Here is a 144,179-nt window from a genome sequence, read left to right as displayed (position 1 = left end):
ACGGCTTGCGATGGCCTGGACTGATTTATATTCTGCATATGACTGCTGCTTTCCATGAACTCTGAATGCAGCCCTGTAAACCAGTAGCACCATTAATGTCATTTATGGGGCTGGGTTCAGTCAGACCACTCTGCATGGAGAGACAAAGTCGTGGTGCAGATAGTGGAGCTGAGCTAAAAGCCCAGGTGGCATTTAATGCATATGTAGAAAAAGTAAAAATCAAAAGACAAAATCAACTCCCTTTTTCATTTTATTCTCATGGCCGTTGCACAGATAAAATGCTCTTACTGGGACTCAACTCTGAGGTTCTGGGTTCTGCTCTGGGCTTTAGTTCATCTTCAAATATGAGATGTAAGACCACTAAATTACTTTGTTTTTTTGAATTGCTTCTTCTGTAAAACACTCACTGTGCTTTGTTTGTTTGTTTGTTTTTAAGAACATGATTTAAAAACTAATATAGATAAAAAAAATCTCATTACTGACAAAGCAGCTCATTTACTGGAATATCTGAGATTACTGTTATCTCAGACCTTTTCCACTGCTAATTTGAGGGTGAATACATGGAGCACTCACTTGTTTGTTTATTCATAATATGTCATTAAAAGTATACAGAAATAAAATGGTACTGGACTTCCCACATTAGACTGACCCTGTCTTGATACCAAACACATAACCCAAGACTTTCCACTAATCCAACAACGCCTTTTATTCTACGGTCAGATGCAGCTTGTTGCAATATCATTAAGAAAAGAGTTTGCTGAATGACACGATGCATTCGTTGCTAAGGGACAAGAGACATGAGACCTCAGACAGGATGCTCAGCTTTTTTTTTCCAGTTAGGAGCCCAATAGGTGAATTTACAACAGTTAGACAGAGAAATGGGTTTCAAATACAAACCACAATTAGCTGAATAATATTGAAAAAATACTACTAAAAGTATTTAGTAGTAAGTGTATTCATATGATCCAAATATCAGGGATTTATTTCAATAGCTGAATCTCCAGCAGTACATATAGACAAATCTATACTTACAGTTATACTTTTAACTATTTTTTTTTTAATTTACCTGGTGTCTGCCAAACAAGGTGCTGGAAGAACTATTTTTTGCATTATACTCATGTATGTCCTAAAAACACTCATCTGGCTTCTTGACCCATGAAGCTAGCATTTTCCAAACTTTTCAACGTAGAATCATCCTTAATCTATACATTTCTGCACTTTTATAACTATATTCTCATGCTTCTTTGTCTCCACTCCGCCTTAAATCAAAAAAAAAAAAAGAAAGAAAAAGAAAAGAAAATTTATCTCCAGCTGGAACAATTCAGTAGTTTTCCAGGTGCATAAATCTACATGATTTCACTGGACCTTTACATTAAAGCATGCAGCCCTTTCTCCAGAAATGTCAGAATACATACCGAACAAATGATATCAGCAAAAACTCCCTTATCAGTATGCTCAGGTTTACTAGTCTAGCTTCTAAACTGCTGCAAATGTAGCAATAGATTAAATGTCAGGACAAAGTTCATCCTGATTGTTTCTCCCTCGGATGAGAAAAACAAGCGTTATAGGCTTATAAATTTGTCATTAGCCATATTTAAAGGCAGTTTGTTTGAATTTCTCGCCCAGAACTGCTTGTCTGACCAGTAAATGAACAGAAGAGACTGTTTATGGTATATAACTTGCAAGCAAGTGGCTTTTCTATGGCTAAATTCTGTCAGACACACAAAGCATCTTACAAAGGCAAGCATCTCAGATGCCTCCTCTCTCTTTCCTGATCTGGGCATTCAGCAGAAGCTCTTCTAATGTATAATTTATTGTCCATCCTGCATGGGCATTGAGGAGCACTGCTCATGTCCCAGGAGTGCACCATGCTTGCATTCTCCCATCTCATGCTCCTCTGCCTTGGAGTTAGTTCCTGTCTCTCTACTCATGATGCATAGGGTTCCTAGCATCCTGCGTCTCCCAAAGGCACGATACCCCAGTGCTGAACCTCAGTGGCGGAGGAAAATCACTAGTTCTCAAGCCTGGCTGTATCTCCAACTTAAAAGGAGCAGGAATGTCCTTGTTCTCCACCATGTTCTCCTGGAAATGTCCACCACAGGACTTGAAATAGCATTCAAATTCAAAAGCTGAGGTAAGCTCTGTTGAAGAACAGAAGAGGCACTAGTGGGTCCAACAAACAGTCTACTGACCTTGGAATATGGACCTTGTATAGCAATAGGAGTTACTGTTTAAGCAGAGCAAATATGGCCACTTTCTCAGGTCCATTTCTCTCATACCCTGCCAACATCTGCAACTATACATCTATAACTGTATTACAGACATTATAGGTTGCAGCCTGTAATGAGGCCCTTCTGAGTACTTCACTTTATCCAACTGCCTTGCCCACTTTTTTCCACCTGAGAAGTGATCACTAAGCCCTATCCTCAGCTACCCATTCATTAAACAGCTTTCAGTCCATAACAGGACTTTCCTCCAGTCCTGTGACAACTTACTCCTTTGAACAACTTTTAATGTTCTTCCAAGCATACATCCAGTCTATCATGTCCACTGAGTCCTTTATATCGACATAGTTCCTGACTCTTTCACAGAACTCAAGCAGGCTGATGGGGCAAGGTTCACCTTTCTGCAAAGCAAGGCAACCGTTTCCCAGCAATCCAGCTCTCTCTGTGTGCTCACCAAGCTGACTCTTTGCTATGGAGTCATCATCTTATCAGGGCTGGAAGTCAGGCTCCCTGGTTTGTCATTCCTAGGAATCGAGCCACAATTTCTTGGGAGGTGAGAATTACCATGCCAATTCACCACTCCTCCGGCACAATGACTGTGAGATTACACAGCTTGGCCGGCAATGCTGCAATTTCATAAGACTTTCAGAAGTCTTGGCTGAATGCCCTCCTCTCCCAAAGACTTTTAAACACCTAACATCTAACTGATCTAATACTCTTCCTGTATTACTTCACACTGATCTCATGTCTCTGAACCATGTGCTCTCAGAATTCATCTGATGTGGGAATCTGCAACATCTGCAAGATCTCCAACATCTGCAACAATGAGCTCTTCATTGAGCTTCTGTGCTATGGCCTTGCCCATCCTTGAGGTGCTCTTTATATTTTTCCAGCAATTCCTTAACTGGCATCTTTCTTCTGATGTATCTAAAGAGCTTTTTTACTATCAGCTTGAGCATCCTTTGTGAGGTGTTTCCACCCTCTTGTTTTTCTGTTTATATTTATCTCACACATGTTGTGCACTTCACTCTTATCTTCTGTTCTGTTCTTCTTGGGCATTCATCTTTTCCTTTTGAGTGATACCCCAACTTTTTATGGAGCTGCAGTGTTTTACTGGACTACTTAGTTTTCTTTTTGATTTGTGGCACACATTTCACCTGCGTTTCTAGTTCCTCAGTCTGCTTCTTTTAGGTCATTCTCTGGACTCATTATCTCATTTGAGTGTAGTTTATTTTCTCTGAACTGAATATCCATAAGCTGGATTTATTTGGCCTGCTCTCCTCTGTTACAATGTTAAAACTATTTGTATTGTACTAAAAACTTACTGTATTTCTATTGGGATTGCTGTTATGATCATTTTTCCCACTAATGACTCCTGAGCTAGACAGTGCACCAGTGAAGGCCAAATCCAGACCAACAGCTTTGCTTGTGGATCTTAGGACTACTGTTCCAGGATGTTGTCATTTTACGCCCAAATATTTTGTCCCTGTTTTGTCTCATCAATCCAGTGCACACAGGAGTAGTTGAATTCTCTCACTTTTACTACCTGTCCTGAATTTGCATCTTATCTAATCTCAGTTAGCATTTGCTGATTGCTGCCATCATCCTGACCACAGTAGCACAAACCCAGTACTGCATATGGGATTTCTACCAACAAGGATCCTGTAGTGCTTCTCTTTTTCCATAGCAATAGTATGCTCTTAGGCTTTATGTAATCCTCTACCTGGACTGTCCCACCTGTACATCTCATTGCTATAAACCTGGTAGCCTGGTAAACCATAACCCCCGGCATATCCACCCCCATGCTCTGAGATGTCTGTTGTGTTAGTGTTGCCAAGCATCTTAGTTCCCTGGTCTTTGTTTGTTTGTTTTGTTTTTTAGGCTTCAGGTAGTGGTGTGGAAACACTTGTAAATTGTGTACTCATTCGGTCACTTAATATTGCACACACACAGGGGGTCTAATCTACTTTACTTATTTATTGCAATTGAGCTCTTTATTTCCCTCCTGGGCTCTTCATAGGTGCAGTTAGATCAGCACTGGTTATTTCCACCTTGGAGGTCTTGTCAGTTCAGGTTGCTCTGTGCCTGTCAGCTTCCTTACAGCTTCCAGAATAAATGCTTATCTTTTAATTTTCTGCACAGCTCCAGTACATTTCAGGTACAACACAACCTTCCTGTGCAACCTTGCTGCCATTCCTGGAGGTTCCTGTTCCCCTCTTTTCTGCATCACTGTCTCATTCACACAGGGAGATGCTGGATTTCTGCCTGTTTCTCAGGTTCCCCATGTCAGCAAATGTTGCATGGAGGTCCTGGACTTCAGGAATTTAGCTTCTCAAGCATAACTCCTATATTTCCACATGTGGTCAGTACCAATTTAGACTACAACCAGTCTCGATATCCCAAAGGTCCCTTTGTACTCAGGAAGGAGGTTACTGTGCAGTTCCCTGGATTTACAAGCCCTGTGGGCATCTATTGGGTTACTGATGTGCCTAGTTTCTCATTACCAAGACCTGTTTCTTTGTCTCCTGTAAGATGCTGCAGTAGTGAAAGAGGACACCACGATACCACCTGGAGGACGGTCAAAGCCAAGCGATGAGGTCCTTCCTTCTCTGCAAACACCCTCCTTCCTGAGACTGAGCAGCCGCAATTAATTCCCTTCTGAAAGGGCCAGTCTTCCCATATGCTTGAGAAATGATGTTCACAGCTGTTCCTCAGAGACTTTGATATCTCTGTCAGCTCTCTGGGGAGAACTGTGCAGACAGAAGGGAAAAAATCATCCTTCCCAACTTATGCAGCCTGATTTCACCAGCTAAACCGGATAGACAGTTCTCCTAAATCCCTTTTTGTGGTCACAAGCCCTTCCGAAGGGAGGCTGGGACAGTGGCTTGGTTAGGGACTCCCTTGCCAAAGAAACTGTTCCCTGATGCTGCCCGCTGAGCCCAAGCAGGTGCCTCACTTAAGTGCAGGGAACACACCACCCATCACCATTTCATTGCACAAGCAGTTTTAGCCACCCTGCCCATGTTCAGGCTGTAACCCCTAAGAGGTCTCCCCATATCCAGTAGCACAGTCAGCAAATCCTCCTTTCATGCTGGAAGTTTGTCCATGCATGATGTCAGCCGGACCACAGAGGAAACAAGTGTTGTCAGCAGTCCCTCCACAGACTGAGCTAGTGCTGTGGCAGAGGTTAAGAGCCGGTAGCAATCTTTTAAAATATAATAATAATAACTGACAGTCTTCCATGTTAACTGAGACAACAGAATTCATTAACAATAAAAGAAGAAAGAGAAAACACACCAGTTCTTTGGCTCTTCCTTGGTTTTTACAGTTGCACCCTGTGTCTTCTGTATCTGACTGTTAGATTACAAGAGTACATTGCAGAGTAACGTTAGCGTATCAAAAATAATAACAAATATTCCCCTTTGCATGTTCAAATCATCTCTGCAGTCACCATATGTTTACACCATTATTCCTTTGTCATTTCTGCTAAATACATTGTTTACACCCAGAATTGCCTTTTCCACAACTGGATCTCTGGAAAATATTCTGGCAATGTTTTCTGGTGAAAAATAACTAGTTGATTAAACGTAACTTTCTTCAAAATGGAAATCTAAGTCAGAAATTTCAAGATGGGGGGAAATGCTTTTCCCAACTAGCTTTAATATTTACTACGTCACAGGCAGAATTTGTCTCAGAGGTGTTGTAAAGAATGTCACCAGGCAATACTCCATTTTTTAGCTGTGAAAATTCGAAGCACGCAAATGGCAGAGACAACGGCCTTTCTAAATACTAGCATTTGCTTCCCCATAAAACATCGTTATTACCAGATAGTTACAAAATGGTGCCATCAGTCTATCAGGCAATAATATAATGCAGTCATATAATTATATGACTTCATAGTGATGGCAGACTAGTTTACAGGAAAAGGGTATGGAAAATATAGCAACATATCAATTAAAGACATATTCCATTAAAACACTGAGACTGCCGTGACAGTTCTCGAGCCTTTAAGATTATCCATGTTTCATAAATATCAAAGCACAAACATTTTCTGACAGATCCTGTCTCAGCTTGGTAATACCATCCATAAATCTGTGCCAGAATTCTAACTTGTATCAAGGTCCTGAAATATGAGAGCAAAGACTGGAAAAAAATACAAGCATTTAGACAGAAGAACTGTAAAATTCCAAGAAGATCTCCAAACACTGCATATCACGTACCTTCATAGCATCTTTTACCCTGAGGCATCCTACCAACATTTTAACAACATATTATTTGTTATCATGTAGGTGAAACTGGAAAACTACTTTTTAGTCAAAAATACATGAAATAAATAATAATGTTAGGAGAAAATACTGCCAAGAATATTATTAAACAAGTAAATAATGCATTTTTTTACTTTTAAGTAGTTCCAGCTTTTCCTATTTATTAAAGATGAAGTTACGGTATGCACTAATTGCCTTTTTTTTTTTCTTTTTTGCCTCCTGATATATCCCTAGTATGTAGAGAGAAATTAAAATTCTGGAAGTAAATGACATTTAAGCAAAAGGAAGGTTATGTCTATAGAGACTGTAATTAACTAATATGAGAAGTTCTGCAATACTTATTAGCAATAGAAAAGAAATGGAATCCTTCCTCTGTTAATTCAGAGAAAATATTTCACATAAAACTTTTTCTCAGAATTTCAGATTTTTCCCTACAAGGGGAAAAACAACTCAGAAAAGTTAAAATAACCATTTTCTTCTTAATGCTCCCATTTCTGTCCCCACCCACCTGAATTCAGCCCAGTGCTAGCTGGGGTAGTGGTGGAGGATGCAGAGAGCTAGAACAACACTCCATAGAAAAGGGATATTTCTCCCTCAACATCAAGGCAAAATTCTGTGGTTTTCTAAAATGCTGCCTTTTTTTTTTCTTTTTTTAACTGCCCCATGCCACATCCGCCTTTCCTCATTGAGAATTTCTCTCTGGCTTCATCTACAGGACGAGGCAGGTCCCAGCGGCTCCCAGACACAGGTGCAAGCTGGGGGACAGCAATGACCCAGCGTTCTAGTGAGGAGCTGAGCTAATTAATTAAATCCAAGCATTTCAGGGTTAGCATCGGCCATAAAATAAATGAAGAAATTTGATTGCATGCTTTAACACTCAGTTCATGGCTGCTTTATGCCACAGAAGCAAGAAGATTCTGCTGCTTTAAAGAGGAAGCAAAACCAACAAATTAACCAAGCTCCACATTTGTCTAGCCACCTCCTACATGGCACTTATTAATAAAGGACAAATTTGGCATCTTATGGGATTCTTCCCAGGAGTCCGACCTGCTGGTTGGTGTCAGCCCAAGCTACAGAAGAGTCTTTCAGCTGCCAGCCAGGTTGGTCCTTTCTCACCCTTTCTGGGCAATGGCACAAGCTTATCTGATTGAGACCATGGCTATGCCAACATAGGTATTAGCTTTAGCTGGGCTGCAACTCAGCTGGGCCCATGCAGGTGACAGGACAAGACCTTGGTGGGGCCTGAGCAGAGCTGTACTGGTCTGTCCCACGATCTGCTTCATGCCCTGCTGGGACCCACTAAGCCCTCTTCTGCAGTCCCCGGTCTTCTCCATAAGATGCCACCCAGAGCAGAGCAACAGTACATGGGGGTAGTTTGGTGGAAAGAGTCATTGAATCACAGAATCATAGAATCATAGAATGCTTAAGGTTGGAAGGGACCTCTAGAGGTCACCTAGTCCAACCCCCCTGCACACGCAGGGTCACCTAGAGCACATGGCACAGGACTGCGTCCAAGCGGGTTTTGAAGATCTCCAGAGAAGGAGACTCCACAACCTCTCTGGGCAGCCTGTTCCAGTGCTCTGTCACCCTCACTGTTAAAAAATTTTTCCTTAAATTCCTGTGGAACTTTTGGTGCTTCAGTTTGTGGCCATTACCTCGTTCTGTCAGTGGCCACCACTGAAAAGAGACCAGCACCATCCTCTTCACTCCCTTCCTTGAGGTACTTATAGACACTGATTAGATCCCCCTTTCAGGGGATCTAATCAGGGAGTCAGGCAACACTGTCATGTGCAATGCTGCTATGAGGTGTGGTGCTGTCCAAAGAGGAGAGCAATGAGGCTGGCACCTCCTGGTTGTCGAGCACTGAAAATTCTGCTGAGACGACGCTTCTCCAAACTAACCAATTCTGAAGCTTTCTAGGGCAAAAGAGACAGGAGTGGCTTCCTCAAGAGAATCAGTGTGCAGGAAACTGCCTTGCTGCTGTCGGGCCTTGAGAAAGTCCTTTCAACCTACTGAGGAGTCTCTGTCTGTAGTACAGACATGGCAGTTGTAACCTTCAGCTATAGCAAGTGATGAAAGGCTGGAAATGCGAAGCGATAAAATCCTGCAGTTTCTTGTTCTTATAGCATGATTTAGAAGTAAAACTGAAGATCTCTATGGAAACAGTAGAGTATATCATAGGAAACTCACTGGATATGCTAGTCCTTTCAAGGGGCTTGGTGTCAAAGACATACCAACTGTTTGCTTGTTCGCTTTGCTTTGGAGTAAGGGATAAGCTCCCTAGGAACAGGAGTCCCCTCGCTGTGCAATCAGCTGCTCCCTGCTGCCTGGTAGACACCAAAGAGTAGGCAAAGACAGGAGCCATCATCAGCTACTGCGTGCAAAGCCCTCCAACTGCTCTTGCTTTCACACCTGGCTCTGCACCATCGGCAAAAGCACCAGGTCCTGCTCCACGAGCAGGCATCTGTCTTGGTGAGCTGCTGGTTCAGAGGCTCAGACAAGAGCATGGGTGACCTCAGTGGGACAGGTAGCAGCACTGGCCTGGTCGGGAGCGTGAGTCACTACTGGGGTTCACCAAAGAACCCGACGAGGAGATTAACCCGAGCAAGGTGCAGCAGAGCCAGGACAGGCTGCTACATAGAGAGTGGTGAGGGGAAGACTTGTAGAGAAAGTTAGCCCTCAGCTCTGTTGTCTTTCAGCCCACCTCACACATGCAAATGTCCTTCACACTATTTGAAAATGTCCTTTTTCAAGTACTTAGCAAATAACAACTTAGTTTTGAAAAACTGTGTAGAGCTGGGTATGCCTTATCAATATTTGCGTATGCCTTTCACATATATGCAGTGCAAAATATCATCAAACAGATGTAGGTGTATAGATGCTATTTAGGATATGCACCAGCTGGCCCTTCTGCCCTTCAAATTCAAGGTATCTTGCAGTCTTCATAAAGGTTATGTACAAAACAGTTTGAAAGCAGAAATGTGATGTTTAAGGGTGAAAGTAGTCATGGAATAGTGGGATGGATTTTACAGCAGCATCTGGGTTGGGGGCTTTCTGAGACATGAAAAGGAAGATTATTCAGCATAAAATATAATTTTAGTTTTTTAAGAGAAGAAGCACTGGGGAACTTCTCATACTACAATGAGTTGGGACAATTTTTCAAAAGCAGGGCTGCCTGAATTTAATTTTCAGAACACACCTACCTGTGGATATAATTAAGCAAATTCATTTCCATGGGAGCACTGAGCTTGACAATATTAAATCTGCTTTCCTGAAAAGGCATTTTTATGTGTGCACTGACTTCCATGCTTTGTGGGGAAATATAGCAGGGGGGACTCTTCTTGAAACAGAGGGCACTAAACACATCTGTGTTTTCAGCACCTCAGGCCCATTGCTGAAGGTGAAAGGTGCACCTCCAAGGCTGACTGAGCTGACTGGGAACAGCAGTTGAGTGCTGAACAGAAATATCCTGCTCTTAATCTCCCTTTACTTGTGTTATTTCTGCTGCTCCGTCAGGGCACTATGAGGCATTTCTTAGATGTATGAGTCAGTCCCACTGAACTGCCGATGCAAGGCCCCTCTTGTGCAATCTGATAAACACAAGGGTTGGCTTGTGCCAGCACATCACACCCCGGATTTCAGGGGGGGCAGCAGGAAGGCACCAGTGTTCCTCCAGCAGTAACTCTGGTGAGACTGGGATTTAGGAAGTTGTGCCTTCATGGCCAGTCTATTTGGTGCATAATCCTTATACCTTTTGTAAGCAATGCAAATGACTGCAGAAAAAAACAGTGAACAGGTAACTGCTTCACTGCCTCCTTTGCCGGGCGATGGAACAACTGATGCTGAGAAATAAAAGATCCTGATATGACTACTGACCAACCTAGGTATATAATAAAGTAGACTGCATTAAAAGGAATTTAAGAAAAGATTTTTTTAAAAAAAAAAAAAAAAGAACAGATGGAAACTGTAAAGTCCATCTATAAAATGACTTTCATGCTCATATAGCTTTATGTCTCCCATATGCAAGCAAGAGCGACAAAGAAAATGTAGCGTGCAACTTGGAGCTTAACGCTGTACTGCACAGAGCAACTGTGAGGGGGAGATGTGAGCACGGCCCCCGGAGGTGCCCTAGGAGCAGGTCAGGTCTATGGAGCGAAGGATGCCAGTAAGAAGTTACCAGGAACTTCAAGCAATTTATTTCAGCTCAGTGACAGGTTTATTCATTTATAATGTGTTAGAAACACAGCTGTGCTTGACGTATAAGCAGAAAAATTCCTTCGTCTCTTAAGCTTTCCATATACATACATGCTATGTGCTGCTTTTAGAAAATACCCAAGACAGACGTTTTATCTTAGGAATAACACATTTTCTTACAAAAGGAGGTATGTCAGGCATGCATTTGTCATGTTATAAATATCTCAGAAAAACCATTTGAAAGCCACTGTTTTCAGATGAGAATCTCTGGTATCTGCCAGGTGACACTTTTAAAAAATCTTAAAAACTGGCAGGTCCCATCACTGGTGAATGTGAGGCCAGTATATTGGAGCTACTTTTAGTGTTCCTGCCTTTATTTGAAGTTTTTCACCTTTAGTAATCATTTCCTTGAAAAAAAATGCTATTTATCAGATGGAAACAGACCCTCACAAGTAAAATATTTCCATGATGGCACTGCTGTGCCATGTGGAAGGTATCAACTGGTACCTCCAGATGCGCTGCACTTATCTTCAAGAAAGGAAGAGAATGGGTTGACTTTCTGGAAGGTGATATCTACCCCATTCCTTTGACAGGGAGAGAAGTTTACTGCCCTGGATCTTTAGCTCTGAAAATATTCCATTTTGATTTGAATAGTCCAGGTTTCAATGTTCCACAAAAAATAAGCTTTTCTGTAACAACAGGTTTTTTTTTTCCCAAATTGACCATATCACAAAACAGTATCCAATAAAATAGAGATTCTACACTGCAGGGCTGCTCAAAATCAGGATAAAAATACATCAACACCAGCAGGGCTAGCAGCAATGACCAAAGTGCCTCATTATTTTAGTATTTATTCCTTCAGTGTCACCAGCCTGCTGGTAGTGGTAGGGCCCAGTGAAATCCAGCCTTCTGGCCCCATAAGCCTTCTTCTGTTTGCATGCATCTAAAATACTAAACTCCGATCAGCTCCTTCCCATGCTCCCATTTATCCCACAGGGTCTAGACACGCTTGGAGATCGGTGGCCACCAGCCAGGCGCCCATCCTCACCATGCCCACAAGGCTCAAGGGGCAGAGGCCCATGGGAAGCACCAGCAATTCTCTACCATGAGACAGAGTAGAGGCTGATGTAAATCGTGTTCATCAATGCTTTTCCAGTCTATGGAAAAGGCACCCAGAGCTTAGAAAAAGCACTTTTAACCTATGCATTATTAATATAAAGCTAGCACACAATAATAGACCATTCTGCTACAGCTGTTGTCTGCACACGAATGAAAGGCCATCATAGAAGCACAAGCTCAGGATGAGCAGTGTGAGTGATTACTTGATGCTCATGAATAAACCTGTTTTTCTGTCCTATTGAATGACACAAATTAATTTGAAAATTGAACTTGTACACACTCCTCTCCAAATACGAGCACTTTTAAAATGCATAAACTCACTGAGAACCTATGTTCAGTTGCTTTTCACATTTAAAAGCAAAGCAGAAATATTAACTTTTTCTCATATCAGCCTGCCTAAACCATCTGCTTTTACAGATCTGCAACAATGTCACAAGAACAGCCTCTCTCCTTACATCCTAGAAAGGCCCCAAAAAGGTAAGGGAATTTTTTTATTGTTATTTTTAGTTCAATGAAGCTTAATTCCATTCCGAATAATTCTTATTCTACGCCAGTGATTTCCCACACTCTAACATGATGGTTCAAATGAAACAGCAGTTTTACTGAAGCTGTATGCCTCACAGAGGAAAAGCAGTTCAAAAATAGGTACAAAAATAGCAGGTGAAGAGCTACACAAGTTAATCAACCATCGCAGCAGGCATCCTGCGCGCTGGGAAGCCAGGGCACAGACCAAGGCTGTGAGCAGGAAAGCCAGGAGCAGCTCCCACATCAGGCTGCTGTGCTGACGTACCAGCTGATGGGGCTTCTTTCAAGCCAGACTTCTCCTGCACCGCCCTACCTGGCACTGCACCTTTGTAGTTTTTGTTTGCTCTGCAACACCTCTTGTTTCAGCCTGTTAAGTACAGAACCAAGGAGACTGCTGTAACATGTCTCTGATTTGGAATGTAATTCACCAGAGACCAGTACTTTCCCTCTCCCTCCTGCACCAGGTAATCTGAGTTCTCCCACTTCTGCCCATGAGGGCAAGGTGCCGGAGGATGAATGCGGGATTTCAGCTGTGATTGACAGTTCTTGGGAGCATCCCCTGGAGAAGCCCTGGCTGAATCAGACCAGGTAAGAGACAGCGTCTCTTCACCAAGGTCAAACCTGCTCAAGGGAGTTAAGGGCTCAAGCCATTTCCTGGTGAAGTCTCCCCAAACTTGCAAGAGGACCAACTGTACCTAATAACTCTGTAAATGCCTTCCCATCCTAAACATGCAACACTGTTTTGGGACCAGACCTTTCTGAGAATGACATATTGATATCAAGTCTCTCACTACAAATCTATTGACTATTTTCAGTTTAATGATACAGCTCGTTTGCTGCAGAGCGGATGACAAGAGGTCGCAGCAACAAGACAAATCATCTATTGCCTCAGGTCTATCTTCCCACATTGCAAAGGGCAACACTGACAAGGTAGCTCAGGTTGCATGATTCTTCCATTTGGGGTAGGCAGAACACGGGGCTTCCAGAGGAGGAGCTATAAAAAGGTGAAAAATCATCTAAACCAATACCTGTGCATGTCTTTTGGTCAAAGTGAATAGACAGAAAACTATTTTGATTTAAATTTTCAGGTCAAGCTGTACCAGGACTTCATAAATTGCTCACAGGCGCTGAATTTTTTATAGCACTAATGGCCACGCAGTGTTTGCTCTGGCAAATGCAACTGTTACCATGGCATGCAAGGGAGGAGCAGCTCACTAGAAACTTCACTTTTTTAAAGTGCAAGGGAGATAAGGCCATTGTAATAACCATCCCTTACCTATTTGTCACATGACCCCTTCCCTCCTTCTCACATGTATTCAGAGCACCCCCAGTTGTATTACCATTTCCCGACACCTGGAAGGTCTGTGTGTTTCCTTGGGTTTTTTTTTTCTTTTTCCAGAGGATTTTTTTAAGGATCCATTCGAAGCTTCAGGCATGTACACAGTCTAATGCCTAACCTCTTTTCAAGGGCAAGTGGAGGAAAAATCCCAGTTGTTAGGTGCAATGATGCCAGGGAGGCTGTGCTTTGCTGCTCATGAGGGTGCTGGCACTTGCTCCTGAGCATCTCACAGGACACCATGGCTCCCTGGGGCTTTGCTGCTCTGCGGACACGCAAAGCACCTGGCAGCCCGCAGGCCTTTCCGAGGGAAGATCGGGCAAGCAGCCCTCCAGCCACCTCGGGTGCCGTGGCGAGGCGCATCGCGCAACGCCGTGCCGTGCTGCGCTTGCTTTTAAGTTGCATTTGAGCATTCAGTGACAACTGTTCAGGCACGGATCTGCTCTGCGAGTCGTCATGAAGTGAGCAGCAGTGGCAGATTTTCCTCAGCTGTGTTTGTCGAGCGCAGCCGACTGCAAAGCAGAGGGCCTTGGAAAGCAAAAGGCAAAACGGGAGGGCCGTTTCGAGCTGCGAGTGCTTCAGCAGCGCTGCCAATTCCCGCGCAAAGAGTAGCGCTCATGGGAGTGCCTGGCTTACTGTCACGTCTGTCTAAAATGGGTGCAAAGCCAATCCTCAAAGCAGTTTAATGCATTTCCAATGTGGTCCTTTCAAATCTAGTCTTAGCAGCCGGAGCAGGGGGAGCTCGTGGCACCAAGCCGGGTGTCCCATGGTGCCAGGCTGGTGCTCATCGCTCTGGGCAGGCAACGTCAGCAAGCGGCCCCAGGGCCCACTCCGTCCGTCCGCCCTGGCCCAGAGCCCGGGACACGGGCACCCGGCAGCACCGATTCCTGTAGCAATAATTATCCCTCTCTCAAAGGTGGGAAGAAACTGCAGAAACTGAGGAAGGTCACCCAAGACCTTCCCAATAAAAATACCTAAAAGTCCCCAGGCCAGCAGGCAGATAGGAAGCTTAATTGCCCACATGTTAATTTGGGCACTGAACTGTGGTACCGGCACACTCTCGTACAGCTCCAACGCTAACAGATTAGGGCTGTTGCAGAAAAAAAAAATGCAGTTACATGTTTTTCTGAGGACAGCAGATGTCACAAGCCATTACAGCCACAGCAATCACAGAGCTCCCGCATCCTCCCCATTGGATTGTGTTTCCTGCTTGCAAGGAGCGGGAAAAGAGGAATTTGGCATCAAAACAGTGATGAGCACAGACTCGTTTCCTCCAGTCTCTGTGGGGGACACCTGCTCTCTGAAGCTCGAGTTTCTGCGGTCGATGGTTGACCTGCATTATTGAGCAGCCTTACAAATGCGTGCCAGCCAATGCAGGACCCTGCTGCAGTATCAAGCTGTTTCCCCTGCACCGAGCGTATGCATATTTACATAATAAATGAGACATACCAAAGCATAATATATTTATGCTATATCTCAAGGCACCTGCACATTATCGTTCCAGTAACCTCTCCAGCAGGAAATGAATTCCACATCTCCACAGAATGGAACTATGGAAATTAATTGATGGGCTACGAATGGGTCGTTGGGAACCCAAATGTGTGGAAAATGGTCCAGGTAAAATTAACCATCATATCTCTGGAGGAAAAAGATTTAACATTTTAGGGTCTTTCAGTTAGGTTTAGGATTTTGTTGGTGACTGTTCCTTGATCAATTAACTGAAAGGAAAGCCCTGTATGTGAATGTAGACCTGCAGGTCAACCAAGAAACACCCCTGAGCTGTGTGTCTGTATGTGTGTGTGTCTGTGTGTGTCTGTGTGTGTGTGTGTGTATAGATACATAGAGAGATGCCTACAAATCAAATCAAATGGAGCCATAAAAAGGGGAAGGCCTTATGGAAACACCGATCTCACAGAATAGACCTATTCTGTCCTTATCTCCTTCCAGGTGAATAGTGATTTTCTCTCTGAAATCACAGGACTGGCCTATTTTTCCCTCTGTATATTATATATTCACTTTTTCAAATGTCAAGAACACCAGAGAAATAAACGCTGCATTAATATTAATACTCTCCTTGATGAGGCAGCCCAGGCGAGGACGGACACGGTGCTAGTGCAGGGTCATACTAACACACTGCCCTGTTAACGCCGGAGCCCAGGTTCAAAGCCAGAGCCAAAGGCTACGCTGTGCTGTGCATCCTCTGCCACCGATCCCCGCCGGAGCCGACCTGCTCCAGCTGCAGTCCCACATCACCCCGTGCTCAGCTGGAGTCCTGGCACAGGCAGAGGGAGCAGAGAGCGATCACCACCCTCTCGTGCAGAGTTCTGAAGTCGTCCATTGAATAAAACAATTCTAAAAAGAATTTAAAAATGAGATCTTCACCTTCAGTGCAGGAAAATTATCCCTGCTGTTACTCCTGAGTTCGAGAGTAAAACATGAAAATATTATAGCAGACAAGCAATCCAAAGCCATGGTAGTCTCTGGTTAGGAAAGTTTTTATGTGATTATGTTTGCTTTGCTAATCCTATATAGCTAGGGCCCATACTGTCATGGGCATCTAGATGTCTAGGAAGACTGACAAGCAACAGTTATTTACAGTCAAATTAATGGAATCAAGTTATTTCCGCAGATATCTGTCATTAATAAGTGTCCTTGCGGATGGAGAGCCAGCTCTGAAACATGACTGCCTCTCTCTGGAGGAGGTCCAGGACTGCTGAACAGTACAAACAGGGACCTCTCATTCCCAATAAGCACACTGGTCCGTTTCGAAGATATCCTGTATGGAGAGGTTTCAAGACGTCTGAATGTGCATCCACTGGAAACAGTGATTTTCCAGGCTGTTCAAAGCAAGTGCCTGGGACAAGTGTGCTGTGCCTGCTTCTGCAGCCCGCCACAGAGTGATGCTGTGAAGCCTTGTGGGTTAAACCCATGCCAGGACCAGCACAACCACTCTCCTTGTCGTGACAGAAAACATAAGCACAGCTTTCTACCATTTTGTTAAAGGATGAACAGAGAAATCTTGCCAGCTCTGCTCGTAAGGTCATATCCTTGGTAGCCTGTGGCAACTAATAGGCAATAGCTGCCACTTCCAGCACAATCCAGTCTCATTTTGAGCCTCTCATCACTACAGAGCCCATGTCGTTTTTGTTTATTCTCACCTACACCAAGGTGCGAGGCTGAGGCTTAGGTTGTGCAGGGCCTGGCACCGGGGCATGGACCCAATGCCTGCTACATCAGCACAGTATTAGTGAGAAGAGGGTTATTAGTGATCCTTCTCCTGAATCCACCACATTGAAGCTCCAGGTGCCTGCATGTGCCATTAAAACTATCATTAACTCCCAGGCACATTTATATGTTCCATTAACCAGATTCACTAAGTCTACAAATCCCCTTGTTCCTGCTTTGTCAAAGGAGGGAAGCTTCAATTCCCTTTGCCACGCTCTGTCTCTACGTTACTTTCGCGTGGCCACCACTCCCCCCATGGTCTTTGCCACCATAGGTACCTGTTCCTGGTCTCCATGCTCGGTGCCACATGGCACCAAACATGCTGTTAGTGCTTAATGAATGCTAATTACTGGGACATGTAGAACGGCGTAGTGACTAAAATGAGGTCTTTTCTCAGATTGAAGAATGATTAATATCTTGGACAGATGTGAGTGTTGTGCTTTGTTAGCGGTACGTTCCACGACAGGCACACACACACAAACAACACCCAGCCAGAATACTAATTAGTCTCTCTGAATGCAATTCATTAAAAAGACAATGTTCAAATTCCGCACGACTAGTGTTACAATTAAAACACTTGAATAGCTCTCTCATTTCAAATTCCATAGACAAATGCTTGTGCATGCCTACACACTCAGCCTGAGAAAGCAGAGCTGGAGACAAAGGCACTTAAGAACTTTCAGTGCAGTGGTGAACAACCAAATGGAGGATCCACCTTGAGAGCTGCTGAAGTATTGCTCCCAACGGGAATCTCTATTGATTCTATTGACTGAATGCTTCTGAATGTCTTTTGGCTGCTGAAGGTGCAGGATGGCAGCTAGTAAGATTTTCTTTAACTCGCAGTAGGACCAAAATCAGACGCTTAAGCACTTGGAATAATCCTACCAGGTACCATTTACTCTCCTAATACCTTTAAAGTCTGGTCATTGGTAAGGCAAGAGATCTCCTTCTGCCGGACAGCTATGTTGGCTGACAAGCCTACCATGAGGAGCTACTGGTCACCACTGTCACTAGATCTGGACACTTGCTGCCAAACCGCTCAGATTAGCATTTTATTTGGACCTCAGCAAGCTGCAGGACAACCCCACAAGCAGCTCCATCAGCCAATCTGAAACTGCAGAAAGCTCTAGGAAACAGAAATGCCTTCTTCAGGCAGACCAGCTGCAGCCCAGAGAGGACACAGACATGCAGCTACCACCTCCATGAGAGAGTCAATGTCCTTTCTGGGACATCTTCCACCCAAAGCAGTCATGCAACACAAAGCAAAGGTGGCGAGGGGCAAAACCAGTTCACCCAGTATTGAGACATAGCATACGGCCATACTGAATCCACTTTGCTAGATGCGTGTCAACACAAGAGTCCTTGGCTTCTTTACAGCTGTAAAGACTTTGGGGAGAAAACTCTGCTTTTGTGTAATGGAAGATCTGTCCCCATCGCCCAGCAGAGCCGTGTCCTGCCAGGCACCTCTGCCCGGTGGCACCATCCCGATGGAGCCACAACAGGAGTCTCCAGCAGCCAGGAGTCACCATGGCCTCATCCGTGGGGACAGCCAGTGCCACAGGGATGAGGAGAGGGATGCCAGGATGAGCAGCCTGGGAAGATGCATTATATTTTATGTCTCCTCATTAAACTACGTGGCGGATGGCACTGTCTAAAGAAACTCTGCTTCTAAGAAGAGATTCTGTTTGATATTTATCATGGAAAAAGTTTCTGAATAATTCAAAATCAAAATTCATTGACTAGTTTCATCTCAAGCCCCTCTTTTTTCTTGTCCTTCACACTGCCAATAGAGGAGAATGGGGTAGGACAGGGTGGAATATATTTTTCACCTTATTAGATGAAATTGCCTGGCATTCACGGCACAGTTTGACACCACTGAAATGCTACATTTCAAGGAATCTGTCTGATGTTTCCAACCAGAAATATTTCAGCTTTTCAGTTCCACAAAACATTTAAAATTCCAACTTTTCACCCCAATTAAAGACAGAGATAAATTTCACCATGTTGATATTTCTCACAATCATTTTAATTTCAGTAAGCTGCAGTTAAGCTATTGGGTTTTCACAGTACCATGTTCACCCTTTAATTGGTTGATTCTTATAATTATATAGAGAATTTCAGCTACAAGATAAAATACAAAAATCAAAACTGACTGTTGGCAAATATGAGCAGGATTTTCTCTGGGGGTTGTGAATTTTCCAAGATATTTCTAGAAGTTTGCTATTTCTAGAAGATATTTCTAGAAGAAGACATATAGGAAATTTATGAAACTGAAAAAAAAGCTAACAAATCAATGGCAACACATTCGATATTTACCTTGCTCTAGTTGTTATAAAATATTTCCAAATATATCAACCTCATGCCTTTCTCAGGCCTGTTTAAAGGTATACTGCTTTATCAATGCTACTTTTACATTGATAGATATGAATGGCTTTTTTTTCAATTTTCAAATTGACCTCAGAAATTCAATACCTTGACAGGTCACTTGAAATGACTGTTCGTGTCAGTTCACATCTGTAAGACATTTAAATCATAGGTATTAGACTTGTCAGCTGAATTTTTAAGTTTGGTAGCAGACAAAACCGAATTGCTATCGACACATTGTGTGAAATCTTGCCCTGTTCCCAGGACAGAAAACATCAAAAGTTGGCATGTGGGACACCATCAGGTCTGGGTGGTGGGAGCCAAAGAGGGTCTCCTGAAGTTTGCATGCATTTCTGAGAAAAAATATACTGCTGCTTTTTGATGCTCACGCCAAGTACATCCTCAGCTGAGCCTTTGTCAGCCAAGCACAAGAGAGCTGTGAGGTTGCTTTATTCTCACCGTGTTTTCCATTATCCTTTGCAGATTTAATTCTGGGCCTCAGGTCTGTGCACCTTAGAAGCACTTAATTTGGCATTTGCTTGGCCTGTTTGCTGGAGATGGGTGACAGCAGTCATTTAATTACAGTCAAAGTCTTAAGAACCAGAATAAATGTTTAACCATTAATCTAATCAGTACACCCCACATTAGTGTGATTATGGCACGCTTGAAAAATAACAGAGCCTCAAGAGGAAAAAGAAAAAAGTTAAGAACAGACATGAGCTTGATGCACAACATTTTAAATAAAATTTTTAAAGAGTCATTGGGCACAAGATGTGTGTAGGTTTCTGAGTTCAGCTGAGCATTCGTTTATGGAGCTGCCTCTTTGACAGACGGATGGCCACACGGAAGATGTGCAAAGCAACACTGGAGCGTGTGGAATGCAATTCTTAAATCACATACTGTCACAGAGAATCATCTCTAATAACAAAGGCTCTCTGCAGGATGATGACAGTGTTCAAGAAGATACTGTGCTGGAGCCTGTCATGAGCAGGCTTCGGTTTGTGCCTGTCTTCTTTTTTCTTTTCATTTTTTTTTTTTTTTTTGCTAGTCACTATGAACTGAAAGCACTAACCTATGAAGACTGACAGCAGTGTCCTAGGAACAGAAGAACAGAATTATGATATAAGGAAGTTCAATAACCAGAGATCATCTCCCAGAAATCAAAAACGTAAAAGAGCTTCACCTCTGCCTTTACTAATGTCAAGATTAATCATTAAGGCTTTTTATTGTCTCATGTTTTGAAGATCATACCCTGGCTACTCTCCCAGCATCATCAGTTAAAAAGAAGTAGCCACCACGTTGTGCCAAAACAATTCAGGTAGCTCCAGGTATCCTGTATCTGACCTTTACCAAGACCTTCAGAAGACACCATTCTTGCCTCCTTGCTCATAAGAGGAGCAGCAACTCCATGGAAGTCAATAAATGAATCCTGGAAGGAAATGGGTGGTTCAGCAGATTCTTAGGCTGCAATTTCTTAGTAGCAGGAGCTGTCAGGCATTGTAAATACTTTCCTATGGGATTTAGTTTAACAGTACCCCCGTGCTTAGCAGAAAGTCTGGATCCCGCTTTAGGGAGTTAATGGACACGTGAACTGATTGAGTTCCCTAAAGGAAGGCTTAAGGTCGGCATATTTGATGAAGACATTTATTCATATATGGGATGCAGCCAGTTTCCTCAGATTCCCATCTATTTTCTTATAATTACAGGGACATATGGTTGTGTTTTATAATTAATTTCTGCAAATTAGGGAAATTTGAAATTGGCTGTTTAGAAAGAAACAATCAGAGTCTTATGTGAGTTTGCATCTTCATTCATTTATTTACAAATGTTTATGAGTAAGCTATCCTAATGGAAGCAAGAATACTTCACACCTTCAAAACACTTTCTCACAGGGGACCCCAGGGCCCTTGGTGAATCTAAACAAAATGAATTTCCTAGCACCATTCCGTAGCCAGAATGTAATTTTTCCACAGATGTGGAAACTGAGAACAATAAATAAAAAAAAGTGATATGTTTCAAGCTCGTAATAGGAACTCCAGCAGGGCAAATTTGAGTCAAAAAATAAGCTTTTGATACATGAAAAAAGACCCACAGAATGATATAAATCAAATAAATACTGCAGGTCATACATGTATAATTCCACCTTTTTTAATGACAAAGATACTTATCCTGCCAACGTATTACTTAAACATAATAGGATAGGACTTTTACTACAAAGAAGTATTGTATGCATATTTGTGACTGCTCAGATTTATGGAAATCAGTGCTTAAATCCGCCCAGGTAACATATATGCACAGAAATCTTGGAAGAACTTACAGATCACTTCAGCCATTGAGCTTTTGTTTTCTTTTCTTCAGGTTCCATTTATGGATGTTAATGATTTAGTATGTGTTACATAGACATAAATCTGAAAATTACAGGAAAAAATTAGGAAGTCTTGAAAAATTTCCCTGAATAATCTGAAGAATTCCTGGAGAATGAAATAGTAGAATAATTCTCCAGGTAAGCAATCTCCCATTACTCTCCAAATTTAATAACTGCCTTGGACAATGTACTGGAAAAATAAACAGTAGGGAAAAAACCCTGCACTGTCAGTAAATTATTTCTAGTACTGACTTCCAGGATTATTAGCTAAGTCTTTCTTTTTGAAATAGAGATTGAATAAAAGAGCTATACACATTGCTACTTTTCCATGGGTCCTCATAAATGCCTTCAGTTTTAAACAAAATATTAATCTTCTTGCATGCCTAAAAATCCAGATACACTATACTGAAATTAAATGAATCATTATATTGTTTCAGAAAAAAAAAAAAGATCTGCTCCAGAAAATTCACAAATCTTATTTTAATTACAATAGAAGCCAAAGAAACCTTCTGATTTTTTAAGATGTGCGTTTTTATCCTTTCCACAGAATCAGTGGTTTAATAGGTAGCAGCCAAATGAAGTTTTTTGGGGCTTTAGGAAAGCTTTTAAAAATATCTAAAGCAGATTGTCTTATTCCATTTTTTAGTGGGAAAATTCAGCAGAATTCGTTTCTCATTTCCTGAATAACCTTATTAGAGTCTCAAACACCACAAACGTTAAAGGAAGAACTGTGCTTGACATGTTCTCACCCACATGGGCCCGTGCCTGTGTGCACACACAGGGTCGTGGTGTGTTAGACACATGAGCAAGAGCAGATTGGTGCCTACTCCTCCTGGACGGGGTGCAGCAGAAGACACCGCTTGGGGCAGCCTGGCCAGTGGTGGCAGGTTGCTCATGAGGACCGTGTTGGCAGGGCTCAGCTGTGGTTAAGCCACTGTCCTGGGAATGCCTGAGCCAGGAGCAGGCGCTGAGCCCCGGGGATGGATCCAGCACAGGCAGACGCCCAACTTCTCAGGGAGAAGGTGCCTCCAGGGGAGGAGTCCAGCCAAGAGCGTGTCTTGCTCTGAGCCAAGCTCAGGTCTGAGCCTGCCTGTGGCTCTCTGGAGGGGGCAGCACCTGAATGTCCTCTGGAGACCTGTGTTGGCATGGTCTTGGTGGCTATGGGGAGTGTGGAGCCGTGCTCAAGCCACCACTGCTATTCCGAACTACAACATTCCAAGACAGCCAAAATAACCAGCAGCAGAGGGTCACAGGACCCAGCTGGGGTATGTCTGCTTGTGGGCCTGCCCCACCTCTTGGGGGGAGCGCAGCCCAGGCCTTGGATCAATGCTCTGCAGGGCAGAACTTCACGCTCACTCACTGCAGGAATCTCGCTGCTCACAGAAGCAACATGCACAGCTTTCCTAAACAGGCGTGAACTGCAGCAGGCACAACAATATCCATGGGGCTGTAACAGAGCTGTTTGAGGGCTGTAAAAACCCTCTTGGCCAAACAGACCCCACTCACAACCTTCATTCCACCAGGTTGGCAGCAAAGAAACAAAACTTCAAGTCCTGGAACACCCCACAGCTTCAAGGACATTTCAATTTGTCCCCAAATTATATGCGTTGATTCATGGATGTTAAGCCCAAATCGTTGTTCTTAATACTGCAGTAGAGAGAAATGATGCAGCCAGTATTGCAGAGGGCAAGACAAACAAAGCTGGAGCTTTTAGTCTCCACTGAGATATATTATGATCATTTACTCTGGTCTCTTTGAGCCCAACTCTCAATTATCCCTTTTCTGTGACCGAAGAGGCTGCATCATCCCCGCACATGCAGAAACGTATTTCCACAAGCAGCAAGTACCCTGTAAGCCAAGCTGTTCCAGCACCATAAACAGAAAAGGATTATGCAGCTAAATAGGAATCAAGGTGATAGAAATTAAATTTTGCTGTTTTAAGGATTTACAAAGGTTGCTTGTCTGTGGAGAAAAAGAAATGACAGTGAGAGAAAGCAGGAGTGACTGAATTCAATGGTTTATTGCCCTCCCTTTTCTCCTAGCAGCTGTGACTTGGATATTTTGCCCACCTCTCCCATTGCCACAGCCAGGGGAACAATAGAGCTTTCTCTTGACTCCCAGTAACACACTGAGCAGATAAGCAAACACGTAGGAAAAAATGACAAGATGGAAAAGTAAATGAGGGAGAAAGGATCCCGCATTATGTAACATTGCATTTAGAGGAGTAATTGGGACAAGCTGATAAGGATGAATTGAATGTGTGAGAGCTACAGTTGTTTTAATTGAACGGCTTTTCTCTGGGGAAGAGAACGAAGTTTAAGCCATCTGTCCAATTTCAGTGCCATTTGCCAAGAAAATGATTAAAATATTTTTAAGAGTAAATCAAAAAACTGTGAAGCAAGACGGAAACCTAGAAATAAATGATTTTGGGACTTGCTTTACATGCAGTAAGTTGAAGGTTGGAGAATTTGAAATACCATTTTTCTCCTGTGCACATGCGTACGTGCTCGCAAACAGGCACACACTTGTGTCCACAGAAACCAAGTGAAAAGTTGAGACATCAGGCACATTGCGACATCCAAGTGAACCAGGAAACAGTGTGGAGCATGGGGCCAGATAAAAGCCTGGGCAGAAAGGCTGGCAAAATAGCTGTCACACAGGCAGAACCCCAAAATAATGGCGGGATGAGGACAGTTTTTGCAGATGTTAAACAACAGCCTCAGTGGGAGAGTGAACATGGCAGCACTGCCCTTATAAGTCATTTGGTAGGAGACTAGGGGCATTTATGAAACCCAATAAAGCATCTAAGCTATAGCTGCTATATACAGAGTTAATTTTTGAAAAAAAAAAAAAAACATGTTGCACCAAGATACCTGAGAAAATAAGGAACTTCAGATGATGGCTCATACATGAAGCACCTCTTTCCCTGTCCCCTGGATAGTGCTTGCCTTGCAGTGCCCGTGCATCACCCTGCAAGCTGCAGGGTGCTGCTGTAGGGCACGGCAGAGCAGATGCCATGTCCCCAAGCTTCTGCCAGGGAAAGTAAGGTGGTGAGAGTGCTGCTCTCACCTTATCTGAAAACCATTCAGGAGCTGGGTTCGAAACTAGGCTGGGGCAAATTATGCAGCCCTGATCGACTTGGAGAAAGAGGGGCCAGAAGGTCAGTTAGCCACTGGTACAACACATTTCACTTCAAGATGACAGTTGTGCTGTGCATGTTGCTTAATGAACTGAGGACAGCTTGGTTGGGATCCAGCTCAGACCAAAACCCCTGAATTTAGGTGTCCACATTCACATTGAGGTGCAAGAAACCTGACTCCCACCCCAAGACGGTGCAGTCTACATGGCCTAGAGAGTGATTCAGCTGACCAGCCAGCTTACTTGACTCCAGAGTACTGCATCCTCCTCTAGGCTCCATTGACTTGATCTCCATTGACTACAACAGAAGCTTCAACACCAAGTGCCCTGGTAGACATCTGCATGCAGACACCTGAACTTAAGGGCCTTACTCCACACTTAACTACACAATCCTTTGTCTTCTGTCTAGTTTCTAGAGATTATACTTTTCAGATTCAAAATATTGTCTGTATGACACCAAATTACTCCCACCTCTCTGTTTTCTTCTGCCTGTGGAAGAAAACTGGAAAACATGAACAAAGGAAAACAAACCAACAAACATCATGAGCATCATTATTATTTTCCCCCCAAAATTCATTACTTTTAACCCAGTCTCATAATAGACCAAGAATTCTTACTTCTTGATAGTCCTGTAGGAGTGGGATTAATCTCACCTTAACAGGCACCTAAGAGTCATTTGTCTGGCCTGTCAGTAAGGGCTCCTTTCACTGACAACGAAAAGAAATGGGCATCATTAGAGGGAGACCCATTGCATCCTAGACAGATATCTAAAAGAAAAGAGATAAGCTGATCTCAAGAGGTGCCAAACTTTCATTATCTGTAAGACACCCAGGGGCTCTGGCTCAGATCACTGAGAACAGTGAGATCAGTCCCCCCTGTAAGTATCCAGAGAGAAACATGAACAGGAGCAGAACAACTAGGGAGTGGTTAAGCAAAACAATGTTAAGCAAAGCCATCTGTCTGCTGTACATCCAGATACTCCAAAAAAAAAGTTTTGGTAGGGGAGAACATACAAATAGCTCTTCACGTCACACAAGGGCTTCCCCTGCAGCCTGCGCAGAGATCCAGGGCTCGCCTGACCTAGGCTGCTCTCCACAACCTCAGTCATTACTTTCACTCTACAACAAGCGAATGCATTTACTTACAATAGTTCCTATTTCCGCAAGGAACAGAGAAATCCACTTCTAGGAGAAGAGGGAAAAACTCATTGCCAACTGTGAGTGACTTCGTTTTGTACAATTTATGCTGACTCTGCTCTACCAGTGAACAGTCTTCATTATTTGTCATTCAGTCAATATTTTCATTAAGGACAAATTGTTTTAGCATAAAGCGATGTCTCTCAGTACAGTACGGATACAAATCTGGGCCAAGAACAAATCATATCATCTTTGCTCCCCCTCTGATAATTTGCCCTTTAATCAGGCTTTAATCCCTAAATGTTACCTGGGTAGGGTAGCCAACTCTGTAACATAATAAGTTACAGTCTATTTTTTATTTTATTTTATTTTATTTTATTTTCTGTGTTTATCTTACCTCAAAAACTATTTGCATTTACTGACTTGCAGATTGTGACTTCCATGACTTATGACTTTCCCCTTTATTAAATACCAATTTGTTTACGGAACTTTTCACACTATCCCTTAGTCAGAACTACTGTTACCAAATTTGCTTTTTTGCTTTTATCAATGAGCAGAGTATTATTGCTCTTCAAACATCCGCATTTTTCTGCCAAATAATCTTTTCCCATTATTATTTTTTACCTTCTGGAAAAGTAGTTACTGATCAAGCACAGAGAATACAAAATCACTTGTTGGACTCTTGCTATTTGCACAAAATGTGCAAACAGGGGAACGACAACTTGCACACAAGAGAAAAAAAAAGAAACAAACAAGGTCTTTATTCACAGATGAGCTCTTCTCTGCCCTTAGAACAGCTCCAATATAGACCACCTCTACAGAACAAACAAAAGACCAACCTTCCCTCATGGAAGGTGTATTTTAAATTATGAAAGTATGCTGTAAAATTTTATAACATACCACCCAGGACCTTCTCAAGGCTATTTTATAACTACTTAGCAGGAGTTTGAGCGTCAGCTCACAGTTTACTAGGATGGTGACACACGAGAAAGTACAGCTAAAATAACCAAATTCTTAACCAACTTGGCAAAGAAAATGCATTTTCAAATACAGGAATTTTCTATGGGTAAGTATCCAGTATTTTTCCTTTCTTATAAAAACAAAGAAAAATATGTTAGTATTATACTGCATACTGGAAAACATTCTCCATTAGAGAGAAGTTCCTTAACCGTTGAATTTCTTTCTTCATTTCTGACATGATTATTTATTTCTAGCCCAGTCTTTCAACTTAATGAAGGAAACCAAAGCTGCATTTCTCCTTGGTAAATTTAAAATAAATGAGAAATGTGCAGATGAATCCAATCTTCTTGAATTATTGCCTTTTTTCTTCCATCATTGCAAAACATGTAGGGAAAATGTAGTCTAAAAAAAATCAAGGCACGACCATTCTGTGTATCTATTTTAAAACAGGATTATTGGATATTCTTTTTCTCCCTGCTAGGTGATACTTTCTGCTCAAAACACTACCTTGCACAGCTTAAGATTAAATTTTGCCAGAGTTATTTCAGGTGAAAAGTATAGAAAAAGGAATAAAAATATAACAGAACCAGATTTTGTACTTTTCCCCAGTAATTTCTATTGTTTTTTCAGAGAGCTTTGTTGTATGAAGACAACAAAATAATGGAAATTCTATGCTCGTGAAGAGACCCCTCTGAATTGTTAACCAGAGGAATCACATAGGTGAGGCACAGAATGATGTTGTAAATGAGGATAGAAATGATGTTTGCAAGCTTTCTGTCAGCATAGGGACAGAGGTGTGTCCCTCTTCCCGGTGCTTCCTCATTAGGCATGGCCTTCAATTTTGATACCAGTTCTACTTAATTTATTACAACCTATTTGAGGGTGGAACATCAGTGAAGTAGAACTGGGATAAGAGGGTTTAGGACAGCTACAGCGAGGGAAAATACAGTGGATCTGAGGGTGCAGGATTCATATCTTTAAACCATTGTGCTAGTCACAAACTGCTCTATTATACATAGTGGGCTGGACTGATCATTTTAATTCACCAGCTTCCCCATTTCCAACTGAGCATAATTTGTGGGAAACCCATCCACCCTACCTAGCCTCACTGGGACATTTTCCAGACAGCCTCATAAATAAAACTGCTCTGTAGCTGGGTTTTGACACTGCACTACCCATTGCACATTATGTGTGACACAGCCAAGAAAATCCGAGGCCTTTTCGCTTGCTCATGGTGTAAGAGACCCCACCAGCCTGCAGAGCCGAGGCCAGGAGACGTGAGCGCAAGTGAAGCACCATTTCACGTGGGCTGTTCAATGAGCTGCTGAACATGGAGCAGCAGCATTCGCCTTCGCAGACTGAGGTGCCTAGTCCCACGGCACAGGGGTTTGACTGCAACAGCTTTATCAGATGACTGGAAAAGTTACGAGGAGGAAAGGGCAGCAATAACCCCTTACAGCTCAGCCTCGGCAACTGCTGTCTCCATGGTAGGATGCCCCTGCGAGGAGGCCGCAGGTTGTAGACCACAGGCATTTCCAAGAAGAGTTTAGCCACAAGGCTCTGGGTTCAAATTTCTGCTAAGCCTCTGTCTCCTTGCAATCCTCTTCTTCTGACAAAAAGGCAAACATATCTGACAACCTCCTCTGGTCAGGTTATGCCAGAAAACACCACAAATGAATCAGTCATGGCATAGAAGGGTCACAGACAATCCAGCACAACGCAGGCCACCCAAATATAGCTGATCTGCTGCCTGCTTTCCCTTGCTTAAATAGATTAAGCATCTCTTCTTCCAAGGCTAGAAGGGAATTCTTGACTAGGAACATACATTGTTTTGCTGGTGTTATTGTCCCTTGTCATACGCACATGTGTCAAATAGACAAAACTGCTCAGATCTTATTCTTCTGTAGTGCAAATTTGCAGTTTTGTAAATTCTGCACATCAAGATTTAACAGCTGATGCAAACTCAAGCTGCAGAGCTCTCAAACCATACCACAAAAGCAGCTGCTCTACAAGAGAAACAACCTAAGGCACTCTGCAAGCTAACACCTCTGCTAATGCAAGCACTTAAGGGTCACACTGCAGCTCCCCAAAATAGTTACCTAGACCAGCTGCTCACTTTCCTCCTGTAGGAATATGCCTCTGTGCTGCTGAACTTGGAGCACTCTTGACCGCAGAATGCCGTGTTTAAGATTCATTTCTATAAAACCCTCCATTCGTTTCATCAGCTTACAGGCAAGACATATTCCTCCAGCTTTTTAAGTCCTGTGTGAAAATCATGAAAAGCCTTGCTAACCTGAGAAGCATCGGGGAAAGGGATATAAAGGAGAGGATTTCAGCACAGAGAAGTTTTGCACAACTTCAAGATAAAAACAGTCAGAGGAATATGTAAGACTGAAAGAGAGACAGACCTAATGCAACAGCCATGAAAGAAATGGAGGAATAGAGGCAAAAAGTTATCAGGAGTTAAGGATGTTGCAAGTCCGGGAATTAGCAACAATGGCTGAATCTCAACACTGAGAGATGTTCTTGATGGAGAAACTGAGGCAGAGATAAGTGCTGCAACTTACTCCAGTACCCCAGAAAGTTAGTGGCATAATCAGGAGTGGATCTCTCTAGTTCCAGTCTGCTGCCATTTGCAGTCTACCTGCTAATTTGAAAGCTGAACTTACATCTTCATATCACTTCTCCCCCGCCAAAAAAGAGAGGGCTAGAACTGACTTCATTAAAATCAAGGGAAATTTTATCACTGACTCCAATAAGGACCCAAATTCTGTCTCCAACACCTATCTTGATTACATAGATCCCCACTTCTTTGCAGGTTTTTGACAAGCAGCAACATAAGTGTGTGCCACTGTCCGCTTGTTATATAAAATTATTGTGCCTGAATTGAACATTTCATGAGAGAAGCACCCTCAAAATGCATTTTGACATAAGAACTCATGCTTGCAGTCTCCATGAAGTAATTAAAGCATCCACTGTACTAACCATTTGAAAGCTTGAAGAAGCTTTGGCTGGCATTCCTGGCCCTGGATTCCCTGACTATGGCCATACTAATAAATTAAATAGTGCTAGGAAACATTGCTGCAATTCAATCATCTTCACTTGGCAAATGCTAGTTGCAGTTGGGGGAGTGCATAGCAGCTAGCACTCTTCCAGGTGTCCTGGGCAGGCAGTGCTGGACACGTGTTTTGGGAATCATCACAGGTCAGGACCATTCCTTCTGGTTGGAGTGACTCAGGGGAGCAGAGTTTAACCAACACAGCAGGCTTGGGTCTACTAGCTGGCCCTAGCGCCAAAGACCAGTCCTGCAGAACATTAAATCCACTAACACAAGGATCGCCTAAGCTTTTTCTAAGTCCCATTTGCAACACCGTTAAACCCATTCTTCTCACCTGAGGACACTGGATAAGATATTTTTCTCCTAACCTCAGGACTTCTTGCTTTCAAATCCTGAGCAGACTTTTTGCTTGGGAAGGAGGAAGCATTCTTCTCCTCCTGGGAAAGAAGTGGCAGTTTGACTGAGACGCCTTGCTAAAGCTACAGAATGAGCTACCACAGTTACCTAGTACCTAGGCTTTACCACAACCACAATTTCATCCATGTCTTCCAAAGAGATCTGCAGATGATTCCCTCTTTCCTCAGTATTAGGGAGCAAAATTTCTGCTGAAAATAACCTTTAGCAAATACACCTTTAAATGAAGGAGCAAATGAAAATGATAATAATTTTTAAAAAAAGCTACAGAAAAGCTACCCATAACATTCCCCTTTATGCACTTGCACATGGCTTTTTTTGAATAAAGTTTTATATGATAGCTTTAAAACTAAAATCTAGAGTGCCTTTCTCATCTAGCAGACAGATGAACTATAAGAAACCAAGACACCTGAAAGTCAGAAATGTAGGTGATGCTGATAACATCACCACAAAGTGCAATAATAGCATTCAGTCACTCAAGGTCTTTCATTTTTGGAACTGCCCCATATGCACCTGACATTCATCAGTTCAAACCTGTATTGTGCTTTAGCATTCAAAAAAAAAAAAAAAGTCACTAGGAAGAGTATTAAAAATTTCATGAAGGAGTCTTTCCCTCGGGCATTTCTTCTCAAGGTCAGAAAGCCTTGCTCCTGTTTTTTTCTGCTGACATGAAAACATTCAGAGATGACGTGACATGAAGACTCACATCTAATCCAGGTCTTTAACTTTGAAAAATCTTCATCTTCAAACAGTGTTTCAGATACAATTTTGTTTGATCTCCACTAAATAAAAAAATATGTAAGTGGTGTGTTTTCTGACATACCAGCTGTTCCCACAGGAAACCACACAGGGATGAATAAAAACAGCTCCAGATCTTCCTTCGTCCCAACCAGAAGAGAAATATTTATGACAGTTGAAAGTCACAGTGACTATCTTGCCCCTTAGTTTTGTTCTTATTTTCCTCCTTGCATGCTGTGATTATTTCCACTTAACGCCCACTGCCCTGGCATAAAGATATTTTTATACTAATTAACACAAACATTTACCAAAAATACTTCACTTCAGAAGACTTCTGGCCCAAATCACCCCCGCTGCTGCTCTGTCACTACCAGAAGATTTACACACGAGGGAATCTGCCCCTGAATAGCCAAGCAGAAACAGCAGCATTTGCCACACCAGCACAGACGAGCTAGATGAAGAAATCTGCAGAAATGTTTATCTGGACCTGATGCTGCTCTTGCTGCCTGGAGGATACGCGCGAGGGTCCCATTTCCCTCCCCTCCCGGGGAGAGTCCCGTTCTCCGGAGCCCAAATCCAGCATTTCACAGCTCCTGCTTCTGAAGATCCCTGACAACAACAAGAGAAGAAACATATCTCTCAGAAGAAAGCATGGCTATTCCCGATAAGCCCTAAGACTTTCAAAAGCCGGTTTATGGAGTTGAGTAGAGGCAACTGCCTCAGCATTAAAAACAGGGCATTTCAATATTTTATGACCTTCCTTTCCTCCTCCCTGCAGCCTCTCTTGCAGCAGAAAAGGGCCCTTCTTTCACCTCAGACGTGCTTTTTTATTAAACAGTCCAGTTTTCCAGTGACTGGCTGAGCTTATCAAAATCACATAGTAACAAGTAACAACATTTTGAAAATATCAGTGTGATTTAAGAACTTAAATCCCTTTCTTTCTTTTTTTTTTTTTTTTTGGTAATAATAATGAAATCGCTGCTCTGCCAATCCAGTAAATGTGGCTCTGGGGCTCCTGGCATGAGCACAGGAGGCCCAGGAGCATGAAGTACGGGATAGCCATAAACTCAGCCTGCCAAAACTCCCTCAGAAAAATTGACAGATTAACTTTTACCTGCAGCTGTTAGGCTGAATTCGGGTACCACCTGCCCAAACCAGGCTCAGTTTAGATCAGGTTAGTCTTTCCTAAAGCCTACATAAAGCCAAGCACGGGTGTAGGCTCTCTGCCATGTGCTCTGGCTGGTTTGACAGCATGGTAGCACTCCTGGCACGCTCTGCTGCGTCACCTGCAATGCCCAGACTCACCGGTCATTCCCACAGATCCACAGGTGGAAGGACTGCACATGGTACATGTGTCCCCGTCTCCATCCCTGGCTCCTCGTGTCTTCACTTTGATGTTCCTCCATGTTGTGTAAATGCAGCTTTTTGTAGGGCCATGCTGGAGCTCACATCATGGAATCGATCTGTGTTTTGCAAATGGTAGAAGCTAAGGTTATTTGAAGAAGGTTGTCCTGGTTCATTTCAGCTCACGGCATAGCCCCACAAACCACAGGTGCAGCAAGCAGGGAAAAACAAGTGGCAGGAATCACAGAACGGTTGAGGTAGGAAAGGACCTCAGAGAGATCATCTAGTCCAACCCCCCTGCTCAAGCAGGGACACCTAGAGCATGTGGCACAGGGTAATCTCTCAGACTGGGTTTTCTAGGAGAAAAAGTGTTCATGGCAATCCAGGCTGAACTCACTCAAAATCAGGAGGATCTGGGCTCCTCTGCAAGACTTCTGACGTGTAGGCACACGCGTGCACACCCTTCACCATTCCCGTCCTGCTGCTGCCTGTGTGCAGAGCTCCAGCCCAACGGGGTCAGCTCCTGCCTCCACACACCGCAGCACAAGCGGACTGAGCTCCGACAGAACTCAGCGCGCACCCACTGCGAACGCCCCGCAGCTCCCGGGTGAGAGCTGCCATTCTCCGACTTTCTGCAAGGTTGGAAATTCTTAACAGCTCCCTGTTGTGTGGGTCCTTCGGCATCTAACAGTGTTGAGCTCCTACTGTGGTCCTTTGCCAGGACATCTCAGAGCAAATCTCCCCTACGTGCTTGCCAAGACCTCATATCTTTGAGACTCTTGACCCTCTGCCTCAAATTTGGCTGAAATTGTTTTTTGCATTCATGGAGGGATATTTTTCCCCATGTAGAAGGACTATGCACACACACAAATTGGGACTGTAAGGTTCATTTCCTTAGGAAGCCAGCCTAAAATCTTGTGTGAGGGAGCCCAACATCTGGCCATACACAAAAAGGAGAAAGATGGCTACAGCTAACACAGTGAGTGTTTGAGCAGCCAGAACAGCCCGATGAGCTTATCCCAATTTTCCCCTAAGTTGACCCAGGAGAGCTGGATGCTTCAGAGCCCTTGGCCAAATCATAGATGCACCCAGGCTCTTCTGACAATCCCCACAAGATCACAAGGAGCATCCTCTAACCAAGGGAAAGTGATGGACAGAGACACCTGCCCGAAGTGCTGCACTGCAAATCACATGGCCCTTGGGCAGCTCACAGCCCATGGGGGCTCAGCAAGCACCCCAATGTGCTCTGCACAAGAATGCTGTGCATCTTCTGGGCTGGCAGATGAAGAGTGGTCCAGCAGCTGTAATGCACTGAAATTCATGACCCCAATACCTTGGCAGTGATCAGAGGCGAATCTCAACTTTACTGAACACAGTCCAGCAAATCCATTTGCTCCTGCGCTAATGCTGATGTTTTTCTCACTCTCCACTTTTACAAGAACTTTCTAACACAGATAGCCTCTGTACTGTGTATACGGAGGCTTCAGTGTTGACCTTTAAAGCTAATGGTTCTGTCTACATTTCAGACGTTTACACTTGTACACTTAAAGCCAGTTCTTGGGTGGATAAGTGCTGCAAACAAAATTGCCAGCCCTTCTGGCAGGCCATCCAAAGCCCCAGAGCCAAAAGTGTGCAGCTCACTGAGTGGGTGTGCTCCGAAGACAGTGCCAAAGGAGCTGGACCATCCTGCCCTGGGCACTGGGAGGCTTCTTGCAAGAAGCCGCTGCTAGCAGCACATTGCTTGCAGGCACAGGAAGGCAAAAGGATCGAAAAATCTGCACTGGACCTGTGCTCACAGCCAGTTCCATATCCTTCCCTCTAACAGCTAGGCAAGATGCTGAAGTAAACAGGGTCAGCTGCCCAGATGATGCTGTCAAGAATAAATCTCACGTATTGTGTTTCTGTGCCCCAGCTGAGTCTAGAAGCACACTGTGATCACTATCTGAGACAAGAAACCAGTGCTCTAGGGAACTTTTAGTCTAGAAAGAACATTCAAGGGAAAAATAACATTAAATGACTGTCCCATCCACAGTCAACCTGGCTTCTGAGCACGTTCCTCCGCATCAAGTTTCGTTGAGGAGTTAAATCATCTGTTAATGTGTCTTGCAGAACAGCACTGAGTCTTATCATTGGAGCCAATGTATCAAATTTCTTTACACTTAAATAATGTTACTAGTAATGTACCTGAGTGCTAATACCACACAGTAAACCAACATGACACTAAGCTGTAGGTATTAAGTAGCTGATGGTTAGTAGGAACTTCCATTGTTTGCAAATTAAGAAAACAATGCTTCTGGATGAGAAAGTTAATTTCTAAGTCCTGAAAGCACAAAAGCAGTATTCTGGCTGTAGAGTTACTATGAATTTTTTGATGAACCTTGCTGCAACTGGAAGTATTTGTATTACATGAATCTGAGTTAGACACAGGACAGAAAGCACTAAGAATTTGCATAAGAAGAGTCAGAAGCCACCAATACCTAGTCAAGGCAAAGACAAGGCAGCATTCTCTCTCAGCCCTGATTAGGACAGCTAGGACTCCCAAAGCCATTTTCAAATACTTTAATGGGGATTTTTATTGCTTTTGGTAAAGCACTTTTGGACAGTGCAACCTTCAACTGCCCCTATATGCACTTGCCCATTTTCTGCATCTGAGGAGTGCACCCAGCGGCATCAGTCATGGTCAACCCTGTACAAACACATTAGTGGGAGTAAGGCGGATCTCACACTGAAGCAGAGTAGCGCAGCCTTGGCAAACATACACTCATCTTCAGCTTCGCAGCTCCTCATCAAACACGGGCAAAAATAGAAGAGCTAGAGCTATTGTCCCTGGTGCAAATGAAAGCCAAATCTGACACTGATATTGCAACTTTTCAGTCTGCAGGCAAGCAAATATTCCTCTTGCTTAATTGTATTTGTTGAGTGACACATACAGGCCCCATGCACTTTAAAATTTGACGTATCATTTTATTTATCATTACCACTTCTATAGCTTTACAAATGGATGACACACAATCCATTATCATTTTGGAAGCATTATTATCTGTGCAAACATGCCCCGAACCTTGGACTTTTAAAAAAAAAAAAATCTATTTTTTACATTCCTCACATTCAGATTGCAATTCCCTATCTTGCCAATGAGATTTCCTCCTCCTCACCAACCCAAAATAAATTAGAGAACAAGCTGCTATCTCTAAAAGCTTTATAAATAAAACATATGGCGCACAGACACACAAAGGCTACAATTTTAGAGTACTTCTGCATTCTGGATGGATTTGGGGATGTCATTGCAAAGACACAGACGCTGCCAGTCACAGGAGCTTAACAAGTGCTGTGCAGTTTGACGGCCCGTCCGAATGTGGCCTTTTGCTGCCATCGAGACTTCCCAGGGCACCATGTATTATGCCAGTTGCTTCTATAAAAGCAAGAAAGTTTTGATAGCCACATCTATATTTTCATTGATGATGAAACTATTCTTTCGTGGTTCAGCAAAAAAAAATTATGACAGTTTGAAGAAAAAAATGCTAAAATTTTCTGAAGGTGGCTAAACTGCATCATTCAGAGTAGCTAGTGCAAACATTTGCTTTCTTCTTTACTTTAAAAAATGAAATATTTCTCCTTTAAAAAAACTATTGGGGTTTTATTTTCATCTCTTAATAGAAACAGGTTAAATACGAAGAGGAAAAATAAAAGAAAGGAGCCCCAGAACTAAAGAAGCTTTATTTTCTTAAAAAAAAAAAGTGTTGATTTTTGACTGAATTGCGATAAAGCTGCTGTCTAGCCCTGATCTGTGCCTTAAAGACCTCTTGGAGGTTATCTGGAGGGGATGCTGTGACCAGCCTGACCACGAGCAGGCTCCAGCAAGGTCCCCCTTCTTGCACAATTTCTGTTGTGTTGAACATAACACATATATTGACTGAAAGCTTTTCATGGCTTCAAGCCCGCTCTATGCTCAGAGGAACTGAAAAGGAAGAAAAGAAGAAGGGGGAGAACCCCTCTATTGGACTGTCACTTAACCAGGTAGCATGGTCAAATTAAGGGAAGAAAACATAGGGAGTCTGCATGTGTTTCTGCCCGTCTAGTGTGGCATCTGGCCCCCAAATGAGACCAAGGATGCTCCCAGAGCAGCAAGGGCTCAGAAGAGGCCTGAAAAGTGCCGTCCTTGCCTGAGCAGTTGCAGATGCACTCAGGCCTCCCTGCTTTTTCCTATGAAATTTGATGCACACAAACCTTACAACATCCTTGCCTCCCCTGGAGCAGCGAATTTCACCATCCCCATGGGAGCCTGGTTTCCGGAGCACACTAAGCTCCTGGCCTCAGCAAAGTACCACTGATAGACAGCAAACAGAGCTAGCTTCCTCCATTCCTATTAGATGTGTTAACTTCCACTTCCACTGAATTTCCCCTGTTCTTGGAACAGGAGAAAAAGCAAAGGACACTGAAGTGACCTTTTACATACACCGTTTGGTATTTCTGCGCCGTTGCCCCAGCCTGTTTTGTTCAGCTTCTTTCCAAATATAGCAGAACCAGTGCCTCTTCATAGGAAAACCCTTCTCTGGTGTCACTCGTGTGACTTACTTCTTCCCACTTCTGCTGTGCTTTGTGGGTCTGGATTCACCCACCTGGCTCTCAGTACCTAACTGCTGCGCTGATGTCAGGAGCTCCTTCAACCTCCTTGGCTCCTTTCCTAGGCAAAAGGCAGCTCCTGGGGGTGGGTCAAGCAAGGGGTAAATCTCCCTCCCTGCCCAGCCAGGACAAGTGCAAACTGGTTGGAGCACACAGACCTGCTTTAAATATGGGGAAGGAGCGCTCACACTGTCACTGCAAGGTAGTTTAAGGAGGTGTTTCTTACCACTTCTCCTAAGCCACTTTTTACTACCTGCAAGTTACCCTGCAGAGTCCTGGAGGGACAAAGCTATGGCTCTGCCTTGTGCCAAACAAGCAAGACTGTCAGGCACATGTCCAGGACAAGCAGTAAGCAAAGGTGACAACAGGCAAGGCACAAAAGGAAAATCAATCTGCCTTTTTAAATACGATTCCAATGATTCAAGAGAGTCACTTTCATAAATTCACTGATTAAAAAGTTAGCTGCACTGAGCACAGTACAGTTAGCTGCAAATGGGTAAGAGCTACAAAATCCTCCATTTCCACTTGAAGAACATTACTAAAAAGGAGAGAGAAATCAGCTTTCTATCTTCATTAGCAGAAAGGCCTTGCAAGAAATTCTAGATGTCACACAAACCTCCTCTCCATCATTCTCTGCTCTTTTCATACCAGCCCAGTTCCCTAATCTGTTACAGCTGCCAGTCCTTTAGTTGTGAGAAATATTTTTAATAAGCATTGCTGAATGTTACAGAAACATTGGAGAGCAACTGGAGACCAATTAAGCAGACTTATCCCGAAGCAGCAACATGTTGCTGCTTCACAGGAAACACAGGACAGGCAAGTGATAACCAGCCACAGGGTTATCACTGCAATGCACCAACTTTCATTAAAATTGATCTACTCATGAAAATAAATCCTGAAATATACCTAGTGCTTCATCTTATTTACAGTCTGAACTTGAGCATCAGCTGGTGGTAACAAGATGATCAGTTGAAGGTAATAGAAGAACATGGCACTAATTACATAACTCCTAGGCATAGGTACCAATGGGGTCAAAATCCTCACATCTCCAGAGTTCAGGACCATGTGATTTTTTTTTTTTTTTTTGGGCTGGTGTCCTATCCTCCCTTTAAGAGGAAATGAGAGAAAGCACCTGAAGCAACCCTACCACCTTTCCCCAGGATCTGTAGCTAGGTTTGTCCTCCTGGTCCCCTGACCATTCTTTGCCAGAGGATGCAGCGGCTGCTCTGCAGCAGCCTCTATTCTTTCATTTCAGAAATCATCTTTGGCTCTCTCATCTCATATATAATTCAGTTCATTAAAAGACATAGCAGGGTAGACAGAAATTGCCATGAGACAGCTTTGACAAACCTGCAGGGAATTCTCAAGGTAGGCTCTGAAGCAGAACATGCAGCGCATGGTGATGCCAGCAAGTGAGGGACTTCCTTCCCTTTACCCGGGAAGAGGCATTCAGTGAGCATCCATCCCAGGCATCCTATGCATTATTTCTAGAAGTCCTCTCAGTTAATTAGAGTCCATCAAAACCTGAAGTTTGGGCATCTGAGCATCCCTCCATATTTTGTGTCTTTGCTGAGACTGAGGATGCTGCTTTGACAGCAAATGTGACCAAGATTATATCCTTTACCTAAACTTTCTCTATCCTTTACCTAAACCTTCTCATTGACATTGTCTTGACCTTCCTAAGTTACTGATCTTCACTCTACCAGAGATACTCTATGAAGGGTTAGGAGCAAAGAGGAAACTACGTCCCAATAAGACAAGACAACACTTGACATCTGAGCTGCTTCTGCCCATGGTGGATATCCAGCACCGGGTCTAAGAGCTTTACTTGCCAACACAACATTTCCTGTTCCAAAGAGAAGTAGTTCTCCTTCAGGCTGCCTACACTCAATCAGAGAAACACTGGCAGCCCCTTCACAAAGCACACACCAGTGGAATGATGGTTTATAACCTTCCTGTGTGCTTGATTCCTCCCTTCCTACTTAGAGTGTTTTCTGTTCTAAATGTTACTACTACCCAAGTCATCATGATACCACTGGAAGAAAACTGCTAGGGGAAGCAACATTTTCAGCATCACTCAGTGACTGCTGGCTTTGGTAACACCACCTTGCCCCTCTCCCGCCTTTTCAGAACACCTTACCTTGGCAGCTCTCCGTCTGGCATCTCTCTGAGGGATCCTTTTTTTTCTCCAGCACATTCTATCAAATACATAAATCATTTGACATCCCTTTTCTGAGCTCCTCTTTGCCTGCTCTTTCTCCCACACTGCCTCTTAGGCATGGACACAGTTCCCGGGAATGCTTTTAGGTCTCTACGTTGCCTTTTCCTTGAAACCCTCCTGTGCTGCAGGGCATAGGTGGGGACTGTGGTCAATTAAATAGTGTCAATCTTGCCTTGAACCTTTCATTTGCTACACTGAGCGGTCATTTCTCATCTTAAGCTTAGGCAGTAGGACCATGATCCAGTCACCAAGGCTTAGCAAACCACCTCCATGCCCCAGGGTGGTCTATGTGTGCAGACTGTAAGCACAGCAATGGGAGGTAGCTAGACAGCAAGTGTCCATCTAAATGAAGCTGAGTTGGTCCACATTTACAATGATTAAAAGCATTTATATGGAGAGGTACCAGTGGATGACTGGCAACTTACTACTTACTAGTAAATTGCTGAAGAGTCTGACCCCTTGACTGTGGCGCAGGAGAGGTTACAAACTCTTCCATGTTTCAGTGAGAAATAGGACCCAGCTCCCTTCAGGCAATCAAAATTAAATGGTACTCTTGAGAGAGGAAAATTTCCCCTGACAAAACATTTGTGTTCATCCTATATTACTTTTTTATCCATGAATAAATGCAGCAGGCTTATCTTTGCTGCTCTGTGTTTATTTTAATAACTAGCATGAAGCCTGTATTTATTACTCAAATCCTGTTTTTAAATCTCACTCCTAGATAAAGCGGTAATGACGTGACTGCTCTGCTCTGATAACCCTGAAGCTCTTTTCTTTCTTTCATGAGGAGAAAAACCCAGCTTCACTCTCCACAATGGACCCATTGCCGTTCTGCTCTCTAATGTTATTGTAAGAATCATTTGTGGTTGTCCCAAGTTTCCATTCTTCCTGGGAAATCAACACAGAGGTTGCAGCAACTCTCCAGGACAGATGCACATAGATATAAGGCATGTTTACATTTATTCAAAATAATGTCAGGGAGCTCTCTGAAAATGAAGGGGGGTTGGTATGAAGCAAATGTTGTTTTCATGTAGAAAAGACAGATTCATCCCCTTCTCTGCCCCCAAAAGGCAAAACAGCAATTGGACTGCCGCCTTCCAAGAGACACTCAAAGGTAACAGAAAACTGCTTCACAATAGGTATTTGTATGGGGGATCTCATTAAGAAAGGTTTCAAATTCAGATTTATGTATGCTCTGAAAGTCTTAAGTGGAATAAAGACTCTGGTAATCACAACAATATAAGCTTGAGACTTCCCTTTGCAGGGAAAACTACCTGCCTTGGGGAACAAGGATGTTCTCAGTGATTTGTGTGGGTTTGCCTCCAAGCTCTGGAAGATGAGCAGTATTGTCTGTAAACAAAAGAGACATTTTGCTTGAGGAAAGACGCAGGGATGAAAGATGGTGAGGAGGAAAAAGAAAGCTTAGAAAATGTAAAAAGAGAGAGAAACTCCAAAGTTTTCAACAGGCAGAGCCTCAGCTGGCTCTTAAAACAACTGAAATTGTCCTCTCCTGGCTCTAATAGCATGAGGTAAGAAATTACTGCTCCCAGCTGGGAACTAGATTACTTACTCTACTTCCTCCACTACCAGAGCAGTCTGAAAGGTCAAAATATGCTTGGGATAACAGCAACCTGGTTGTGCCTGATCTGGGGACTTGGCAGGCTCCGGTAGTGATGCGCGCCCAAGGCAGTGGAGGCTTCAGCCGTCCAGCTGGTCCCGGGCTTCGCATTTGGCCACATTTATCCGCATAGAGCCCCGGACTGCTCCAGCAGAAGGTCTGGCAGGGTGGAAACAATCAGCAGAGCAGGATCAGTTGCCCCTTACACCAGCACAGCTGGTGCCTTATCCCCCTCTGTAGATAGCTGCTCCCTCCAATACACCAGCTTGACAGCTCATATAATCAGTTCCCTAAGCTGGTTTAGTCAAGTGATCCGGGTTGCCTTTAAAAAAAAAAAAAAAGCTAAATTGTTCCTTTTTGTTTTTCTCTTCCCTAACTCAGTTCATTTTGACCACACAAAGGTGCTAGATGATGATACATGCAATTAGATGGGCAGGTCTGGGGGAGCAGGAACTTCTGGGAGAAGATCAAGGACACAAAAGAAACCTGATACCATCTGGAAGTTGATGGGTCCCTGCCAGAGCCAAGCTCTGGGCCACACAGCTCTCGGGGAACACTCCAAAGCTCTTGTGTTGGATGTTCTTAATTAAACACCGTTTGTTGCAGCTTTGCTTGGCTTAAACTAAAACAGATTTTAGGCTAGACTGGATTAAAGAAGTAGCATGACACCTTGCAAAGGCCAAGTCATCCCTCTATTGCAACACCAAAGAAACCTTCTCACAAAATATTTTTCCCCATCAGTTTCTCATCTGGGGCAAAGCATATTTAATGCAAAACAAAAAGATTCTGAGAACAATATTGAGGGTGTTTTCAAACTAAATACTTGGGTGCTTCTAGAAGCCCAGCATGATACCAATTACATAAATTGGGCAGCATGACATAGACACTGCAAGGAGACGCCATTGCCTACTGTGGGCTGCAGGCAGATCGACTTTCTGAAATTAGAGGCAGGTTTTTTTTGTCATAAGACTATCAACTTAAGAGCATGCTCAGGTGTTTCAACCTAGGCCCTACTATATTAAGAAAACCAAATAACTTGGTGGTTCTGACAGAAGCTGGCACATGGAGAACTTTTCAGATAAAGACAGTATTTAGTTGAATAAGTGATAAACATATGTTTTTAAGAAGTCTCAAGCCCTACAAATTGAAAACTTCACCAAAAGCAGGCTGCATTTGCTATGGACAGAAACTTGCTGTCTGCACTGTCATACTGTTGTGTGCCAAGAACAAAATAGACACTTCTTCCACAAGGAAACAAAAAACCCAATAGAGCACATGTTCTGGACGTCATTGCAGAGATTTGGGTTTATGCACTAGTAGAGTCACTGCAGTTTACAAGAAATGAACTAAACTACTTGAAAAAGAAAACATTCCAAAGCTTTGACCTCTGGGTTAATTTTGTCCAGATCAAACCTGCTCTTCACACCCCAATAGCAGAGCAATCTCTGCAGCAAATCCATGGAGGCCATGAAGGCATCCAGCTTCCGTTCCTGTTCTTCCGCAGGAGAACTACTGCCTGCCTTCAGTGAAGAGTTCCCACAGAAGTGGGAATGCCTCACATCTAATGTTTATTTCTCTCTAGATTTTAGCTGAAAACTAGTTATTGTTTTGGATGATCTAGAAAACACACATGAAGGATAAAACTGCTGCAGAATTTAAGTAGTGCCATTCAGTTTCTAAGGAACATAATTACCTTCATCCCTATTGAATCCAGACTGACTTTTTCATAAAGCATATAAAGCCTGGAGTTCATTTATTCAGTTAATATCCTCTTACCTGAGAGCCCATTGCAGAATATTGCAGAGTCATTTGCAAAGGGCATCCCTTTATAATACATACTTTCACATCCATGTGACATTCCCCAGGCAGTTACACAAAAAGACATGGGGACAATTTATAGGTCTAATCCTACCAGACGACTCGCTGCTGTGTTGCTGTAAGCAAAATTCAATTAAGGGAGCTTGCAGGTTCAGCCTCTGTGCTTGTTAGCACCCAGCACAAGACAGCTAAGGTTTTGCTGCCTATTGACTGAGCAATTGAAGGACGATTGCTGCATGCAGCTGGAGCGACAGGTGAAGAGCTTTACAGTTCAGGAATGGAGGAGGCTGAAAAACCAGGAACAGGCTGAAGGGCCTTCATCAACCCAATAGATTACAAGGCTCCAAGCATGCAAAGAAAACTTCACTAATATTCTTATAGGAAATCTTTCACATATGACCACACACGACATTTTGCTTGCCTGCTACTAATAACAAACATTTTAACTATCAATTTTTGCAGCTCTCTCAGTTGTAAACTCTGCATGACAAGCATGATTTGTCTCTTATGACTACAGCTAAGTGAAGAACTCTTGATATAAGCTGCCTACACCAAAATATCTCACTGAGACCTCACACATATCACTAAAAATCCTCATTGACTTTTGCGTATTGCTGGCCCTCTACTTCAGGAAGCATCAGCCCTCCCCCCAAAAGTAAGTCCTTCACTCTACAAGTGAGAGGTCTCATATTCTAAGGCTCTAGGAGAGGGGGTTTACTAGAGGCGGGGAATGGCTTCTGAAAGTGCGCCCCGGTCTGCAACATGAGCTTAGACTACATCTGATTGACTGAAGCTGCATGAAGCGCTTCCTTCCAAGTAACCAGGACATGCCACCACCCCTAAGAGTTTAACATCACCTAAGTCCCAGGAGAATCTGGGGATGGACCTAAGCCACGGATGGACACTTGGGTCAGCGAAACAGCAGAGGCAGGGCAAGACTTTTTCCTCTTTGTGTCCAAGTTCCAACACTCATGCAGCTCCCCAGGCAGAAGCAATATTGGGAGCCCTTGTACAAACATAGCATTGGCCAGGCTTTGTCCCAAGCTGATCTAGGCCAGGCTATTTTAATATATGCAGCCCCTATATACCCTAGTCTTCCTGGCTATTGCAGAGAGGCTTTTATCAAAGCCATTAAGATCTGACACAGCTCAAATACCGTAAGCAGAAGTTTAAAGTAAAAGTTGGTGCCACAATGCTGGGAACCTTCAAAAATAAAATTAAGGAAACAGCCCCGAAATGGTTTGTGACTGTAATGACAGGACTAGTGGGATAGAGGCAGAGGAGCAGAAAAGTTCACATCTATAGATAACAGGGAAACAGCTGAAGCATTGTGGCTAGAAACTTCCTGGAACCTTTTCCAGCCCAAGGTTTTGCTGCTTCCAGTCCCCTGGATCCTCTGAGTGCAGAAGCCAGGAAATTACAACTTATGCCATTATAAAAATTTGCCTCGTGTCAGGAGCATTTGGTGTCCCGAGGCTGATGTGCGGAGCACGCTCCGAGAGCCAGCAGCACTGAACAATAGCAGTGATTTCCAGGAGCAGGACCGGATCCCAGGCACAGCAGCTGATGTGGAGACAGTTAATGTGAGTCTCGAGGGCAGCCACCTGGGAGTCCCGCATTTTAGCCAAGAGATGGAAAGCTTCATAGGCACTTGCAAAAGATAGAATCAGAGCAAGAGAAATAATCAACCTAAAAAGGCACTACCCAACCATTGAAACTAGTTCTTTATACCTGCACTTTGGACTTACTGCTACTGCTCTGCACTGCTACTTACCTCAGAATTAGAGGACTTAAACATCTACGCAACCTTGCAGTTTCCTAACAGTTAAGCAAGTGTCACTAGCTGAATCCTTCCAAAGAGGAATTAAGGCAAGATTCCCAGTCACACCGTGGCTGGACAAGTAACAGTGTCCAGAAGTCCCAGCTTCTTATTCTCACTTTTTTTTTTTTCTCCTCTAAAGTGATGAACAGGTAAGGTTCCTTCTGTTTCATTTTGCTCTTCTCCTTACAATCACCTATATTGGATATTTTTTCAGCAGCATTCCTGGTTAAAATCTACTGAAGTAGATTCAACAATAAAAAAACATTATATCATGCTATACCAGATCTAGAGAGATGATCAGATTATAATATCTTTCTCTGAAAGCTTTCATATTCTTACAGCTTAATTTTTTTGAGTAGGGGGTTGAAGATATGAGTTTTAAAATGTAAAGTATCTTTAAAAAAAAAGGAAAAAGAAAAAAGAAAAAAAGAATACAATCAGCAAACGCAAAGTACTCCTGTATTGGTTGATATCTCGCTGTCTAGTAAAACAATCTGCAAAAAGTCCTTGACCTCAGTTGAACAACCTCTGAAACGATGCATGATCCTAAGTTTTACCATTTGAACAGCTGCACAGTCAAGACTGAGACCACCAGATAAAAAAAGAAAAAAAGTGCCGTTACTAGCACCTGACACCAGAAATAGATTGAACTCAGAGGCAAGGAGTTAGACTTTATTGATCTTATCTGGAATTCAGCAGCTCGGTGGGGAACAAAGAAATCAGAGATTATGGGCTGGCTATACAGTTCTCCTCTTCTACGACTTCCAGACAGTGTTCCTTACAAAAAGTCCGTCTACTATTTTTAATTTGATGTCTGGCTCCATGGATTTCTTCAGGAGGCTTCATATGAATGATTAACTGATAAATATACAATAGGATTTAAAACATTACTGTTTCAGTTATTGAAATAATCAGTGTTTGTTAGAATTCTATTCTTTTACTCACTCTCATTAAGAGGACCTAAATGTCAAGCAAAAAGTATTTTTATGTATATGTTCATTTCACCATCCAAATTTATTCATCAGGCAAAGGTCAGGAATTTGCTGAATTACAAATACAATTGTTTAGGGCAACTGAAATGCACTCCATTTGTTCAGCATAGCACCCTAGAAGTTCCTACGGAAAAATATTGTGCCAGACATATTAGCTCCAAATTGCATCATAAATTCATTTATAATTAAAACTGCCATTTCTATGCCTGCTGCCATATTTTGCTGAACAGGCACATCACTCTAGTCCTTACTGTTTCTGCGGCATTTTTAATCTTCGTAATTGTAAAGTCTCTCAACACCCCTGGGCAATGCACGTGGCTCAGGAAGCTGAGGCAGGAGCTGTGCAACATTTGCAGGCCCTGAGTCATCAGGGTGAGACTGGTCTGTCACCTCTGCAACTGCTTCACCCAGGAGCCACCACCTTCTCCATCCTCCACATCCTGCCCCATCCCCAAGGTTCCATCTAAATACACTGGTCTCTAACACAAGCATAAAGCTTCTCCAGAGCTGAACTCACAGCCTATCTCAGCCATCAATGCCAAAGCAGAGCCCAAGGGTTTGGGCCCTCCACTAATAACTGTAAAAAACAAAGACTAAGACACCATCAAGGATGACCTGTTACTTGCCTCATTAAATGCTTGTGTTTTTACAGGGCTTTTTCTTGCAGCAGGCAAGGAGAGATGCATTATAAATTGCATTACAAAACTGCATTACAAATTCACAGCCTGGCCTCTCTTTTTCCATGTTACTAGGAGTGAGCCCACTGCAAGCTACCTTTTCTTTAAAAAAAAAAAAAAAAAGGAGAAGGGCATCTGCTGAGGGAGGAAAGCAGAAACGTTTGGCTTTTGCTAATAACTGCCCTGTCAGCGTGGGGATTCCTTCGGTGCCCAGCTCGACTCTGGAACAAGGCAGGTATTTATCATCTCAGAGATTCAAGCACTGACCTGGGTGTCCTCAGGGCCAACGGTTCCTCCTCTGACTCGTTACCCAGCCCAAGGCTGATTTGCCTGAGCTGACATTAACTCACCTCCCGTACGGGCGCAGTGTGTGTGCCCCATAGGACAGCGTTGGTCCCGTCATCGCGGTATCGCCACAGCACCTAATCGTGGATCCTACTGGGCCACAACACAAGCATAAATTTGCCCTGCAAGCTTTCAATTTAAAGCAAGGGTATGGCGTCCTTGGCTAAAAGGGCAAGAGAAGTGCAACTTAATTACCCAGTATTATAGTACAGCTATTCTGAGAGGCTGCAAGAGGCAATTGGCAATGTTCTGATGGAATATTCCACAGAGCAAGCAGTGATTTCATGCAGCCTTAGAAAAGACAGGCAGTTATCTAGAGCTGTTGAAAGGTAAGCGTGACATGCAAAGTGTTTTTCTCTCCTGACATAAGGTGTAACTATGTATTTTCAGGCTATATAGCTTATATTTTTAGATGAGAAGAAAGCAAATCAAGGAAAAAATAAAGTCAAGCAGTAAATAAATTGAATACAATTCAAAAGGGCAATGGAAAAATACAGGATGAGAAGGAGAGAGGAAGCAGCAAGTCAATAAAAAGGGATCAAGGCATTACCATGAATCACAAGTCAGCAGTGCCACACAAATGCTGTGTGCATTGCATACAATACAAAATGAGAAAATATCACATCATAGGTAAATGTCTAGGAACATATAGGTAAAAAGTACCAAGGAATCTCCAGTTCTTCTTGGGTCCACTAGGACCCCAGCAGAAAAATTAAGCAGAGCCCTGGGTGTTATATTCCCTTTAAAGAGTAGCCATAAAACAGAAATGTCTAACTGTCCATTTTAGCAACAAGAGTGGCCAGCGATAGGACAAGAGGAAATGGCCACAAACTGAACACCAAAAGTTCCATAGGAACTTAAGAAAAAAAATTCTTGACAGTGAGGGTGACAGAGCACTGGAACAGGCTGCCCAGAGAGGTTATGGAGTCTCCTTCTCTGGAGATCTTCCAGACTCGTTTGGACACAATCCTGTGCCACGTGCTCTAGGTGACCCTGCGTGTGCAGGGGGGTTGGACTAGATGATCTCTAAAGGTCTTTTCCAATCTTAATGGTTCTATGATTCTATGAGCAGTAGAGTTAGGTAGTTAGGTCAGACAAGAATGGTTTTGTTTGATTGTTTTTAACAGTGAGAATAGCGAAGATTTGGACAAATGGGTAAGATTTTGGGAGTGTTAGTAGAGGAGGGTATGTTGGGCATAATGCACCCTGTCTTGGATGCACCCTCTGGATGCCAGGTTTCCCTGGCTGCATCACAGGTGCTGAACGGGGTCCGAGCCTGGAGCAGTCAGACAAGAGGCCCTAGAGGACTCGTTGCGGAGACTGGAGACCAAAAAACGTGCCTGCCAGGGACCACCCTCTCCCTTAGGACACCCAAAGACCAAGCAGCTCCCATCTACACTACATGCTCCAAAATAAAGAGCTTGAAGAGCAGCTCCTTCTGCCCATCAGCAGAGCCCAGTCAGCAGAGCCACGGGACAGTTCCTCAGGAGCAGCGGGGACCATACAAACCTGACCTTGTTTGCTGGGAAGAAAACAAACAAACTGCAAAGGAGTGCGACCATGGAGAAGCCAACAGCGGTGGAGGACAAGACGAGTTTGTGCACGCAGGGTTGTGGCAGCACATGATGCTGTGAGTTACAGACAGTCCTGGCGGGAAGCCCACCTAAACATGCTGTGCTTGGTCCACAAACCCGTTTACCTATTGCTGGACACAGCCAGAACTGGCAAAACAGTCATTTTATTGAAATGCCAACTGTGTGCCTAAGACAAAATGCCTAAACTAGGAAAACTTGCAAAAACCTTCCTGCATTAGTGCATACCTCATCTACAGCACCAAATTTCTTTTCTGCTGAGGGGAGTTGCACCATAGCAGAAAACACACTCCTGTGATTTTCTAAGGCAGAGGTAACCAAAAAGTCACTATAAAACTGGTACCATTACAACCAGCCTTCACTAAAGTAAATGAAACAGATAAATTATCTCAGGGGAGACCCAGAAAGCACATTAGTTTCTTCAACTCCCTACTTTATTGTAACAGTAGATTATGCTTGGACTTCAACTCAAAATTATGGTTAGCACAGAGAAAATGTACTTTCCTGGTTTATTTCTTTACTATCGGTCATTCAATGCCCCCTTGCTAGCAATAAAAAGTGGTTGCATGCTTAACCTCTTTCCTTGATGAGCCTAGCTCCAAAAAAGAAACAGAGGGAACAGGAGGCGACTGTGGCTGATTACACCCAGGCAGTTGTGAAATCACAGCCGCAAGCCTGGCCGCGCAATGCTCTGAGGCACCAGGGAAAGACCCTATTAAGCTCGTCACTTTTTAATTAGGAAATGACGTGCAATTTGCAAGCCTTAGTGCAACAGGATCTTTTAACAGTCAGGACTGACATTTCGGAATTGCATTGGGTAACTTTTGCTTCCTCCTTCTGTGAAGTCTTTCAAGCAGTTCAGACAAAGAGCAAAAGTCTTTTGTCTGAGTTTTAATCCAAACTACGAGAATCATTCAGGCATTCTTTTCATTCTTTTTTTTAACAAGAATGTAATTTTTTCTCTGCAGCCAGCAGTGACAACTGAATATATCCATCTGAATTCCAGCATACTTGATCAAAATCTGAGGGATTTTTTGAAAGAAAGAAGAGAGTTTGCAAAGCCTGGAAGAGGGGAGGAGACCATGTGCCCCCAGCCCAGACATGCCAAAGACCTGGCAGTGTCTCCTGGAAGGAGACACCTAAGAGCAGCAGGGTCCTGCATCCTCTCCTCAACATGGGCACGAGATGCTGCAGGCCACGGATGCATTGAGCACACGAAGTCATATGCTGAGTGACGAGGAGGAGATGACGCCGCTGACGGGTCATGGGAGCGACAGAGCTCCAGTGGAATCGTGCAGCAGGATCGGGCTCCCAACATGTGAGGTTTGGTAGGTCTGAAGAAGAGGAAGCTCCTTCTGTGGCACAACATGAGCACTGCATTTACACAGCAAACACAGCTGCTGGCAGCTGTGAACCCCCACCAGCTCTGCCAAACAGAGAGGCACCGGCCTCCAAAGATCTGGCAAGACTTGGAAATTAGGTCATCATCAACCACAGGAGGGCCTGGAAGAGGTCACAGCAGCTTGAGAAACCCACTCTCCAGCTACCCTTACCATGTGCCCACAGCAGCACGGGTTGCTCCAAAGGCAGCCCATATGTGCAAGAGGAAGGCTGTGAAATGATAACTGGCTGCTTGCTCAGATATAACTACTGCCTGCCACTTCATATAAAGCTGTTGCAACAAAACAGGTCACTTTAAAGCAAATCTCCTCATGCAGATATGTCCTAAGCATAATGCAGGCTCTCCAGAAGAAACACATCTGTTTGCTCTGCACACCAAACACACAAGTGCTTTAAGGAAGATGGTGAGAAAGAAGAACACAAGTTGTGGATATTCCAGGTGCAGACTGAGCTAGCAAAACTAGCACAGTCTCCAAAACAAGAAGATTGAGGAATTAATATCATCATGCCTTCTGGGACAAATACAGTAGAGAAGAGGCTAGTGTGCAGGCTCAGAGGCATAAGTCAAAGCATGGCTTTAGAAAGATGGTAGAGACTTGTCTTCATCAGCTGAAATGCAAAGAGATGCTGCTAGGCAAGGGATACCAAAAGGGCAATTCTAGCTGTACCATGCAGGAACTTGCATGTCTGAACTATGCCAGGCTGGAAGATCCATATGGCTCAGGCTGTGCCTAGAATTATCAAGTGTTTTATATATATATATATATATATATATATATATATATATATATATTCCTGTAGGTAGTTATTTATACATCTAAATAAATATTTTTTATTGCTCAAGGCTCTGACCACTCGGATTTGAAATAATTAGTCTTACACTTTCAAAATCAGGGGTTTTTTTTCTATCTGTATATCTCCAAAATTGTCAAAATATTAAGGTTTCCTCACCTTTAGATCTGACTTTATCTAGATAAGATGACTTGAATAATCTAAATTAAATGATCCCTTCAATGAAATTAAAAATTACTGCCTGTGGACTGCAAGCATTGCAATATCATTAAATGAGGATGCACTATTAAATCATGAACCTGCTACTCCCAGGTTTAGATTCAGAATCCAAGCACATGTAATTCAAGTCTTAGCTGTCCTTAAACTGAATAAAACATGACCTGGGTTTGCTTACATTCTGCATAGTTCACTTGCCTTAGCTCTCCACGTACAGGTCTCTAAGGCAAACTCAGTATAATACAGAGAAAAAATGTGGAATACTCATCTTCTGACTTGCCTTTCACCTATTTTAATTAATTCCACTGTTAATTTCATTATTAAATCAACTCCAAAGCAATTTCGTATTTTTAGTAGTTGTTCAGTTTTGCTTGGTTTTATCAATTACTCCAATTAACTTCAGTTGCTTCTGCTCATTCCAATGCTGCAACAGAATATATGAAGTCCTGTAATTAATTCAGCTTTTGTTTTCTCTCCCACTGCGTTATCAAATGGGCTTCTCTAAGGGGTCAATGTGCAACTAAAAGAGCTCTCATTCACCAGACAGTCATACAATATTTAACCATAAAAGCACTTGCATAAACTATAAAAATGAATCAACCTCTCATCCGCCACTGCATGAAAACCAAGCCATGCTGGAGCTGCTGTATTTAAAAAACAAAGAGGCAAGACATTCTTTCAAAATTAAAGCATTGAAAATGATGGATTTGCACAAAAAATGATGCTAGCTTTGTACTGAGTTGGCCAGAGGGTTGGGATGAGCCCCATTCTTTGCTTGCCCAAGTCATCAAATATACATTGCATACACCTGGAATATTGCAGCCTTCCCCAGGCAGCAGGAAAGGAAAAAGAGCCTCTGAAGCAGGAGTTAGGTGTTTTTCTGGGAACACGAGAGAGTCCATTCCAGTGGTTGGACATCAAAGCTAGGCTGTCTTTAAGGAACATGGCAATTCCAGCAGCCTCTGCTACCTTCTTTCTTCCCCTCCTCCTCCTTTTCCCCCATTCAGATTCCCTAGCAGCCTCTGGCTCAGTTACAGCCCCACTGGCAACCAAGCAATTGGAAAAAAAAAAAAAAAAACACCAAAAAAGTGATATTTTGGTCAAATCGCTGACCAGCTGCCAGCAGTGCAGTGAGCCAGGGATGCCCATTTCAAGTCTCTACCCCTGCCTTGCACTTGTTTATTTACCCTCCAAGGAACGAGCTGCATGGGTAGAATCAGAAATCCCTGCAGCAGAGTCACCCACAACCCAGGGCCGGGAGCAGGCAGGGGACACCCTGCTCCGGGCCACCGCGGGCACCGCCTGCTCCTGTTGCAGCCTGTTGCTCTCTCCAGGAGCAAAAAGGCAGCCCTTAGCCACAGGGATCTGCATCCCTGTGGATCCTACTGGCACCTGGAGCTTTGCACCACCTCTCTGCAAGCACAAAGCCAGCAGGCAGCATGGGCAGCAACGCACCGGAGTCTGAGGATTGATCTTGAGTTTTAGCTGCCTCTTGCCACGTGTCCAGGAATGATTTCTTACAAAGTGTCAGGTTCAGTTGTCAAGATTTTGCCAGGCACTTGGGCTGAAACTTTATGGCTAGGGAGCATTTGGTTGCTTTGTAACAGACAGCTACAACACTGGTGCTGGGGAATAATCTCTGGCCCCTTTACCTATTGCAAACAGGGCTTTTCCAAGGGCAGATTTAGCGATAGGACCTGTGAAATGCACAGGCTGAGCTCACCAGGAAGATTCTCCCCCATTACAGCATGCTCTGGGATTGCCAAGCAGCTCTGAGAGCAGCAAAGCCAGCGTGCCATAGCAGATGCTCGATCCTTCAGGGAAACACTGATTTTGTAAGACAGAAGAAAGGTTGTGCTTTATTATTTGCTCCAAGCAAAGTCTGCATCAGCATTTTATTTCTTCATGGATCTAATAATGTGCTTATGAAAAAATTAATCCTGTCAGTCTGGGGGAAAAAAAATGCAAAAACAGCCTGATAAGTTTGCTGCATCTTTCACTTTAGCTCCTCCATACTGCCAGCAAATTTCTGCTCCCTCCCACGTGAGGCTGCTTGCAGTAACAGTTGCCAAATATCCCAGACGCTACCTGACACATGCAATAGCAGATGCTGTCTCCCAGCCCGACACACACAGGCGCAGCTATGCAACGTCTTGCTCACTATCAGATGGTCCCTTGGTGTCTTGGGACTAACCCTGGGGGAAAGCAGAGCAGAAAGGAAGCCCAGGAGCTAGAAGAAGGTGAGCAAAAGATACGACCAGAAGGGCAAGTTTTATCCTCGTCACTGGTCCTTCAATGGAAGCAAAAATGCCAAATGTTAGAGTTTCTTCCCTCCAAGACCTGTCAAACACATTAGCAGCCAAGCAGGGGAGGAAATTCTCTGTCTGGGGACTTGCCACTGAAATGAATGAAGAATCAGAAAGAAATACCAAAAGCAGAAAATCTCAGGCAATGCTACTTTGCTACTGCAGGAGAGCGCAGGAAAAGCCACTTTGGTCAGCAAGAGGCCTCCTCCAGACTGAGCAGAACCTGCACATAAACAGTCAGCAGTGATTAAGAGCTGCACAATGAATAGTTACATATCTTGTAGTAAATACGTAAATTAACATGTAAATAAGTCATTTATATCTCTATATAATGCCCACTACCCATGGTTTTTTATTAATTTTACTACAGCTTAAGTCCATGCTTATGAGCAACATTTGTTAATCTTTCATGCAGATTAAGTATGACCTAAATTTCAGGGTCGTGCATACATTTTTGCAAGAGAAAGTCTTTGTCTCAAGACCTATAGCTCATGTAGGTCTCTGTACTCAGCCTCAGCAGGAGCAGGGCTGCAGCACAGGTCAGGCTCAGGACCACTTGTACCCCCCCATGCCGAAGAGCTTCAACACCCTTTTATCCTCCCCCTTTTTCAGGCACTTTGAAGATACAGGCATCAGACAGAAAAATCAACTTGAACATGCAGTTTACACTCCATATTTCAACTGCCTTGATTCCATGTCAAGCAAACCATTAGGGCAAGACAGGGGAGAAGGCACAAGGGAAGAACAGGTGAAAACAGGTCAAGCAAAGAGGGAATAATAATAATAATAAAAAGCTATATAGATGAGATCAGGAACAAGAGAGGCAAGCCTAGGAGATGGGCATTCGTGAGCTTGGCAGGTGAAGTGATGCAAGGTACCAGATAGGACTGATTGAAATGGACATGACGATGCACTAGTTCCCATCAAAATGGCTGTCACACAAATGCCTTTTTTACACCTCTGTTTACCTTTTCCAAAACAAGGCTTTGGCACCTCCCTGCCCAGGACAACAGTGCATGAGCCTGCGGAGGGCAGCACTGACAGACGGGCGCTGCTGGATTTAGCAGCTCAGGTTCCTACCTGCTGCCACTTGGGCCAGCACATTAGTGTAAGCCACCCTCCGCAGGCTCCCCGTGATCATGCAGCCCTCAGGGATTAAGCAGCAAACCAAGTGCCCATTCAGCTTTTTGGCCAGCAGGGAGACACGAGAGGGCAGAGAAAACTGATGGGTGACAGGCTGGAGCCCACACAGGCTGGACCCCACACAGGCAGCTGCGGATCAGGCTCCAAATGCACCAAGGATCCCACAGCAGCCCTGAAACCTGGAAATCAATTGCCCAGGTGGAAGTGCCATATAGGAGCTCATCACCGAGATCACAGTGCCATCCACAAAGAGAAAACCACCCTTAGGTAAGCACTATATCTCTGTAAAATGGTGTTTGACACCAGTCAGATGAATTGTCCCTTCTTCCCCTGTTAATGCTGAATGGGAGCATAGGGTTACTAGGCTAGATATAAGTTTCTCCACCATAAAAACATGTAAGCTTGGGCAAGACTAATCCCAGGACAATTTGCATGTGGCATTTGCTTGTCTCACTGCCACATGCCTGTTCCATGCCTATTGCTCTCCAAGACAGATGCATATCCTTTTGGCAAACTGCTATTCAAAAAAAAGTATCTTTCGTGATGTGCCATTCAAAGATAAGGACAGTGGCTTTATGCAATACTTAACAACTGTTAGGAGATCTTATTCAATAAATGTCATAGACCTGTCTTTATCACCATCAACACCAGAGAAATATGTTCACCTCAGCCTAGTGCTCCTTCATGGAAAATTACTCTCCCTGCAAATACTCCAGGAAGTTTCTCACAAAGTAAAGACTAATTTCCAAGTTCCCCCAGAAGTCCACTTGTGAGGAAAGCTCTAAAAACAATGAGGCTTTTTTTCCTCTTTTAATTTCAAAAAAAAAAAAAAAAAGGCCACTCTTTCAGCCACCTCTACTCAAAGCAGTGTGCTGCCACATTAACAGACGAATAACACTCCGAGGTCTTGGCCACCCTGCAGCCACAGCTAATGCGGACGTGTTGAACTGCCTTGCTTCGGTGCTAACCTGCTGCTTCCATGCCAAAAGTCCTGTTCCAAGGTATGGACACCGCAGCAAGGCTAAAATTAATTAGCAAATAATTAGCAATTTGCTCTGCAGAGGGACCCACTGCCCTGTAGTGCAAGACAAGGCTAATAGCATCCCTGGAACACATTGGTTCGGGTAGCACGAATGACACAAGGGTGATTCAGTTTATAATTTAACTTCCTCTTTTAAATATCAAAGTTCCTCAAATGACACTGGCACTCCATCTTTTGACTCATCATTTTGCCACAGCTAGGCAAACATGAAACCTTCTTTGATGCTTAAGGCATAAATAATTAAGGAAGCTTATTTTGAAAGCTAATAAAACACCAAAATAAATAAAAGTTACATGAAGAGAGAGAGAATACTATATTCTGATTGGGGACAGTGGATTTTATTACCATGCACAGTCTGTGACGATGATATAACATTGGTCCATGAGATGCAAGAGACAAATTATCTATCCATCCATACTTGCTTCCAACAAGGTTTTCGTATGTGGCCGATTGGATTTTTGATAGTAAAGTATGACTCAGAAGTTCACCCCCGAAAGTCTTGCTGGCTTCACATATAGGCTTGAATTTTCTTACAAGTTAGTACCATCTTCAAACACAGCTTTATGGGTACAGAGCTCAGGAGCAAAGGAACTCAGAGGGTCCATCAGATGGTGCTAAGGTTGCAAAACATCCCACAAAGTGCAATCAGTCACTTGGCTTGAAGTTTTTGCCCCAGAGAAAAGAAATAAGCACACCAAGCTACTTTTCAGCTCAAAGTTTGACCAATTGCCATGAAGACTGGGCCCTAATCCCAGAATCCCAAAAGGGAAAGCAAGATCCATCTCTCTTTAGCACAGACAGCTTGGAAAGCCTGTGAATCTGGTTCCCAAACAATACACCTTCTGACTCGGTTCTTGGTGAACTCTTTTCAAGGTGAAGCATGGGACATAGAGGCTGCTGTAACAATAGCCTTGCCAGTGTAACTCCAAAGCCAATTTTCCCCATCGTTTTTAGTTCTACCTACCTAAGGACTTGGTTTTCAGGAGGCACAAAAGGCCCAGTCTGCAAAGGTGCTGGGATTGAATTCCAGGGGAACACAGTTGCACAGACACAGGGCTCTTCTGAGGAAATAATTTTTTTAAAAAAGTATAATAATCACATCACATGCAGCAAAAACAAAGACTTACCTGCACAAGCTCTATTTTTAGCTACTGTGTCATAAAACCCGCCATCGCCCAGCAGACTTCCCCACAAATATTTAGCACGAGGCTTACAACCATTTGCTCTGTCAACAGCCCCAGCCGGTCCCTGGTGCGGCCGCGGGCCCAGCACCCACAGCGAGCTGCCCGGCCCTCTGTTTTTTGACTGTTTCCATGGCAGTTTTATTTGGGCTCCCCCAGCCTGCACACGTAGGACTGGCTGACACAAGATAAGCCTTTTATTTGCTTTAGCATATGGCAAGCGGGGGATGGTCGAACCTAAATAAAATGGCCACAGGTGCCCGCAGGAGCCAGCCTGCAGTGTGTCGTGGTGGTCGCAAGGCAGGTGGCCCACACGGCTCCGAACTGTCTTGGATGACCTCCACCACCACAAGGCCTTTTCCATGCGAGTGCGGCTGAGCTGACAGTGCCACAAAAGGCTCCTCACACATGGGGCTACAGTAGCTGCCACCATGGGCCTGCTTTTAACACCAGCGGTGTTTGCACAGGGACACATCTGAGGCGGCTCTGCAGCCCAGACACAGGTGGGAGGAGAGCTGGACGCAGTGTGCAGTCATCCTCAGCTTCATCCTCCCCTCTAGCGGCCATTTCTCTGACATTGCTCTGTGCTTCTGTTTTTATGAATCCAGGCTAAGTCCTCAAAGCCATCCCATTAAGCACTCCAGTGAACCCCCCTGGAGTTGCTCAGAAGACAGTTGCTCAGTCCAGAGCACCGTCTGTAGTTTTAAACAAGCTGCCAGCTCAACAATATATGGTTTTCTCAGCAAGTCAGCTGCACAATTAAGGTAAAGACACTTAAAACAAGTACTGCTTCCCACCTGGGTTAAATATCACCTCCTGCTCATTTAACATTGAGTGGGGAAGTGCAGGTATGCCCAGATGCAGTTAACCCACAATTAACACCCACACTTCCATATATCCACTGTGTGATTACACCAGTGTAAATTATTCCTGGATCGACCATACCTTGACATAAAAATGGGCTCTGAGTAGAGAAATTGGAAGTACACCTCTCTGCTTTCTTTTCATTCCACCTTCCCATCCACTCCAAGACTATTAACACTTAAATCCATCTTTCCTCTTAGATTTTTTTTCTGCTAAACGTTAGAGTGACATAACTCCAATTCTCAAGATAGAACCCTGTATTAACGCAGATAGGTGGCTCTGTCCTTCCTGAGGGAGCTTGTAGCTGCACCCCGAGAAGCCCATCTCTACCTGAGCCATACAGCATGTTTGCTGTGGTCCCAAACATGCAGAAAGGAGCACAGCACAGAAAGGGCATCCAGGCCAGTTAGTACAGAAGGTCAGTAATGGACATTTGTTAAAACTCACAACCACTAGAAATCCATTTCAGCCCTCAGCTGTCCTGTTGTAACACCTGATGTGGTGAAATTAAGGACATATGATGTACTCGTTGGTAGTCCCTTGTCTGTGAGGTTACAAGGGAATCATAGAATCATTAAGGTTGGAAAGGACCTCTAGAGATCATCTAGTCCAACCCCCCTGCACACGCAGGGTCACCTAGAGCATGTGGCACAGGACTGCATCCAAGAAGGTTTTGAAGATCTCCAGAGAGGGAGACTCCACAACCTCTCTTGGCAACCTGTTCCAGTGCTCCGTCGCCCTCACTGTTAAAACATTTTTCCTTAAGTTGTTGTAGAACTTTTGGTGCTTCAGTTTGTGGCCATTACCTCTAGTTCTGTTGGCAGCCACCACTGAAAAGAGGCCGGCCCCATCCTCTTCACTCCCTTACTACACTGATCAGGTCCCCTCTCAGCCTTCTCTTCTCCAGGCTGAACAGGCCCAGCTCTTTCAGTCTTTCTTCATACGGCAGATGCTCCAGGCCCCAGTCATCCTTGTAGTCCTGCGCTAGACTCTCTCCAGTAGATGCACATCCCTCTTGTACTGTGGAGCACAGAACTGGACACAATACTCCAGATGTGGCCTCACCAGGGCTGAGTAGAGGGACAGGATCACCTCCCTCAACCTGCTGGAGACTCTTCTTAATGCACCCCCAGAATCCCATTGGCCTTCTCGGCCACAAGAGCACACTGCTGCCTCATGGTCAACTTGTCATCCACCATGACGCCCAGGTCCTTCTCTGCAGAGCTGCTCTCCAGAAGGTCAGTCCCCAGACTGTACTGGTGTCTGGGGTTATTCCTCCCCAGGTGCAGGACCTTGCACTTGGCCTTGTTGAATTTCATAAGATTTCTCACCGCCCAGTTGCCCAGTCTGTCCAGGTCCCTCTGGATGGCAGCGCAGCCCTCTGGGGTATCGGCTACTTCTCCCAGTTCCGTATCATCAGCAAACTTGCTGAGGGAGCACTCTGTGCCTTCATCCAGGTCATTGATGAATGAATTGAACAGGACTGGGCCAAGGATTGACCCCTGGGGGACACCGATAACTACAGGCCTCCAACTAGACTCTGCACCGCTGATCACCACCCTCTGGGCTCTGCCATTCAGCCAGTTGTTAATCCACCTCAGCATCAGGGAAATATTCACACTGCAGAATAGGCAGCTCCAGGTGGCCCAGAGGACAAGGTCTGCTTCCAAACCTTGTGCAAAGCAGAAAACCTTGCACACCTACACTCAGCACCACTATATTCAGTGCTGAGCACACCTGGGAAGGAAAGCCTCAACAACCCAGGCTTTACCCTGATGCCACAGTTGTTCAACATCTCTTCCTAAATAAATCACGCTTGGCATGCAGCATCTCAGCGAAAAGACAGGAACATGACCCCCTGGTGCACATCTGTCAGGTCCAGTCCAGTGGCACAGCTAACTCCTGCTGCTCACTTCAGCTAGCACACCACAGATCCAAGGCTGTGTCATTCTTGTCACATGAACTGCTGGAATTGCTGTTGCTTCCCTAAAAAGAAAAACAATAACACACTTTGGTGGCAGTAAAATTTAGCACTTGGTCTCTGGCTAACACATGTGATGAGAAATTCACTATCTGACATAATTCATGCCCAAACTAGCTTTTAGATTAACTCCAGTAAAAGTGGTCTAATTCACAAAATTAACATTAGAGCGGTCAGAGAAAGTGAGCAGAGGTGAGAACTGAAAGGTACAGGGCAGGTATGAACCTAAAGGAAGGTGATTTTCCAGCAAAAGTTTGGGGATCGCAGGCTGTGGGAGCACAAGGCTGGATGCAGAGATCTGTAGGGTCCCTCCACTACCAGGGGCACAATCCCGAGGGGCAAAGAGGTCGACCTTTCAAACAAATCCCCACACACCAGCATCAACACAGCCACAGGGAGCAAGTATCTGAAAGCCCATCCCTAAATGCCTCTCTTCAGCCTGAATCAGTTTATCACCACGAAGAACTTTCCCCAAGCGGCACAAAACTCACTCTCCCTGCAGAGCCTGAACAGCTATATTTGAGTTTATATGCATATGTAAATATTCCTCAATCTGTTTTTCGTGTGTTGTTTGGGGATGTAAGTGCTGCTTTTGCACATCTGCACAACAATGTTTAACATTTTTATTTGAAACATTACTTTAGCTTTGATTAATTTAAATGCAATCCAGATATTCTATTTTGTACATAATCCTGGGATTTAGCTATGATACTGCACTTTCCATTACTATATAATAGAAACGTGGCAAGATTAAAAACTTATCATAAATTAGCTTACTTAGCATAGTAAATAGTTTTCAATTTGACAAAGATAACCATTTTATGGAAATGTGTATTAAAAAAATCAATCCTGCTAGGTTCTGTATTGTTTACCACTGCTAGTTCACACATGGCAATAAACCAGCTAGCCTGATCAGACTAACTTCTAAAGTCTCTATATGTATGTATAAATATATATATATTTACTCCTATACTGTAACAGCTATATCAATGGAATAATGTACAATTTCCAAAAGCAGTAATTGAAGACTTGGATAAACCTGCAGCATATTTTGAAGTGTCACAAAATCCAATTAATATTTCTTCTCCTTTTGACATGAATTACATTTTAGCCCTGCTCTTAGCCGAAACTGCATTTAAGCAGCATAATAGATATTTACAACCAGAATTGACATTTAAAATGAAAACCTGGCCCTGCTGCCATTAGTTTATTGTGAAATGCTCTTCCTAATAAACTTTCTGCTTAAAACACTGCTTCTGAAGCTCATCTAATGAAAGCTCATTGCTGCTTCCCTGCCAAGGCGCGCTTCCCTGCTGCTCTGCGGCATGTTGTCTTTTGAAGCAAATAGAAATTTCCTTTTTTTTGTTTGCTAGGAAGGGTGGGGGAAGATTGTTTTAGCATCACCCTGAAGATAAATTCACAGAGGAAATTAAACCTTTAAATGAATATCAAGGAGAAGCAGAGGTGCAGAGAAAACCATCCATCAGCACATTTGCTGCTTCATACAAAATCAAGTTAAAATTAAAGCAAGTAGGACAAGTAAATAGCAGTCTCAGGTTCTTGAACTGAGAAAACACATATCTGTCTCCTGTAGCAGCGGCTCAGGAGCAGGAGGTCCATTCCCAAATGCTGACACAATCCTTCCAAAACCCTTGGATCGCATCAAAACAAAATCATTACACAAAACAGCACAAAAGAAGTGAGAAAAACCACCACAAGAAACATGGTCACAGCCAGATACTTAATCTTGAGTCTGAGTCACATCAGGACTCTGCCAGCTGAATATGGCACAGAGAGATGTTCTGACAGAATATTTTAATGAGGCAGTATTTTCCAAAGGGGAAGAGAAAAGCTGCAGCCAACCCACGTCAGCATGCAGACCCCACAGCCACCGGCAGTGACAAGCTCTTGTCCATACAGCCACACAGCAGAAAGAGGCTGAATGACACTGGAAAAGCCGTGCTTATCAGAGCTTCCTATGGCCTGACCAAGATAAACATAAGTTTACAACTGCCTCAGAGCTAAATGATAGAGGGTATCATTTTGGAGAGCATCTAAGGACTGGATTCTCCAAGCTGGCTAAGAGCAAGTGAGGTAGCAAAGACAGAAGCTCCCTACATTATGAATCAGCAATTATTGTTTAAACCAGCAATGTGGCTAAAGCTGAGAGGGAAGGACCGCAAACTACTGAACAAGCCAGTCCTTTGCTTAAATGGTCAAAGACCTAGGCAGGTGTCAAATGGGATTTTGAAGTGATAAGAGGGAGAAGTCACAAGTTTTCATAAAAAGCCAGGCCCAAAGGAGTTCTGCGCCAAGTTTCATGATATTAAATAGGAATTAAGGCTTCTTAAAATGCAAGCCATCCTAGGTTTGACCAACACACTCAACACCAGAGGTCAGGAGGTAAAAAGCTACCAGCATCCCCAGCTCTGAGAAGCAGAGGAATAGAAATCACAAGACTGAAGAACCCTTCTTGGAAACTCAGTGCTCCCAAGCCTTGGGTGCCTCTAAGCTAAGGGCTGCCTCCTTCTTTGAGCTAAAGTCTACAACACCTAAAAGGTACAACAAATTGCTTACCAGTAAACCAAGAGCAGAGGTCGCTCTGTGATGCTTTTCTCTCTTGCTCCTAATAAGCACCAGTGCGCATCCAACTGGCAGCTGCACCCCTAGGCCAAAAGAAAAACCTCAGGTACAAGCGTCCAGCACCGTAGTGCTCTCCAGCACTGCAGAACACAAGCGCCCCCCATAACACACTACCTGCTACCCAACGAATGAAGCGATGTTGCCTATGGCAGGGGCCACACACAGTCTTGTGACTAGGGAAAACGCAGAAGAGTCATTTGGTTACTGGAAGGCCTAAAGGCCATTCAGATAAAGTGTTTTTCTCTGATTTTTAGAAGTTTCAGAGAGGAAAAAAAAAAGAATGAATAACAGCAGGGAGAAAAAAAAAAAGGTAGTTCTATTTTAAATTCATTCTTCTTTGAGGCATATCATAGAATTTCAACTTTTGAAAAAAGGATAAGCAACAGTAGCAGGAAAAACGAACACTTTAACACCATCTCTTCTTCTGGAGCATATAATACCTACAAGCCAGACACTTCTACAGCAAAGGCAAAACCACGTTGTGCAGGGAAGTCTGCTGCCTTCATCAGCCAGCAAAGCCCCAGCTCAGGCAGTGCCCCAGGGTTTGCTGTTCACTTGTTTTTTACTCCGCATCTGAGCACAACACGTGTTTCTGTGTTGAAACCCAGGTGAATATAAGTAACTCTCAGATGTGAGACTGGAAACTGACGTTCCTTCTTTACCCCATTTTCCACAGCTTCCTGTTTAAGTTCCTTGCACATGCTCAGTTATTATCACTGTTTTTTCTGCTGATCAGCAATGACAGTAAGATCTCATCATTAAAGTTTGCAATGTACTCCCGTGAGATGAAAGAATAGTTTTTTTCTCAATTTCTCTGCAGGCTTAGGAAGGAGCAGCATCATCACCATTTCAAAGAGCAATCAGGGAGATATTTTTCCTTATCTGTAAAAACAGAATCTAGCACCAGGATCTGACACCTACCAAATGCGTTACATCTATGTCAGTCTAATCTTTCTGACATTCTTCATGCAAAGGTTCTATTGTAGTTTAGGAACCAACTGACTGTCTCTGCCACGTGGATCATGGATAACAGTATGAGAAACAGTCTTCAAAGCTATGTAAACTCTTAAAACCTCCGCCTAAAACCTAGCTTTGCCTCAGCAAACAGCAGGCCTTGCGACGATTCTCTCCAGTTCTCAATTTCTGGTAAAAAGCGTTTTGTTTTTCATAATTCATGGAGCACAAAAGTGAGACCAAAGCACCATGAGGTAATCAACAGATTAAAACAAAATGAGCCCTCGCTGACTGTGAAAAGTAGGCTTTGAATGAGCACAGCTCCATTCATTTACTTCCTTCTGCCGGGCAAAAGTTTCAGGTTATTGACTGGTGTAAAGGAAGTGGCTGCCCTTCAGGGATGGCACCAGACTGCTAATACGCTTTTAGATGTGCAGCCTGGCTGTGCCCTGCTGCAGGCATGAACAGCAGCAACTGTTCTCTGACCTCTTCTGTGCACTAATTGCTGTAATCACTCCAGGAAATTTGAGAAATCTGGGATTTTTTTTTTTTTTTTGTCATTACGTTTTAATGTTGCAGTCACTTCCTGAGGACAAGTTTAACATTAGGTTGCTGCTGTTACTCCTCCACATTGCCTAAGGTTTCCCATAAATTTGGCAAGTAACTTGAAGTGAAAATGCATCAGTTGAAGAGATAGATACAGAAGCTTTCTTACCTGCACCCATGCAATTAAAAAAAAAGTAGGGAATTAATATATCAAAAGTGTACATCACATCAAGTCATTGTGTTCTGAGATAGTATTGTAATTAATATTAAAACTATTCAAAGAAAAACATAAAGGAATTGAATAGCTAGGGATCAGTTCTGCACAAACTAATAGACATTAGATATTGTGCTAAATGTGTTTCTACTTACCGTTTTTTCCTCTACTAGCCTAAATGTCCTTCACTTGCAGCAATTGCTTTGCCAGAACCTCTCCTAGACAGCTGCTCCTGTTCATACATATATAAAAAGCATTTTCATCACTACTTCACTTCTAGATCTTCAAACTCACTTCTAAAACATACTCACACATTTCAGGTAAATTTTTACTGCAACTAATTTCTTCATGAGTAGTTTTTTTCCCCAAAGAAAAGAATTTAGTCACCTCAAAGTCTAAGAGGGTCAAGCCTCAAACTGGCATCTCAGCTACATTAGAAAGCAATCACTTTTCAGCAGGTAGGTTCTTTGCCTAGGCTTGGACATGAACTATTGAAATAAAGCAATTACAAGGTACATTTAAGTATATGTGAGAACTGAAAATTAAAGGAGGTGAGAGCAGACATGCAGCTTTTCTCCAGACTCTATACAGCACAAGCTGATCTACGTTATAGCAAGTACATAAATCAAAGCAGCCATTTAGATATCAGCGACAAGAGGATAAGATTAATACTAGTCACAGCAGTTCCTCTTCTCTTGCTGAACCACTGCTGACTTCATTCTCCCTAACAAACATCTCTATTACATCCACAGATGTGGTATCCAAATATTAACCTGCAAATGTAACACTTAGCTAAAAGGTTCTTCCTAGTTGCAATTACCAAAAGCTCATTTGGCCCTCACACATTCCAAAGGACCCTATTACATAAATTGTTTTTGAAAATAGAGTTGATTAGTCCCAGAAATAAGGATTCAAATTTAAAACTTTGCACCCTAAATATTTCCATGTACATAGGTACTATCTTCCTTTGTATCAGAATAAAGCAGGCATAGCTGTGACATAGCTAGATCCTCCTAGAAGCCAGGAGTCTCACCTTTTGTCCTGTCCACAACCTCTACTTCCACAGAGCATCGATGTATACATATATACAGACATGTGTTTAGGTCTAAATATGAAGCCAAGTCATACAACTTGATCTTCCCCTGCATTATAAATCTGTCACATTTACACTCTAATCATGCAGACCTACCGTGAGCACTGATGAACCTGCCTTGATCACTTTAGCAACAAGCATCACCAGCCCCAGTGATTCAGAATGAAGGAGACTGGTTATTCAACTTAATGTATCCTTACTCCAATTCCCATGGAAATCATTCTTAGACCCCTGACCTGCTACCAAATTAGTCCCATGAGGGCAGTAGAGAACCATCTGTTAAGAAACCAGTATCTTCTTTCTATTCTATTCTTTGGGAGTTAGGGTTTTTTTTTTTTAATTTATGGTTTTGCTGTCTAGGATAGCCTTGAAGTGTGCACATTCTGCTGGATTCAGGGACCCAGGGGAAGAACAGTTGCACACTGCCAACTTCAGTGCAATCAGCTGCAAAGAACAGCAAGTGGATTCATTTTATACAAAGCCTGCATCAGCTTATGTTTATCTGTGAAAAAAGTGAACAAAAAAGCCGTCTCCGCAGGCTCAGTTCAAAATGCCTTAGCATCTACTGGACTGATGTGAGGAAAGGAACAGCAAGCACACTTGCATGATAGTTCATTAGTAAGGTATTACATTAGAGCATGGAAGATATATTGCCTTGTGTATTAAGGCAGCAGATAATTTCTATCATTCTTATTTAAGGTTGCCTCATGGCAAATCATTTGCAGGAACTCTAATCTGAGAGCACAGAAAAATTTCACAGTTAAAATGTCCTAAAGCTCTATTATTAAACTGAACAGTGGGAATGAGTAGGTTTTTAGCATGCAGTAACAGCAACATAGCATGTTTCAGTGCTGTTTTGTGTTAAAAGCAATACTTGGCTGTATAGTATAGAAATTAATACAAGCTCTAGACAAAAATTTATCAACTTCACCTTGTAAACTATTTTAAGTATGCAGTAATTCTGAAAGTCATGCCTAAAGGTAGCTATTTGATTTGACAGCTACCAAATAACTACATGACTGGGAAGTTCCTGCAGAAAAGTATTCTTTCCTTCAGAAAATATGGAATTTCCCCCCCAAAATATTGCCCATTGGAGCAGTGAAGCCAGCACACTTCTGGTTGTACCCAGCTTTATTAACAAACTGCATATGAATTAACTTTCCCAGATGCTAAAGAAATGCAATTAAGCCCAGAAACCAGCTGCATGCTTTTTTCAGTACCCAGGATAGCTAACTCTTAATAAGCTGTCCAACCTTGCATACACCAAGTTTGCTTCTGTACTTCAATCAATTTCAGAATCAATATGCTCTGATTCACAGCACCATCCCTTCAGGTTAACCAGGAAAAAAGTACAAGTCATGAAAGGTTAGTTACGAGTCTGAAGATTTAGTTTTTTTTTTTTTAACCTTTTCACGGTATTACAAGACAGTTCTTTATTTTGAACATTAAAGTGCCAGCTTTATGTACAAACTTAAAATATTAAAAAGTAAACTTAAAACCTGCTAAGAAAACAGTGAGGTCATGTAGCTTCCTCCAGAGTTTTCTGCAGAGCATTCAAAAATCTAACACAAGAATTTCTCAATCACTTCTTTATGGGGAGAACTGCAGAAGCTAGTGGTAACTGTCCATACCTCCCATCTTGTAGAAGGTAGCTACCTATATTTCACAAAATAGAGTAGCTTATGAAGCAGCTGCTTTTATAAAATACACCTAAGCATTCTATGAATTAAAACCATTGACAAAGTCTTGTTAAAACTGCTGCAGCTACACTAGCCTCCTGAAAAGTACCAGTATCACCACACTTTGCAAGAATGGGATCTGGTACAAAAATAAAATCACACCATGACCCAATATGCTTAATGTTTCCCCATAAACAGGGGACCATGCATGCACAGCAAGTCATGTGGTTTCAGTCCATTTAAAATTCTGCATCCAGGGTGAAAGAGTTGTCTGTGGGCTTTGACATGACTCCCATCCTCTGATATTCACCTACTCGCTTCTCAAAGAAGTTCGTTTTGCCTTCCAGAGAGATGTTTTCCATGAAGTCAAAAGGATTCTCTGCTTTGTATATCTGAAAGGCAAAGATGTGGTCAATGTGGGTGTTCAAATCTCAAATCCAGAACAGTATTGAAGAGCTCAGCTGGGAAGAAAGCAAAAAGCAGCTAATGGAAATAGAGGTGGGGTTACTTTACAGTAAAGAACCACTTCTGCCCCAGGCATTTGCTGCTCAACTCATTCCTTTTAGCCACCACTATAGTTTGTTTTTCACTAACAGCTTGTTTGGTCTCCCAACAAAATCTGCCAGTGGTCCTGCTAACTGGATTTAGAAGTTATACCAAAATTGCTGCAGCAATTTTATGATTTTGGTTTCTGGAAGAAATTAAGTTTAATACAAATTAAGCTTCTTGAAAGAGTATGCTTATGAGCCTTACCTTGTTAAATCCCAGTTCCAACATAAGTCTGTCTGCTACAAATTCTATGTATTGTTTCATTAAAGTGCAGTTCATGCCAATCAGTTTTACAGGCAGTGCCTCCGTCAAGAATTCCTGCAGATAAGAGAATCACTTAGTGTATAGAAACACCATGGCATTCATTTTACACTGTCTAGGGTAATTTTACAACCAACAGTTCGCCAGCTTTGTTCTTAATTATGAACACGGAGCAGCAAATTACCTGTTCTATGAGAACAGCATTCATGATGATTTCCCTTACTCTCTCCTCTGATGGTTTGTGTATCAAGTGCTTGAACATGAGGCAGGCAAAATCACAATGCAAGCCCTGGAAAGAAGATTCAGAAAACCATCTCAGGAACACTGATTTAAAGGAGCTGCTTGAATCAGTGGCACAGAAGAAATAGCCCATATCTAGCACTTCCCACATTTTTTTTCTCTTAACTTTCTGCCTAACCAGACAGAGGTATAATAATCAATACAATTCAATGTACACATCCTCCAAGTGACAAAAATACCAAATTTAAGCACTGGTAGAAAACCCTGAACTATTACTAAGAAAAATAAAATGTCAAGTTCATTCATTCACTGCCATAGGATCCATGTTAACACATGCTAGTAAGTTTTATACACTGCCTGTTTATAAGCATACTTCTCTTGAAGTATTTGCTACATTTGAATGTCATTACTTTGAGCTACTATAACCATTATCATCTTAACTCTTAGTATTTGATTCATACCTCATCTCTACTGATGAGTTCATTAGAAAAAGTGAGTCCAGGCATTAATCCTCTTTTCTTCAGCCAAAAGATTGATGCAAAGGAGCCAGAAAAGAAGATTCCTTCTACTGCTGCAAAAGCTACTACACGTTCTCCTGTTAACGAGAGACAATTTTAGTAACATGCAGAAAACTTCCTGAGTTTAAACTCAAAAGCTGAGCAGACCCATGAACTGAGTCTTCCAGGCAGAATGAAATAATCACTACTCAAGTGAGATAATCTGTCCCTGAAACTGTTATGGTAAGGGCTTCTGTCAAAGTAAAATATCTTTTAAGCTACATAGCCAAGTAAAAATTAGAGGAGGTGGCAGATAACCTGAGGAAAGAAGCATTGGCTTCAGCTGTCCTATCACCTCTTCCCATCCCAAAGATGGCACACCAAAGAGCAGTCATCTTTAGAGGCAGATTAAAGTCAGTGACTGGTCATCATTGCTAGAGGGAAGAACTTTGGCCATGAAGAACACTTAACAGCAGTGAAATCATCTCATTTTCACCCTTGAAGGCATCAGGAATCAGAAAGCAGATGAGCCATAGCCTCCAAATAAATGTGTTTGTTGGAAACCAGTGAAGGTCAGGACACAAGAGTAGTTGCAATTTGATCACACAGCCAAGTATACCAAGATTGCCACAGGAGTTACCATTGTTCAATATACCAGCAATTTTAAGAGATTCACATTAGCAGCTTATCTGCAAGATGAACATGATTCTTCATCTCCAGAATCTTATCAGTACCTTTTAGAGTAAGCACTGAAAGGTACAACCCTGTGAAAACTACCCCTGTGAACTGTGGAAAGTCTGGAGAAGTTGTAGCTCCTTTTTTTAAAAAAAAGGAAAAAAATTAAACTGCTCTTTGCTTCCAAAAACTTCACTCACCATATGTTGCTTGCTTGTCCCCAATCCAGCGCATGGCCCAGTCAGCCTTCTTTTTAACACACGGTAGCGTTTCAATAGCATTGAAAAGAAATTCCCTGAGGAGCAGAGAACTCATTAGGACAAAATTTCAGCAAAGCAACCACTATAATACAGCTTCATAGTTGTAAAATGGCCTTGTTCATTTACAAAGGCTCTGTACCTTCACCCTAGCATAAATTCCCCTCTTGTTTTGTTTATACCAAACCTAGGTACTTTTGTGCTCATCTACCTTTGCATGACCTTCACTTTACGCCAACAGCAATTCACATGAATTGTCATGACAATACCAAAAGGAGAGTCAATTCACAAATATTCTCAAACAAGTTCTCAAAGTTAGAGACCACCTGACCTCCACTTTTCAGGAACAAGGCACTTCTGGAAGCGCCTCAAACACTTAACACAATCAAGCACTCCAAAGTAGGAAGAATGGTGTGCAAAGCAGAAGCAACTAAGTAAATCTCTGCAATGTAGCTAGCTTTTCAGAAACACAATACACTTATCCCAGTTGAGTGCTTGTCTCTCAACACAGGAAAAAAGCCTAAGCTGGTCAAAAATCTGTTATCAATAGCAATTTTAAGCAAGCAACATTAGCTACATGGTCAAAAAAGACAAAAATATTCCTTTATTTAAGAAAGTCAAGTCTCTATTGGGAGCACATGATATGAGTGCCAGTCATTAACTGGACACACTGCATATTAGAAACTGTTTTATTAAAAGAGTTCTTATTCCTATAGAAATTTCCCCAGATAGCTATCTACCAGTGCAGTGGGTTCTCCATATGAGAGCTTAATGTAATTTAAGATACTACTTTGACTGGTTTACCTTTTAGATATTTAAGTTTCATTATATAATTTCATGTTAATACCTGTTTTTACTCTGAATGTAGATGAAGTCTTGCTCATACACTTAGAAAAGTGTGAGCCAGTATGAAGTATTAAGTTGGTCTTATGCAGCACTTCAGTGATATTTTAAATGCTAGACAGGTGAAGTCACAGAAGAGGGATGCACATTATGTAAACCTCAGTTAATCAACTTAGAATCTTTCAACATCAAGCAATACTAACCTCTCTTTTGAGTCTTTAATGTATGTGTCAATTAGAAGACTGTACATTTCTGAATGTATGTTTTCCATGGCAATCTGGAAGCCATAGAAACAACGGGCTTCTGTGATCTGTACTTCTTGACTGAACCGCTCCACCTAGAGGAAATAAGTAACTCAGTGTTTGCAGAAGCACTGTTAGCAGAGCTGCATGTTAAAGAGTACTGGTGTTTTCTGTGCAGACAGGGATTTGCTCAGCCCATAACATTATCTTCAGACAACTCCACACAGTTGGATTATGCACAGAAACACAAAGGGCACCAGCGCCTCGCAGCTGCAAGTCTGGTTAAAGCCCCAAGGTTGTTCTGTGGTCCCTGGAGGAACAGAGAAGCACCTCCTTGTGACCTGGCCACCACCAGGGAGGGCAGATGAGATGCAGAACGAGGGCTCTGAACAGGGCAACTGCTACAACACAGCAGGGCTTTGTGCTCTACAAGGAAAATGATAAACCTCTGGATTTTAAAGAGCACCCTGCACTTTGCTAAATAGCATAAAAAAGTATTGAAGTTTCTAAATGCAAATAATGCAGCTAGACAGGGTAGCAAGTGCTTCATTCAATATGCAGCTGTTTAGTCAGTTTCATTTCATGGAATAGCATTTTGTGAATGGATTTCAGGGCCCTTCCAACCCACTCACCAGGTTTTCATTGACTATGCCATCACTGGCAGCAAAGAAGGCGAGCACATGGGAAATGAAGTATTTCTCCTCGGGCTTCAGGGACTCCCAGTGCTGGATGTCCTTGGAAAGATCCACCTGAAACAGAGGGGAGGCTCAGGCTGGGAGGCTCCTACAGGAGCAGGGCACAATTCCTCAAGGGCTCGTACTGGGGAGCGCACATTGATGCTGCTGGAGGCGACAGGCCCCCGGGCCTCACCTCCTCGGCGGTCCAGAAGGAGGCCTCGGCCTTCTTGTACATCTGCCACACGTCGTGGTACTGGATGGGGAAGATGACGAAGCGACGCGGGTTCTCCCGCAGCAGCGGCTCCTCCTCGGCGCCCCGCGGCACCTGAGGGCACAAAGCGGCTCGGACTCGGTCTCAGGGCACGGGAACCCCCCGGGGAGAGAGGAACGGGCAGGGGAAGGGCCCGGACCCGCACTCACCGGCTTGTTGTCGGCCTCCTGGAAGATCTTCCGCGCCGCCTTGCTGGCCAGGACGCGACTGCTGCTGAGCGCGGGCGGCTGCGGAGAGAGGGCGGTGAGCGGCGCGCGGAGCCCCCGCGGGGGCCGGGCGCGGGAAGGGGACCGGGGCGGGGGCCTCACCGTGTTCTCCTTGTTCTCATGGTCGCTCAGCGTCAGGTTCTTCAGCGGCGACAGGCGCGGCTGCTCGTGGCGGGCGGAGAGCGGGCCGCGGGCGGGCAGCATGATGCGAGCGGTGGCGGCGGTGGCGGGACGGGAGAGCGCGCGCCCCGCGCACGCCCTTTATATCCCCTTCGAAGTTGGCGCCAGAACGCGCGGCCGCCCAATCGGGGCCCGCGTCGCCCGCGCCGCGGCCCCGCCCCCGCGCGCCCATTGGCCCCGCGCGCGCCGCGGGCCCCGCCTCCCATTGTGGCCGTGGCGGGAGAGGGAAAGCGCGCGCCGCGGGAAAAGGCGCGCGCGCCTGAGGGAGGGCGGGTGCCTGAGGGGCGCGCGCCGTGAGGAGCCGTTGGGAGCCGTTGGGAGCCGTTGCGCGGCCGCGGCGGGGGCGGGGCCTTAATTCCCGTTGTGGGAACTGGGGGTTTATCATGGTGTGCGTGTGACCCCCAACTCCCTCTTATCCCCCCAACACACCCTGGTGGCCCCGTCTGGTGACAGAAACCGCTTTGGTGGAGAAACAGCCACCTCCTTCCCCCTGGTTTCACAAGGTTTGCGTAAATAGTGCAGGAAGAGCTGGAATAGCTACAGAAAAGAAAGATTTGTCTGCTTAAAAAAAGGGCAATATTTATTTTACATTAATGAAACCATCATTATTTGAGCAGCAACCGCATGTCCCTCCTCCTGCCTCCCCACATCAGCGCACAGCAATTTGCAGATGCTATAAAATGCCAGCGGGGCCTGGGCCGCAAAGCTCTCTCCATGGCAGCAGAAAGAGAGAAGTGAGGACAAGCACACGGCGGCCTGGCTTCAGCGGGATGTGTCCTCAGGTTGAATGAAACCAGAGGCTTGTTGAGGCCTTGGGGCTCTTAGGTGGGGTGGGATGGAATGCCTGGAGAAGCCCAGACCGTGCTCAGGTGCTCAGGCCGTGCGGTTCGTGATGCTCGGCTACAAAATAAGAAGGTGTTACAAAAGCACATCCCTGTGCCCTTGGCTGGACTTCCTGTCTGATGCGAAATGCTCCAAGCCACAAGTGCCATCTGCCACAGAACAAACAGGAGGCCATGTGACCGTCACCGCTATCCCAGACCCCTGCAGCAACCAGGAGTTTGGTGTGCCAGTCACACGGATGGATTCTAGTCCAGAAGACAAATGAAGGCCAAGGAAAGGGGAAAAAAAAAAAAAAAAAAAAAAAAGGCCCCGTTGCTTTCTTCTTTTTTTGCTTTATTCCAGTCAGGGAATATTTAAGGTAGTATGTTCAGTTCCTGTCCAGTTCAGTCTGTGTTTGGGGTCAGTGGCTCCTGCTCCAGGCCCTGATCCTGACCCAGATCCTTTCAGAGAGCAGCCAAACTTCAGCTTGTCTGAGATGTCTCAGCTTGTCCAAAACGTGGACACCGCAGTCCAAACCATTCAGCCCCCAGCCGTTCCAGAAGGCCAGTTACCCCAGACAAGCCCCAAGTGTAGCTGCAGCTCACTGAGAGCAGACCCGGAGCCCACATGGTGCACAGAGCACAGGGGTAGTATCGGAAGTGCTACGCTCCCAGCCAGGCACTGGTTACCTGCAGCAGAGGGGAGGCAGAATGATGTAGCAGAGCGGGCTGTTTCTTGGCCATCCCGGAACAAAGCCAGGTGCACTGGGAAAACCGCCTAAATCCATCAGCCTGGTTGGGAGCAGCCAGGGAACGCTCCTGTTCTGCCACAGGAGAGTGGGTTTCGTGGGTCCGGGGTGCCAGAGCTCCAAAAGGTTTGCCAGACTCCGCATGGAGCCCGGCTATCTCCTGCCAGCTCTGCTGCGCACTGCTCCACCCTGCCCAATGTCACCGCTGCTGGGGAGGGGTGGCAGATAGCTGCCGCTGCCCCTGCCAGTTGGCTTCACCCACCCTCGGAAATAGAGGGAGCCAAAGTTCCTAATCCGCAAGCCCCAGGCCACCTCTGTGGACTATCATGATGTAGCTCCAGTGCTATCATTGCAACTCAGCAACTAGCCTCAGAGGTGAATGGCACAGGAGCAGAGGTCTACACAGGGCTCTACTGTGAAAGATAATTCTGCAGGAAAAAATAAAATGCTTGGAAGAGCTCAGGAATGTCGAAAAGGCCTGCAAGGAAGAACATTGCACCCATGCGTTGCTGCAGATACAGCTTGTAGTTACACAAGAATGAGCAACCACGCCGAATTCTCCCATCAAAACAAATAAATCAATTTACATCCATTCTTCTCATATAAGACCTGTGGATTGCAATAGGCTTCCTACTTTGCTGCTTCTGCCTGAACCTATCAGGCCTCTGCCATCTGGTCCTGCCAAGATCATAATCCACATGCTGAAAAGGGCACCAGCTCCCACGGACAAGACAGGACAAGCCTCATGTCCGGCGGGTGGCTTGCACCTCTCAGCAGGATGATGTATCTCTTCCCTAAGCCAAAGCTCTGATCATCCCATGGAGCGTTTAGCCCAAGCTTTGTGGATGACCTCCTGTGGATGATAAAGGATATTCAGCAGCAGCTTCAGACCTCAGTGCAACACAAAACAATACTTTAAGTCTTCTCTGCCAAGGGGAAGTCAGCTGTGTTATGTTTATATGCCAGGCACAATACCTAGTCTTATAGGTATAGACATATATATGTCAGTGAGTGTCGTGGGGAAAAGCAAGTATCAGGAGCTCTGTCTCCCTGTCCCATATATCCTTCTTCATGGCGAAGCTACATTTCAGGACTGACATTTTCAATCAAGCTCCCTGCTACAGTCAAAACAGTAGGCTGCTCTGAAATGCTAGCAATTGCCATCAAGCCAGGGGATTTCCTACCAGCTGGTTTGCACCTATTCGTTGGGTGTGCAGAAGCGTGTTTGGCCCAGGGTGGAGTTGTATGTTCAAAAAAAAAATCCAAAAACTCTAATTACTTTTACACCTTCTTTCTTTATAGGAATTTAGACACCCAGAAATGTGAAACTAATAGCAGCCCAAGGGCAACTAGACAGAGGCAGGTGGGGGATGTTGTATAACGAAGCCCTTCTGGAAGTCCACTTCCAGACTGCGCTCCTGGGAGTCGCAGCCTGGCAAACGAACAGCACCCACCTCCAGGCCCTGGCATGTTTGTTTGATCAGCTGCAGACAAAGCTCATCCCTGATTAACTCAGACCAGCACAAACTGGAGGGAAGGGTGTCGATTGCTGCTGCGCTGTGATGGATGCAAAGCAGTGTGTGCAGGCGCTCTTGTGAAGGGCTCAGGGATGTTCTGCAAACAGTGCCACTACTGCTGAAAAAAGCAACTCCAGGCACTCAGTTAAAACTCTTTTGCCTGGGATTGTTTCACTTTTAGGCATTTGTACAAGACATATAATTCCCATTCTGCTACAGAAATAATCCATAGCATTGAAGAGTGCATGTGGATTGAGACTCGAGGGAAGAATTGGATACGTGGCCTCAAGGATGAGAAGGCTGGTGCTGATGAGGACCTCTGGTTATCTGCAGGTACCTTTAGTAGATGGTATGAGTCCTTCTACTTGTTTGTCATGTGTACATTTCTTCAGATAGTGTCAAACTCTGTCACTTCAGGGCAGGACATATTCACAGGTGCTGGTGCCTAAGATAATTAAGCAAATGAAACCCCCAAAGGCAAGTGAAGAAAGGAGATGCTCTCACTGAACATCCTGAAAATCGAGGGAAGAAGCAACCATCTTTTCAGCTTCCTGAGTGCACTGCATCATCCCATCCTTTCTTAAGGTTTTCTGTTTCTTCTCATGCTAATCTGCCATAACCTTCACGAAAAGCTTTGCCACAACCCTCACCTACAACCATGCACCAACCAATAGCACTGCATGACTGGAGGCTGAACCTTCCTATGGCCAGTTCCTTCCCAGAGTCAGGTCCAGGCCTCAAAAAGCCAGGAGCAGCCTTCCATAACAGGAAACGAAGTTATTGGGTTATTTAGAATATGAAGGGAAGGAAGAAATCTCTGTTCTTGTACTTTTGACATTTGTGAAGAGACACTGCATGAGCTAGTCAAGAAAATGAAGCTGCTGTGACTATCTGGGTCCTAACCACTGATGCTGTCAGTACCCTCAGAGTCGCCCACACGGGCGCACCTTGAGAAAGCTCCTTCTGCCCAGGCACAGCTTATGGCCCACAGACTTCACCCACCCTCCATGCGCCTGCTTCACCTTAACAGGCGCTGCGTTGGCTGCGCTGGGTAGCGCTCCTCGCTCCTGTGAGGACAGGGCCTCAGCAAAACCGCCAGGTTCATTTTTCCTTTCTCCTGCAGATCCCTGGCGGGATGGACACTCACTGATTCCAGGGGGTGAACTGGCTCATATCACTGCAGCTACAGGCCTAACTCAGACTGAAGTACATGAGGAGAACTGCATGGGACAGACGTGGTGCTAGCAGAGGACACAGTATTTGCTTTTTCCTGAGTTCAGGGAAGATGGTTATTTGGCTTGGCCTCAGCCCGCCAAACTGACTGTCATTTCCAAATCCTGAAATCCTCACCCACAGCTCACGCCCACACAGTTATTAATATGAAGTATCATACTAGCCCCTACGTTAGCCCCCCAAATCCCAAAATCTGAGTTCTACACACAGTTATAATGGCATAACCCCAAGTATCATTCCTCTGCAGTTCATGAAACTGAGTTTCCCGCAAGGATTGTTCTTCCGACAACTTGTTCCAGATATCCTGAGGGACACAAAAGGTGCCGATAAAATGTCTGTTGGGGCTGTTTCAGCTTTTGCCCCCCAGTGTGGCAGCTCACAGTGAGAAAACACTGCTAAATTAGGGAGCTACCTACATCTGACACATGCAGCATGGGAAAGAGGTCTGCAATACCACACAGACCTGCCTGTGAGGCAGGGGGTTCGCATGCAGATCTCTCACTCGATGGGAAGCTAAACAAGGCTGGATAGTGTGCTCTGGAGTAAGAGAGGTCAAGGCTGGATAGTGTGCTCTGGAGTAAGAGAGGTAAACATTACGCCCCATAACCTTCCCACAGTAGCAGTTCTGGGAGCAGTTCAGGAAGCTCCAGGGAAGCCTGGAAGCTTCAAAAACCTGCCCTGGGGCAAGAGACTGGAGCAAGCTGCCTCATCCAGCTTTATGAGGAGAAAACTGAGCGGGAGAGTAGATAACACCCCGCTCTATCAGGAGGGAAGGACTCTGACCAAACATTGCTGCAAGTGGCCCGAAAAACTGCAAAGAAAAAGATTTCTTGTTTTGGTGGAGTAACTACAAGGTTTCAGAACAGAAATATTTATCATCAGTGCCAGCTTGAACCAGCTTTCCTGGGGACATGGTAAGTTCTTCAATTCGCGATCACATTTTCAAGATTTCAAGATTCTCTTGGCAGTTTTATGTAGTCACATTATGATTTACTCAGTGGTTACTGCCAAGTTTCACTAAGGGTAAAAGGATTAGGATAGATTATTTTAATAGTCCTTTTTCTTTTCCTGACATCCATCAAACTGCTGTTCCATTGCACAGCAAGCTCAAGGGCACCCTGGGAACACGCAGCACCCCAGCTGGACCTGCTGACACACTCAACTGAAGAAAGTTTATATATATATATATATATACGTGTGTGTGTGTTTATATAGAAAAGCTTCAGAGCTTCAAGATAAAGTTTTAACAATGAAAATAACAATACATCAATCATCATAATTTTGTTTACACGGAACAGGGCCTCTCGTATAATTTCATCACAAAAGCAACAGGCGACTCTTAGCCAGGAGGCACCCACTGCCCCTGCTTCACCAGTATTACCACAGTTCCCCTTTGGGGGTTCAGTGAGAGTTCCTCGACAATTCTCAGTGAAGCTGAGACAGGAATAATCCTTTCCCAGCAAAAGCTCTTGAGCAAATCCACTCTCTCCTCCTTTCCTGATGTCTCCAGCTCCGTATGGTGACACTCCAGAGCCAGAGGTGCGTGAGCCATGAAGCAGGCTTGGAAGTGGCTATGACCACTATGACCAAGAAAAGGGCAGAGGCTGCTCCAGAACTGCCTGCCTTTCTGCCATTGCCGCTTTGCAGCCGTATGGTTGTGGGCTCTGCCAAGAGGCAGGGTGCAACCAGGGAGAGGGAGCAGGGGATCTGCACTGTTTGGGCTTCATAGCCCTCATTGCCAATAATCCATATGGGCAGTGCACCTGAGCCCAGCATCATCTCCGTGGAGATGAGTTCGGGGCCTGAAGCCTGCTCTCCTCCGGGTTGTGTGGAGTGTGAGGGGTCATTGGCAGTGCTTTCTGAATGAAGCTTCCTCTGAACCCGCTTTAACCGTGCAGCAACAGGAGGGGGAGCTCTCTGGCCTCAGACTCTCCAGCCGGAGCTCGCTGCCCATGGGAAAGCGTGCACAGAGGTTACTGCACCCGTAAACAGAAATGTCACTGCACAAACTGTGCTGTGGGAAACCAGCATCGCCCCTTCTCGGGCAATGCTTCCCACACAGGAAGAAGCCAGCAGTGCCGTGCACAGCCCGGACCCTGCACTCCCACTGCACAGTGTCATGCTGCACCACAGCCCACACAAAGGGGCTTATTCCAGAGAAGAGACAGAAGAAAATTCCCTCACAGTCTGTAACTAGAGGATGCATGCAGCTGTGAGATGCCCTGCAACAGGGACCAGGCTGCTCACACAGCTTTTCCACACACCACGGGCATGTGCCACCCTCTGTAGGCAGGAATGGCACTCATATCCTACGGGCTCCCTGTCCCATCCGGTGCAAACAGCACCAGCCTTGAACATCTCCACTGGGCTGGCCTTGGCAAGCAGGTGGAGAGTCCTGAGACACCAGAGGCAGAGCAGAGCTGCTTGTCACTCCAGGCTCCTCTTAGTCAGCACTCAGCCCAGAAACTGCTCCAGAATTTCTTCAGTAGCAGTGGCTTGGAAAGCTTCTTAGATCTTAATCCAATCCCAATGGATAAACATGTGTGTGCACACACGTGAGTGCTCACACGTATACTTCCAGTGAAGTTGTACCTAGCCTGTAACAAGGTGTTGTAAGGACTGTGTCTAGTCATACAATACAGAGAAAGAGAACAAGCAAATAATGAAAAATCTATCATCTTCTGGAGACAATAAATAAATAAATAAATAAAATGCTTTTGCCCATTGCTCATAAAGCTTCTCATCTTCTGATCTCCCTGAAATGCATGTCTTGGTCCCTTTTTATAACTATTAATACTAGCAATAAATGGGCCAATGGGCTTCCAGTGATAGAACTGGTGCTGGCAAAGAGTTAGTGAGCAAAACTCAATCCACCATTCTACTACTGTGAGAAAATGATTCAAAATATATTATAAAGTAAATGTCCAAGATGGAGATAAGGACTAGATTAAATTCACACATTTTCTATGCTCAACTGTCTGTTCTCCCTTAAAAACCTCTCCCCTATCCCACGGCCTACACACTAGGTCCAAAGAGCTGCGAGTTTAACGCCTGTGAGCTGAATCAGTGTAACTTCAGCCATGCCACTATCCTCATGTCCTCTAGGGAGCAAGAGAAAATAGTGACGTCACAAGCACACCCATCATCATTGCCCTGATATTGCCCAATGAGAAACAGAGGCAGGAGTGACCTCACAAGCACAGGCAGCAGCATTGACCTCACACTGGCCCATGACATAAAGAGACACAGTGATGTCACAAGCACAGCTGGCAGCACTGGCCTGACACTGGCTAATGAGGCACCTAGGCAATAGTGACATCACAAATAGAGTGAGTCATCCTGATGCTGGCCAATGAGGCGCAGAGGCAGCAGTGACATCACAAGCACAGTCAGCAGCACTACCCTGACCAGTAAGACACAGAGGCAATAGTGACATCACAAGCAGAGCCAACAGCATTGGCCACACATTGACCAATGAGGTACAGAGGTAAGAGTGACACCACAAGTACAGCCAGCAGCATTGGTGTAGTACTAGCCAATGATATAAAGAAGAATAGTGATGTCACAAGCACAGGCAGAGGCATTGGTCTGACACCGGCCAGTGAGGCACAGAGGCAACAGCGACATCACAAGCAACGCCATCATCATGGGCCTCACACTGGCCAGTGAGGCACAGAGGCAACAGTGACATCACAAGTACAGACAGTGGCAGCATTGTCCTGACACTGACCAATGACATAAAGAGGCCATTGTGACATCATGAGCACAGGCAGCAGTACTGGCCAATGATGTGTGGAGGCAGAACTGACGTCACAAGCACAGCCAGCAGCATTGGCGCAGTACTAACCAATGACATAAAGAGGCTATAGTGACATCACAGAAGCGTTGACCTGACACTGGCCATTGAGGCAGAGAGGTGACAGTGACATCACAAGTAGAGCCTGCAGTCATGCTATAGCAGTGTCCTATGGCTGTATCTCTGCCCTTTATGGCCTATATAATTATTATTTTAGCATCGCGATAAAGCAGTGTCACCTGGAGTTTCTTGAGTGGTTTCTTCAGCTCCAGGGCAGGAGGAAGGTTTCCACATGGCAGTAGGACACCACAGTATCATCCCACTCCCTGGGCAGGACAGCATCTCCTCTGGCAGCTCTGTTTTTCACAGAATCACAGAATGTTTGCAGTTGGAAGGGACCTCTAGAGTGACACAGGGTGGCATCCAGGCATGTTTGGAAGATTTCCAGAGAAGGAGCCAGCTCCTGCGAGAGCAGCCTGTCTCTGGTGCCAGTGCAGAGCATTGCTGCCAAGCTTTTCTTTATTCTCCAGTGCTTTAAGAGCCCTTTCTTGCAGGTGCAGCGCCGCAGGACAGGGTTACATGCCATGGCAGCCGCTGGGGATCACTTGCTTCTTGAGCTGTTCCCTGCTTTCATACTCATTGTTATACAGCGGATAAGAAATTGCTTTAAAGCAAGAAACCTATAATACCACTTAAAGATCCCTGAAGCCAGAGCTCAAGAGAATTCCCTTCAGGGGCTGAACTGGCAAGAAGTGCCTCAGTAGCAAGGCAAGATCCACACCCTGAGTTATTCCTGGAGATCAGAGGGTGTCTGGGGGCTTCCCTGCCTCCCCCCCAGCCCTGTGGCTGCCTGAACATTATGTCCTAGCACAAGCATTCACCGTCTTTCCTGAGCGCAGGCCTCTGGCAGTGGGATTTACAGAGAGGATTTGACAGTTTGCTGCAACAGGCATTTTAATCCCTGCTCATCCATTACATCTCAGGGCCCATCCACGCTCCCATTTGTGAGTGTGCCACAGTAATGCAGCCATCAAGAGTGGAAACAAGGATGTTGCAGCCGAGCAGCTCCGGTTGGCCACTGCCCGGAGAAGGACGGAGATGTTCTTCCAGCCGAGGGCTGGGGTCATCATGGACCTGGGCAGTGCTCAGCACGTCATTAACAGTGAGCACAGCAAGTCAGAGAGAGATCTGAGTAGTATCTCATATACTGAAAGCCATTTGTTTAGCTCGTGTGGAAGACAAGATACTGGTCAGGGCTTTGCATGGCCAAGGTTTGCACACGCAGGGCCCAGAGGGTCACTCTATCAAGCTGCAACGGTTGTATGACTTTTAGTACAGAGAAATTTCCAGGGGACAGTAATGCTATCCATGGCTTAGAGTAATCTAATCAAGTGAAGATGTCAACAACTGAACTACGTCTGAGCTGAAAGGAGTCTCTGCTGACATGCGCCTTTCTGAGGTGTTCACCTTGTTCAGCAGCAGGGCAAAGGAAACACACCCCAGAATTATCTATCTGCTTGCAACACAGGGAGCTCAGCAGAGTGCAAGATGAATCCCACCCTCATTTCAGGTAGAAGTCATTTTGCCTTGCATTTATGCAGAAGGAGCACATCTCTTGTGCTGAGTCTCTGCTAGGTGCACTGCTAGTCACAGCAAAAATCCCATCATGATCTCCCAAAGCTGCAGTTAACCCCATGTTTTTGAGGCAGTGAGGTCAAGGCATCCCTTCCATACACTGTGCTGGCTGGCTTCCAGCAGCCAAGTGCAGTGTTCTTAGCTCAGTCTGTGATTGCTGTGGGAGCAGAGAATCATGCTGCGTTTCTCCACAAACCCACCTTGCAGGCAGGCAGGAGCAGCCCTGGGAGAGGAGCAGTGCACGGATCAGCAGTGGACAAGCTTTAATGGCAGGACCCCTCTGGGGTGCCCCATCCCATTTGTCCTGCAAAACATCTCTCAGTACCCTTTAAGTAATTCATGGCAAGACTCCCAAAGCCTCAGCAAAGATGTACCACAGGCAGATGGCAGAAGGAAATAAGGATGTCACCACTCTCCTAGGTCCCTGCAATCACAGGGAATGGGTTAACCTCCCGACAGATTAATATTAACATAAGCTTTTTAATTCCAAGATGAATGGCCCTTTCTTCACTGATCCATGTCAGAGGAGAGCTAAAGGCAGGATCTTGCTCTCTCCCACAGTACTGTTAGTGATTAGGGAAAATATACAGTAACTCCCAGCCGAGCATTTCCGGTTCCCACCACTGCCTTCTGGGCGCGAGGAAAACGTGCCCTCTAGAAGCACACTCATGCTGCTTTCATATGGAAGCACTAATGAAGGCTCCGTCTCAGGGCAGCGTGTGTCCTTTATCACAAGTCGGAAGGAAATCAGCTTGTCTCATGTAGCTACTCCACTCCTCCGCTGCTTCCACTCTTCTCCCATGAGCAGCGCTTTGGGTTGGAGCCAGCAGCAGCAGCAGCTCTCTGAGGACACACATCTGCGCTGCAGCAGCCGCTGGTGGGCTCGGGACGGGGGAGGCAGTCTGCCTCTGCGTCTTTAGAGCAAGTGTAGCATATGGCTTCCTGGTCTCCCTGCAGCACCAAGAGCAAATCAGTTACTTGCACTAAAATCCCTCATGCTCAGCCTCCAGGTGTCAATTGGCTTGACATGAAAAATGACGTGTTCAGTTTGCATCAATCAAAAATGCACCGAGTCAGCATTTTCCCCAACTCATTACCTCTGGGGGGAGTCAGTGATCGTTAGGAGCATGGTACATAGCTTAGGAGGGCCCACAACTGCTTAATTGCTCAAGTCAATCCAACAGACTGCAACCACAAATCACGGACAGCTTTGTAAAAACAAGGAAAACTGTGCTTAACTCATTCAGCTTGCCTGGCAAAAACAGGAGGAGCAGCCACTGCCCAGGAGCAGCTTATTACCTCGTTCAGTGGTAATAAACTGGCCCTCCTCGCTCTGATGAGGCTCAACAAAAATATAGCAAACCAAGATATATTTAGCAGCCAGGCATTTATACACATAATTGATGATGTAAAGAATAACCACAATCCTGCTGTCGCACCAGAGAAAGCGTTCCGTCTCCTGCCTTGACTGTGCTCCAAGCCTGGAGGAGCATTGGCACCTCATTCAGCCGGCTCTTAGCCAGCTTCCAGAGGCAGCTGGGGCTTTTGATCCTTATTTCACGGAGTAAGCACAGATTTTAGTGGATGACCAGTGTCCCCTGCAAGGTAGAGCACAGTAGGTAGAGGTGAGAGCCGGAAACTAAGTATCCCTCATGTCAAGAGGCGATGGCATCATGGTGGTCACCTCTCAAAAATATTGCAAAGTATCTTCCAAACTCTTTGAAAGGTTTCGCACAAGAACAGAACCTCAGACTGACAGGAAAAACCCTCAGCACAAGAGAGGAGGAGAGCAAAGCAACCTCCCCCGACGGATATTCCTTGAAGAGTTTTTAACTCTCCCTGTAGCCCTTCCAGGCAGGAAGTGCCATACACCCTGCTGCCGGGCTGCTGCTGCTGTCCCTGCTATCTGGGAGCTGTTATATCTGCCATAGTGGCGGGTGGTGAAGAGTCTGGAGAGCCACCATTTACTTCAGTCCTTCACCTTCATCCCCATCACTCGGTTGGCCTTCCCACGGGTCTAGTTGGGCCTGCAGAGGCTAGGGGGACACTGCACCTTGCAAAGCCACACAGTGCTGATGCAGGCATGCGGGCAAGCACCACACTCTCCTGGTTGGTTTCATGTTTGAAGAAAGACACCAAAGACCCAGCTAGCGCTCTTCCTGGAAAGCCTTTCACACAACGGGAGACACGGGCAAACCCAGTCCGTGGCCATTAATAACTCTAAGCCAGCTAGATTTATGGCAGGGACTGAAAACAGTGTTGGCTTTGCTGCTGAGTTGGGAAGCAGAAACACGGAGCCATGCTAGGGTGGCCCATGGTGCTTCTCTAAGTGCCCGGATCCAGACTCACACGTGCAGAGCAGGGTGCTAGGGCCACCAGCAGACTTCAAACCCTGCAGACTATTTCCAGCGTTCCAGGCAGTGGCACATAGAGCAGTGAGGGGATTTTATAAGCAGGGCCGAGGCTCTGGCATAGCCTGGTTCTGTGTGGCAGCTGAGGCACCTCGCTGGCTGAAAGCTCCTATCGCTTCTCAAGGTGCTCCTGGGATTCTGGGCAGGTCAGGGGGCTGCAACCTTCCTTACCCTTCAAAGCAGGGTGGTCACGGCCACAGCGCCCACCCGAAACCGTCCCCGATGTGCTGCCGCGTGGGAGCCGGCTGCGAGGGTGCGTGACGCCTCCGCAGAGCCGTGCGGCAGGAGGGCCCGAGCACCGCCGTCCACCCCGGCACTGCCGACCACCCCTTCCTGCACGGAGGGGTCCCTGCGCCTCGGCGCCGGGGCGCTCGCCAGGAGCCCTCCGCCCTGGGCACCAGCCTCGCGCTGCATTTCCTTGACACCTACCCACAGCTGTGCTCAGGCCGTGACATAGGCCTAAAGACTGCGGCCAGTAGCTAATTCCCTCATGCTTGTATATTTTGAAATATGTAGTTTTAGAGATGGAAGAAATGAGGACTGGACCCCTGGGATATAGCCCTGCTTCCAAAAGTTAACATACTTCATATGTACCTGGTGCTCGCTCTTTGAGAGATTCTCATAAAAATCACCCTGTACCGATGAGGCAGAAAACAGTGACTTCTTTTACCAAACTGAACAAACGCTTTCAGTTATCTCCTCTTCGCAGGCTTCCAGCAGCAACAATTTATGAGCATATTTTTAGTTAGATTCTCCTCGCTGCTTGCTCAAGCCAGTTCAATCTGTTATACCATTGTACTACTGTTATGGTAGTTTTACATTTAGGGCTGTTAAAAAAAAAAAACAAGACTCGACAACTTCGAGAGAGAGAAAAGAAAAAAATGTGTGTGTGTGTATGTATTGTGTGTGTGTATTTTGTTTTGCTTTGTTTCTTTGGCTTATAGGCTAATAGTCAAAATAACCTGCAAGCAGCTAGCAGAAAACATCCTTATCAAGAAAAGTGCACCGGGCTTTATTAGGAACTCATGGGCAGTGTTTTATTCACCCGAGAGGGTGGGGGTGGGGGTGTGTGTCTTCTATTCAGTCCTTCAAATATGATTATTATTTTACTTAAAAAGCTTTCTAAAGCCTCTGCTTTTGAGTCTAATCTGCATCAAACGAGAGCTGGGGGAGAGCTTTTTCTGGTGAGCTAATAGAATTTCCATTTGAAACTTGAATGACCTCTTTATGAGAAGTCATGTTGGAGCCAGTGTAAAAACAAACTTGGACAAAAAGGGAAAAAGAGAGAGAAGAAGAAGAAATCATGTCCTTCTTTCCAAAGCAGAGCTCTGCTGCTATGGTTACTTTATGTGCTTTGAAGAGTCCTTCTGCGCATTCCCCCTTGCTCAGAGCATGTGCAGTCCCCAGCCCATGCGCCTTTAGTAGCATGTGGAATTTGCAGCCCCAGAGTCACCAGGAAGGCTTGAAGGGTCTTTTATTAAAATTAAACACAGTTAATCTCTAAGAGATCAAAAAATTTCTTATAGATATCAGTACCACATATTGAAAACTGGCAAACTGGGGCAGAAACAAAGGATCCTAAGACTGGTTTAGAAATCAACTGTGAGTTTTTTGTTTGCTTGTTTGTGTTTTTTGTTTTTTCAGCCACAAATACCAGGCTCTTCTTTTTGTTTTACTATTTTTTAAATAAAGGTAGATGCAGTTTAGTAGAAATCTTCAGTAAAATGCCTATCAATACCAGCCTGTGTGTGTCAGCACAATGTAGGTTCCTATCACATGGCTTCAGTATGATTAAAAATGTTTAAAATAAAGACTATGAAATAATCATGTAATAATGTAATCATTCATAGAGAAATCCAAATACAGCACAAAAGTTAAACAAAACAATCTCATTAAGTGACAAAGCAGTGAAAAGCCCTCCTGCGTCTCTAGATTATTTAAATTTTATCCTCTTTATAACAAGTTATTGATCTTAACTTAAAAGAGGACTTTATTCCTCTGTTGTCTGAAAATGACAATTTAAGGATACACTTCTAATACCAACACATTCTAAAAAAATGCATAATTCTTGGCCATGCATCATGGCCAATAACATCAAGGAAAATATTCAACAGGCAACGTTAATGTGTTACAAGACTTTAAAGCTGGCTTGTTGCAGAGGCATCCGAAGCACTGCAAGAATGCGGTCGCGCTTTGGCACGGGCCTTACATCTGGGGTGAGGAATTCGCCCTTCACAGGAGGTGACCGTCCAGTGCTGCCCACTTAGCTCCTGTCTCCTTGCGTTCACCCTTGCAATGGACACCTAGACCCACTGGAAAAAAAGAGAGTCACCCATCATGCCATGGCATGGAAGAGACCTTTTCTGACACCCTTATCAAGGCAAAGCAATCCAACCAAAGCAAAACAGCAGAACAAGGAATAAGCCAAATCTTTACCACCCAAGGCTGGACAGACCAGTGGCTTTCTCAGCCTGTTTCCTACAGAGTCCAGGGGTCTTCATATCATTTCAAAAGAGCTGCAAAAGGCAATTAACCCAGCTGCATCATAGCTTGAAATTCACTCTAAGATAAATTTCCTTTGGAGACCCCTCAGATCAAAGAGAACATTGGGATTTGCTGCATTTAACCAAATGGCTTCTAAAATGCTGCCAGCTGTTGAGTAAAGGCCTTTGCCTGTGCAGTAAACTGACTCAGCTAAAAGCTGCTTTATGTGAAATGCTCCACAGTCAGCACAAAGTGAGTCCACACACAAGATTTTATACCATACAATTTATTATTTCCATTATTATTACACCAAAATGTCAAGCAAGATCTTGAAGATTAAACAGCAACAGTTAGCATACTAATAGACATGCTCATTTGCAACTCCACACCCCATTCCACAGCTTGCAAACCACTCAAGCTTGGAAAAACATCCAGCCTACCACAGTTTTAGCACTTCCCAATTTAATTCTCATCTTTAACACTCTTGTTCAGTGCCCTGTGTTGTTGAAATAGTGCAGCACTGCTCTGGTTGCCCATTCTTCTCACCTTCTTACTCTTGCAGGTGGAGACCACTTGGTTTGTGAGGGTCAGTGGTTAATAAATCCTTTCTCTCCTCTATCACAAGACATGTCATAGATGCCAGCACACATACAACGTTGGCACTGCTCTGTTACACATAGGCATTAAAAGCCTTCCAGCTCCTCCTCCAAATCCATAAACCAGATGCTTTTAGAGGTGGCACATTCACTCTGTCTAACTATGCTTAGCTGAGAGATGGACATTCCTTAACAAACACCGCACTAGATCTCCATAAAATGACAGGTTACCTTTTGCTCTTTCAGTTGTATCACCTTGTTGCTAGCTAAGGGAAGCGTAGGCAGTCTCTTTTATGGCCTTTATAACTGTCTTTTATTAAAAAAAAAAAAAAAAAAAAGCTCTTTGATAATTAAACAAGTCTGTGCTTATTCAAAAAACCTACACACATTATCAAGAGGCTTAGCATTAAGTTCTGGGGATGAGGGAACCTTTTATACCAACCAAGGGGCCATTCATTGCTATGCTCTCTGTTTTACCATTTAGAGAACAGAGGTAACCACATCCACTCAAACAAGGGCAGGGAAGCTTAATTAACTAACAGTTACACAATGCTTTTACAGGGAAGCACGTGTTTACAGTTTCATTTTGCAATAATTAGTGTCGCGTACTACAGCAATGTCTCCAGGACTTTAATACCTAATCCACATGAGTGACATTTTACAGAACTCAGCAAAAAATCCTCGTTATTAAGCAACCAATTATCTCTATGTCTCTATGCCGTGTTCTTACAGGTGCCCTGACATGTCTCCGAAGAAGCAGGTAGTAGGCAAAAGTTTGAGTTGCTCATGACTCAGTGATATTAAATCAGTTTGCTTTAACTAACTGTCTCTGATGCAGTGGCTGCACATTTACCCTACAATTAAAACAACAAAAAAAGTATGTTAAAAAAGTATGTTCTGCATTCATGGAAAATGAGCCTGATTCAGATGGCTATCTGAACACAGGAGTAGAGCTATTAAAAGAATGACTGATTTAGTGTCTTCTGGGCTAAAACCGACACATTTTCCAGGACTAGTCAACACAGGTATCCAAAGCAGCGTTCTCCATCGGGATACTTGCTTTATTACTGCAATTCTTTTGCAAAACTTCCCTTGAAGTCAAATCTTGACTTTGGTGTCTGCTGGGGTCAAGGCGACAGACCAAAAGACCTGATCAGGCAAGGAGCTTTCATATCGTCTGCTGATAAAGATCACTGAAAGTCTTTAGTGGATGTATCTTTTCATACTGGTTTCAGAAAACAAAATACTTCATTTCTGAGCAGGCCAAGTCACAATAAACATGAACTGAAGCTCCAGCATTATTACAGGTAGCATGCTAACCTCAAGAGAATATAGTGTTTTTCCAGAGGCTACCCCTGCTTATCTCCTGTGCAAAACCATGCTTCCATTTGATCACTGTCAGATGCAGAATGAGTGCTGATCTCTGAAAACACCTGAGGCAACCTCCTTCTTCTGGGAGTATCTCCCTATGTTTTGGAAATACAAGCTTGTCTGCAAGCACTGCTAAAGTGCCGGCAAGAACTGATCCAGACATTTCATGCCATTCTATAACTTGTCAAACAGCTACAAGAGCCCTAGGGGAAAAAGGGAGGAATTTTGCAAAGGCAACATCAGTGATATTGTACACAGATTTTAAAATCAAGGGCATAGAAAGGATTTTAAGGTCATGCTTGGCATCACATTAATAAGTCTACAGTAAATCAGGTCTATAACAAAATAAAGAAGAAAATTACATTTGTGAATAAAGATATCAAGATAATAAGAAATAACACAATCCCTCAGTTTCTTATGGAATTGCTTAACTCAGGAGACACTTGTCTTTGCTCCCTAGGGTTGCCCCACTTGGACACCCCATCTCCCTGATGGTTTTCCATCTTTGGCTACACATAGCTGACAAATCCACTAAGATCAGCCTTGATGCACATATATACCTATCTCCAACTTTCCATCTGTGCCAGAGCAGAGGTTTTCCTCTGATTATCTGTTCCTTCAATGGCTAGAACAAATGTGGCCATCAAACAGAATTCACTATTTTCAGCCTAGGCAGCCTTGGCTTGACCACTCAGCCCAGATCTCCTGTCCAAGGTCAAACATTTGCACAGTGATTTGTTCTGCTGAGCTGCCTCTTGTTGCTGTTCTGTTAATTAATGATAACAACAGTGCTGAGCAAGTATTTCCAGCTAGTGCTCACACTAGAGCTCTTGTGATGCTGATGGCCTGCTTGAAACTTGGCTAGCCATCCAGCCTGGAAAACTGAACCTTGGCCTTCCTTGCCTGTTTCCCACAGGCAGATGACCTGGCAATTCATCCACGCATTTTCCGCTGCATTCCTGCACTCATCACCTTATTTGGAGTTCAAGATTTGTCACATTTTCCTACAACATTTGTTAGAAATGAGCTTTACCCAGTACATAGTTTTAAACTGCTTTGAATTTAGAGATGAAATTCGGGTCAAACTCATACTCTGGTGATATCATCAGCTGTAACTCTCATGTCCTGATTTCTGTCTTGCCTATAGCCAAACTGGCTGGAATCCTCCGTAGTCTCCGCGGCTGCACGTTTGCTGGTAAATAAAATGGGCCAGAGCTTGTCCTCTGCCTTTGAGGCCACCTGGCACAGCCTCGCTTGCCTGTACAGTGGAACCCCCTGGCCTCTCCCAGAACTGCAAGGCCACATCCAAATCGTCAGGTGGGAATGGTCCTGGCCAGCAGGAGCAGCCATGCCTGGTTGTCCTCTGAGAGAACATTGACAGGGCCAGGACAGCACCACGTCTGTCACCACGCTGAGTACAGGTCAACTCACACCAGCATCCATGTCACAACAAGTCCTGGCCTGTGCCCTAGTCCTGAGTTTAAAGCCACTGAGTTTAAAAGAAGGAATTATGAGTTTACAAGAAGTCAGAGCCTTGGATCTCTCACCCAGGTGTCCATCATCCAAGTAACAATTCTCCTTGTTCCAGATCTCTGGCAACCCAGGTGTGAATGGAGGACAAATCTTTATCCTCTGAAATCTCAGGCCTGTGTCCTGGCCTGAGACACAGCTTGATTGCTTACCTGCTGGAAGAGACATTGTGCATTAGCCACTTGCTGTACAGGTCAATTTTTTTGTAAAGGAAATGCTTTTTAAAATTTCCCTGCCATTAGTCTCATTAAATGTGAAATACTTGAAATTGCAGAAGTCCTTTCAACTAGAACACTGCAAAAACACTTCTCCATCAAGATAAAAGCACACCAGTGATTTTGCACTTAAAAGACAAGTGAGATGAAAGGAAGGTCTCTTCACAATGGTTGCTGCCAGCATAAGCGATTCCTGCTTACACCTCCCTTTCCAGATAAAGAATTGGAAATTGCTGCCTTGCCTTTCCCTCCATCCCCACTCTACCACCTCTGCCACCCCACATAGGAGCTACCCATTCACAGCATGTGCTCTGCTAAAGCCCATGTTAGATATCTTAGCTGCAGACCCACCTAATCCCTCAGTCTCATTAGGAGATACACAGATATACTAAGAGCAGAATAGTACATGCGCACCATTAAGGGATCAGCCACTCAACAAGTTATCACAGACAGGGTCACAGGATGGTCAAAGTCAGATGGAGATCACCCTTGGAGATCATCTAGTCCACCCCCCATCCAAAAACTGTCCAGACATCTTTTGAATATCTCCACGGATGGAGACTTTACAACCTTTCTGGGAAACCATGACCTGAGACACAACAGCTGGCATTACCCAAGCATGTGCTTTTAACCCTGCTCATCTGTGAGTGGCTGACTTGGCTCAAGCCTGAAGTGGGCTAAGGGCACATAGGGACAGTCACCACTGCTCTGCTGACAGGGAATAACCTGTCAGCTGCCATAACTCATAAATAACGTCCGAACACTTGGTCAGTTTTATTACCTGCTGGTAAAATATTCACTTTAGCTACTTTTTTCCTAAGCGCAAGTTAAACCAGTTTAACTGGATCTCTATTTGGGTGGGAGGGGGGATCTCTGGTACTCAGGCCTCCTTGTTCAAACTGTGCTTGATGCTGGCACCGTAGAGTTGAGCAGCAGAGCACTTCTGAGCCCAGGACATCAGGAGAAAAGCTATTCCTACAGTTATTACAACCGCTCAGTGCTGCTGTCCTCCACAAACTCTGCCTGTTCAGCTCTCCTCTCATCGTTACTGACAGACCAGAAAGCGTTATCTCATTTTACTCAGGAGACACCTAGAAGCTCTGTATTCCCCTGTCTAAGAGCAATGCAAGCCTGCAGCAGTTCTGGGGCTGTGCCAACAACCTTGGTCCCTTGGTCCTTCCAGCACCCTGTTGCAGAGGGCCCTTTGGTCCCACTTGGCCAGAGCTGCTGTAGGAAGCATCCCTACAGCCCAGGGCCTTTTCCCTGTGGGAGGCAGGGGGAAAACTGCTGGAGAGCCAGATGCTCTTGGGGCAGCAAGGCAGCTTCTCCCTTGGGAACCAAAGCCCGGTGTCACCTGCCTGCTTCCCTGAGTCACTGCCTGGTGTCACCCAAGAACTTAGCAAGTCTGCAGGTTGCCCCATTGTGAAAATAGTCAAGGAAATGTTTTACTGAGCTGAGATGCAGCTAAGGTAGGATCTGTTTGTGACTGCTGCAGAATGGATCTGTGATAGCAGCGGGTGCTGCCCCTTATGACCACAACCTGGAAAGGTCAAAGGGATCAGTCTCACTGTCTCAGCAAAGGCCTAAACCCAAAATATAGACAATATAAAGAAATAAACTTTACAAATTTGTTTTTGAACAAAACAGAGCCCTTTAAAATGTGGAGATCAGGAAGGAAGAAATTTTTACAGACAATGCTGAGAGTGAAGTTAAACCCAAGATGTATTGAAGTCTTATTGAACTGTTAAAAAAATGTGCTTCTGTATTTGAACATGTGTTCTCAGTAGTTTTTACATATTAATAGTCAAGTCAGGACATTGTTCAGAGTTACAGAAAGTCAGATCTCTGCATCAAAGCAATTGTCTAAAGAACTTTCAAAATTACAGTTATATTTTCCACAAGGTTGATGGGTAACAACCATCAAAAACCCAGATAAAGACAATATCTGGGAAAAGGGTCTGAAAAATCAGGCCCAGCTGTCCCATTCTGTGGTATGGCCTGGCTCTGATCTGAGCAATGTGCACATTTCCTTTACTACACCCAAGTTAATGCTACAAAGACAGATTAATAAATAAACCTGTTCACTGAAGGATGACACTAGTCCAGTAGTTGGCAGCAGGAAAGGTTAGGTTTTTCCTGCTTGCTCCATAGAGAGCAAATCTTACTAGTTTTTATTTATTTTTAGAGAACGGTAAAGGCTGCATAAACTTAGGTGTTTACATACTTCTAAATAAACTTTCCCTGGACTTTCACCAGGTTAATTCTAACATGGCAGGCATCCTGCTATTTCTACCAAATGAACAAATTCCTAGTACACTTGCTTGGCAGGGCTCCAGCAGAAAATAGCACAGAGAATAACTCAGAAAAGAACTAGTAGCACTACCACTGCTGGCCGTGCCTCACTGAGAGGAGAGGCCCGTGGCCTGTCCTCGTCTCAACCCGCTGCTGTGACACCCCATCCTTGCCCAGGGCTCCCAGGGGTATCGGTGCTTCCATGGTCACATATTGGTGCTTCCATTGTTCCCTCTTTACAGTCCAGCTGCCGACTGTGACCGCAAGAATTGCGAAGCGAAAGAAGTAATAGTTAACAGCCCTGCACGTTGTCCCTTATTTGACATCAGATGGGGCAGCCTGATTTATTCTGCCCCTCAGGGAATGAGTAATCCCAAAGTAAGATCAAAAAGTGACTTTTCTGTCCAGACAGTCCTGTATCTGTGCTCCAGGTTGCCAGTGGTCTTGAAGACCATACAGCCCTCCAGTACCGCGATAGCACAGATCAGTGCCAGCAGCTTAAATGGATAAGAACAATCTTAAAGCAATCCCTTGCTTCTCAAAGGTGCAAAAAAAACAAAACCAAAACAAAACAGAACAAAAAAAATATGGGTTGGGCAAGATTTGGGTGTTAATCTGTACATACAAATAAGTATAGATGTGTGTGTATATTTGGTGCAAATAATTAGAGAAAATGAGTGTCAGATTCACAAAATGCTGTCTAGCAAAGGTAGACGCCCTTCTGAGGATAGTATACGTTTTTTTCTCTCGCAGATCGGAGGTTGAGGTGCCAGCCATGATCAGCTGCCTCTCAAAAGGGGCAAGAGGGGCAAGAGGTTGCTGCTCATGCAACAGCAATGTCACCTTCTGGAAGAGCTTCTGGGCCCAGGACTAGAGATAAACCAGGAGCGTCTCCCAAACGTTGCGCTTTGGCAGCCAAGGCTCCCGCTGGCCCCGTGCCACTGTGACCGGATCCACACACGGTGCTGGGAATTTGCACCACACACCTCCAGCCCAGGCTCTTCAACACCAGCCAAGACAGTATGGACCAGCCCTGCCGGCAAATGGTGTTAAAAGCCCATCAGGGAGGATTTTGGTAGCCAGTTTTCATCGATTTTCCTAAGTAGTCATGTGCTGAGCAGCACTTTAGCTTTTTGCAAGTTTTCTCCTTAATTCTCAGCAGCCCTAAATTAAGCAGCCTTTGCAGCAGGGAAGCATCATGACTCCAGTAGGAACAGCCTCCAAGCCTCCCAGCATTGCTGCTAACCGCACAGCGCTTTGGGTCACCGTTCCAACGTGTTTCTGTCTGCGGCAGCCAGACGCTTCAAAATACGACTCATTCATCTCACTTTGACAGTCAGTTCATGGAGACACCCATCCTCAGGGAACAGGGAATTTGCTCACTTCTCCTGGCTGGGATGTTTTCATCCCTGATCTCCCAAAGGTTTTCCTTCTTGCGGAGGATGGTGCCATGCAAAGAGCGACTCATCTGCAAGCCCCAGAGCCCAAGCAGTGCTGGGGACACCTGAGGACAACTCTGCCTCTCGCAGGGCAGTAAAACGGGCCAGGGAAATGCATTATGTCCCTGCAAGCCCAAGACATGGTCGTGCAGGGCTGAACACAGCCCAGCTCTCACCCACATCCCCAGGCCATTTCACAGGCTGCATGTTTTGGGTTGAGCTGCGTAATTTCCTGACAGCAAAAATCACCACTGCCCCGATCTATCTGCGCTCCCTACCAGCTCCCCCACCACCTCCACGCAGCACCAGGCCTCGCCTCTGCCCTTTCCCCAAGCTGTAGCTGAGGTCCAAAGCCCTTTGCTGTCACACCTCATCCTGAGCAGATGCAGCCACCGCAGCTGATGGTCAGGGATTGCAGGGAAATGACCTGGTGGTGCCATTCAGGGCCCTGACTGCCTCGCCATCCTCCTACTTGCACCAGCCACCCCAGTTACTCGTATGCTGCACAGGACACAAATTGGGCACACACCACAGGCTCGCTTCTACGCAGAGCAGCACAGCTCTCGTGCCTCTGCATAGTATCTCTGCTTATTTATCTAAATAACCACCTTAGTAGAGCTTTGGTTACTAAGCACCTTCCAGGATTAAGGCTGACAGCAACAGGTAGCAGCATCCACATCTACATCCGACTGCTCAGAACTACCACAGGGAGTCAGCACTGGGCATCCCAGCTGCCTCCTGCACATCTGGCACACTGGGCATCCACGCTGCCCCCCACACATACAGAGTACTAGGCATCCTGTTGCCTCTGACACATGTGGTGCTGGGCATCCTGAGCGCCTCTAACCCGCCTGTCCCTGGGCGCCCTGCTTGCACATCTGCCGCGGGGCACCCTGGCTGCCTCCCGCACATGTGGCCGCGCTCGCCTCGCGCCCGGCCGAGCCGCAGCCGCAGCCGCAGCAGCAGCGCCCGCCCCGCGCGGTGGCCGCGGCGCCGCCGCCGCCTCCCGCTGCCGGCCAAACCTCCCGCCCCGCGGGGAGGCGGTCGCCGGCACCGCCCGCGGGCCGGGCGGCCATGGGCAGCGGCAGCAGCCGGCGGCGGGGCCGGGGCGCGAGCGCGGCGAGCGCGGCGACAGCGGCGACCGCGGCGACTGCGGCGGCAGCGGCGACAGCGGCGGCAGAGGCGACAGCGGCGGCAGCGGCGGCGGATCGGGAGCTGCTGGAGACGGTGCTGGCGGAGTGCGAGGAGGCGGCGGCGCCGCCCGTCCCCGCGGCCTCGGGTCGCTGCGCGGCGGCGGGAGGCGGCGGCGCCGGCACCGCGCGCGGCCCGGTGAGTGTCGGGCGGGTGGCGCCGCATCCCGCGCAGCGACACGAGGGCTGCTCGCGTCCCCGGCCGCCCCGGCCGGCGGCAGCCAAGGGCCGCGCGCCGCGCGCCGTGTCTGCGCTGGCAGCTCCTTCCCACGGCTGCGCAGGTCCCGCTCTCCCTTCCACTCTGTGTCCGGTGCAAGGGAAGCATCCTTCTGGAAACAAGGCCATGACACGCTCAGATTTCTCCCTGCTGCTAAGAGTTTCTCTTCCTCCCTCAGCTCGAGGAAGTATTACAATATTACTCTATAATACGTCATGCTTTTCTCTTGGTAGGGCTTAAAAGCAGAAGTTTTGAAACGTGAATGTAAAACTGCCATTTAATGTTTGCCAATCCACGACGATTACAGTTTCACTCTTCTTAAAGAATCGTGTTCATCTTTTTCTGTTTAACAAATAATGGATTTGCCTGAATAGAGCTGAAACTAGTGCTCCTCCCTCCATACCCCCATTTCCCAAACCAGCAGCATCTAAAGCATCTGAGTATAAGGCCAAAAAGCACCGTCATCTCCAGTGTGAGCTCAGCGCTGGGGACTGCACTCTGTCTGCTAGATAAATGATGCTCCCGGCAGATGCACAAAAATCACAGGATTAGAAAGTAATAGATTTAGTAATATTAGTAATATTAGAAAGTAATAGATTGAAAGATGGAAACAAGAAAGTAATAGATTGAAAGATGGAAACAAGTATTTTAAACCCAGAACTTTCTGCTTTGCATGCCCAAGTCTTACTCTCCTTAGAATTATTTAGTTCCCCTTGCCAAACTCCATATCCACAAGATAATGAGAACTTTGATAAAAAATAATTTTACCTTTAGAAAACTTGGTGGCAGATCAGCATGAAAACCCTTTTTTTCCTTTGGGAAGAAAAAAAAAAAGAACCCTGAGAGAAAGTAAGAGAAAAATAGAGGCCTTGTGCTATCATGCTCTTTTAACTTCATCCCATTTTACAGCAAGAACTGGAGCTAAGTCCAGGATGGATTTTCCTTCTGGGTGACTCTTGTGTATGAACAGTCCTCCCAACATTCTCCATTTAGCTTTATGCACAGGAGTAAAGGCTGTTGTGGTCTATTTTTTTTCCCATCTCTGAATGTGAGCATCATAGTTGGAATTTTTTAAAATAATAATTATATTGTTCTAAAGTGATGTATATTCTTACTAAACACATATTTCAAAAAAGAGCAGGGAAGTTGCCCCCACCATGGAGTTAGTGGTTCCTCTTTCATAAAAGAGGGGAGGACAGCTCCCCTGTGATTTCAGACACTTTCCTAGTAGGGCACATGACCCCAGGCAGGTCTTTTTGGGCTTACCTGCATCCAAACTAGTCTTAGATTAAATGGCTGCCTTCTGCAGAGAGCTTGCAGCAATGAGCAACTGCCCCGTAACTGCTGGGCACTGTTAGCAGGTAGCGACTCAGTCTTAAATGTCATCATACAAGTTACTGCAGCCTAAAGGTGTCATCCAGCTTGTACAGGCAGCCTTAGGTGCCCCAGTCAGGGTGAAGGCACCAGATAAAATGCCCTTTCATCTGCAATGGGCAAGCTGCTTGCAAGACAGGAAAGCATTACTGGTGTTTTGCAATGACATAGAGAAAAATCTGAGGCTGAGACAAAGTTCTGGCCAAACTTGAAGCTATTCATAGCAGTATTTCCCCCTGCCTTGAACCCAAGGTAGGCACGGTCCGGGTCAAGAGAGCAGTCATGGCTTGTAGCTCTGGCTCCTTGAAGTCTCCGGCCCATAAGAAAGAGGGATGAGGCTGTTCCCAGCACAAAGTTTTGGTTGTTTACTGGATGCAGTTTAGTCTTTTAGGTCATTGTGCAAGCTGCAGTCCCACCCATCCCAGGAGGACAGCGCAGAGCTTTCTGGAAAGGGATATGAGGCTCGATGCGTCACTAGTTCCTTACTAGAAGTTTTGAGGGCAATTTCTCTTGATCTCGGCAGCTTCTCAGCCAGCAATTTGTACTTGCTGTCATGTGACGGGAGTGGGAACTTCCTCCTCTTGCCCTGCTCAGCTGTGCAAACCATGGGAAGGGCAAAGAGTGAAGGAAGAAGAGCACATTGATTCAACAGAGCAAGGGAAAAATGAGGAAGGAGGAAAGGAAATGAGACAGCATACAGCAGAAAAGTGACATGAGAAATACAAGCAGGGAAGGAGCAGAGGCTGTGCCTGAAGCTGGGGACTCACGAGGCCCAGTAGGATAGAGCTTGGGCCGGGTTAGGAGGAGACCTGCCAGCAAAGGGAGGTTGCCTGAGAGAAGGGCCAGCTCTTCGGTGTAGTTGTGATTTGCATCAGCGCGTGTGTTTGCTCCTGAACTTTGGTGTGTTTTGTCATCCAGCAGAAAGCTGGCAGCTCCCATCAGAGGTCGAGCCAGATGGCAAGGGCTGGTGAAAGGGAAACTGCTGTACTTAAGGGCTTGAGCCAACTCCAGCGCATTCAAATAGCGCTTAGGAGCGAGAAGCGTAAAAGCTCTTCTCAGCAGCGGGCTGGGATCCGTACCCTGGTGGGAACCTGAGCCCTGCTCCTTCTGTGAGCAGCTAATGCTCATTTCCAGGCTGGCTGTGGCTCCAGCTCCCCCCGCGGGAGGCGGATGATTTTACATGCTATTTGCTTCTTTGCTCAGCACAGAGAGAAATATTTGTGGTTTTGCAAATGCTTCCACAGCACAGACCAGAGTGGCGGCTCTTGGTGGAAACCGGGAGCGAAGCCGTGGCCTTGGTTTCCTGAAATGGAAAATTGCACCGGCATGCTAAGGTCTTGCTTTTAACAGCTTTTTCCACTGCGCTGTCACTCCTTCTTTCTGGAGACCAAATGTGCTTGCAGTAACCCAATCACCTCTCCCGTAGTCCCGGAATAACCCGGGCGGATGCATCAGCGCTAGGCTGGAGGGACTGGCATGTGTTTGCAAAACGCCAGCCCAGTCTTCAAAGCTTTGCCTGTTCCGTGCAGGCAGACAAACGCGCTTTGTGCGGGTCTGCGTGGAGCAGCGGCACCCTGTGGCTGCCCGGCCCCGCTCCGTCCTCCTCCGAGCGCCAGGCCACGCTGCCGCCGTGCACGGCGTTGTGTGGGCACGTTTCGTTTCATAACACGCTAGTTCTTTACAGGATCAAGTGTTTTTTTTCTTTCTTTTTTTTTACCCTGCTCTTGTTAAAATATGCTTCCCGCTACAGAAATACGATCTCTCTAATCCTGTGCTGCTAGTACTTTATTTCAGCATTTTTGTCCTGTTTGTATTAGTGGTCAAAAAAGCCCTTGAGGCAAGACGTTCTCATTCCCTGTTCAGAGAGCTATAAGCAGTTGTGTAGGGGGCAGTTCTCCACTGGCCAGGGTGAATCAAGAAAAGGCCTTTTCCACTTTAAACCTGAGGCATTGGAAACCTCAGATTAGGGGGAGCAGCCCGACGAAAACCCCAAAGAAAGTTGGAGCAGTTCAGACCCCTGCAGCTCTGCAGGCAATTCCAGGTCTGGTTCGGGCTGCATCCAGGCAAACTCAGGCTGTGGCGTGGGAATGGGGATGAACGTGTGTGAAGAGGGAACAGGGAGGGTGACCGTGCTGGGCATCTCTGCTCTCACACGAGCATCATGTTACAAAACCGCAGCCCATCTGGCTCTGGTGACCCTGTGCTAGAGGGACCAGTCTTCTCGGAGGTTTCCACACTCTGCTGTAGGCGTTGCAGGTGGCTCAGGCTCTCTAGGCCGCCCTGTACGTGATGGGCCTCAGGGACACGTTGAACCTGATGGGACCTAAAGATGGGACCTTCAGAGCACTGTGCTGCCATTCAGAGAGACCTAGAGTGTCTCTCTGATGGATGGAGAGTAGGGCAGAGCGGAACCTCATGAGGACAAGGACAAGGACAAGGACAAGGACAAGTGCAGGGCCCTGCACCTGAGGAGGAATAACCCAAGGAACCAGTACAGATTAGGAGTTGACCTGCTGGAAGGCAGCTCTGTGGAGAGGGATTTGGGAATCCTGGTTGACAAGAAGTTAACCATGAGTCAGCAATGTGCCCTCCTGGCCAAGAAGGCCAATGGGATCCTGGCCTGCATCAGGAGGAGCGTTGCCAGCAGGTCGAGGGAGGGGATCTTGCCCCTCTACTCAGCTCTGGTGAGGCTGCACCTGGAGTATTGTGTGCAGTTCTGGGCTCCCCAGTGAAGAGGGATGTGGAGCTTCTAGAGAGGGTCCAGCGCAGAGCAACAAAGATAATTATGGGACTGGAGCATCTATCATATGAGGAAAGACTAAGCGAGCTGGGCCTGTTTAGCCTGAGAAGAGAAGAGTGAGAGGGGATCTGATCAATATGTACAAGTACCTGAAGGGAGAATGTAGGGAGGATGGGGCCAAACTCTTATCAGTGGTGGCTAGTGACAGGACAAGGGGTAATGGGTACAAGCTGAAACACAGGAAGTTCCACCTCCATGTGAGGAAGAACTTTTTTCCTGTGAGGGTGACAGAGCCCTGGCACAGGCTGCCCAGAGAGGTTGTGGAGTCTCCTTCTCTGGAGATCTTCAAAACCCACCTGAATGTCACCCTGTGCCCCATGCTGTAGGTGCCCCTGCTTGAGAAGGGGGGTTGGACTAGATGATCTCTAGAGGTCCCTTCCAACCTCAACCATCCTATGATTCTGTGTAAAGAGACTCAGGGCAACATCTGGGCCTGTAAAGCAGTGGCTGCCCAGCACCAGTCCCTGTGGTCTGCCCCGTTTCATTGCTGGATTGTCCCCGGCATGGCTTTGGCCTGGGGTGCTTTCCCAAGCAACGATGATCTGAGATAGGCAGCATGAATTTGGTCAGTTTTGTAGGCTAGGATATTTTTACAGTTGAGTCACAGAACTTTCAAGCTCACGGGTTTCAACATAGCCCCAGTGGGCTGCTCGGAGCTGCTGCGAGTGTGCAGCTGAGCAACGAGAACCCCAACCAGCGACCGCAGAGACCCTGCACCCCAAGAGCCTTGGCTTGAGCACCATCTGAGAACAAGAGCTCCTGCGCCATCTTCCACCCTGCCTTGCTCCCCACAAGCATGAGGGCAGCTGACTTGTATGTGCAGCAGCGTTCAGGCCACTGTTGCTCCCATTTCAGAGTGTTAAATTAAGCCAAAACTGGATGAATTTAACATCCGAGCCTGAAGCAGTTCAGGAGCTATTTCCTACATGGCTCAGCCATCTGTGCCGCAGAACTTACAGCACATGGTGGAGGGACAGAGCAGCAGCAAGGGACATGAACCTCTTCAGCCCTCCCACCTGCACCTCGTGCCACCTGGGCTCGTGTGGACTCAGGGACACACAAGGTACGATGCCGGTCATCGTTCTGGGGCTGCACTGCTTTGTGGTATGACAGAACCCAGCACAACAGGTTGTCGATCCATTCTAGGAATAGGGTGGAAAGCAGGGAGCCACACTGAGGTCCGGATGAGTAATAAAAAGATGACTGCAAGCTGCAGAAATGAGAAGCTGACTTCATTTGTCTGTTAGCAAGGGCTAGGCCAAACAGGCCAGCGATTACCCGCTTAGCTGCGGGCTAGGAACCCACTAATATTAAAGTATTGTCAAGCGTGCATCACATTAACCCGCATAAAGCACTAACACCAATTATCAGCTGAACTTGCACCATCGCAGACGTTACAGCAATCCTGAGCAGGCAGGGTAGGGCTGGGCTTATTTTGTCTAGTTCCACGCAACACGGCGCGCGACACGTCCTGCCTGCCACTTGCACCATCGTGTCGCTTGGTCATCTCGGATGGCTGCATCGCCAGCCCCTCTCAGAGGGGTTGGAAACAGCTCCTGAAACATGGTGGCTTTGGCCACCATGAGGTGGGAAAGCGGAGACTGGAGTTGATTTTCACTCCTCCATAGCTTTTCTTGATGCACTAGATTAAGATGTCAGCAGAGACCTACCTGCGCCAATGCGGCGTGCTCTTGGGAAATAAGTGTTGTTGCTGACAGATCCCTTGGAGAAGGTAGGAGCTAATTCTGCACAGAGAAGCAGATTTTGCTAACCAGAGCCGCTCTGTCCTGATGACTAATTAATTCTGTCTTCCACCCACACACCACGTACAGCTCGTAATGTGGAGGAGTCAGCTGCAAGGAGGAAAACCAAAGGGCAACCGCCTGTGTGGCTCAGACTCCTCCCTGAAACAATCCAAACGACATCCAGGAGTGCTAGAAGATGGATCCTCCTGGCATCACAGCAAGGGACTGCGCCTTGCTTGTGTTGCTTGTAGGAGATTGCCAGGAAACAGTCCTAAATAACAAGAAGGGAGCTCCATTTATTCCCTGCCTGGTTTCTCGTATAGCCTCAGCAACCCTTTGATCCAAGGAGCAGTCTCTAGAGCAGTTTGGGCTATTCCAGAAAAAAACAAATCTGTTGCCAAAGAGCAGGGGCTCCTCTGAAAGGAGGTGCACTTGGTTTCTAGAGGCATCAAAACATGCTGCAAGTCTTTGGTAAAAAAATAATTTTTCAGTTTTAAGCAAGCACTGAGATGAGAAAGAACATGGAAGGCAGTGACCTTTCCCAGCTCCAAAAATGTAAACTGCTCGAGCTCAACTAGAGGAGCCTGTGACCCATGTCTGTTGCAGTCCCACTCACCAGCTCAAGCGTGGGATCCAGAGATGACCGTGACAGCACAAAACCCACCCAGGAAAACATGTGGGAGTTGAAGTTTGCTGCCAACGGTCTACCTGCCTCCCAGTATCTGAGTCAGCTGTACTTTAAGCCTCGACTCCAGGAAATCTGCATGAGCAGCAACTAAAGAGTGAGTGCAGTGAAAACCTCTCCCCTGCAATTAAAATCAGGTAGTTGCAGTTGCTTCCCCTTTGCTCTGTTCTCTTTACTCAGCCCCAGCCCCCCGCCTTTTTTTTTGTGCAAAAACCAATTTCTCCTCTCTGCCATGCTGATGAAACAACTTTTCTCTTTTACTTTCTGGGTGCCAATGCCTTAATTTCTTTCTCCTCATTGCCCATTTAATGTTTGGTAGTGACATCATGAGAATGAGAATTACGTGTATGAATCAGGCCTACCAGATTCAGGACTGCACAGAGAAATAAATAAATAAATTCAAAGTAAAGGGACAATGGGAAAAGGAGGACAGCTTGAGGAAAAAATAATGACTAGACAAAATGGACCTGGTTATTAGTAAAGTCATGATCATTGCCCCTTCCCTCCACTCCTTCATGAGAGTACAATAAAGAAGCCCGAAAAGATGAAAGTGATACTTTGGGGGGAGCACTTTACATTTGGCCTGGCTGTAGTGGCTTCATTTTATTACTGGTCTGATTTGGTGGGCTCCGGTGGGCATAAGGTCTGATCATCTTTTCACTTCATATCCCACTAGACCTGGCTTTGGCTGGCCCCATTGGTGCCTCAGTGGACATCTCCAGGATTGCAGCACATGAAATGTGGATATTTCACCTCCAGACCAGAACATTTCAGCCAGTATAGGGCTGATGCATTGTGAGTGCTTTCCAGCAGAAGTGACTTGTCAGATGAAAGGATGAAAGGTCTACACTCCGAAAACTTACTTCATTACCAGATCTTTTTATACTGCTACTTACTAATCTGTGTAGTGTGTATTCACAGGAAATTTGAAAGTTTAATTGAGTAAAATGCAGTGATTTCACTTCCATGGCCTGAAGTTGCTCAGCTATCTATCTTGGATGCTGGCCTCACTACTGTTAATACAAGTGTCTTCCTTGTACCTGTATTGACTTCCCAAAAGCTCTTCAGGGGCGTAAATGCAGATATGGCCCATTAGAGACAGAAATAACTTTAAAGTAGTGTAATGGAAAGCTATGATGCTCTGATATTTGTTCTTTTCAAGGCCTTGCTGACAAGGAGCCCGCCAGACCCAGAGAATAACAACGTCGACAATGAGTGAGTAACCCTTTCAACTCCCAGCTTATGTCTTTCGTTATCACCATGGCTCTAGGCTGGTCTGCTTTATCGCATGCACAGAGTGACTCAAGGCATAGAAAGCTCTTTCCACCGCGTGTTCTCAGACTCTCCCACCACAGATAGTTGCACGCACTGATTTCCCATGTGCCTTCCCGTGTGGCTCTGGGCCAGTCTCTGGCCCCTGGACCTAGCAGAGGAGAGAGCATCTTCCAGCTGGCAGCCAGGACTCTGGGGTGGAAGGGCCTGGAGTAGCACAGGCTGGAAGGAAGGAAGAAGAAGCAGGCAAAGCTGTCCTGCATAACTCCTGCCGTGCTAAAGGGAAGTGGGAATAGCATCAAATTGTTTATAGTCCTAAATTTAGTTCCTTTAAAAAATCCAGAGATTTAAAAAATCCAGAGATGCACTACTTGAAGAGATCCAGGTTCAAGCTTAGTACAGGGCACAGATTCATTCCTGGGCATGAGCAAGACAGAGTTAGGAAGCCCGCATGTTGCAAAGTCATAGGGCAGGAGCTGTGCAGAAAACCAGGGAGGAGGGCTCTGGCGGGTGGCTCAGGCCATGATTCACCATAGGTCTCCAATGGGCTCTGCAGCGTGATTGGAAAGAGGAAAACATCTCTTTCCTCCCCAAGAGTCATCATAGGTAAAGCCTATGATAAGCTGCTGCACTGCAACAGCTAAAGACACGGGAGTCCGTCTAGACTGGGGAAAGGGGGGCTTGCACTGGGTGCCAAATAAAAGAAACCTGAAATCACCTTTCCAAAAGCAAAAGCAACAGTGCCTCTAAATCCACCTGCAGCAAAGAGCAACGGGAACACTTTGATGCACGTGTTAAACCCAGATGAAACTTAGAGGCTTAAAATATCATTTTAAACCATCACCTCCTGGCGCTAAAGAGCGGCTCTTCGAAATATTAAGGCCTCTGTGCGCGTCACGCCACCCCTCTGCTTCTGAGGCACCCATGGGCTGGAAACCTGGAAAACTCGGCTGCCAGGCTGCGTGACCTACTAACGCCCAGCAAGGCCCATGGACACTGGATGGATCCTGTCACTCCTTGTGCTCGGCGCCGGCCACAGCAGAGCTGAGGGCACCAGTGATCTCCAGAGCGCTCAGAATTGATTCCCCCTGCTCTCCCCACAGCTGGCAAGGCCTAAGCGCTGCTGCGCTCCCCGGTGTCCCCGCGGGGCTCTGCATGGGGCACAGCTGAGCAGCGCTGCCCTCTGAGGGCTCTGCGGCCTTCGCTCGCGGTCTGCGCCCCACCGACGTCACCATGCGCCCTCATGTGCCCTTAACGCACGTGTCTGCAGTTGGGCTTGATGATCTCAAAGGTCTTTTCCAGCCATAATGATCCCATGATTCTAACAACCACGATGTGTAGGACCATAATTTCTACTGGCAAGAACTACATGCAAGCACTCTCTGGAAGTGCTTGAGCATCTCAACAAAACGGTATAGTTTTGTGGAAGGAGTCAAATTGCCTCAAGCCAGAGAGATGGTTTTTAACCTGTGTAGATGCCTCATACTTCACGGTACAGACTGGTGTGGCTAGGGTTACAACCATCAAAATCAGCCTAGCCTTGGTAGGATTGCTTACTGAAAAAAATACCCATAAAACCAGTTACAGAAGAAATAAATGTCAAGCAGTGAGAAAATAACTAGGTACGGAGGCTGTCACGGATAAGCTCGCTCATCTACAATACAAGCTTAATATTATCTGTCAAGGGAGCAGTCACTTGAGAGAGGTGCAGACCTGCTGCACTACAGAGCTGCAGGGCAGCAAGACAAGGCAACATCCATCAGATGGGGAAGGGATGCCTGAAAACTCATGACCACTGTTTTTGTGGGGGATATATATTGTCTTTTCTTAAAAAAATAGTCTGGCTAAGAGTATGTTTGACACCAAATAATCACCTAAGGCACTAATAAGTACCTTCCAAGTGCACGGGAGTACAACTTTATGTATTCTTTATGGTATTCTGCTACTTTTCACCCCATGGTTCGTCTGTGACCCATTCTTAACACCTGGTAAGCCACAGGCTGGGTGATACAGCCCAGGAATGGTTTATTATTGCTCACAATGCTTGTGTCACTATCAGAGTTAGCCAGACTTTTTCGACCCATTTTTCAGTCACAATGGCTTCAGAAGGCTTTTTAATGATTAATCCTGGACTTTCTCATCCTCAGAAAAATAGTAAAAGACAATGGCCTAGATTCATCCTACCTAATTTTTAGACACTTACCTGAGGTTTCTGCCAAGGAACTTGTGACCCACTGCCCTGGTAGGGACATCGTCACCAGACCCCACACCAAGGAGTTGCCCAGCTCCACGGCCCACGGCAGCATCTCAGCACTGCCATCCATCCCAGCCACTGGGAAGGCTGGCACACCGTGCCCCATGTCTTGCTCCAAGATGGTTTTGCTCACTTTTGGTCTAATTTTGCCCTTTGCCTTCCTTTCTTCTCAATGTATAGTTCATTGTCTTTTCATTAGAAACAAATTATTCTCCCCTTTATCTTAAAACACAGGGAGGCCTTTAGTTGAGGTAGAGCTCATTTCTTGCTTTCCTTCTGCTTAAATTGCTTTGCTTTACCCCTTTAAATCATTTTTATTGCTGCCTTCTAGACTCCCTCTGAGCTGTTAATATATTTTTAGTAGTGAGATACCCAGAAGCCTGCACAGTAATCCTGATGGAGTTGCATTAGCCTTTTCTTTGCTGTCCTACCACACCACAAATTTTCCTCTCATATGCTTTCCAATTAGCTCTTTTCCTCCCAGCATTACTGTTTTTCAGGCCTTTCACTCTCCCAGAACAGCTGTTTTTTTGAGTAATTTTGCCCTGTCAATGGACTGACTTGTTATTTTCCAAATCGGAAAGTCTAACAGCCCTCTGTTGTATTGCGCAGGCAATGCTTTGACATGATTGCAATCCTCCCATCTCCAGACATAGATCAGAGCAGCAAGGGGCCTCCTCAGCTTCTGGAGCAGCCAGTTGCTCCAGGCTTTGTCCAGTTGCTTCTTGAAAATTTCCAAGAGTGGAGGCTGCACAGCCCCTCTGGGCAACCCGGCCCACTGCATGGTGGCCTCATGGTGGAATCCAGACAGCACCTCTCATTTTTCAATTTATTTCTATTTTTTCCTACTAAATAATACTGAATTTTGACACAACAATAGAAAATGAGCAGCAACTTGCTTTTCCCCATTTCTCTTTGGTCATGAAATAAAAATGGCATTATTTTTTCCTGCCAAATTCTGGAATCCCTATGGTAGGGGACTTTTTGCTTTTGTCATTTTAAAAACACATGCATTTTTCAGTGAGGTTGAATTTTACCTGGAGATTTTCTCCCATGGTTAAAGGTCACGATACAGACCAGGGCATCAAGAATAATTAACAGTGGGAAATTATGTAATTGCTGAGAAGACAATGAATATTCTGTGGGCCTGCGAGCAAGCTGCCAAGGGCTCTGCTTCTAATTCATCTCATAATATAAAATTAGTTTAAGGATTGTCACAGCAGAGTTCAGTCAATAAATCTTGTGCCAGTTGTGTGTTTAAGTCATATTTCTACATTTCTTTTTTTCCTGATGCTTATGAAGAATTTGCTTTGCAACTGCTGCTGGCTCTTGGACACTGATTTTAAATCTTCTGCCCAGCTCCTTATTTTCTTTACTTCAGTGGAAAGCAGATTGTTCACAGTCTATCAGAAGAAGGAAGATGAATGAAGGAATAAACAGAAGAGCTTCCCTGCTAAATCCTCCATGCTGCCATTTATGGCTCTGCCAGTGGACCTGGCAATGAAGGGCACCACACAATGTAAATGCACAGGGGAACCCACATGGCCCAGCTGCCATGCTAGGTGGCTCCAGGAAAAACATAAAACTCTTTCTGACATCTGCAGGCCATGGCGCTGACACAGCTAGATCAGCTGGATTTATGGTCTTTCTCTCCTAGACAGTTAAGAACATAAAGATGCAGTTAAATTAGTCTAGAAGGACATTGATTTCTGCCTGTTTCAGAAACCTCATGGACACTCCCTTGTCCAAGGAGGACAATTATGGGCTATCACAGAAGACCAACACTTCTAAAAGTATCATTCACATATGACAAAGCTTCCTTAGGAAACCTCTGCCCAACTAGAGGGACAAACATTGTCCGTCTTTACGGGAGAAGAGAAACTGATAACAGCATCTCTAGCACTAGTCTGCAGCTGACCTGGTGAGAGACAGGGCCCTAGGTTAGATAAAGCCTTCAGCTAGTGCCCATATCCCACATCTGAGCCTCGCTCACAACTGGATGGTACAGTGCTATCCACTTCAGATTTACCTATATGAGTCCCCCCTAGCTCAGCACCTCAGCATTATCCATGTCATGGAGCAACGTGCCTAGACATCCAGAATCTGAACCTAGAGGCTCAAGTTTCTTGCCTTGCAGTTCCTTACAAAATCAAGGGAACACAACCAGCTCATCAGCTTCCCTTGCATCCTGAAGGACAATATAAAACAGACCTATCAGTGAACTGAAATGTTCGAATTCTGCAGACAATTTTTCACTATTTTTTTTTCTCATGCAGAGAAAGAGGAGATACTCATGCAGGGAATCTATTGATTTTCATTGTACCAGACATAAACCATTTCCGAGAATACTAATAAAAAAAACATTCAATTTCTCTTCTGAATCTTACATCAGACATCACTCATCTAATAATTATATTGATATGAAAACAAATGTAAGCTATCTGAGCAGTTTGAGGAGGTTGAGTTCATTTTTTGGTTGGAAGTGAAATCTCTTATTTAACCAGCTGAAGACAAAGAAAGCATAACCAAATTCCTGGAGTGATAGGACCTCACTTTTGGGGGGCCCAGTGTTCTATAAAATTACCTAACCTCTATCTCCATATCTCAAAAGCGAGGTATGAAATACCAAAGCAGTAGAAATGCAGGCCATTCTTGTCAGTAACAGCCAGCCTTCTTGAGAGAGCAGACAGCCACAGGACATACAGACCATGGTCTGATACAAAAGAAAAACCTTTTCCATAAACCTGAAACTAGTAACTAGTGTAAAGGTATGCAGTAATTTAATTAAGCCTTGAACAAAGTTGACCAAAGGGTTATGGGAGTTGGATCTGAAGTATTGTAAAGGCTTTGCTGTAATGAAGAAACAGAATGACATAGATGTCAAGTGGTAGTAAATATGAGCAAGGGATGTTTTTGTGAAGTATGAAAAATAGAGGTGGTGTAGCATCTGTCTCAGCAAGCCGTGGTTGTTTAACCTTTTCCATTTTTTTCACAAAAAAAAAAAAGCAAAATAAGGTGGTTCTTGTGCCTTCAGAGCTTGATTTGCTTTCATAACAATAACGAATTCCTTTAACCAGCAGGCGCTCACAAGAAAGTAACAAGAAGCCCGAGGGACAATCCACAATCTCGTATGATTACTCTGAGGAGGAGCTCATGGCAAGTATTGAGCGAGAGTATGGCCGCTGAATCTAGTCCCACATGATGAGAATGTCAAGCATGGAGCAGACTACTAACAAAATAACCCCTCGTGCAGTGGGACAGCATGAAAGAGGTAGAAAAGGCAAGTTAAGAACAAAAGGCCATGCGACTGCTTAGGAAGCTTGGAAGAGCTTTTGAGGAATGTCTCTCTGACCAAGTCTGACTGAGAACATGCAAAATCCTCACCAGCTGCTGAGTCTCATCAGCACAGCTGGAAAAGGGACCATGACATCTTGTAAACCAATATTTAAGAGCTCATTTCTAAATGGTATTTGCCTATGATGATATACCAGAATGTAAGTGTTGAGATATGGTACTTTGGAAGAAGACTTCTTTGTCTTAACAGAAAAAAAAAGAAAAAAAAAAGTAGTGAAATCATTCAACTAAGATCTCATGCAAGAGAATGTTGCATAAAATTAATGTTCTTTCCAGTTAGGAAAGACAGGACAAATTTGCTCCTTTTGCCAGGCAGGCCTCAGTTCCAGGTCTGAATGTGGCACTGTGTCTTTGAAAAGAGTTGCCAATATGGGAAATAAAAGAAAAAAGGGGAGCAAATCTCCACTTTGAAAAGGAGGTAGTGTAATGCAAGAGTTCAAATCCCACTGCATAGACAAATGAGGCTCTGGGAAATGAACAGGGAACCTAAGATTTGTACAGAGAGCAAATGGGCCCCGGCTTCCTCGCGCCCACAGCAGCATCCTGGAGATGTGCGGCTGCGGAGTCAAAGTCCAACGCCTCCAGGGGAGGATCCTCACAGAGATTTCTTCACAGCTGGTTCACTGGCATGGATCCACCAGAGGAAACAGGAGGCTGCTCCTCTGTGCTTGTTCATCATCCGCTTTGAGATGGAGTTACACATTATCGTAGAGCACTTCTTTGCAATCATTTCTCTGTGTTCAGCATTATCGTTCCTGTCTTTCCCAGATATTTCTATCCCTTAACAGCTAACCCAGAAGAAAAGTCACTACACTTTATCATTAGAGGACTGAAAAGTAAAATGGAGATTCTGGAACTCCAAAGAAAACAATACATTTTCAGTGCTAACTGACAGTGAAACCTGATACTTTCATGTTTCTGCCTTTATGTTACCTGCACCTTAATGCATTATGATTAACTGCTTATTACCAGAAGTAGAAAAATATCTTAAGATATTATATTTTTACTTCTCATTTGTAATTTCTTATATCTATAAAACAGAAATAAATGAATCTGTATCTTATGTAACCTTTAATAAAGGCATAAAATGTAACTTTGAAAAAGGCTTTCATTTTGACTGTTATATCCAGTGAACTTTGATTTGTCATTGTCTCTTATTTCCACAAAGAGAAATCTAAATGAGAGAATTCATTCACCCAAATTACGAAAGGAGGAACTCCCATTCCTTTATTTGACTTTCCTTGCCAACATGATAGAGCAAGAACACCTATGTCATACATGGTTCAGAGGCCTAGTGAATCACTGTGCAAGTCTGCTGAGAATAAGCGAAATGGAGGATGGCAGGAAGGATGTGGATCCCAGAACACAGAGCTATAATCCAGTCTAGAAATGAGGCATTGCTCCAAACCGCTCCGACATGCACACTCATAACGTGGACTATCTCCTCTGTAAGAGCCTTCAGCAAGACTGAACCTCAGCCTTCTGCAAGCTCAGATGCTGCCCCACCACTGAGCAGCAAGGTTTGACAGGAACAAAGGCAGAAGGGGGCAGAAAAAAAGGGAACTAGTTTTCCTTCAAGTTTTGCATCAAGGGCTCACGTCAACATTGGCCAGGCGTCTTCAGCACCTCAGTGACCCAGAAAGAGCCTCCTCAAAGAGAGGACAAGTCCTTGCACTGCACTGAAGAAACAAGATGGTCCCTCGAGGGCAAACCCCTCAACACACCCTCTAGAAAATAATAACATTATTTCAAATGATAGCACTTTATCTTTCAGTAAGAAAAGACTGTTTTTAGATAAATGACTGTCTGAAGTGTGTCAGGAACACTGCTTGTTTCTCTGCACTGCATCAGGAGTCAAACTATAAGAAATCTGGCCATTATGTTAGTTTTCAGCAGCTCTCAAAGACCTGCTGGGGTGAACAGATTATGCTTGTGCGGAGAAGAGTTAAAACACAGGAAACCCCAATGCTGGTGCTGCAGGCAACTAGGAGTCTCCAGAAGGAACGGAGGAAGGAAGGCAGAGAGCTGTGATTTGACCAGTGCTGGGGTGAGCTGGCTGCAAAGAACACAGAACAGCTATCCACCATAACTGGAGCCTTCAGGATGCCGAGTCTTAACGTTCCTCCTCTGTCCCATGGCCTAAGACTTCCAGTGCTTCTCCCCTCCAGTTCTTCTCCCCTTCCCTTCCCCTTCTCCTTTTGCAAACACCATTGCGGTTTGTGAGGCACGAGCCTGCCTGCCAGCATCTCACCTCAAAGCTCACGGAGGAGAGCCGCTAACTTGGTGATAGCTCCCCGCTTGGTCACATCCAGGTCCCTGCTGTCACTCAGTCTCCTCCATAATTTTAATCAAGCAGCAAGGATGACGCCCTCTCTACCCCAAGGCTTGTTAGCAGTTTCGCCACAGCAGCTTTTTCATTCTGGACATGGGACACGGCAATTATTTGCAGAGCAGTGTGAGTTCATCTGAGCAATGATAACCAGCAGAAAAGGAGTCACATGGAACTGAGACTGCAAAGAAGAAAACAAAACCTAGAGCCTTCCCATCTAAAAAATATCCTCCCAGGAAAAGGCATGCTCTGGCTTTCTGTATACAAGATACACTTAGGGCCTTTTACATACATCCCAGAAGTAAGTGTTACTCAACTTCCTCCTATATTCAAGGACTGAAGCGGGAATTCAGGAAGGCTGCATTTGGCAGAGGAAGAAAACAGACTGGAAAAAAAAAAAACAACCAAGTATCAACATGCTTTTTGTAGAGATGATAATGCCACAGTGTAAACTGCAATTGCTGCGAATAGACATGGCTGAAGTTTTGCAATGTTCTCCTAAATTAGCTTGCTCTTTCCTTAGTCCATATGTGAAATGTAACCTTTTTTGAGTCATGATTTATTCTTTCTTCATGTGTGAAAAGCTTGCCTTTTTGTGGCCATAGTCTGCTTGATTTAAGCTGCCATTCCAGGCACGAACAGAAGGGAGACAGACATATGGGCTCGCAGATTAGCTTAAAAACTGTTTGGAAGGTTTATTCTAGCAGGTGAGTTCGAGATGCTACCCTAGGACAGGATTCTGCTCACAGATCACAGATGAACCATGGAGCCTGCTTTATTCACAGTATGTTTAGCACCACTTTCACAGTCTGGCCTCCACAAAACAGAGCAAAAACAAACTCTGTCTGTGGTAAAAGTGGATTTGCTCAGTTGATTTCCCCACTGGTTTCACCCTCACAAATCCAGGACAGTTCAAGTGCAGAAGCACAGAGCGTTTTCAGGGCTGACTGCCAAGAACAGGGTTGCACACTGCGATGGAAATTGTCGGACTAACCTTGGTCACAGGTTGTTGGGCTGGATTTGGAGACGTTGAGCCTCAGGCGGTGAAACACTAAACATGGAACCACCAAGCAGTGTGGATGACACCTGCCCACATAAAACAGCTTAAAAACAGATTCTCACTTCCAGTATCCTAACCAGGTGATAGACACTTACCAGCTCGTGAGTGCAATAAGGCAATCCATTGAAATAAAGGTTTGACTGTTTAGCCTTACAAGCACAATAAAGCAAGGTGGATCTAACTGTAAAAATGCTCCACTAAGCCAGCGAACACATTGGGTACACATTCATTCTCCTATGGAAAAAGTACTCACTTAAATTGATTCAAAACCACTGGAAGCCATAGAGAACTTTGCTTGGGTGGTGACGGCTAGCACAGGGATAGCCAGGAAAGCCCCTTCACGTGCAAATCCTCCTCTCACACATTTAAAGCTAACCCAGATGTCTACCTCCACCAGGAGGCCCCTACTGCCTTTTGCTCCAGCCACAGTTTGGTTCAGGAGAAAAAGGAGAAAGATGACAACAGAACTGTGAAATCTATATTCTTGCTTCAGTATAAGCAAACCAAAGGGAAAAGGACACAGAATTCAGGAGCTTGGGGGTGGCATGGAAGGAAGAAAAGAACTGCACAGGATATAACTTGTTCAGAAAAATCCTACCAGAAAAATAGCAGAAACAGACAGCTATTTTCCCACAGGGAGACTGAGCAGAGTATTAGGGAGATCTAAAGAATGTAGAAGTTTGTATTGCTACCTCAGAGCCTCATTGACCCTGCAGTAAAACCCTCCCAGTTGTTTTCTTGACTGGGAAGTCAAGAAACATGCCATCCATCTCTGCTATCTTCCAAGGACTTGCAACAACGACATGCTCTTCTGCGGGGAAAAAGCCTTGAGACCGTGCTCCAAGGCAGCTCTTGACGGACGACTACAGAAACTGGGTCACCTTTCACTTCAAGGCAGCATCAGAAAGCTGGAATCCACACCCCATCCCCCGCTTTCCTTCCACTAAGCTTCATTTGTGCGTCCATCCCTATTTCCATGTCATTGTAAATTAGTGGGAGCGGAAACCTGACCCTTAAAAACGTGATTCTGCCAGAAATAAGAATTGCTGTGAACTGGAATCAGAAGGCTGGATAACAGCTGAGTTACTTTAAATAACAGTAAGAATAGTTGCTGCTGCTACCATCATCCTCACTGATCGCCTCTTTCCCAGCTGAGACTACATAGTCACACGTGGTCATTAGAAAGACTTCCCCACCACACAGCGCCCAGGAATGGCAAGAGCCAGGGATAACGCACCCATCTTTGGGTCAAATTCTCGTCTCATCTTTATTTCTATCATTCACGCCATGCAGAGCTCACGACACGAACAGAGCAGCACTTGGATCATTATTACCTTTTGCTGATTAACCTCTGGAGGCCGTGCTAGAAGAACATAGTTACAAACTGCAAGAATCCCATTTTCAGAAAGCGTGCAAAAAAAAAACCCCGAAACCACGGTGGTGATGTACACATCCTACCCAATATACAAGAAGTGCTGTGTAAAAGTATCAATGGACAAGCAATGGTCTTTTAGTCAATTTACAAAAGGACAAAAAAAATCCTTAATTTTCAGGTAAGTGAACTAGCGGGCCCCAGAATCTTCCACTAGTCTAGATATATAACCTAAACCAGATGTATTTATATAGTTCTGGCATGGACATTTATAGGAAACTTGTATATTTACATTTTTTTTTAATGATTTAAAACCAGCCATATTAACTTTTATTTAATAAAAGGTATGTAAAAACAAGTACAAAAATGTGATCCATTTCTTTAAAATATAGGCTCAAAAGATTGAACAATGTTGTTCAGGCTATAAAGTGCAAAGGGAGCAGTTATCCCAGTCATGCTTAATCCAAAAATAACCCTTACACAGCAAGAAGGAACAGAAAAAGTAAACGGAGAGCAGACACAGCCACACTGTGGCTTAGTTATTCATGAGGTTCACAAGGAAGAGACTTGAATGTCCCAGATGCAGATGATAAGAGGCAACACGTGCCCCACATGCCTCACAAACAGGCTGTAAGGAATCACAGGCCTGATAAACCTAACACCAGGGAGTCAGCTTTCGGTATCATGACACACATAGGCTATACACATTTCTATGAAACTCTGTGTTCTGCATCATTTCCTCCTCGTGATGCAACCAACTAACACAACTGATTCAATTATAACAGGAGCTGGCAAACAATTTTGCTCAGACAAATGTAAGAATTGTTAGGGGGAGGTCTAAAAGGCTTTGAGACTCAAACAGGATGTTCTGATTAAAATTTGCCTTCCTCCTCCCCACCAGTTATAATGAAGCCAAAACGGTACCTGGAAAGCAACCTTCTTGCTCTAGGGAACTTCTGAGCAAAAAGCAGGACTTGTCTCTCTGCCACGCGAATTTGGGAGGCTGAACACTGACACACGACCACACACTCAGGGCACTCACTTTACCAGGAGGAGTTTCAGCAAGCCCTTCACGGAGCACAAAGCAGGGCTTGCACGTGCACACACACTCACAACACACTCTACGAATGATCATGTGTGTCAGGTGAACAACACCTGGACATTTTAAAGGTCAGGCACAAGGTTTAACAGCAGGGAGAGTCCAGAAGGAATAAACTATACAGAAGTATTTAATTAAGCTGGTGAGCTCTTAAGTGTGGGCTGAGGAAACCATGGTGCTGTCTCACAGCAGAGTAACAGGAACTGTTGAACACCTGGTAGCTGACAGCACTACAGCTCTACTGCCAGCTTGCTATAGATTCCACGTTGCAGATATAGATACATGTGTGTAACTGAGCAGTCCGAGTGTGCAGGGGTATTTTATGTTATTACTCGTTCCATGCCATTACAACACAGCACTCCTGCAGTCAGTGATGTTGCTTTTTAGGCATATTTATACTTGATGTAAAAGAAAATCCATTCAATGGGGAGAATATCTCATTTAATAGAAAAGGGTGATTTTTTATACAAAGTACTGTGGAGAAGGCCACATGAAGAGCATCATCAAGTTGACATTGTGGCTATTAAATTAAGACAGAATACTACTACTTCTGATGCTTTTGATACAGGTAAATGGAAGCTTTGAACAATTTCCTATAAGGTGCATAAGCATCAATACAAAAAAATCTATTTCTCCTGTACTCAAAATAATATCAACAAAGAAACAAAGACCCAGCTAACTATTCATTCCTTGCCTTTTTTTTTTTTTCCTTTTTTTTTTAAAATTCAGTAGACTTGGATATGCTGGTTTAGTAGGACTGAAAGGAAAGCATAATTTTTAGTGTCAAGACTTCCACGGTGTCTCTGTGCTTCCACATCCATTGGAGCTCCTGGCTCCTTCAAACTCCGCTCAGAAACACCCAATAGGCCAAACTTCTACCAAAAGTCACAACAGCTCCCACTTGCAAACTGTTGACAATTTCAACATTTCCTTCCCCCCAAAATAAAAGTCATTCTGAAGGTGACAAACTTTTAGACCTAAATGATTCTACACCTTTTGCACAAGGAGGGTCTAACAGCACCAGCCAACTGTAGGATCAGGGCAAAAAAGTGTGAAAACCTCCCAAACCAGAGGTATCAAATATTATATGCTTATAAAATGCTCTGAATTTGATTCTTCAAGCTTACTGAAAAGCAGTTTCCAAAACCCCGGGTCTCATCCTGCACACCTTTATTAATGCAGGCCAATAATTTGCCTGCATATCAAGACCAAAAGGAATAAATACAAAATATATTTGGTATAGAAAATACTAGTACAAAAATTAAAAATCACCCTGTTTTACTGTCCATCAAAATATTAACAGCAAGCATTACAAGTGATTTTTTTAACCTACCGCCAAAATAATTTCTAAAGAGTTCTGCTTTCCTGAAGTGCTGGTGATTGCATTTGCCCAAATCTTGAAAAAAAGAGACAGGGAAGGGACTGAGGAAAGGTAAGAGAGATTTCCCACACGGTATTACAAATCGAAGAAAACTGAAGTATGCACAAACGTGGATTAAGCCCCCCTGGCCGCCGCGTTGGCACCGCGAGGCAGTCTGTGGGCAGGGCCCCTCTCGGCGCTAGCCCTGGCCGCCGCGGCCCAGCTTGCCGAGCTCGGCCTGCCAGCCGGGCACCCTCCTGGCGGCCGCGTGGCGCCGCGCGTGCTTCGTCAGGTGGTCGCTCCGCATGAAGCGGCGCTCGCACACGGGGCACGCAAACTTCTTCTCGCCCGTGTGCGTGCGGCGGTGGCGCGACAGCTCGTCGGAGCGGGCGAACTTCTTGTCGCAGCCCTCCCAGTTGCAGCTGAAGGGTTTTTCTCCTGTAGGACATTAAAAAATATATATATTTGCTGTGTTACAGTTCTATCAAAGAACTTTTATCAAAGAATTTATTTATACCCCACCTTACAACAACCGAAGAATTTCACAGAAGAATTCATGTGTGCAGTCAACGTGAACTTAAGCACAACCTGTATTCCAGTTTTAGAGAAAAATCACAGATTGTTTTACTTAATCTCTCATCTCTTTAAGCCTTCTTTAATCCAACCCTTTTTTTCCAAAGACCCAAAAGACAGCTTAGTGGAAAAAATCACCAAAAGAAGCAATCCCTTGTCTCCATCCCTCCTACGGGACTGCAGCTCCAAGACTGTCAGGAGACAACACTGCAGGCAAAGGAAGCCTGGAGCAGCCTCAGAGTCCCGCTGAAGTCGCCCATTTCTGGCGACCGCTGAGGAAGGGCCTGTCCTGTCACCCTCACGCACCCAGCAGCCTGACAGGCACTCGGGGCACTTCTGGCTGCCCAGGAATAAAAAACAACTACAGGGGCTTTCAACATTAACTTTTGAGCATCCCGGGTGAATGCTTAACATTAGACCTCTTCTAAACAAACTTCTATATAAACAAATGTCAAGTTCTCAACAAACTTCTACATAAATACTCATCACATGGTCCAAGTTCATCAGAAACACTTTGGAGCAGAACGTGAGTTTCCACCAGGAGGGAAGCACCACAGGGAACTTTTAACCCTCAGCATATGAAATAAGTTTGACCCTCAAATACTAATATATAATGTAATGCTAATCAATAAGCAAAGGAGGACAAAAGAGAAAACTGCTCCGTCCACTGATCTTGCGAGGGTGCTTCATCTCCCATATATGTGGCTACAGTTGGAATAATGTTACAGGGGGACACAAAGCCTCTTTATGATGAGCAGCAGACATGCTCCAAATGAGGCACCTTGTTCTGCTCTGTCCTCATCCTGTAGTGCTGGTAAATGGAGGAGTCTGCAGCACTTGCACTCTCTAACCAGAAGCAAGGACCAGAAGCACATTTCTACCTCTGAGCTCTGATTTACAAAAAAGAACTGTTTCATTCAGGGATTAAGCAATTTGCTCAAAAAAATTTAAAGACAAGACAGCAAATTAATGCCAATTCTGACACAGACACCGATATCTGGTAAATCGCACCGCTCTGCAGTAGGGAAGTGAGATGAGGGAAGGAAGCCAAGGAAAAAGCAAAGTTTAGCCAAACATTTGAATGAGCTACTCTGCACTGGGCTTCTACAATGCCTGCCCCTCGATATTAAGAGCAATTCCCTCCAAGGGATCAAAACTGAGTTTTAACATGACAGGATCTCTAACCCAGGAACAGTGTAAGTCAAACACATTTATATCACATTTTATACAGCAAATCAGCTCCTATTATTTACCATTAGAACGTTCTTTCTGTAAGAACGGAATAAATCCACCCCGTTCCTGCAGCAGCTCTACCTTCTAACACAGTAGCCCAAAGTCTTCATCATACACATTTAGCCCAGACAAAATTCTAGAAAGCAACATGCAGTAAAACAACTATTTCCATCACATAAGAACAGTTTTTCATCACATAACAACAGTTTTAAGCAGATTCAGCTTTACGAAGCTCATTGTCCCCCAGAATTAGGGCCAGCTACCCACCAAGGCTGACTTGCACACCAAACTCCTCCCATACTCCAAACAAAACAAACAAACAAAACCCTGCACGATTCTCTCTGATCCAGTTCCAAAGGTCAGAATGCCACTCGTACCACACATGACACACACACGGGGCTAAGCCTGTGAAATTCTGCTAGCACTACGGGGTTGTCTGAGGTCTCAGAACAAAGTCTGCCCTGTTTTGGGTGCCCAGGGGGAATGAACCTCCTTTCTTCTCCAAGACGAGCAGACGTTTCCCCATCACCTCCCGCCCCTTGGAGCACCCTGACACAAGCAAAAGCAACAGCAACAAGAGACTTTTGTGTCCTACGCACCAGTGTGAGTGCGCAGGTGGGCTTTGAGGTGGGAACTCTTGAAGTAGGTTTTCTTGCACCCTGGGAAGCTGCAAACGTAATTCCTCCGTCTAGAGAAGTCCATCTGGGGGGCACAGCTCTGACCAGAAGCTATGAACATGGGGGCAGGAGCAAGGGGCAGTAACTTGGTGCTCCCGACAGTCATTACTGTTTGTGGGCACTGTGGTGGCTGCGTGACAGCAGTCTGTGGGAGAACCAACATAACAGTCCCCTGAGGCACAGAAGGTCCCATGAGCACAGGTTGAGACAGAGGAGTTGTCTGTGGCAAGATGGGCTTGACTGGAGTTGGAGCTGTTGGAGCTGTTGATTTGACATAGGCATTAATCATACTGCTCTGTCCATTCAGAGGGATCATCTGACAGAGAACGTGGGGGCTTGAAACAGAGACAGGTGTCCCCGAGGTAGCTCCTTTCTGCACGTCGTTCTCACAGTTCTTTGGTAAGTGGGCCCGTGGCGAAGCGGGCTGGACTGGGAGCTGTCCTTGGTTGGTCACAATATCATTGGAGTCGTGCACGTAAGGCTGAGGTCCTGGAGAGCTTTTGATGATTAAACCATCAGCAGCGCATGTGTCCTGGGGCAGCCTGGAGTGTCTGGGGTCACCTGCTGCACACCAGTCCTGGGAAGTGCTGCAGCCTGCGGCTGCCTTCGCCCGCTCGTGCGCAGCAGGAACGTGGGGGCGGGCAGCAGCGTCACCCGTGTGACGTATCACGCTGGTTGCCATGGCCCGGCGAGGCTGGGGGGCAACGGGCTCGGGCATCGCGGGCGCCCGAGCGCGCGGCCTCTCCGCGCTTACAACCGAGGGCTTCGTGGCGGGAGACGAACCGGCGGCAGGCGTGACGGAACAGGCAGCCGTGTTTGCCATGACAGTCCTGGGTTTGGAGTAAGTGACTTGTGAGGGCAGCAGCACGGCAGCTGACATCTCCACAAAGTCAGGGCTGTGCGGAGGGGTCATGCACTGCAGAAAACAAAACACCGTTTCACAACCGTGCTGTGTTATAGGACATTCTCCCACAACTTTACTATGAAAACAAAACGATCCCTCTCAAGGTTCTGAAAGCCAGCACAGCGCAGAAACTACGATAAAAGCACATACTTCTCATCTGATGGCCATTTTGAACAAGTCCAAAACTCCACCAGTAAAAGGAAGACAGCAATGCAGGTGTAAACCTGCATAAAACATTGTGTGTCTCATTGTACAACAAAAAAAACCCTCCAATTTCTTCTCCCTACTAATGAGCGCAGCCTATTAAGATGCTATGAGCTCTTTGCTGTTCACAGAGAATAGATTAGCAATACATAGCAACTTAGATTTCAAACTTCTATTGAAATCTGCATCTTTTAATGATTGCCCAGCCAGCTCATGGCTACTACTGAGTGAAACATGACTGGAAATGCCCTCTCTTATTTATCCATTTCTTTGTGTGCTCTCTTGCAGCTACCCCATCTCCTTCCTTCTTGGACACTGAAAATTCAAGCCTATTTCCTATGCTGTTTGGGAGACAATTCCAATACTAAGAGGCAGGAGTATGACAAAAGCCACCCACTAACCAGCTGTCGTCCCACCCCAATTATTTCCTCTACTCTCCTTTTGCCTGATATACCTGTATACTAAAATCCTACCAGTTGAAATATGGATCTTAAGCGTCTAAACCTCAACAGCATAAAGCTCTTTCCTAGCATCGTCCTTCATTGCAACATAAATTGCAACAAAAAATGTGATTCAACTGACATTAGTCAGTAACCATAGACTTTGAAGAAACAACAGACTGCATGTAGAAACACACAGCACAAGTTACCGTTATGAAATAATAAAATTAATTAGTCTTTATGATTTCTCTTACAATGTTAAAATGAAATCAAACATCAGAGTCTTTTTCTTACAGTTCTTGCAGGTAAATCAATGCCAAGCCACTGAGTTTCAATCTGCCGCCCTCTTCTTACTTGAAGGACTCCAAGAAAATTATAATAACTATCCAAATAAGCTTTCTTCGCATGATTGTCCAAGTGAATATCCTAGCAGTTTTCCCACTTAACAAGGGATCAAAGCACTACATTTACTATTCAGGAGAGAGCAGAAAAAAAACAAACGCAACAACGGGCACCTTAATATTCTATGTATTAATCTACATACACACTGTTGGCTATAGGACATCTATACTGCATAAATATCTTTTCCAGCTAGACCAAAACATGGCAGGGATGCAACGTCATAAATATATATTTATTTGCATTCACGTCTTCCTTACCAGTGTAGATAAATAATCCTTTGGCAATTCAGACGTAGCTTCAGTGTGCATTGTGAAATCACCCGAGTCCGAGAAGGGTGTCAGTGGCCTTATCTTTAATATGTCACCCTTCTGTGCTCTTTGACCCCAGGAGCTCATACAAACAAGCGCTTCCACGGCTTCAATGTCATTCCTCTCCAAGGCACTGCAGGTCGACCTCTCGCTGTCGTGACACTGTCTTTCCCGGAGCGATTCGCAGATGTCAGCGATGTCAACCTGAAGGTAATCGGATCACGGCTGTTAGGGCAAGTCAGAAACAAGGCTGACACCACCCACACACTGTCTGCTCGTGAGGAAGGTCATCGGAAAGGGATGCCAAGACCGAGCAAGACTTTTATCAACCTGCTCTGCTCTCACCCTCCTCCTTGAGCAGCACGCAGCTCGTCTCCCCATCCCAGGGGTGGTTTTGTTGTTTTCTCTTTTCTTCTAAACAAGTGATTTTCAGGAAAGAAATTGATACACAGAGCATGAAGTTCAGATTTCCAGAGTTACTTTCCTGGATTACATTGCTGTGTGCAAACACATCCCACATTCGTACACAAGAGGAAAGAACAGAATCTCAACTTCCAAAATGAAAAAGCGAACTTTAGAGAGGTGAAACTATTTCCTGGACCAAAAAGATGACTGTTACTTAGCAGTAATTTGTAATAATTTAGAAAAATAAGTCTCGGCTGATACTATGGTGCTATGAAGTCTGATCCCTGTTCTGCCATTGATTCAGGGCACCACACTACAAAGCATTTCAATCTTATTTAACCAATAGAGAAACTACAGGGAGAGGAAAGGAAAGGAAGTCCCACCGTATTTTGAAAAATACATATTTGTACCGTATCTTAAAACACACAAAATACCACACAGGTGCTAAATATCCCTAAATGCACCATCAGCAACACGAAACAAAATTAAATGGTTCCTGAACAAAGTCCTCACAGCGTGTATGGCTGTGACTGAAAACCATGGCGTGTTGTTCATTTATCCCTCACGTGCGGTTTCGATTTCCTCTCACCCCTCTTCAGCCACAACCAAGCGTCCCAACTTCCTCAGTCTTCACACACACAAAACTAGGTGTAAAAGTTGGGATTCAAAAGCACGGGCAAAGATTCTTGAACCCCAAGCTGTTACACGGAAAACTTGCATATTGTCCCCGAGACTTATCGCTAGGAGATCCTGTCCTCATGACAGGGATGGGCACATATTTTAAACACACTGAATAAAGAAATGCCTTGTTTATTACTATTAGGTATTGCAGCCACAGAGGATTTTCCATAAAACAAAGAAGTACCAGACGTGGAAACATCAAAATTAGGGGCAGCAAGTAATTAAAGCATTAAAAAAATCTAAAAAAATTAACTGGTATAAGAAGGACATTTAAGCATTTCCATTGAAAAATAATGAAAATGGGAATGAGAGCAAGAAAACTGCCGCCTGTAATAGGCTGCCTATCAGACGGATGAAGCAAGCGAGGCTCCGCACGGACTCTGGGAGTCCCTTCGCCACACCCAGCTAGAGATATATATACAAATATGCATATATATATACACATATATATGTATGCACATACATACACAGGCACATACCGCGTACGTACGCAAGTTTTCCCTTCAGACGGGAGCTTTCCCAGAGGACACCGGCAGGAACGGCGCCGCGGGCGGGAGGGCGGCTCGGAGCCGCGTCCTCAGCTCACCCCGCGCCCGGGCTCGGGCTCGGGCTCGGCGGGACCGCGCGGGCGGCCGGAGCGCCGGATCCCGCCCCCGCCTCCTGCCCAGCCCGGCGGGATCGAGCGGGCGCCGGAGGCGGCCGCGCCCGCGGAGGAAGCGACGCCCTGGGGGCTGCCCCGGGCGCTCAACGGTCCCAACGGTCCCGCCGGGTGGCCAACGGTCCCAACGGAGCCCCCTCACCCCGCCAGGTTACGCTCCCAATCGACCCCCCGGGGCAGATAATGGTCGCGCCGGCGCCGCCCCGGCCAGCTAACGGCTCCCCGGTCTCCCCGAGTCTCTCGCCGCCCCCCGCGCAGGTAGCGGCCGCCGCGGAGCCGGTACCCGTCGCCGGGGCGCACGTGCCCGGCCGCGCCGCCCGGGGGTCTCCCTTACCGCGTGCGCATCTGCCACGTGCGAGCAGGGCGAGCCGTGCATGGTGCGGGCGGGCGCGCGGCTGCGATGTGAGCGGCACCCGCAGCAGCGGCACCGGCGGCAGTAGCGGCGGCGGCGGCGCCGCCTCCTCCCCCGTCCCGCCCGCGGCGCCGGGAGCCGCGCGCCGGGGAGCTCCCCGCGCCGCAGCCGGCGCACGAGGGCGGAGGGGAGGGGGGGCGCGCGGCAGCCAATGGCGGCGCGGCGCGGCCCGCGCGCGGCCAATGAGCGGCGGCGGGCGGCGTGACCGCGGCGTGGCCGGCGGCGGGGGCGGCGCGTGGGCCGCTCCCCGCGGCGGCGGGAAAGGCGGGAGCCGCGCGGGAAGCGCGGGGGGAAACTGGGGGAAAGGTCGGCGCGGCGCGGGAAAGGCGGGGCTGGCGGGAAGGAGGCGCGGGGCGGGGCCCGCGGGCGCGCGCATGGCGGGAGCGCGCCCCGCGGAGCTGCGCCCTCCCCCGCACCCGGGCGTGGGGCTGCGCCCTGCCCCAGGGGCCATCTTGGGGAGCCGGCAACAAAGGGGAGCCGGGTGCAGCTGGGGGGGGGGATGATGCGCCGGGGTGCGTGGCTTTTTTGGGGGAAATTTCATTTTCTCACAAATTTTAAAAACCTTTTGTTCTTGTTTTTTGGAAATGGGACCTCACATCCGCCTGAATGTACAGATCCAGATCACTGGGTCAGTGAAAAGCTCCAGGGTTAAAAATAGACCTGCCCCTCCCCGCTCTTCCCGGCTTAAAAATAGACCTGCTCCCCTTCCCCCAGCCCCATTATTATGAGGCCGTTATTATTTGGTGGGTCTGGATGGTGAATTGGGAAGGGAAACGAGCCCCCAGGAAAAGCACTCAGTCGAATGCACTGTGTCTGTCATCTCATGCAGCTGTTGCCAGTGATAGCGTATTTTACCAAATCTTAGGATGGCTCAAGAATTTACAAGGTGAGAAGAAACGTGTGTTCTTTCTTCAGTTTCTTGTCCCTAACCCTTTCTTCTGCTTTTAGTGGAAATTCCTCAGTCACCAGTTGACAGCAAGATCTGGGTTTTTAGTGCAAGATTTGAGGTTCTAATGCAAGCACCAGGTTCATGCAGAGATTGCAAGGGCTGGTAGCTTTGCCACAGTGCAGAGGGTTTGGACTGTCCGGAAGCTCCTGTTCCCAATGATTCTGGCCCTCAAAGATGGAACTGCTGATCCTTCTGGGACTCAAGTTCCTGCTGGGCAAATATCCTAGCTTGTGGATCTACAGACTTTTACCCCAGAAGGTCATATTTGGTTTACCATGTGCAGTTTTTTCTGTCTGGAGTTTGTAACCAGCAATCAAGGCATTGGGCCCAATAGCTGAACCCAGTAGTACCTGAGGTAGTTTCATCCCGACGGCAGTAACAAGCTCTAACACGAAAGGCAAAGACGAACAGGAGACTAAAACAAGATGGGGTCTGTTCACCCTTTAGCAGTGAGAAGAAGCCAGCTTCCTTCAGGCACGTCTCGCCAGGTGCGAGATGTTTCCCTCTGAACAGTTTCTCAACCACGGCCTCCCCAGTTGATCAGAGGGTTGTCGGACGCCTTCCTTGGGAAGCTTCTCTGTTGCAGTCTCCTGGGCTCTCTGTTTTCTGCCCTCGCAGGCCGGGCGCCCTCCCTTCGGCAGGCACCTCCGCGCTGGCGCTGGGGGACGCGGGGCCTCCTGTGGCGCCCCGAGCTCTGCCTTGGCGCTTTCCCTGCACAGAGGAATCGATACCACGACCGGGCAAGGAGAGAGCTGCATCCGAGCAGGGGGTATCAGTATTTTGACGTCGCTTCTGCAGGAGCTGAAATGCTGCTGCCCAGCTCCTGAGGAGAAACCTCATTTGGGAGAAACCTACCTGGTAGATTTCGCTGGCAATTTTGGGTATTAATATCATTTTTTTTTTTCATGAGCATCTTCACCATGAGAACGTGATTCAAATGCATGATATTAAGCAACCTAAAGCCTCACCTGGGCTGGCCAAGTGAAGTCAGTTACCACTGGTTAGGTGGGTAGCGCGGGGAGACCAGCGGCTCTTGGCTGGTCAGCGTGGTCTCCGCGTTTCCTTGCGCTCACATCCTGGCCAGCTGCATCTCTGCCTTGTGCTTTGTGCTGCACTCGTGCTGCAAGCTTCTGTATGGGTTTGCGTGATAGCTACCATCATGGAGTTCTGGTTTATGGGGAAGGGTCCCCATACGCATTATGATAATAATAAAATTATTATCAAGCTTCATCAAACTAAAATTATTTTTCAGACTTCAAAGCTAGCTTTAACATTAGTTACATCCACAAAAGCAGATCGATTGCACAGCTGTGAGTGAAACAAACTCAGGAAAAGTACTGTCACCCAGTGACTAATAAGTGTGGGGATGTTCGAAACAAAAAAGTGGGGGGTACAGGATGCAGCCCTTCTTTAATATAGATCAGTGGCTGTTCCTTGTAAGGCAACAGCCACTCTTACTCTCCCATGTTGACGAAAACATGAGGGAAAAATGAGAGAATTATAAAGAATGAGAATACTTCACAGTTTTATTTTGCTTTTTTATCTCAGTTCAGCCATAGTTCAGAAGCAACTTTATTTGTCTCTTCTCTGCTTGTTGAAACACATGCAGTTTCTGCCTAAAGCGCTTACATGCACAACCTTCGTCATTTACAGCACAGATTTTTAGTTGAGTAATAGCATCTAAAAGAAGTACAGAGAGTTGTCAGTGAAGAAACCATAGCAGGGAAGCAGATTGATTGTGGGGGGCTGTTGCAGCACTTCTGCTCGTGCCACATGCCTTTGGATGTCTTCCCATATAACACCCCGCAGGCTGTGCTTACACGTTTGTAGAGTACCAAAGCATGAACTGCTAGACGAGGGGTCTTCTGTAGCCTATAGATGCCAGGCGTTGCAGCTGAAAGAAGGGGTGTTGCAAGTCTGTACTCCTACTTGTTCTGTAGAGAAAATGTGGTTGACTGGTCCTGTTACTGCCCTAAAAATGGCAACTAAGATTTCTAATGTAATCCTCAGAGCACATACCAAAATCACTTAGTCTTGCTCTCCTGCTGTCTGCTAAGGCAGTATTAGCATACCGGTATTATAGGTGGGAAAAGGGCGTCTTCACCTTCATGTTGGATGTCAGTAACAGAGCGTGGATCTGAGCCCCACGTAGTCCACGTCCCCAGCAGTAACATCCTAGAATTTCTCATCTGTCCTGTCTTACTGCTTCCCTTTTATTTCCTTTTCCTAGGCTGTACTGAGATTAATACTAATACAGTTAATATAATCTTGCTTTGTCGTACTTCTGCTTGCATCCACGGTCTTTCCTGTGTGCTTCAACCAGCAAATTAATGCAACACTTCAGCATCCTAAGCAATATAGTAGCTTGTGTATTAGAATAATCCGTACAGGTAGAGGTTCCTCTTCTGAAGCTAACGCCAAAACTTCATAGAAGAACATGCTTTTAAGCTAGTAAAGCTGTTACTGAATTTTCTGTCGTGATTCTGTATCTGATTTGTCATTGATTCTGTCAATGATTACGTGATCAATCATTAGGAAAGGAATTACTCAAAAATAACAAAAAGTAACAAAAGTAACAAAACCCAAGCATCCTCAGTACTCATTTCTAAAAGGCTTGTCTGAGTCTGCTCAAGTGCATGCCTGGAAGGAAAGGGGTGCTCCTGCAGCACCTACCTGTGGCCGTGACCGCAGGGCACAGCCCACTAGAGTCTTCCTCTGCCAACCTGCCCCTGCGTGTTCCCTAATGCCATGGTATCCTCAAGGCTTGGCCCTCTTTAGTACCTACCATTTGATTCTATGAAGGCCCATTTTACTCAAACCGCTTGCAAAGATTTCAGAGAAAAGCTTTTTTTGTTGAAAATAGACGTTGTCCTTGCTCTGATACAGAAATAGGCAGATGTAAGTTGCTTCAGTGGAGGGTTGAGAAAGCTCTACCCCAGTTATCTTATCCTTTAGGAAGGCAGGGAAAACAACAAAAGAATCAAACATTGCATGCAAGGAGGAGGGAAAATATTTAAAACTGTTTTCTGAAAACAACCAAAGGATACGCTGGCAGCTTTCCCCCATTCCCCTTTTGCAGATAATTATAAAGGGGAATACAATAAACACCACAAATCAAAAGAGTAGAAGAAGATTATGAGCTCAGATTCTTTTCCTAATGTTTACCAGCAGTTAAAAATAGACCAAAGCAGTTCTCCTTGGTGTACCTTTAGGGTTAGTGAGTGCAATTTGATGGCAACATCTGGTCTGCAGTAGACTAGTGTAGCAAATATATGTATAGCATAACCGATGAGGAGGTTTCAATAAATACACATAATTACAGTCAGAACTCTCATACAGCAGAGATCAGAAAATACGTCAAAAGAAATAAAAGATTCGACGTATATGTGAATGTGTTTCTCCCATCATTTCCCCTCCTTATTTTTGTACTCTAGGGATGGAGTCTCTCAGGTTGTGCGTGATACCAGCTAATGGAAGCACCTCGTAGCAACCCTGGCTGCAGGGACGAGGACAGCAGGGGATGAACACAGTGGAAACTGTAGAGTTATATAGGCAGTTAGAGAGCTGTAAAAGGGATACCCATGAAGAAGAGGGCTTTTTGTTAGAATAAAACCTGAATGCAAAATCAAACATAAATCCCATAAGTATATGGATTTTATACAGCCTTTGGTCAGGCTTGATAGCTGGTTCCTGGGTGAACAACATTCTGTTTGCCTTCCTAACGAGCTAAGAGATGAACCTGTCGGGACCATTCAGTATTCTCCTGTTTAACTTTCCCTGTATTTAGGGGTATCAGCCTACCTGGCAACAACTCAGAGCCGAAGGGATGTGCTGCGAGTGTGCCGCGCTAAGCAGCAAGTAAGAGAGAACAGGAATGCAAATAGGCAGTCCGGCCTCACTGTCCTGCTCTGCTGGCCACAGCTGCTGAAAGGGAGCCCTCGTTCATCACTGCAGTACATCAAATATCACAGCAAATCCCCTGCTGCCCACGGAGCGGTGAGCCCGGCCCCTGTGAGCAGGCTGTGTACGTGGCCACTGGCAGGGACAGTCTGTGAAAGAGCAACCCCTGCCCAGGGAGGATGAGAAAGCACTGCCCCTTCATCCATCCTATATTAGCAGACGTACAACGTTTGTTTCTTCCTCGCCTGCATCTCTTGCAGGAGAGAGAATTCAGTTTCACAAACAGATTAGGGTTTAAGTGTACAGAGAAGTGGTTTGAGCGCAGTGGGGAAGCAGCCAGGATGTAACAAGGAAACATAGCCAGGTTACAGCAAAACAAGAGGCAGGCACTTAGACTGTTTCTTACTTTATTTTGGACCCTGGATGCTTACAGAATAAAAGCACACTACCAATTGCCCAAAACATGTTTCTACCTTAAAAAAATACTGCCTGCATCAAACATTCCTGGCACCTGACAGTACTACAAAGAGAAATCATCATTCAAGCAGATTTCTTTTCAGAGTATGCAACACATAATGAATTAAAAAAATACACACTGCAAATATTTATTACAGGTGAGGAGCCTCCAGAGACCCGACATGATAGAGATAATAAATTAAATGACAATAATAAGCATGACACAATAGAGCACCATCTGCTCACTCAAATGTACCATCTGTTTTTTCCACTGCTGTTATTTATGCTCTGGTCTTCTTTTAGTGGCAATGGAAGATAGTTCCAAATATACATTTCATGAAGTTCAGGAAAAAAAAGAAAAAAAGCAATACTGTTTATCTATTGCTCTGAATAAATGCATGGCATGATCTTTTCCCACTTTCTATTGATTTCAAAATTGCTGTTACCTAACCCAAACATATTTTCTGACACATGGTATATTAAAGCATTAGCAACATTGACAGATGTTCCTCTCTTTTGGTCATCTCGCAGCTTGCTTGGGCATGTATCAAGCCTATGTGCAAAAATGTGTTCCATCATGAATCATCTTTCATGTTTTATTAACTCTAGGCTGTTTTTATGCAGCACTGAGATGCTGGGAAGATGTCCTGTGTGGCTGGAGATGAATTTCTGCAAGAGTGGATATTATTCACTCTTGGAGGTGACCACAGACTTTGACCGCACACGGGATTTGTGATGCTCTCCTAGCAATCAGCACAAAGATCTTGCAGCAGACACTACCAGATCCTTTAAGACATTGTCCACAGTCACCTGCACATTTGTACAGTGCCAAAGCACAGCAGGGCTCAAGCCCCAGTGAGATTTAACCATATTCTCAGTCAAACCATGCTGAAAGAGAAGAACTAAGGGAATCCTCTCAGCTCCACACACAGAGTACCCTGGGCACTGTGTGGCGATGGCAGGCAAAGTTTCTCCCCCTCACCACCATGCAGGGCACTTAGGCCACGTCCCACACACAGAATCATAGAATCATTATGGTTGGAAAAGACCTTTAAGATCACCAAGCCCATCTGACGCCTCAGGGTGCAGCCCTTCCCATGGCGGTGGGTGCATTATCTCTGGGTCCTGGAGATGCTGCCTGCATGAGTGATGAGAAGTAGAGGTGTCTGTCCGGAGAGCCTGTTTGTGGAACACGGTCTGGGGGAGCAGAACATCATGTCTTTGTAAAGGGAGGCAACTAAGCCAATCTCAGAGCATGCTGCCCATGAAAGAACTGGTCCCGCATCCTCCCATCCCATCTTATATCCCTGGTTTCATTCATTTGGTGATTCATCTCACCATGGAATGAGCTTCCCCCTCTGTACACATGCTGCTGTCCAGTGACGCAGGAAAAACTGAGGTCTCTAGTTTATCTTTGGACAACTTTTAGACCTCAGTGTTATCAGAGAGGAAAACCACCTTCCATGTGTATGAATCACAAGACGCCACTGAGGTATAAAGTGGCAGAACGGAGTCCTCTGTCTCTGAGGACTTTTGCTGGTGGGCCGGTCATCTTTTATTGCATAGTGAATATTTCTCATTTCACTCCTGCCTACAAGGTGAATGGACTGATTTGTTTGTTCAGAGGCTTTTAACTGTCTCAGTGTATTTCTTTAGTTATCTCTTCATTGTCTCTTGACCCATGGATGTTCAGAAGTGGCTAATTCCTCCTTCTGGCCATATGGCCACTGCAGCTCAAAACAGAGCATTTATCTTGATGTTAGATGGGTTTTGTTTAAGATCCTAATGTGTTTGACTCCTTCTACTCAGTGGTATCAAAGAAATATTGTGTGCAGGTCAAACATACAACTCTCTGCCCACATCGTGTTTGATAACCTGAGATAACAACAGTGATTCAAAGGACTCTCCCAGTGCACCTTTTGGGGAATGGCCCTTCTTATCCGTCTGGCAAAGGCAATGGCACCCCAGACCCTATTACCAAATGAAAAGTTAACTGTCTCTTGGGTCATGTCTGCAGCCCCATCTAACCTTTAAACAAGTACCTGTTTTGCTGCTTCCACTCTGTCTGAATGACGTTTTTTAACCTCCCATGCTGCAGTATGTCCCTGCTCTGCTAATAATGTTGTCCTTACTCTGCTTCCTCCTTCCTACAGCTTCTCCACTCTTCTCCCCCTCTTCTGCTGTCACCACCCTTCCCTTCCCCAGCCCTGCAAAAAGAAGTGCACTCTGTCTTCTCGGCCCTCTCCTGGCTGAGAAAATAAAGAAAATCCCTATAAAAATAATGATCCTGGCTTGCACATAATGTCTGTTATTGAAAATGGGAAACACAAGGGCTCTGAGGGACCTTTACCCCCCGGGAGAGGTAATAGGCCTGCAAGGGGATAGGAGAGAGGGACATATTCAGCTGACTGAGCACCAAACACCAGGCTGAGACTTTGTTCTCGCCCTCCTGAAGCCAGACTTCCTAGTGGATACCTAGGAGCAGTCGTGTTTGCCTCCAGACGTTTCCTGAAGGTAGCTCAGGAACATTATTCTCTGGCTGACAAGATGATAGGAGTGTGTGACCTCTCCCAGCACTCGCTGAGAAGAGACCCAGGATGCAGAGCAAGCAAAGGGAAATGAGGAGCTATCTATGCCTGTGCCCACCTGCAAAATGTTGCTTGCTAGTGCCTATTAGATGGTTTTCCTGACCAGGTCCCATCTGAGAACATGAGCTCTTGGTGAGCTCACGTCAGTTTTGACTGCCAGGTAATCCTGACCCCTCCACACAGGCATAAGATAAACTTCTACAGTCACTGTAAATTTTGCTGTGTAAAGATTCTCCCCATGAGCGCCAGCTTTGATGCTGCACTGGCTTCAGAACCCAGGTACAATCACTAACCTGTTATATTTACAAATAAATGCCTTACTACAGTGGTCCCGGCCTGCGTTACCCCTTTATTTTTCCAGTTTCTTTGCACTACACCAGTCCTGTCCTATCTCTGCTCTGGGCATTTTGCATATCTTCACCTGTCTGTACTCACCTGCCGCCTCTTACCTGTTTTAGCTACCTAGGACTGTTTGGTGGGCAAAACAACAATGCTGTTGAAAATACACTGTTTCCAGCCGAGCCCCCCACGCGCCACCAGAGGTTGCCGCGGGACGTGTTCCCTCAGCGCTGCCGTCATGCCCAGCTACCAGGGGTGCTGTGTGTCCCTTAACCCTCTTCCTGGCAGGCTGTGCCTGGGCCTGCGCACCTCCTGTGTTAACCTGCAGCGCCGCTCGGACACGGGAACAAGGACACGTCTCTAACAACAGCCAGAACAAAGGAAGGCGCTGGCTGGGGACGAGACTGCGTGGGGACGAGGAGCTGCCCACAAGACTGAAGGGGCTTCATGGAGGCCAGATAACAAACTCGAGGGCAGGGACGGATTTGGCGCGGGGACGTGTCCAGCGCAGCGGCTCGTGCGGAGAAGACAGCAAGGCGGGCAGAGCCAGCCCCAGGAGCGCTCGTCGCCCGACCCTGGCGGCAGACCAAGGCGGATGGCACCTTCTGGGCAGAACCCTGGCTGAGGAAGAGCTCGGGCTCGTGGGGGAGCAATCTGTCCCCAGCTGGGAGATCCTGTCAGCCAGAGGTTGGCAATGTTGGTTTTGTTATTTGTGCATTTGGTAATGCCTCAACTATGAGCCCTGTTCCCAGAATGCTTGTACTCCGTGTGACTGATGAGTATATTCCCAAAGGGCCCTGTGTACACGTTGGACTACCACAGTGCTCCAGGAATTAACTATATATCAAGTGGATGCAATCAAGTATATGATTTTACTGCTGACAAACAAACATATTTTCCATTAAGAGCAGAATAAACAAAAGCTGCCTGTGTTCTTATGAGCCTTTGTTCTTTTAATGATGGAAGTGAGCAGCAACCGAGTCATTTAACAGTTTAAATCCATGCACTCATCAACAGAGGTCACAGAAATACCAAGAAGGAGAAGAAGGAGGGGACTCACAGGCTGCGTCCACGCGGCCCTGGCCGGCCGCGGAGCTGGAACCGGCAGCTGGAGGTAGCGCAGCTCCTGCCGCCAAGGGGCCACTCCATGCGCTCCTGCGGCAAGTCTGAAATCCCTCTTCTTGCTGCAAGTCACAAGTCCCAGTGCTGCTGGGCACGGATGACTCAGTCACCTCCACCCTATTGCTCACAGCAGAACATACCCCTCCTTCGGGATACAGGATCCCAGCATGCTGGGCTGCTCAGTGTGACTTTCTGCTTTTTCTCATAACTGGTGGTTGCTTGCACTTACTGCTACAGTATATACTTCAAATATACTTTCCCATGTAGTTTTATACGACTTACATCACAAGCGCAAGGCACCCTTGTGTTTTTTCACATTGTGGACGCATCTCTACATCAGAGTAAGGCTTGGACATGCACTTTTACTCTGCGGCCGTGGTACTTGAGGATGTTAAAAAAATGTAACAAGACAACTAATGTAAAGTAAACTCTGGCTCTAATTCTGGGCTGTGACTCCTTTGTTTTGTAGCTATGCTATTTCCTCTTCCCAAGTACAAGCGATGTTGTTTACGCTGAACTTCTTTCCCTGGAGTCTCACAGCGCGCTGCTCCCCCAGACAGCAGCCCTGTCCTAGCACAGTTTTCATGAGAAGCGTAGGCACGTGTGAGTTCAGAGGAACCTGCTCCCGCCGGGCCGCACGCACGGCGTGCCTGCGGGCTGCGATCCGACACGCCGACTGACGCTCCCACGGGCGCATCCCGCCGGGGCTGGGAGCAGCCGCAGGCGAGGGAGGCCCGGGAGCTGCTCGGCCTCGTTGGCTCCTCCACGTCGTCGCTTCAGCTCCGCTTCCAGCTTCAGGAGCTCCGCCTCCCATTGCTCCAGGCACAGATTAGGCTGGCTGTGGCGGGGGGAATCTCCTCTAAGAAATACCGGTTCCCAGCCTCATGCCTCCTGTGGGCATGGATGCAGGAGCAATACACGAAGCCTGCTTCCCAGCTCTTCCTTTCCCAGCACCCTTGCTCCAGCCCCTTCCCCAGCGCTGGGTGTTTGGAAGCAGCTCAGCTCTCCCACCTTGCACAAGTTACAAGGGAATGACAGCACATGCCAACCTGGCTGCCCCACGGAGGATATTTGGATGTCGGCCAGGTGGAGCTCTGGGCCGCGGTACAAGGAACAAGAAGAGCTGCACCGCGATTTACGGTGAGGGATGCAGCATGGGGCATCACCCTGGCAGGCTCTGTGGGAACTGGCTGTAAACTAGAAGCCACCTGCGCCTTCCTGGCCCTGCTCCCGTGAGACTGGTGGGATAAATAACAGCAACTGCAGAAGGGAGACTGCGGTCCTGGTTGGCTTTGTCATATAGGAGATCACGGAGGCTGCCCAGAGCAAAAGTAGTTCAGGGCCTTAGTGTTGTCAAAAGCACCCGAGAACACAAGAGAGAGGGAGCCCTTAGGGAAAAAAAAAAGCAGTAACAGACTGGCTTTAGCTGAGAAGAGATCACAGCTCAGCCTTGTGCTGGTTGCGGGACACATGATCACTGTTAATGACTCCAGGCCTTTTTAGTACCTCTGATGAGAAGCCTCTCCTCCCCCTTGGTCCAGGCTCATCTCAGCGTGGGAAAACAAAATATTTAAGGAGGTAGATTAGCTCAAACACCTCACCCTTATCACAGTTATGGGAGGCAGCAGGCAGTGCTCGAAGAAGGGCGTTAGGGTTTGACATGCCCTCTGCGTCCCGCAGTCTGGTGCCAGCTCCATAGTCTTTTTGGATTTCAGGAGAAAGTGAGCTCACTGGGTGTCCTATCATCTGCTGTGACAACACAACACAGAAATCAACCGAAGTTACATGTTGCAGAACTTCTCCATGGTTTGTGCCGTGGTGCCTCCTAGAGCTTTTTCTGGTTTTCCTAAGAAAGGCCCGTCTTAGAAAGCCAAGACATTTTTGTCATTTCCTGCTAAGCATTCAGACTGGCTGCATTGGTTCCAGCTGCAGGACCGTGGATGTGTCTGCCCGCACCGTGTGAATCAGGCTCCTAAAATTCCCCAGAGGGCCTTCTTGCTCCGGACGTGACTCAGCTGATTTTTGAGAACACATTTGAAACAATCCATAGCTTTACACATACAAATCCGATTACACTCGTAATCTGACTATTATACTTACAATCTTTATAAGAGTAGTGCTGCCATACTAATCGCCTTGACTCCGCTTCCTTGTTTGTTTGGTTAATAAGCCTGGTCCTCCACAAGCAAGTGGTCTGTCTCATAATAAAACAGCACTTCTTAATAAGAAATCCTTCTAGCACTGTGCCAACTCATCCTAGTCACCATTGCTTGTTTCTTTACTTTGCTGTTACTTAAATATAGCTCCCTAAAGCCACCAAGCAGACTTTGAAGAATGAGCCCCCTGCCTTCCTGACACTTGTGGGAAGCTTGTGCCGGGCTGCTCTGCAAGCAGGAGACGGTGCCTGCCCCTGACCCAGGGAAAACAGGGCTCTCCTGGGCACGCGGCGCTGAGCGGCACTGCCCAGCTCAGCTTTCCACGCGCAGAGACGGAGGCAACGGCAAACGAAAGAGCCAGAGGTCAGCCAGGACACGCAGCGCCTGTAAACGCCACCGGAGTGAATCCAGCCCTTGTCCAAGCCGCAGCTGAGGAAAAGGTCAGCGCGAAGGAGGCAGCGGCTGCCAAGCGCAGAGGAGCCCGGGACAGCAGCTGTCTCCTGAGGAAGGAGCCTGTGCCCGGCAGCAGGCTGGGCATTCCCGGCCGTGCACATATGTGTGTGACGCTGCCCCGGGTCGTGTCCCGAGAAAGGGGTCAGGCCAGAAGTCACCTACCCAGTGAAGCATCCGCAGAGGGGCTTCGTCCAAGCTTAATGACAGATGGGTTCTGCTTCAGACACCTGGAAGGAAACTAGTCCTTTCTGGCTGCTAGCTATTCAGTAGCAAATGAGTAGGAGCTGGATTTGTCTAGTAATAGCTTTGAAATAGCTGGCTTTTCTGTTTGAGGGTTTGTTTTCCAAGTCCTTTCCTTCTGCCAATAGTTTGTGGTATCAGATTGTGAGCAGATTCCTTCTGGAGCACTGTCTGCATTATGGGGTATCTTCTCAGTGCTTACTACCCTTGGCATTCAGGCCAGACTCCCTCTTAGCCCATGGAAAGCAACACTAGTTGCAACACCGCGCTACACAGGGTGAATTTCAATGCCGTGACATCTATCCATTAGCTTTGTAGGGCACCAAGGTCCATCAGCCCCCAGAGAGCAGCTAGTTCAGATGCTTCCTTGCTCTCACAAGTTAGACATGGTGGTAGGAGGTGTGGGTGCATCCTCTGGCTACAGCTTACAGTATAAGAGTAGCCTGACATAACCCGGCAGGGATTTTCGGAGCTGCTCTACCCTCCAGCCGGGGCACTCCAGCCTTGCACAGGGCCAGACTAGATTCCCTTCCTCTCAAGGAGTGGGGAACATCACACACAGTATCACTGCAACAGAGCAAATCCACAGCGGAGCACAGATCACCCGCCACTAACCGCGGGAATATGCGGTCTGTGTTAACAGGCGCCACTTTTGACAGAATAAGGTCGCTTTTGGGGGAATTGCTGCAGCACAGCTACAAAGTCAGCAGGGAAAAGGCGTGTGCCAGTGTTCCACATGTGGGTTTGGGGCTGCCAAAACCTGTGCCTCCAGCTAGGTGGGCTCCCTTACTGTCTTACGGGTGAAGACTAACACAGACACCTCAAGCCTTAGTGAGGATTATTGAGATCCTCCAACACACAGAATCACAGAATGGTTGAGGTTGGAAGGGACCCCTAGAGATCATCTAGTCCAACCCCCCTGCTCCAGCAGGGACACCTAGAGCATGTGGCACAGGGCGGCATCCAGGCGGGTTTGGAAGATCTCCAGAGAAGGAGACTCCACAGCCTCTCTGGGCAGCCTGTCCCAGGGCTCTGTCACCCTCAGAGGAACGAAGTTCTTCCTCACATGGAGATGGAACTTCCTGTGTTTCAACTTGCACCCATTACCCCTTGTCCTGTCACCGGCCACCACAGAGAAGAGTTTGGCCCCATCCTCCCTACATTCTCCCCTCAGGTACTTACGCATATTGATCAGATCCCCTCTCAATCTTCTCTTCCCCAGGCTAAACAGGCCCAGCTCGCTTAGTCTTTCCTCATAAGATAGATGTAACATAGCTGACAAGGGTAGAGGCAGGGCACTAACTAGTGCCAAAAGCTGCATTTCATAAACTTGGTGCGTATCAGCCCCAATATTCAAAATGGTCTGACTTTCCTCCACTATTAAACAGGGAAAGTATTTTCCACATTCCTACTATGCTGAACTTTTGCAAGACGTTATTCATTGAGATTTTCACAATACTTTAAAGCTGCAGAAGGAAACCCCTCCTTCAGTCCTACTCCTCCAGTGCCACCAGAGACTGTACGGTGACAGGGTATAACTACCTGGCACAAACACTCGGTGATGAGTGTCACAGTCGCTCCTGATGGCAGAGAGCAGGAAAAGGAAAGGCAAAAGAGGGCTAAATAATAATCATCATACAATGCTCCTGCTGTCCTTACAAATAAGCAGTAATCAACAGCAAGAGCTTGCAGAGACCACGAGCTATGCCAAAAACAAACATTTGGGAACAAGCCAAAGCTTTCTGCTGCTTTCAGCAGGTCTCTCAGGGGGCTGGAAGTGTGTGGGCAGAGAGGGGACCAACTATCCATTTAACACAACATTTTAACATGTTCATTTAACACAGTATTTAGAGTGTCTAGGACTTTGGCAGAATCATAGGTTACCAAACTGCACCCCCAGCAGCACCCAGGTTGGATGAATATACAGGAGTGCACTTGGCTGGTACACATGGCAAATGGGAGATATCCAGTGATCTCAAACTGTCATGTGGCATCCGACACTGAGGGCTCCTCTTACTCTAGATTTTCTATCCCATCGGCTGCACATTATCTTTCTCTGTGAAATTGATTGTGCTTTTTGTTAAAAAAAATACAGTTCCTGTAAAAATTCAGGCCAGATCCCATTTTAAGCAATGGGAGAAAAAAGAAAAGTTTTATGAAATCACATGTCTAATTATTTGAATAAAAAGCACACTTCTGTTTACAGGAATAAGCACTTACTGTGCTTGTGGGCTGTCCGAATTTATCAGCTGCCCTCCAAAACAGTAACCCAGCTTGGCCCTACTTAAATTATCATTACTGGGTCACATCACTAAGGGCTACGACAAGAGTGCAACAGGGATATTAAAGGAACTGCTTGGGAGGATGTAAACTTTAGGGAAGGGAGATGCTGCCTCACAGTGTTAAAGCTTTCTACTGCTTTTCCTTGGATTAGCAGACTTTTCTGAGAGAGCCAGCCCAGAGGTTCAGTTGGGAGCATCCCCTGGCACAATATCTTTTGGTTGGAGCTGGAGGCAACTGCACCTGCTCAGCCTAAAGCATCTGCCCTAACTGGAAATACTGACTTTTGCACGGCCAGCCCGATGGACCGCACAAGCATGCAGTGAAAGACAACACGGCAGATGTCCGCGAGGCCAGTTTGCTGACCAGCCTGCCTGAGGGCTCCTCTCACCCAGCTCGGTGCCACCAACAGTGTGTCGGGAGTGGGGTGGGAAGCGTGAGGGTTAAATGAAAGTTTATGGGATTTTAGACTTCCTCCAAAGTAGCAACAGCGCAGGCTGCCGGGAGGCACCAGGGTTTGTTTCCTGGTGGAGACAAAGAGGAAATTATTATTTTTGCAGCTTCAGCGTGCACCGCTTCTCCCTCCCTTCCTCTCAGGCCGGAGAGGACAAATCTGTCTGCTCGGACGGGCACACAAACCTGGATTTGGCGAGTGTGATTTGGCAGAGCCCAGCGCCGGGCTCTGTTCGGGGCCTGCGCCATTTGGGTCGCTTTCCTCTCGTGTAGCTGCCAGTGCAGCACCCGCCTGCCTGCGTCCTCACGCTGGGGACAAAGCTGAGCTGGGGCAGAAGGAAGGACAATTTACCAGAGGTATTAGAAAAAAAAATATAAATAGTATTGGGCTTCTCCAGAGTTTCCCCAGAGCAGCTTTTCCTGGGCTTTCTATCCCAGCAGGGCACCAAGGGAGATGGGTGACCGGGCAGCACCAGCAACGCTAGTTGGGAGACCAGGAGGAATAGCCGGCACACACGGCATGGCCTGGAGCTGTGAGCTGCTGGCCACGGCGAGGCTCAGACGCAGCCGTGGACCTGCTCCCGCTGCGCTCGGCCGCTGCTTGCGCGACTGTGAATGTTGGAGTGACGGCAGCCCGGAGTGTGGTGATTCGCACCCCGGTTGGCACCGGCCACGCTGCAGCACATGAAGCAGCGAGGGCTGAAACCATCAGCTTCCTAAAACCCAAGCACGGAAGCAAGGCTGTTGGCATTTTCAGCCTCCGCGCTGCCCCTCGTGGGAGGACACACTGGGTCGGGCTGCTGTGTCCTTGCTGCAAAAGCTGGCAGCAGGACGGTAGGGAGGTGCTGCCCCAGTGAGGGGGAACAACCCAGCATGGCAAGAGGCAATCTGAAAAACAAAGGCTTTTACAATGCTTGCCCTCACTGCTTAGCTGTCTCCACTAGTCCCACACAGCCACGGTATCCTGACCTGAGGGCTCCTAACCAGCAAGTCTTGACCACTCCTTCCTTTAGCAGCTGAGAGCTGTTCTTTAAGCACAAGGAGCAGAAGCAAGGTGGAGAGGGAGGCCTGGTTTGGGGAGGCGCTGTGAGCAGCCCATGCAGGAGCAGGGCCTCGGCAGGTCAGGCCATCTCCTCGGCCCAGCGGTCCCACGCAGGCCTCAGCATCGCCGGTTCCATCAAGCTGCTGCCGCCTGGGCGTCTTTCCCAGGCCTTTAAAGCCCAGCTTTTACTGGGAGAAGAGTCGAAGAGCAATGCCCTACCGAGCTGACCACAGAGCGATCCCTTTTACTTCATTTACTCATTAATGTTTGCAAAGCTCATGTAATTATTTACTTAGAAGGAGAAAACAAGCAAACCTCAGCAGGACAGAATTAAGAGCGGCATCGCAGCAGCCCCGGGCAGAAAGCCGGCCATGCTGCCTGGCAGCGCAGCGCTGGGCCACGCGTGGCCACCCTGCTCCCATGGTGTTAGGCGTGGAAACGGTGCCCATGAGCAGCCCCACATGGGGTACCTGAGCCCTCCTGCCCCTGGATACCCTCTGCGAAGAGGGTTTCCAGGTCGGTGTACCAGGAAGAGAGAAGACACGTTGGCTCCAGCAAGCGCAGCTTCCCAAGGGCAGCCAAGAGGCTCTTCACTTGGGAGAGGGACAGCTGGTGTCCACAAAACGTTCTCTCTGTCATTTCTCCGCTTCTGTCCACAACCCCAAGCCATCAGTCCCCCACAGCGCAGATCCTCCAGCTGCTGCTCACGGCTCCTCCTCGTCTTCCCGTGCTCCAGGCGACTGGCTGGGTACAGCAGTCAGTCCCATCCTTGCACAGAGGCAGGTGGATGAGCAGCACCGCTAGTATCAAAGCTTCAAGGATCACCTTGAAGGCGTTTATAAACCTGAGCACTGACCCTAAACACCGTATGATTTTTACAGGGGGTGTTTGCTGCTTGCCTTGAGGGATGTTGGCCTGCGCTGCTGGGGCCTCGAGCCCCACAGTCACTCCCGGCTGCAGTTCTGGCCGCCCTCTCCATACCTGACTTTCCCAGTCTCATGCTCACCAGGCCCCCGTGCCTCCTCCTTGCCTCAGTTTCCCTCTCAACCCTCTCCTTGCCTTGACTCCCAGACAAGCACCTCTGCTGAGTGCAGCCCTGGTCTGCAGGATGCGCCAGGGGCTGGACTGCCTGAGTCTGCCCCATTCCCGCTGCAAGGCTCCTGCTGAAGCCCCATCATGGCCTTGCCTGTGAGCAGCAGCCTGCGCAAGCACATCCCTCACCAGGGCAGGGCCCCAGCCACAACCAATTCCATGTAGCTCTCGGGAAAATAACAGGGAGCATCCCCACGGCTGCTGGCACGGAGCAGCAGCCGGGTGATTGGGACATCTGCAGCCAACTCACAAGTGGTGACTGCTGCTCCAAAGCTGCTGCATCACGGCATTTATCTGTGCAGGCACGAAGCTGCTTGCCTCCCCATGCCCGACCGTGGAGCAGACGGGCCAGCTCAGGCAGGGCTGCTGGCACCAGGGCAGCCCCTGCTTTGCCCCACTGCAAGCTGCACTGAGGCCAGGGCTGCAGCCGCTGCTTCCCTTGCGCATGGGGCAGTGCCCAGAAGCACCTTTGCCACACACAGAAGAGGCGCAAGGCTGCAGGTCCCGGGGCCAGGTGAGAAATAGTCAGTGACCTGGAACCTGCAGGGGCTTCTGACCAGCAAATGAGAGGCCAAGTGGGCCACGCTGCAGGCTGAGGCCTGGCCCTCCCATTTGCAGCAGCTGCTGTCCAAGACCGGCAGTGACACAGGGGGAGCCCTGCACTTGGGTCTAGGTGACACTGGCCACCAGGTCTATTTGTACATGTGCCCGAAGCCTGCAGGATGGGACACGTTTGAGAGATTACAAAATAAATAACACTTAATCCACCAGGCATGCCATCAATTCAGGGATGGTGAGGACAGCAAAACCGATCGATGGACTAATGGCATAGAGCCCTGTGCAAACAGGAGACTGTGACCTGCAACAGCAGCCCCAGCTGCCACAGCACCTGCAGAAACCCCCTAAAAAGGAAAAAGCCCCTGAGCCCTCCATGGTGTCATGAGCAACACAAAGCTATCTAACCCATGAACCAATGGCACTGCAGCTAGGAAGGTACCAAGGAACACAAAAAGGTGTCCAAGAAAAAAAGAAAGCAAAACAAGTGGTTGGGGAAAACCTCCTGCTTTATTAGACAAATTTTAGCTGAAGAAAAAATAAACAGAAGGCACACAGAGGGGCACATAATCCCTCAGTATCTTGAAGAAAAGCTACTGCAATTAATTTTAATAAACAAAAGACCCCTGAAGGAACTGAAGACTGCTGCAGAATTCAGATTTCCCATATGAAGAGATGAAATCTTAAAAGCTCAACTGACTTATGTTAGAGCCTGAAATCACGCCCCAGGGATCCCAAATCATCTTGTGAAGCCAACTGCTTTGGAGTTCAAAGATGCATCTTTAGGAATTTACCTTTGATCCACTGTGATTCCACTCTGCAGATAAGAGCTACTTCAAACACACATTTTAATTCACTTGATGAATATAAAATAAAATTTAAAAAAATGGAAAAAAGCTAGGCTGAGGTGGCAGGGGGAGGAAGGCAAGACCGTGTAAGCACACACACCACACGGTGCCTTTGGAGCAGGATGCTCGCAAGGGCCCCTGGAAAGAGGCGGTAGCGCTGGCTGCTTTTCACAGCTGGCAAGAAAACACCATGGTCACGCTGAAGTTCTCTGCAGGACGTGAAACGCGGGAGCGGGACCCTGCCGCAGCGGTCTGACTGTACGCAGGCTGAACACCGCTCGACGGCGGTACCTGTCGGGGGTACCCATGCAGGAGTGAACCCCACCGCAGTGCTCAGCGCTTTGCCATGGCACCCTGGGCCTGGCACAGGGCATCCAGGACTCACCCTTCAGAGCAAGGGAGGGCACTGGAGGCGCTGGGTGAGCTCCTGCAGCACCCAAGGAGAGCTCTGCGCACGCAGCCCGTCGCACCAAGAGCTAGAGCAAGTGCTACCGGCGTTTTACCAGCCCAGAGACAACTCTGCCACCCGTGCTGTTCCACACGGAGCCCTGGGCATGCCCCCGCGCGCCCAGCTCTTCAGAGGTGTCTGCGGAACAGAAGTTACCCTGGTGGCAGGATCTTAAAATAGCTGAAGGGGTGACAGTGCAGCTGGTGAATATCCAGAGTTCAAAGGCTGTCCCAGCTGCACTGGAACAAAAGGCTTGTTGAGACATTTTCTGAACAGCAGAGTCAAGTCCCTCTTCAGAGGGGTCATACTAGAGCAAGGGTAGCAATAGGATTATTTTCAAGAACAAGTCTGGACCTCCTTCAAGTGTTCTCCCCACCATAAAGTCAATGCCTGCCACTTTTGCCAAGTGCTGCCCTGGCAGCAGAAGGGGTGTCCTTAACCCACCACTCCTCCCAGGAGGCACCAATCCTTCCTGCCCCTCTGGCTGGCAATTATGGGAAGCAGCATCAAAGCGGTGGCAAGGGATGGAGGCTGGAATCCCTGCATGGTCTCAAGGAAAGACTTGGTGTCTGCCAGCACCTTACCTGGCATAAGAAAGTTAGTGAACAAGATCACTGGGGTTTTGTTTCATAGATCCCCTGTCAGTAAAAGGGAAAAATGAAAAACAGCAAAGAGAAAAAAAAAATCATAGAATCCTTAAGGTTGGAAGAGACCTCTAGAGGTCATCTAGTTCAACCCCTCTGCTCAAGCAGGGACACCTATAGCACATGGCACAGGACTGCATCCAAGCAGGCCTTGAAGATCTCCAGAGAAGGACACTCCACAACCTCTCTGGGCAGCCTGTTCCAGTGCTCTGTCACCAAATGTGTTTATAAAAGACTCATCATTAGAAATGAACATATAAAATTTAATAGCTTGGCTTAAAATACATTTTCAATTAAAAAACAGCAGGCAAAACCAAAAAAAAAATCAGTTTCATAAAACATACATGACATTGCTGCTACTGTTATAAGACCCGTGTCCCAGAACATCTTATAGTGGAAAACAATCCTCAAATTTAGTTCACATACTTCATTAAACAGTAAGAAGAAATAACATTTATGTCAATTCTACCTCTATGGAGACTCTACATCTACTTCCCTGACCCTAGACTGAGTTTCTGTAATAAAACTTCCATTTTCAATAAAAATGTGTAAATATATATACGTATTTCTATGTATCATGTTTAAAAAATTCCCTTGCCATAGTAACATTATTCCCTGTAATTCATGAATGGAAGCCCAGATGGCAGGTTCTTATCAGCCTTGAACGTCCCATTGCTGCTCTGCAGACCATGGATCCTACACTGGGCCGCATCCGTGTGCGCAGTCCCTTTGGCACTGTCCTGCCGGCTCCCTTCTCTCCTTGGGCTTCCGACCTACGGGCTCTTTCCAGGTAACTGCTCTGCGTTTGCTCCACGCCAGCCCAGGGAGCTCATGGCAGTGAAGAGAACAAGACCTGGTGCCCAGAACACCAGCAAACCTCAGAGCGGGCCAGGAGCAGAGAGGGAAGGAGGGGAAGTGAACTGGTGTACGAAACAGCTCAGGACTGGTCTGAGCACAAATCCCAGGATACTGTATTTCATGTAAAAAAAAAAAATTTTTTTTTAAGTGGGGAGGGACTTCAAGTTGACATCTAGTCTCAGCGCCAGGGCAGTCAGCTATACCTGTGCAGTCCAGAGGTCCCGCCTGACACTAAGGACCCCAATGCCAGATTCCACAGCCCCTCTAGGCAACCTGCTCATTTTGCTAGGAAGAAAATAAGCTTTTCAACATATAACCTGAATTTCTGCAATTTAAGGCCACAAGCTGTACTTGCAGTGGACTTTGAGAACACTTTCACACATTTGAAGGCTTCACTCTCCTCAACCTTCCCCTCTGAAAGTGGCCCCACACAATTCATTGCACCCTTCCTCATGGGCTGGGTTCTGGAGTACCAAGTGGTCTGGCTGCTCTCCTGGGGCATCAGGAGACACCTTACAGAGCTGCCACCATGCAGGTTTGCAGCCTGCATTTGTGCTAACTGTTCCTTCCTGGAAGCAGAATTCCATACATGTCCTTTTTGAACTGTATCCTACTTTTTTGGACCATTTCTCCAGCCTATTCAGGCTCATGTCCTAGTCAATGTGCTTCCAGCTCTTCCCAGCTCTGCATTGCCTGAAAATTTTATAAAGCTTCTCACTATCCCAATCACTAATGAAGACATGAGCAGTGCCAGACCCAGCACTCATCCTTATCCATGCATGTGATGGTCACATTCCACCCTTCAATCCAGGTTTGCCTCGGAGATGAGCTGCCTCTCTATCCCTCTACTAATCAGCGGGTGCCTCTCTTTCATAAGCACAAACACACAGTAAATACTGTACCAGCTACTGCAGAGTGACAGCTTTTGAGGTTCTCAGCAATGCCTGCTGCCAACTGGGATCAAAGTCAGGGCTTCTGCTCCCAGGTGCCCTTTTTGGTGTCTCCCTCTCAGCTTCCTTTCTTGTGACATGTCTGCTGCAGCCCCCCTTGACCTACTTGGCCTGCTGCGCTAGGATGGGGCTGTGCTTTCTCAAAAGGAATCTTGCCTGTGCCTGTGTCGAGCTGTTAACATCTTAGGACCTGGCACATGGGAACAAATCCATGGGTTCAGCCACCCTGAGCTGCTGCTGGAGCTGGCTGTGATCAGTGCCTGACTCCAGGGGAGGCATGTGGAGCCCCAAATATGCTGCTACACAACAGCTCGCCCTCCAGGAGGGTTTCCTCATGACCCCAGGAGCCTGAACCTGGGTCAGGCTGAGTTTTCAAGTAACCAAGTAGTGAGATTTCAGGAAAACTGGACATGCTCCTTTTGGACCCAGTGTCTGTTTTGGACACCCAGGCACCTCCAAGGGCAGCAGTAACCCAGCCACTCCAGAGCTCAAATTGGCAGGTCACAACAGAAGCCACAAGTGCCATCACCGTGCAGCACACAAGAATTTAAAAGGAAAATCAGTACCATTCCTTCCACGTAGGAAAATCCGTGTTGACAAAGCAGGTCTCTGTGCGTTCTATGAACATACAAGCGTGCACTC

General features: G+C 46.0%; 3 protein-coding genes across 3 annotated transcripts; 1 reads left to right on the top strand and 2 right to left on the bottom strand.

Annotated features, from left to right (window-relative positions):
• Positions 1–65,897: 65,897 nt before the first annotated feature.
• On the bottom strand, positions 65,898–71,106 carry RRM2 (ribonucleotide reductase regulatory subunit M2). The gene is made up of 10 exons (XM_088536244.1): positions 70,990–71,106; positions 70,831–70,908; positions 70,604–70,735; positions 70,366–70,482; positions 69,695–69,828; positions 68,592–68,686; positions 67,681–67,814; positions 67,164–67,268; positions 66,923–67,036; positions 65,898–66,561 (listed from the first exon to the last, which is right to left on the bottom strand). The coding sequence occupies exons 1-10, from the start codon at positions 71,089–71,091 to the stop codon at positions 66,409–66,411; spliced, it is 1,164 nt and encodes a 387-aa protein (XP_088392370.1). The 5' UTR covers positions 71,092–71,106; the 3' UTR covers positions 65,898–66,408.
• A 14,204-nt stretch (positions 71,107–85,310) lies between these two features.
• CYS1 (cystin 1) lies at positions 85,311–107,917 on the top strand. Its single transcript, XM_088536249.1, has 4 exons — positions 85,311–85,470; positions 94,319–94,485; positions 102,330–102,382; positions 107,774–107,917. Exons 1-4 carry the CDS (start codon positions 85,311–85,313, stop codon positions 107,877–107,879), a joined length of 486 nt encoding a protein of 161 aa, XP_088392375.1. The 3' UTR covers positions 107,880–107,917.
• A 7,549-nt stretch (positions 107,918–115,466) lies between these two features.
• Positions 115,467–122,129, bottom strand: KLF11 (KLF transcription factor 11). The gene is made up of 4 exons (XM_088536248.1): positions 122,087–122,129; positions 119,958–120,212; positions 117,673–118,666; positions 115,467–115,705 (listed from the first exon to the last, which is right to left on the bottom strand). The coding sequence occupies exons 1-4, from the start codon at positions 122,126–122,128 to the stop codon at positions 115,467–115,469; spliced, it is 1,530 nt and encodes a 509-aa protein (XP_088392374.1). The 5' UTR covers position 122,129.
• Between the last annotated feature and the right edge of the window lie 22,050 nt (positions 122,130–144,179).

Source organism: Tinamus guttatus, unplaced genomic scaffold, assembly GCF_059628265.1.
Source record: "Tinamus guttatus ecotype Peru unplaced genomic scaffold, ASM5962826v1 Tinamus_guttatus_pri_ptg000653l, whole genome shotgun sequence".
Lineage (NCBI taxonomy): Eukaryota > Metazoa > Chordata > Aves > Tinamiformes > Tinamidae > Tinamus > Tinamus guttatus.
This window is presented reverse-complemented; position numbering and strand designations above follow the sequence as displayed.

Excerpts from the sequence above, each read along its gene's own strand:
- RRM2 (XM_088536244.1), bottom strand. The coding sequence starts at position 71,091 with ATGCTGCCCGCCCGCGGCCCGCTCTCCGCCCGCCACGAGCAGCCGCGC. Across the intron at positions 70,909-70,989 it reads ATGAGAACAAGGAGAACACG|CCGCCCGCGCTCAGCAGCAG; the intron begins GTGAGGCCCCCG and ends CTCTCTCCGCAG. Across the intron at positions 68,687-69,694 it reads ATTAAAGACTCAAAAGAGAG|GGAATTTCTTTTCAATGCTA; the intron begins GTTAGTATTGCT and ends TCTGCTCCTCAG.
- CYS1 (XM_088536249.1), top strand. The coding sequence starts at position 85,311 with ATGGCCAATAACATCAAGGAAAATATTCAACAGGCAACGTTAATGTGT. Across the intron at positions 94,486-102,329 it reads CCGGCACCGCGCGCGGCCCG|GCCTTGCTGACAAGGAGCCC; the intron begins GTGAGTGTCGGG and ends GTTCTTTTCAAG. Across the intron at positions 102,383-107,773 it reads AATAACAACGTCGACAATGA|GCGCTCACAAGAAAGTAACA; the intron begins GTGAGTAACCCT and ends TTTAACCAGCAG.
- KLF11 (XM_088536248.1), bottom strand. The coding sequence starts at position 122,128 with ATGCACGGCTCGCCCTGCTCGCACGTGGCAGATGCGCACGCG. Across the intron at positions 118,667-119,957 it reads AGGATTATTTATCTACACTG|TGCATGACCCCTCCGCACAG; the intron begins GTAAGGAAGACG and ends TGTTTTCTGCAG. Across the intron at positions 115,706-117,672 it reads CCACCTGCGCACTCACACTG|GAGAAAAACCCTTCAGCTGC; the intron begins GTGCGTAGGACA and ends AATGTCCTACAG.